General features: G+C 41.9%; 2 protein-coding genes and 2 long non-coding RNA genes across 7 annotated transcripts; 2 read left to right on the top strand and 2 right to left on the bottom strand.

Moving 5' to 3' along the window:
* Positions 1–43,937: 43,937 nt before the first annotated feature.
* Positions 43,938–104,699, bottom strand: LOC116573473 (ERO1-like protein beta). The gene is made up of 11 exons (XM_032313636.1): positions 104,566–104,699; positions 85,447–85,530; positions 74,879–74,920; positions 73,667–73,749; positions 65,480–65,544; positions 58,719–58,839; positions 58,543–58,589; positions 55,340–55,351; positions 48,512–48,604; positions 48,240–48,382; positions 43,938–44,200 (listed from the first exon to the last, which is right to left on the bottom strand). The coding sequence occupies exons 1-11, from the start codon at positions 104,662–104,664 to the stop codon at positions 43,973–43,975; spliced, it is 1,017 nt and encodes a 338-aa protein (XP_032169527.1). The 5' UTR covers positions 104,665–104,699; the 3' UTR covers positions 43,938–43,972.
* Positions 102,001–102,639, bottom strand: LOC116573479. The gene is made up of 2 exons (XR_004278815.1): positions 102,514–102,639; positions 102,001–102,305 (listed from the first exon to the last, which is right to left on the bottom strand). It is a non-coding gene; the product is annotated as an uncharacterized LOC116573479 (long non-coding RNA).
* A 253-nt stretch (positions 104,700–104,952) lies between the features above and the next one.
* On the top strand, positions 104,953–105,485 carry LOC116573606 (translation initiation factor IF-2-like; the record flags this gene model as incomplete). The annotated part of the gene is made up of 1 exon (XM_032313770.1): positions 104,953–105,485. A coding segment is annotated over one exon (378 nt), but the record flags the coding sequence as incomplete, so codon positions are not given.
* A 19,810-nt stretch (positions 105,486–125,295) lies between these two features.
* LOC116573480 lies at positions 125,296–140,473 on the top strand. Of its 4 annotated transcripts, XR_004278818.1 has the most exons (5): positions 125,296–125,717; positions 134,979–135,172; positions 137,371–137,501; positions 137,614–137,715; positions 139,711–140,473. It is a non-coding gene; the product is annotated as an uncharacterized LOC116573480 (long non-coding RNA). The 4 variants fall into 4 exon arrangements; XR_004278817.1 differs by having other exon boundaries at positions 137,371–137,715; XR_004278819.1 differs by lacking the exons at positions 137,371–137,501; positions 137,614–137,715 and having other exon boundaries at positions 139,711–140,472.
* The last annotated feature ends 3,706 nt before the right edge of the window (positions 140,474–144,179 follow it).

Genomic DNA, 144,179 nt, shown 5'->3' with positions numbered 1-144,179 from the left:
CACAGATTTCCCTGTGTGGGAGATCCCATGCTCACACCTCCTGGCTCGGGCTCTGGAGCTGCTGAGAGCCCACCGGGCCAATGACAAGGGCCCGGGACGGAAGCATCCCTGCTGAGAGCCACCCGCCATGCCCCCGGACTAAAAGAAGCCACTTCTGGAGTCAGGCCAGCTCAGGGAAAGGACGTCGGGGCCTGGGCAGCACTGCCTGTCCTTCTGGCCCGGCTCCTCCTCTGAGCAGGGCTTTTGTGATGGCCCCTTTCCAGTCCCATGTGAACCCTCTAATGGATGTTCACTGAATCGCCTATAGTGTGGGAGGCATTTGAGAGGTTTGGGGACATAACAGAGAGCGTTCAAACTTAGACTCACACCAGACCTGGTTTAAAGTCTTGGCTCAGCCACTGACTTTTCCTGTGACCTTGGGCAAGTCATTTAACTTCCCGAGTTTCCCTTTTCTGATCTGTGAAATGAGAAAAATGAAATTTGACTTCCAGAATAGGTATACAGGCAAAAATGCATATATTTGGGAAGGTGCGCAGCAGTTTAGTAAATACAAAATGAGGACTAGTGCTGTGCTACTCCACTACCTGTGTAAGCACCAGTAGTAATGTCTTGGAGCCCAACACATGCCTAGGCATGGCTCCGAGTCTAATAGCCCTAAGACATCTGAAAAAGGAGCCTCAAGGCTTTTATCACAGTATGTCCAGGCACTTTGTAAACATATCCAAATAAATTGAGGGGTAGTTTAATTGCAAGCTGAGATATGTAAATCCTACCCTGCATAATTGCAAATTTTAATTTTAGTGCTCCATTTTACCATTAACCCATAAGCCGAATAAGCTTGCTGCTTTGAATTTGAGAAAAAAATTGCCTTTTGAGAAACTCCATGCTTTGCACAAAGATCTTACAAACCATGCTTAAAATAGCTCAGTGGGTAGAGAGCATACAGAAAAATCTTCCCCATGGTGAAAAGGTAAAAAATAAAATGCGTGTTGAGAACTTCTTTCTTTGACTGCCTTGCCCAAGTCAGGCACACACGGCTTTGAGCATCCTCAGTAAGAAACCATGAGTGAGACGGAGATGCTGGTGGTTCTGCAGAGAGTGCAAGGGAGGGGCTGGAGAGATGATAAACGGTGTCATTGTAAAGGACCTCTATGCAGGTGCCTGGGTGGCTCAGTGGGTTAAGCGTCCACCTTTAGTTCAGGTCATGATCCCAGGGTCCTGGGATCAAGCCCCACATTGGGCTCCCTGCTCAGCGGGGAGCCAGCTTTTCCCTCTCTTCCCCACCTGTGCTCCCTGTCACTCTCTCTGTCTCTCAAACAATTAAAATCTTAAAAAGAAGAAGAAGAAGAAGAAGAAGAAGAAGAAGAAGAAGAAGAAGAAGAAGAAGAAGAAGAGGAGGAGGAAGAAGAAGAAGAAGAAGAAGAAGAAGAAGAAAGAAATGGACCTCTATGGGCTGGAATATGAAAGCCAATGATGGATCAAGAGTTGATAAAAGAAATGTAAATTTTTTTTGAGATTTCATTTATTTATTTGAAAGAGCGAACAAGCAAGCACACGCATGCAGAGGCAGAGGAAGAAGAAGAAAGAGACTCACCGCTAAGCAGGGAGCCCAATGTGGGGCTCAATCCCAGGACTCCAGAATCATCACCTGAGACAAAGGCACACACCTAAACGACTGAACCACCCAGATGCCCTGGAAGTGTAAATTCCTGATTTTCACTAAACCACACACATAAGATTGGCATGATGAAGGCCAGGCTTGGCACCACTTTAGTAAAATAATTGAGAGGTTTTAGATTTTAGAAGGCAAAAATGAGAGCAGAAAATATCTGGCTCACAGGAGGTCACATCTGTTGCGACCTAGGTAGACAGCATCTGGAATAGGCTAGAGGGGAGGGTTAGAGGCCATCCAGCAGACCTCTGGATGAGGGCAGTGAGGCCTTGCCAGGTCTGCACCATTTAAAACGCAGGTGGGGGGACATCTGGGTGGCTCAATCGTTAATCCCCTGCCTTGGGCTCAGGTCATGATCCCAGGGTCCTGGGTTCGAGTTCTGCATCGGGCTCCCTGCTCCTTGGGAAGCCTGCTTCTCCCTCTCCCACTCCCCCTGCTTGTGTTCTTGCTCTTGCTATCTCTCTCTCTGTCAAATAAATAAAATCTTAAAACACACACACACACACACACACACACACAGATAGGAAGGGCTGTTGAGCCTGAGAGAGGGCAGTGAGCGGAGAGCACAGTCTTCCAAGCAGTGAAGGGTGGGATACGCAGGAGGCACGAGGATGCTAGTTGCTCTGGCAACAGCAGGTGCATCCAGGTGACTGTGGCATCCAGGTGAGGACATAAGGAACAGACCCTGCACAGGGGAGAGCCCGCAGCCATGGCAGATGAAGCTCACCCAGGGCTGCCTAAGAAGGCACAAGGGCTGCTCCACCCAGAGTAGAAGAGGGTGGAAGACTCCCTTCCATGTGCAGCACGAGGGGGATTCTCTAATTCCAACGGCCCATGCTAGCCTTGCTTCTGTATTCCAAACCCACGAGGACACTGGGAAGTAACACAGTAAGATTCACAGGAGCCCACAGACACTAGTTGAAATATTTTGATCACGTAGTCTGTCTTTTGATAAACCACAAAATAATGATGCTTTAGAGATGTTTTTCAACTCAGGCAACTCTGCTGCTCAAAGCACAGCTCAAAGGCTCTGTGATGGGGTAAGACATCAAAAGAAACACAGCACTTAAAGGCGAAGACAAATATTTAAGGGGCATGTGACAGCGTGCTGTCTGTGACTTGAGGTCACACGGTCTACACGTGTGTCTTTTCACCGGTTGGTAGGATGGTGCTCTGCCATTTCAGAAAGGATTTCTGATCGGCTGCAAGGACGTATAAAATACGTCTTGACATAACTGAATTAAAAGTCTAATGAGAGAAGATAAAAATATAGGGAAGGGGAACAAAATGGGACAGGATTAAGGATAAAATCGCTGTACATAGAAATGACCTGCACATTTACCCCAGTGAACCAAGTCTTATTTGGAATTTATGACTTCTGGAGGGGTGGAGAGTCAGCCACCCCATTTCACAGATGATTTAACCGAGGCTCACAGACTGACTAATTTCCCAAACACTTAACCAGGCATATGAGCCGGGATGTCAATCGAGATCTGGGACAAAAAAGCTCAAACTTTCTGACAAATGACCACTGCTGCGGGGAGAGCTGAGGATTAAGTAATGCTGATTATCTTCTCACTAACTAGACTGGGACCAAGGACATGGGAACAGAGAGGATGCTTCTGCAGAGCAATCGCAGAGTGACTCCTGTTAGTTAAAGCCTAGCACAGCCCTCACATAGATACCTGGTGCTCATTTGTGGAGGATGATGCCCAGAATGATTTAACATTTTATTTCTAAAGATTTTATTCATCTGAGAGAGAAAGAGAAAGCAGGAGCCAGGACGGGTGCAGGGAGACAGAACGAGAAGGAGAGAGACGAGCAGATTCTCTGCTGAGTGCAGAGCCAGACACGGGACTCAATCCTGGGATCCCGGGATCATGACCTGAGCTGAAGGCAGACCCTTCACCAACTGAGCCACCCAGGCCCCCTGTGATTAATTTTTTTACTGAGCGGTAATTGACGTACTAGTTTCAGAAGTACAGCATAGTGAGTGGGTATCATAGCTGTTACAGTGATCCTAACAAGCCCGGTTGCTATTTCACTACGTGGTTATGATGTTTCTTCTTAGACTAACTTTCAAGGTCCGCTCTAACTGCCTTCTGACGTGCAGCACACTGTTATTACATGTGGTCAGCATGCTGTACAGGGTCCCCAGGACTTAGTCATTGCATAACTGGAAATGTGTAACTTTGACCTCTTGCACGTGGTTCACCCACTCCCCATCCCCACCTCAGGTGACCACCGTCTGCTCTCTGTACCCATGCTGGGGTTTTCTCTGCATGCTCCGAGATTCCACATATGCGAGATCATAAGTGTTTATCTTATCCTGACTTATTTCACTCAGCATAATGTCCTCAAGTTTTATCCATGTTGTTGCAAATGGCAGGATTTAGGTGTGTGTGTGTTTGTTTGTTTTTTGGTGGATGAGTAATATTCCAGTGTAGTTTCTTATCCTTTCACCCACTGACGGACTTTTGCGTTGTTTCTGTCTCTTAGCTCTTGTAAATAATGCTGCGGTGAACATGAGGGTGACCGCTCACTGTAGTTTTGATTTGTATTTCCCTGATGGTGAGCGACATTGAGCATCTTTTCATGTACCTGTTGGCCATCTATAGGTCTTTGGGAAAAATGTCTGTTTGGGTCCTTTGCCTATTTTTTAATTGGATTATATTTTTCCGTTGAGTTGTAGGAGTTCTTCATATATTTTGCATATTGACCCTTTATCAGATACATGATTTGCAAACATCTCCTAGTCAGTCTGCTACCTTTTCATTTTGTTTATGGTTTCCTTTGCTGTGTGGAAGCTTTTTCATTTGATGTGGCTTTACACGTTTATTTATTTATTTATTTATTTTTTGCTTTTGTTGCCTTTACTTTGGGTGTCAAATCTAAATCATCATCCCCAGTACTGACGTCAGGGAGCTTACCACCTGTGTTTTCATTTAGGGGTTTTATGGTTTCAGTTCTTACATTCAAGTGTTTAATCCATGTTGAGTTAATGTTTGTGTGTGGTATAAGAAGACAGTGGTCCAGTTTCATTCTTTTCCATGTGGCTGTCCAGTTTTCCCAACACTCTTTATTGAAAGAATTGTCATTTCCCCCATTATATAGTCATGGCTGCTTTGTTGTAAAACACTTGACCATGTAAGTGTGGATTTCTTTCTGGGCACTCTGTTCTTCCATTGATATGTGTGTCTGTTTTTATGCCAGTATCATACTGTTTGGATGGCTGTAGCTTTATAATATTGTTTGAAACCAGGGAGCATGATGCCTCCAGCTGTGTTCTTCTTTTTCAAGATTCTCTGACTCTTCAGGGTTACACTGATAAATTATTGAGGACCTACAAAAGGTATTGTTTGGAGAGGAGTGTGCATGTGTGTAAAATTAAAAAAAAATTCTCTATAAATAATAAACCCATTATATGTTACCATAAAATTTTTTTCTGAAAAAGAACATTTTTCCAAAACAAAGTAGGAGAGTAACATTGTTGTAAAATTCTCAGAATTTTTTCATATCCAATTTAATAGAAGACAACTGGGTTCTGTCTGCTTCTGCATTCAGTCTGTTGTGATACTTTGTGGAGTACGTGAGGAAATCCAGCATTACAGAAATACATATTTGCAATAAAGTAGAGTAATTTAATACCCTTTAACATAATTGTGAATATTTTTCTTTGAAGTACATCAAAAGTGAACAAGTTGTGGTTTCCTAACAGTCAGTTGCACTGCGGACTCTAAAGAACCATAGCAGTAAACTCCTCAGACTGTGTCAGCACTAACGTCCCTCAGTTTATCTTGCATTTTGAATGGATCTTCTACCCACGCACGGCCTTTTATTTTGGTCACTTGGAAAATACTGACGTACTGAGTTACGCAGATCTTTCAGACATTAAAATTCATTCACTAAATACCACCACTGATCATTTCAGGAGAATCTTTGAAGTCCTGGGATGCCCTGCAGCTCGAGGTGGGGGATACCAGTGTTCCAAAGCTTTTTCATTGTTGCTTAAAATCTTATATTTGATCAGTGATAAATACTGTCGACCTGACTTCAGATACTTTCAAGACAGGGTCTGCCAGACACTCATGTCTGAAAAAGCCTGGTTTGTAAGAGTTGTGAAGTGGCATGAAGAAATGTAGCTACGACCCAAACAGTTGCACGAGATCTTTCCCTTAAAACAGTTTCTGCACAGTAGATGCGCTGTGTGCGTACTTCCTGTCTTGTCACGTAACCTATTAAAAACACAGAGAATGAGATTTAATATAACTAATAATATTTAAGGCTTTATTACAGCTGGGTTTTTTTTTAAAGATTTATTTATTTTTGAGAGAGAGAGTGTATGCAGGCAGGTGGTGAACAGGAGTAGAGAAGGAGGGAGCGAGAGTCTAAGTGGATTCCCCACTGAGTGTGGAGCCCTGTGCAGGGCTCGATCTCATGACCTTGAGGTTACAACCTGAGTTGAAACCAAGTCAGACACGTAACTGACAGCACCAGCCAGGCACCCCTAGCAAAGGCATTCTCCAGGAAAATGGCCACTAACTGATAGTGTAGCTGTGGCAATCCAGGGTCGGCCGGGGCAGTTGGTGCCACGGTTGCAGAACAGCCGGAGCGGCAGGCTGGCACACTATCCGCACTGGTGTTGAGACCATGGAAAGGGCAAGTCACGTCTTAACCCACTAATCACAAAAATAGTTACAGCCTTGCAGGTGCCAGAACAGGACAGAACTGAGACTAAGCCCCCATGGACAGTAGCTTAGTAGTGAATTAAAATGATTCTCTATGCCCTGAACAATGTTTTCTCCTGATTTACCACAAGGAAGTGACTTCAGTAGGAGGGAGGCATAATCCTAAATAGAAAAACATTTTCCCTCTTCTACTCAGGAAGGAACTCTCATTAGCAGAGTGGGTGGGCTTGGGGTGTTCGTGAAACCTCCTTAGGCGAGTCTCCCGGAGGGAAGGCCATCTGGTCACGTAGAGTTTGGTCAAGTGAGCCAGGCACAGTGGAGCGCTTCCGTGTGCCAGGCATGGTGCGGAATGGCACTTTAGATATATTCCGTGTTCTAATGCTCACACTCAGCCTCTGAGCTGGAAACCATTATCACACTCAGATGAAGTAACGGGTTCCAGATCACGGGGCTTGTCGGAGGCAGAGCTGGGATCGCTCCACAGCAATCTGGCTCCTGAGTCCGTAAGGATAATTACTGGGCTGCACTGTGGCTTTCCTTGGCATAAGGTCTGGAGAAACTAAGTTGCTGCTGTGTGTGACTCGACAATAGTCTTTCCACTATCTGTAATTCCTGTGATTGCTTGGAGAAAAAACAGTCTGATATTCCTCTGCATGGGTGGGTGGGGCGATTTCTAACCCAACTCCTGTTTCTGGACTTTATTTTTTTTTAAAGATTTTATTTGTTTATTTGACAGACAGAGATCACAAGTAGACAGGGAGGCAGGCAGACAGAGAGAGAGGGAAGCAGGCTCCCCACTGAGCAGTGAACCCGATGCAGGACTCGATCCCAGGACCCTGAGATCATGACCTGAGCCGAAGGCAGTGGCTTATCCCACTGAGTCACCCAGGTGCCCCTGTTCCTGGACTTTAAAAGAGCCTGTTGCAGGTGGGGACTTTCTTCAGCTGTGATCAACCGTCTGGATGTGCAGCGCAGTCGCTGTGAACACGCCTCTCCCCTGGCAGCCAAGTCCAGCGTGACCATATTCAGAGCGTGGCTCTCTGCCCGCCACATTACATTCCTGGGGTCCTTTGGGGTCAGGGCAGATTCCTAGGTCAGAATCTCCGGGGCAGGTTATGGGAATCCACGTTTTAATTATGAAGAAGCCCCGGTGATTTAAGTGTGCTGTGAAGTTTGAGAATCTTCCTGGGTTTGTTGTTCTTGCTTAAACAGCTTTACCGGGATAGAATTCCCGTCCTGTACAACAGTCCCATGTCTTGTGTGCAGCTCAGTGGCTTGGGGTGTTTTCAGATATGTACAGCAGTTTTGAGAACATTTTTTATCACCTCAAAGGAAACCTATTCTCATTAGCTGTCACTCCCCTCCCCTGCCCCAGGCACCTGCTTGTCTGTCTGTGGACTTCCCTGATGGAATTCCACGGGCATGGGCCATACACTGTGTGATTTCCTGTGACTGCCTCCTTGTGCAGGGTTCATGTGTGTTGTAGTGCATATTAGTACCTTATTCCTTTTTATGGCTGAATAATACTTCGTCGTATGGCGGTCTCACATCTTGTTTCCAGTTCTTTACTCCTAGGAACAGTGCTGCTCTAGATATCCATGTGTAGGTTTCTGTGTGCACATGTTGTGCAAGGCACCTGGGGGCTCAGCTAAGCATTGGACTCTGGGTTTAGGCTCAGGAAATGGTCTCAGGGTCCCAGAGTCAAGCCCCACATCAGGCTCTCTGCTCAGCGTGGCGTCTGTTGGGAGTTTCTCTCTCTCCCTCACATTGCCCCTCCCCTCCACTCCCCAGGCACACTTTCTCTCTCTCACTGTCTCTCAAATAAATCAAACTTAAAAAAAAAGTCTCTTAGGTATATGTCTAGGAGTGCAGTTGTTAGGTCATATGGTAACTCTATATTGAAAAAAATTTTTTTTTAAATTCTAGTGTAATTAATATGCACATGGTGGATGGTACAGTGACTCCATCCTTACACACATCCCTCACAGCTCATCAGGACAAGTGGTTCCCACTTCTCCTGACGAAGCTCCCCATGCCCCACCAGCCTCGCTTCTGGTGACCCTTTGTTTGTTCCCTGTAGATAAGAGCCTGGTTTGGGGGTTGTTCTTTTTTTTTTTTTCTCATTTGTTTTGTTTCTTAAATTCTATATGAGTGAAATCATGTGGTATTTATCTTTCTTGGACTTACTTTGCTTAGGATTATACTCTCTAGCTCCATCCATGTGGGTGCACATGGCAAGATTTCATTCTTTTGATGGCTGAGGAATGTTCCTTTGTATACGTACACCATGTCGTCTTCATCTGCTCATCCATCAGTGACACTTGGGCTGCTTCCACAGTTTGGCTATTGTAGATAATGTTGCTATGAACATAGGGGTGCAAGTATCCCTTCAAATTAGTGTTTCTGTATTATTTTGGTAAATACCCAGTAGTGAAATTACTGGATTTGTAGAGTAGTTCTGTTCTTAATTTTTTGAGGAACCTCCACTCTGTTCTCCACAGTGGCTGTACCAACTGTCCCAACAGTGTAGGAGGGTTCCCCTTTCTCCGCATCCTCGCCAGCATCTGTTGTTTCTTGTGTTGTTGGTTTTAGACACTCCGACAGGTGTGAGGTGATCTCTCCTCATGGTTGCGATCTGCATTTCCCCAAGGATGAGTGATGTTGAGTATCTTCTCATGCATCTGTTGGCCATCTGTTGGTCTTTTTTGGAGAAATGTCCGTTCATGTCTAATGTCCACTTTTTAATTGGATTGTTTTTTGGGATGTTGAGTTGTATAAATTATTTATATGTTTTAGATGGTAACCCATTATCAGATGTGTCATTTGTGAATAGCTTTTCCCACTCAGTAGGTTGTCTTTTAGTTTTGTTGGTCTCCTTTGCTGTGCAGAAGCTTTGTATTTTGATGAAGTCCCTGTAGTTTAGTTTTGCTTTTCTTTCCCTTGCCAAAGGAGACATGTCTAGAAAAATGTTGCTCTGGCTGGTATCAGAGAAATGACTGCGTGTGCTCTCTTAAAGGATTTTTACAGTTTCATGTCTCATATTTAGGCCTTTAATCCATTTTGAGCTTATCTTGTGTATGGTGTAAGAAAGTGGTTCGGTTTTCCTAATACCATTTGTTGAAGAGAATTTTTCTTATTGCATCTTCTTACCTTCTTTGTTGGAGATTAATTGACCATATAATTTAATTGTGGGTTTATTTCTGGATTTTCTGTTCTGTTGATTTCTGGTTTTTTGTTGTTGTTGTTGTTGTTGTTTTCTTTTTGTTTTGTTTTGTTTTGTTTTGTTTTTTGTTTTTTGAGAGAGGGAGAAGAGAGAAGAGAGGGTGAACACCTGTACACTGGGGGAGAGCAGAAAGGGAGGGAGAGGAAGGGGAAGAATGTAAAGCAGACTCCGTGCTGATGGCAGAGCCTGATGTGGGGTTCGATGCCGCAGCTCTGAGATCATGACCGAGCTGAAACCAGGAGTCAGATGCATAACCAACGGAGCCACCCGAGTGCCCCAACATATGTGTATTTTGTGCCAGTCCCATAGTTTTGATTACTACAACTTTGTTATCGAACTTCGAGTCTGGAATTGGGATACCTACAGTTTTTCTTTTCCAAGATTGCGTTGACTGTTTGGGGTCATTGGTGGTTCCATTCAAATTATAGGAGTGTTTGTACTCTTGGCTGCAGACTTTCCTCTTTCAGTACTTTGAGTATGTCATGCCACTCCCTTCTGGTGGACAAAGTTTGTGCTAAAAAATCAGCTGATAGTGTTATGGGATTTACCTTATATGTAATGGTCTTTTTTTCTCTTGCTGCTTTAAAAAATGTTTTAGCAGTATATTTTGCCATTGTAATTACCATGTGTCATGGTGTGGACCTCCCTGGGTTAATTTGTTTTGAAGGGTCTCTGTGCCGCCCGGATCTGGATCTCTGTTCTTCCCTCAGAGTGGGAAGGTTTCAGCTATTCTTTCTTCAAATAAATTTTCTGCTCCCTTTTCTCTTCTTGTTCTCCTGGGATCCCTGTAGTGCCACAGTTATTACTATGCCTGATGGAGTCACCGAGCTTCAGAATCTGTTCTCATTTTCCGCGTTTGTTCCTCACCCGCTCAGCTTGCTTTCCATTGCTCTGCCTCTGGGTCATCACGCTTCCTCTAGCCTGTGACCTGTTACACCAGGTGTGTTTTAAGTGTCATGTATTCTTGCCAACTGGTTCTTTTTTATCTCTGTGTTATGGGTCTCACTGATGTCCTCCTCTCTTTTCTCAAGTCCAGTGAGTCTCTTTACGATGTTACTTTAAGTTCCTATTGGTCATACTACTGATATGTTTCACTTAGGTCTTTTGTTGGTTTTTTTCCTTTCATTTGGGACATAATCCTCTGCTCATTTTATGTAATTCTTGGTGTCTGTCTCTGTGCAGATAGTCTGTGACCTCTCCAGCTCTTGAAGGTAGTAGGTGGTGTGCACACTTTCAGCAAGGTGGCCCTGTCCTCCTACAGAGGGGCGGCGCCCCTGCTGCCAAGCCCGGGCCGCTCCACGAAGTGTGCGAGGGGGATGGGCAGTGCCCGCTCTGCGCGCTGGCACTCTGCCAGGGCTGCCCACAGCTCCGAGGAGACAGGCTGGCCAGGGCCGCTCTGCAGGGCACACGCAGGGTGTTCATTTTTAACAGGTATCGAGCGTCCTCCAGGGGAGGTGACCCACGGCTGCTGCTGGGACTGAGGCCCTGCAAAACCCTCAGCAGAGACACGGCATGTTGGCAAGGTTTGCATGGTCTTCTGGGGAGGGGACCTGCCACACCAGGGCTGAGGCAGGCCCAGCTGCAAGGGGGCAGCAGGGTACCACATGAGCAGGTTACGTACTGGATGCTGGCCCCGTCCAGGCTCTGCGTGGGGGCCGAACGGGCTGGTGGTGCGCCTGCCAGCTCCTTTGTTCCTGGAGGAGTCTCCCAGGGAAGTCTGTCCCTCTGGTCTGGGCTCTGAGATCAGTGAGGAACTCGCTCTCCCATCCGCCCCAGGCCTCTCTCAAACTGCCCTTGATGCTTTTCTGCTCTCCCTCCAGCCTCTCCAGAACAGAGCCTGTTGGTTTTTAAAGTTCCAGGCTTTAAGTTCCAGGTAGTTGTAGGAACTTGCGGAATTTGGCCACCCTGGTTTGCAGAGACAAATGTTATGGGAACTCGGGCCCTGCAGGCTCCCAGGCGTGAGGATCTGTCATCTCCCCTCCCTGCACATTCTGGTCCTTCCTGGCTGTAAGTGGCCTTGGCCCTTAAGCTCCCAAGCACATGTCCACTCTCCCCACCCGCCCTCACGTGTCCTCTTCTCTCCATGGTGCTGTGGTCTTTGGGTCGTTTTCTGGGCGATTTAAGTGGACGTGTTATCCTGTGTCTGTACGCCGAGGTGTGTGAAGGGCCCTTCTCTGCCATCTTCTCGGAAGTCAGGGATGCACTTTTTTAAAAAACCTGCCAGACTGTTTCCTACAGTGGGTGTGCCGTGTGCCATCTGCTTCTGGTTCCTCCTTCTCTTCCCCAGCACTTGTTATAGAGGTTTTGATTCTAGATGTCCTGGATGGCTGTGCCTTTCGCCCTGATCTCTAATGAGGTCAAGCATCTTTTCATGTACTTATTGAACATTTATATCTGTATCCAGATCTTTTGCCCATTTTTAATTGAGTTGTCTTTGTATTGTTTTAAGTGTTCTTTATGTATTTTAGATCTAAGTCCCTTGTCAGATATGATTCTGAAAATATTTTTCCCCTTCTTGTGGTGGTTTTTTCATTCTCCAGATGGTGTCTTTTGAAGTTTTTAATTTTGGTGAATTTTATATTCGTTGTTTATGCTTTTGGTGTCTATTCAAGAATCCTTTGCCAAATCCTGGGACATGATTTGTCCCTATATTTTTCTTCCCAGAATTTTATAGTTTTTACTCTTACATTTAGGTTTTTGATCTATTTTGAGTTACTTTTTGTATAGGTGTAATGAGGTTAGGATCCAACTTCTTTCTTTTACGTGGATATTCTTGAACTGCTGCAAATCCTAAATTTTCAGGCATACCACGTTATCCAGGTTATATTTTGTTTCCTGTATTTGGCTAGATTAGTCTTAGAAAAGGAGAAGTTTCCGTATCAATACTCATGGTATAGTGAGCACCTTGTTTCATACCCTTGTTTAACTTTAAAATAGACCACTGACGATAGGTCCAAGGACCTCAAACAAATTCTGGATTTTATGCCAGCTTTGATTTGCCTTATAAGACAGTTCTGATCTTCTGCTTACTTGAAACCATTTGAAATATTTTGAATGGTGAACGCAGCTTGAGGACAGAAACGGGGGAAATGATTATAGAAGCAGGAAATGGAATCTTATTTGATCATTATGATCATTTCATTATTTTAGCTAGTAAATATCCACATTACTATATGGTTTTATAGCTAATTTGGGACTATCTAATTTGGTTAATTTGGGCATCACCTTGTGTTTCAGTAAGGGATTAAAACGATGGTAATTCATGGCTGCACGTGGAACTCTGAAAGAAGACTTTGTCCATCCTGAGAAAAGAAAAAGATAACACCACTCAAATATAAATGCAACTGAAATGAGCACTGTAGCGGAACAGGTCCATCCTCCTTTGAGACAAGAACAGCATCTGCAGTCTCCTACAAGAGAGATCTTGTCTATCTTTGTCTCGAGCACACTGAACAATTAATTGTCTTTCTAGAGCAACCCTGGAATGGTCCCCAGCCACAGATTCAGTCCCAGATCTTACTTCTTTGACAACCCTCGAAGATACGATAGTGATGATGACCTTGCCTGGAACATTGCCCCTCAAGGACTTCAGGGAAGGTAAGACCCTGGTTTGTGGTAGAGAGGCACGGTGAGGAGGCTGAGCACAGCACCCATGAAGTCGGTTCAGTCAAAGAAAAAATCCTGGAGTCAGAGGGAGGGTGAGGCACACAGGAAATGGAGGGGAAGCCCCTGAGAATGAGACAAAGTGTCACCAGAGAAGTGCCCCACTCCCAGGATTCTGCTTCCATAGGTGTGTGGCAGACAGGAGGGGTGGGAGCTGCTGGGGTTCCCTGCACTCTCCTGTGACACTTCAGCCACCCTCCATGGCCCAGTCGTCATGATGTCCCCTCCTCCTGCCTGTGAAGCTGGGCCTTCAGGGTGAGCAGAGCAGAGAGAAGCAACAAGGGCTGAGCCAGGGCTCCCTGAGCTCCCTCCGCTCTCTGCTTGTGCTCCCAGGATATGGTACAGTTCATTGGCAAGGGAGGCTTCCTGCTGTGTTTCTTGGAAGTGAAAGCTTATTGTTGGTCATCCTTTGTACCTTTAAAAGCAATCATTAACATTTTACTATAAACCACCCCCAGTCCCAGGTGGAATGATACAAGAGAAGATAGCTTGGCTTTTCTGCTCCTTATTATAAACAGTGAATGTCCTTAGAAAACTTTAAAAGAGCTCTGAAAAGAGTCCTTGTTTGGGGACCCAAGAACAGAGAAGCTGGGAGGGTATCCTGCTTTCTCAGTGGACAAGGGTGCAGGGAACCAGAAAGAATGTAAGATGCTGCTTGGGGAAGAGAAAATGCAGCCCTGCACAGACTAAGCTAGCAGATGTGCAGAACACAGAGGTCTGGAAGCAGGCCAGTAAACAAGGACTCCTGAGGTCCAGAGCTGTTCGAACCCTCACCCCAACACTGCTCTCTTACCCAGTTACCCCACTGCACGTCCTTCTGGGGCCCTCAGGAGAAGTCCTAGCCCCCCATCTGCACAAGGAAGCTTAGAGCCAAGTGCCCTCTCTCCTGAGGTAGAAGATCCCCCTTCCATTCCCTTCAGGAGGAGGATAAGGAGATGCACATTAGTGAATGCTTACTGTGTATTAAGGTACTGTTCTAAGCACTCGATAGGTATTAATTCACAGAAGCCCAGCGAGGCGGGTACTGAGATCGCTGGTATTCTGCAGGTGATAAAACTGACACACACAAGTTATTTTTCCAGACGTACCAGATACGATTTTTTGGCAAAATATTTTGTTACACATAGTGATTGGTTTATGGTTCTAGTAATACTATGCTTCTGGGCTCTGTGGAGCTCAGTGTTTTTTTGTTTTGTTTTGTTTTGTTTTGTTTTGTTTTGTTTTGTTTTAGAGTGAACAAGCCTGAGTAGCAGCGAGGGGAATCATAAGCAGGCTCTACACACAGAGCCCAAGTAAGGCTTTATCTCTCAAGCCTGAGGTCAGGACTTGAGCCAAAATCGAGTGAGATGCTTGATGCTTAACCGACTGCACCGCCCAGGTGCCCTGAATTCACTACATAGGTGGACTTGTAGCCACTGCATGTGGGCTTCAGGAAGCTACTTTAAAAACTGGGATTGTCTATAGTTTATACAAAATCCCAGTTCTGTCCAACTAAAATAGAGATATAATTGATAGAAAGTATAGTGTTTCAAGTCACCAAACTATCTCTTTTTTCAAGTTTTGCTCCAGACTACTATGACTGGAGACAACAAACCAACAGCTTCCTGACATCAGTGGGAACTTTCCAACCAGACCCAGTTTTGGATCCTGACAAACCAAGCCATGGGTAGTATCAGTCAACAATTCTGTGGAAGATTCCTCAAGTGAAGACCTTCAAAGAGATTAACTTCATGACAGCTGAATTTTTATAAGGCACTTTTCCTTAAGAAATTGGACTTGATTTTTGTTACAGGTTTCTAATGGCTCCATAGGACTAAGCAATAATTTAGATTGATAAAATCTTATTTTAGTACTAAAAAGTGAGCCTGGCTGCCTATTTCAGTGGGTATAATTTAAACTTAAAAAAAAAAACAAACTCTACTTTTATAAAGATGTATTTTATATAACTTAAATAATAATGCTAAAATATATACTAGGGTTTTTGAAAATGTTATTGTAATATATGTTTGTAGTTTGCACGGACTTTTATGCATAATCCAATTTAAAAGTCCATAGTACACAGCCTGATGGTTGTTTCAGGCTTTCAGACTAACCTATCTTCAGATCGTTACCTCTTCAGGCCATGCAGGGGCTGAGCCGGGTAGATTAGAAACCCAGCTGACATCTAGAAAGCCAGTTTCGACTCCAGTGTTAAGTTATACTGTAGCAGATTATCAACAGACTACAGACAAGGTAATTGGCTCCTTCCTTCGAGTTCTTTAAGGTCCAGATGGTTGTTGTCTCAAACAATCTAAATTTTGACAAAAATGTGGTACCCCTTTGAGCAGGGCCCTAATGTGTACCCTTCAGCCATAAGTGGATACCTTAGAAGCATGGATAGAGCTAACCCACTGCTAAGCCTCCTCTGCTGTATTCAGAACCTTTGCCTAGTTTTTCAGCCCAGTGAAATCTAGGCTCCATTACCTCAGTCCTTACCAAGACGTCACCTTTCCCAAATCACGGACCATTCATTCCAGTCCAGGAGCACAGGAGAGGTTCTCCGCCCTCCATCCGGCAGGCTGTATGCAGTCCTCAGTCTTCCTGCACTTTCCCACGTATTTAAAATAACGGCCTACATTTCTAAGTAGCTCTGAAATCAGGCTACTGGCAATAGCAGCTTTAAAACGGGAGTTGCGGGCGCCTGAGTGGCTCAGTGGGTTAAGCCGCTGCCTTCGGCTCAGGTCATGATCTCAGGGCCCTGGGATCGAGTCCCATATAGGGCTCCTTGCTCGGCAGGGAGCCTGCTTCTCTCTCTCTCTCTGTCTGCCTCTCCATCTACTTGTGATTTCTCTCTGTTAAATAAATAAAATCTTTAAAAAAAAAATAAAAAAAAAAATAAAACGGGAGTTGCTCCCTGGTACCCAGGAGCACAATTCCTGTCCCTCGGCCATGTGAAGAGGCACGATCCAGACAATGGCTTCAGTGAACTCAGCTGGGACTCCAGCCCCGGTGCAAGTCTAAAACCTCCAAGATCTATCTAGGTACCACTGCCTACAATGGGAAACTGTGTCAGGGAAGTTAAATGCTCGGATTTTCCGTAAAACAGAAGGTCCTGGAGGAAGGATGGTTACCAGCGAGATGTGACCTGCTCTGCCTAGGAAATCTCACCTCTTGGGACAGGAGGTGGAGGAGCAGACAGACAGTCATGCTCTGCCTTCAGGATGAAGCCCATTGCCAGTATCTCTTATTTCTCATTATGGTCTTCAGAAAGTATTTCTCTCTGGGCATTTATTTCAGAGAGATCAAGTCTACTTCTCTTGATGGTGATTAAAGTTGCCATCTCAAATTGTAAAAAATGGCTTGTAACTGGGTTTTTCATTTGTACAGAATGCCTTTGTCCTGCGTCATCCAACACAGTAGCGTTGATATATGTGACCACCTAGGAAACCTAATTAGGCTAGATCCATAATTTATACCCTACACTGCGGGACACACTCCAGAGGGATCAAAACTTAGATCAAAAAAACCATGAAAGCTCTAAAAGAAACTGTAGGTGAATTACTGCCATGTGAGGAAGGTGTTCGAACTATGACTCAAAGTCCGGAAGCCACTGAGAAACGGAGAAATTTTTTTTTAAAATTGCATAACAAAAACCATTATAAGCCAAGTCAAAAGACAGACACCAAACTGAAAAAAAAAAAAAAAATTAGAGCTCCTCACAAAGGATTACCATCTGTAAGCAGTACTCCTAGAAACTGATAAAAGATCAACAATGCAGTAGAAAAATGGGCAACATTATGAACACAAGTAACTACAAGTGGATCTTAAACATGTTGAAGGAAGTCACCCTCATTTGTAAGAAAAACAGAAACTAAATCACAATGATATGTAATTTTGTATTGATCAGAATGGCAAACATCAAACCCATGTCTACAGAGGTAAGGGGGTGGGTTAGCAGGTGCGGTCTTTAATTGCAGGTGGATATGAGGACCAGTAACTGCCTCTAGGGAGGGAAATATTCTACTATCATGGTCTGTGACCCCAAAATTCTATTTTGGGGACTTTATTTTACAAGTACATATTTATGTGTGAAATGACATATACAAAGGTCTGGAAACAATCTAATACCCATTCATAGGGGATTGGTTAATTAAACAATTATATATTCATAGAATGGAATACCAAGCAGTTGCTAAGAAAACTTTAAGTAAGCTATCTGGGGAGGTGGGAAGACTACCATGAAAACTAAAGTGAGTAAAAGCAAATGGTATGAATAGGGTGCAACTCTGGGTAAAAATGAGAGGGAAAAACTAAGACTTTACATTTGTATTTGTTTGTATATGCCTAAAAATGTATGGATGGAAACATAAGGAACCAAGAACCAAGTCACGGGGCGAGGGGTTGGGGGAGATATGCAGTATGGACGAGGGGCCGAGGACAGGAAGACATTCCACTGTATAGCCTTTCCTATTTCTTGGTCTTTGAACCATGCGAATGTATTACCTATTTGAAAAATAAAGGAGATTTAAAAGCCTTATGACTCTGCACACATCAGAAGATACTAAAAGTCCCCAGTTTTTAGTGGTATAGTAATAAGCCAACTTATGTAGTAACACAGATACAGGACATGCTAGCTAAGGACCTGGGGTCAGACTTTTTGGTTTTTGTTTTAAGATTTTATTTATTTATTTGACAGAGACACAGTGAGAGAGGGAACACAAGCAGGGGGGAGTGGGAGAGGGGGTAGCAGGGATGTGGGGCTCGATCCCAGGACTCTGGGATCATGACCTGAGCTGAAGGCAGACATTAACAACTGAGCTACGCAGGCGCCCCAAACTTTCTGGTTTTAAACTCTAGCCCCACAACCTAGAATTCGTGACTACAAACGAGTTAGCCACTACTGTCCTGTTTTCTTATAAAACGGGCTAGTAATTGTACCTGCCAACTAGTCCCACTAGCGCAGCTGTGAGGATTAAGGAACCCATAGAAAGCCCTTCGGACAGTGGTTGCTGATGCCTACCACGGTAAGAAACAAGTTCACACTCCTTATGTACTTCCTCCATTCTGCACAAGTTATAATCAAATCCTCAGCTACTGAGGGAGATCATTTCAAAGGGGGGAGGGGGACAAGAAAGAAAAATTGCAGAAACGTTTATTTAACTCACATTCGCTACAGTCTGGTGGGCACAACAACAAATTAGTTGAACAAATGGAGTTCAGAATCAAAGCCGCACCTGTCGACATTAAACGAGAACGCTTGCCCACCTGTGTGTGTGTCTGCGTGTGTGATTTTGTTTTACCAGAAAATTTCCATGACACCACATGACCGGTCTGTGTTCTTGTGTGAAGAGCTACGGTTTCTGCAGGTTCTTCACTCTGCATTCTGCTGAAAGGTTTACTGTAAACTCTTCCCAGACTTCCAGCTGAAGGCAGTGCTGATGAAGATAAAACAGCTGTCCTTTTGGGGCGCCTGGGTGGATCAGTGGGTTAAGCCTTTGCCTTTGGCTCAGGTCATGATCTCAGGGTCCTGGGATCAAGCCCCACGTTGGGCTCTCTGCTCAGCAGGGAGCCTGCTTCCCCCTCTCTCTCTACCTGCCTCTCCGCCTGTGATCTCTGTTTGTCAAATAAATAAATAAAATCTTAAAAAATAGCTTATTTTTTTAAGAAAAAATATTTCTTATTTACACTGGCACCTCGGTAAAGTTGGAGAATATGGTAGTGTTTCATGGACATACAGAGACTACAAGTAAATTCACTATTCGAGTAAATTCACTATGTTACAATGTCACAGCATTCGACTTAATCAATTTCCAAAACTGGGAAAACTTTTACTATTTTACTATTTTGTCTCTTTGTAATCTAAGAATCAACACAGAAGAAACATTCAAATTTCACCAATTTTAATACATAGTATTTCTAACTTACATAGATGCCACTTAAGGAAAAAAAAAAACTCATGCCATTGAAGGAAGGAATTCTTTTCCTTCATTTTCATGACTCTGTCAGCTGGTACAATCATTTCTGTCAGTTATATTATCAAGTGCTGGACTTTGAAATTAGGTGATGAGATAAAGACAAAATGAGAGAGGAATTACCAGCCAAGTGTTTGTACAAGGCAGTCAGTCCTCTAGTGTCTCTGCATGACAAAGGGTCTGGGACATAGAAAAACAGGTTATATCGCAAAGATCATACAGTACCACCAGGCTACAAAACAGTCCTACACCTATACAATAATTTAAGAAATACACACAGACACAAAAATGTAGGCTTCCCCCCCACAATCCAATTTGTGGTAAAATCAAGTTAATCAAATTTCAGCTTAAGAATACATCATTCGTTTATTTTCTCAGAGGTGCAAAAATTCATTAAACACTTGAGAAGAACTTTTAATATTAACCTTTTAGTTTCCTAGAACTCATTCTACTATACAATTTTTTCCTAAGCTTGAAACAAATCACAGTAAAGAAAAAAACAAAACAAACAAACAAACAAAATAAAACCCAACTATCACTGGAAATGACCAAGGATTTTTCTCTGGTTAACAGAATTTAAATAATAGCTTTTAACTGAGGGAACAGTGAAGTAACACTACCAAAAATATTTTTAAACTTACAGTAATAATAGACAAAGTGCAAAGCTTTCACATTTTCTTAAACTCTGAATGAACACTAAGAATAATTATTTTTAATTTACAAGCAAGATTACTTATTCACTTTTTAGACAAGTTTAACTTAAGGTTCCCCTCTCCTACACACAATATTTACATCCCTAAAAATGAATAAATGGAGAAGGCTCCAATCAAGCCTGTTTTATTCAACTTAACAAACAAACAAAAAGTCACCACCATCATCAACAACAACAAACCCTGGGTCTATAAAGGTTGAAATTGGGCAAGAAAATAATTAGTGAGACTTTACACGTTTCAAACATATCCCTCCAAGGGATGACCAGATATTTTTAAAAGAGGGGTGAGCCGACTAAAGACAGTTTAAAATACACCACTAAGTCATGGCAGAACACGCTTCAGACTCTGGAAGGTAAGGTGTGGGTTTAAGAGCACTTACTTCAGGAGAGGCGGCGGTGTCGGCGGTGCCTGGGGCCTGAGGAGGTGTCGTCCCCTCGGGCTTTGCCTGGGGAGTGCCTTGGGGCGGTGCGCCTCCGGCAGCTCTGGACCTAGTGCGGACCGGCTGGGAGGACGGATGTGAGCTTCTCCTACCTGGAAAATCTTAAGTTCTTAGAAGTTTCACTGCACACCTGAGATAAGAATATATGAATGAGAGGAGGAGGAGTCAAGATGGTGGAGAAGTAGCAGGCTGAGACTGCTTCAGCTAGCCGGAGATCGGCTGGATGGCTTATCTAAAGATTGCAGACACCTGAAAATCCGTCGGCAGATCGAAGAGAGGAAGAACAGCAATTCCGGAAACAGAAAAACAACCACTTTCTGAAAGGTGTTTTCCTTTTTTTTTTTTTTTTTTTAAATTCTTTCCTTTTCTTTCTTTTTTTTTTTTATTTTTTGTTTTTTTTTTTTTTTCCTTTTTGAACCTCTTTTTATCCCCTTTCTCCCCCCTCACGATTTTGGATCTCTTCTAATTTGGTTAAAGCATTTTTTTCCTGGGGTTGTTGCCACCCTTTTAGTATTTTACTTGCCCCTTCATATACTCTTATCTGGACAAAATGACAAGACGGAAAAATTCAACACAAAAAAAAGAACAAGAGGCAGTACCGAAGGCTAGGGACCTAATCAATACAGACATTGGTAATATGTCAGATCTAGAGTTCAGAATGATAATTCTCAAGGTTCTAGCCGGGCTCGAAAAAGGCATGGAAGATATTAGAGAAACCCTCTCGAGAGATATAAAAGCCCTTTCTGGAGAAATAAAAGAACTAAAATCTAACCAAGTTGAAATCAAAAAAGCTATTAATGAGGTGCAATCAAAAATGGAGGCTCTCACTGCTAGGATAAATGAGGCAGAAGAAAGAATTAGTGATATAGAAGACCAAATGACAGAGAATAAAGAAGCTGAGCAAAAGAGGGACAAACAGCTACTGGACCACGAGGGGAGAATTCGAGAGATAAGTGACACCATAAGACGAAACAACATTAGAATAATTGGGATTCCAGAAGAAGAAGAAAGAGAGAGGGGAGCAGAAGGTATACTGGAGAGAATTATTGGGGAGAATTTCCCCAATATGGCAAAGGGAACGAGCATCAAAATTCAGGAGGTTCAGAGAATGCCCCTCAAAATCAATAAGAATAGGCCCACACCCCGTCACCTAATAGTAAAATTTACAAGTCTCAGTGACAAAGAGAAAATCCTGAAAGCAGCCCGGGAAAAGAAGTCTGTAACATACAATGGTAAAAATATTAGATTGGCAGCTGACTTATCCACAGAGACCTGGCAGGCCAGAAAGAGCTGGCATGATATTTTCAGAGCACTAAACGAGAAAAACATGCAGCCAAGAATACTATATCCAGCGAGGCTATCATTGAAAATAGAAGGAGAGATTAAAAGCTTCCAGGACAAACAAAAACTGAAAGAATTTGCAAATACCAAACCAGCTCTACAGGAAATATTGAAAGGGGTCCTCTAAGCAAAGAGAGAGCCTACAAGTGGTAGATCAGAAAGGAACAGAGACCATATACAGTAACAGTCACCTTACAGGCAATACAATGGCACTAAATTCATATCTCTCAATAGTTACCCTGAATGTTAATGGGCTAAATGCCCCTGTCAAAAGACACAGGGTATCAGAATGGATAAAAAAACAAAACCCATCTATATGTTGCCTCCAAGAAACTCATTTTAAGCCCGAAGACACCTCCAGATTTAAAGTGAGGGGGTGGAAAAGAATTTACCATGCTAATGGACATCAGAAGAAAGCAGGAGTGGCAATCCTTATATCAGATCAATTAGATTTTAAGCCAAAGACTATAATAAGAGATGCGGAAGGACACTATATCATACTCGAAGGGTCTGTCCAACAAGATTTAACAATTTTAAATATCTATGCCCCCAACGTGGGAGCAGCCAACTATATAAACCAATTAATAACAAAATCAAAGAAACACATCAACAATAATACAATAATAGTAGGGGACTTTAACACTCCCCTCACTGAAATGGACAGATCATCCAAGCAAAAGATCAGCAAGGAAATAAAGGCCTTAAACGACACACTGGACCAGATGGACATCACAGATATATTTAGAATATTTCATCCCAAAGCAACAGAATACACATTCTTCTCTAGTGCACATGGAACATTCTCCAGAATAGATCACATCCTCAGTCCTAAATCAGGACTCAACCGGTATCAAAAGATTGGGATCATTCCCTGCATATTTTCAGACCACAATGCTCTAAAGCTAGAACTCAACCACAAAAGGAAGTTTGGAAAGAACCCAAATACATGGAGACTAAACAGCATCCTTCTAAAGAATGAATGGGTCAACCGGGAAATTATAGAAGAATTGAAAAAAATCATGGAAACAAATGATAATGAAAATACAACGGTTCAAAATCTGTGGGACACAACAAAGGCAGTCCTGAGAGGAAAATATATAGCGGTACAAGCCTTTCTCAAGAAACAAGAAAGGTCTCAGGTACACAACCTAACCCTACACCTAAAGGAGCTGGAGAAAGAACAAGAAAGAAACCCTAAGCCCAGCAGGAGAAGAGAAATCATAAAGATCAGAGCAGAAATCAATGAAATAGAAACCAAAAAAACAATAGAACAAATCAACGAAACTAGGAGCTGGTTCTATGAAAGAATTAATAAAATTGATAAACCCCTGGCCCGACTTATCAAAAATAAAAGAGAAAGGACCCAAATAAATAAAATCATGAATGAAAGAGGAGAGATCACAACTAACACCAAAGAAATACAAACTATTATAAGATCATACTATGAGCAACTCTACGCCAATAAATTTGACAATCTGGAAGAAATGGATGCATTCCTAGAAACATATAAACTACCACAACTGAACCAGGAAGAAATAGAAAGCCTGAACAGACCCATAACCAGTAAGGAGATTGAAACAGTCATTAAAAATCTCCAAACAAACAAAAGCCCAGGGCCAGACGGCTTCCCGGGGGAATTCTACCAAACATTTAAAGAAGAACTAATTCCTATTCTCCTGAAACTGTTCCAAAAAATAGAAATGGAAGGAAAACTTCCAAACTCAGTTTATGAGGCCAGCATCACCTTGATCCCAAAACCAGACAAGGATCCCACCAAAAAAGAGAGCTATAGACCGATATCCTTGATGAACACAGATGCGAAAATACTCAACAAAATACTAGCCAACAGGATTCAACAGTACATTAAAAAGATTATTCACCACGACCAAGTGGGATTTATTCCAGGGCTGCAAGGTTGGTTCAACATCCAGCAAATCAGTCAATGTGATACAACACATCAATAAAAGAAAGAACAAGAACCATATGATACTCTCAATAGATGCTGAAAAAGCATTTGACAAAGTACAGCATCCCTTCCTGATCAAAACTCTTCAAAGTGTAGGGATAGAGGGCACATACCTCAATATGATCAAAGCCATCTATGAAAAACCCACCGCAAATATCATTCTCAATGGAGAAAAACTGAAAGCTTTTCCGCTAAGGTCAGGAACACGGCAGGGATGTCCATTATCACCGCTGCTATTCAACATAGTACTAGAGGTCCTAGCCTCAGCAATCAGACAACAAAAGGAAATTAAAGGCATCCAAATCGGCAAAGAAGAAGTCAAATTATCACTCTTCGCAGATGATATGATACTATATGTGGAAAACCCAAAAGACTCCACTCCAAAACTGCTAGAACTTATACAGGAATTCAGTAAAGTGTCAGGATATAAAATCAATGCACAGAAATCAGTTGCATTTCCCTACACCAACAGCAAGACAGAAGAAAGAGAAATTAAGGAGTCAATCCCATTTACAATTGCACCCAAAACCATAAGATACCTAGGAATAAACCTAACCAAAGAGACACAGAATCTATACTCAGAAAACTATAAAGTACTCATGAAAGAAACTGAGGAAGACACAAAGAAATGGAAAAATGTTCCATGCTCCTTGATTGGAAGAATAAATATTGTGAAAATGTCTATGCTACCTAAAGCAATCTACACATTTAATGCAATTCCTATCAAAGTACCATCCATCTTTTTCAAATAAATGGAACAAATAATGCTAAAATTTATATGGAACCAGAAAAGACCTCGAATAGCCAAAGGGATATTGAAAAAGAAAGCCAACGTTGGTGGCATCACAATTCCGGACTTCAAGCTCTATTACAAAGCTGTCGTCATCAAGACAGCATGGTACTGGCACAAAAACAGACACATAGATCAATGGAACAGAATAGAGAGTCCAGAAATAGACCCTCAACTCTATGGTCAACTAATCTTCGACAAAGCAGGAAAGAATGTCCAATGGAAAAAAGACAGCCTCTTCAATAAATGGTGCTGGGAAAATTGGACAGCCACATGCAGAAAAATGAAATTGGACCATTTCCTTACACCACACACAAAAATAGACTCAAAATGGATGAAAGACCTCAATGTGCGAAAGGAATCCATCAAAATCCTTGAGGAGAACACAGGCAGCAACCTCTTTGACCTCTGCCGCAGCAACATCTTCCTAGGAACAACGCAAAAGGCAAGGGAAGCGAGGGCAAAAATGAACTATTGGGATTTCATCAAGATCAAAAGCTTTTGCACAGCAAAGGAAACAGTTAACAAAATCAAAAGACAACTGACAGAATGGGAGAAGATATTTGCCAACGACATATCAGATAAAGGACTAGTGTCCAGAATCTATAAAGAACTTAGCAAACTCAACACCCAAAGAACAAATAATCCAATCAAGAAATGGGCAGAGGACATGAACAGACATTTCTGCAAAGAAGACATCCAGATGGCCAACAGACACATGAAAAAGTGCTCCATATCACTCGGCATCAGGGAAATACAAATCAAAACCACAATGAGATATCACCTCACACCAGTCAGAATGGCTAAAATCAACAAGTCAGGAAATGACAGATGCTGGCGAGGATGTGGAGAAAGGGGAACCCTCCTACACTGTTGGTGGGAATGCAAGCCGGTGCAGCCACTCTGGAAAACAGCATGGAGGTTCCTCAAAATGTTGAAAATAGAACTGCCCTATGACCCAGCAATTGCACTATTGGGTATTTACCCTAAGGATACAAACGTAGTGATCCAAAGGGGCACATGCACCCGAATGTTTATAGCAGCAATGTCCACAATAGCCAAACCATGGAAAGAACCTAGATGTCCATCAACAGATGAATGGATCAAGAAGATGTGGTATATATACACAATGGAATACTATGCAGCCATCAAAAAAATGAAATCTTGCCATTTGCGACAACATGGATGGAACTAGAGCATATCATGCTTAGCGAAATAAGTCAAGCAGAGAAAGACAACTATCATATGAGCTCCCTGATATGAGGAAGTGGAGATGCAACATGGGGGCTTAAGTGGGTAGGAGAAGAATAAATGAAACAAGATGGGATTGGGAGGGAGACAAACCATAAGTGACTTTTAATCATACAAAACAAACTGAGGGTTGCTGGGGGGAGGGGGTTTGGGAGAAGGGGGTGGGATTATGGACATTGGGGAGGGTATGTGCTTTGGTGAGTGCTGTGAAGTGTGTAAACCTGGTGATTCACAGACCTGTACCCCTGGGGATAGAGTATTATGCCTCCATCAGAAAGGATGAATACCCAACTTTTGTAGCAACTATGGACGGGACTGGAAGAGATTATGCTGAGTGAAATAAGTCAAGCAGAGAGAGTCAATTATCATATGGTTTCACTTATTTGTGGAGCATAACAAATAGCATGGAGGACATGGGGACTTAGAGTGGAGAAGGGAGTTGGGGGAAATTGGAAGGGGAGGTGAACCATGAGAGTCTATGGACTCTGAAAAACAATCTGAGGGTTTTGAAGGGACGGGGGGTGGGAGGTTGGGGTACCAGGTGGTGGGTATTATAGAGGGCACGGATTGCATGGAGCACGGGGTGTGGTGCAAAAATAATGAATACTGTTATGCTGGAAATAAAAAATAAATAAATAAATAAAAAATTAAAAATTAAAAAAAAAAGAGCACTTACTTCATAAAAGACTGAAGAGTTGAAGGAGAAATGAGGTTTGGTACCCGCGTTACTACACCACAGATGCCTCCTTCCAAGTTAATCACATTATATCTCTAAACAGCTTTTAAAAGAATATTTTAAATATTGGAGGATATTTAAATCGCAGCTTTAGAAAATGAGCTTAGGACATGAAGGTCATCTGTTGGTACAAGTCACACAAAGTCCATTTATATAAGATGAACCAAAATGAAAAGAAAGGTAGGGAGAGGGGAAGCTTCACGAGCCCTGAACTCCTCTACCTGTTAAAATAACTGCCGAAGAAATTCAGGTTGAGAGAGGATTGCATAGATTGTATTCTAAAATAAAATCCTTAAAAAAAAAAAAAAAAACCAAACACTTAAAAGGGTAAATTTTATGTATACTGTTTTAAAATGGCATTATAAGTCCATATATTCATTCAAATTTTATCAAAGTGAAACTTACATATTTATAGAAATTTTTTTGTCAAACTGAACAAAAATTTTCTAAAATTGGAGACAGGGCAAAGAAATACCAAATCAAAAGAAATGGATACATAGCATGGTTTCTAAGTAAAGAACCCTCTGGAGCAGTCCACGGCAAATATGGGCTGTCTGGCTGGGCAGCTAAGGGAAGGGACAGTACACATTCGCCTTTACTGAAGCAGGGCCTTTAGACCAAAACAAAATAGCAAGAAGAGCAGCAACTAAAATCTTAACTGAAAACCCATGAAACTGAAGTTGAAGTCCTAGGGATTCTTCAGTCCCTACATAACCACACGCTGAAAGGACCGTTTGCCACACTGACACTTCCGGCTTACAGAAGGTGACATCAGGCAAGGCTAAGAACACAAAAGTCACTGAGAAATTTTTATCACTGGTCCTAATCCGAAGCCATATTTGTTCTCTAGCTCTCCTTTTCCATAACAGACAGCTAACAGTGTTTATTAGGATGGTAATTTAAGTCTGACAACTGGAAGTAAAGAACAGAATAAGAAAAAAACAACTCTAAACAAACAGAACAGCAGAATATTCAACAGATGGAAACATGAAATTAAACACAGAATTAGTATAACTTACATGTTTTAAAAGTATATACTTCATTTATGAATATCTCTAATTGACAATCTATTAAAAATCATAAATATTCAAGTGAACATTTGAATTTTCTCTTTAAGAGTTCAGAATTCCTTCTTCAAGTCTTTGAAGATTAGTCTCCTTCTGCTGAATGTCCAAGACCAACAGGCTTCACACAGTCAGATTATATCTCTAATTAGACATAGAAAAGCCTTGTTGCAGTAAGACTTTGAAATTCTGTAACTCTCTTATACTTGTAGAAAGCCTATAGAGGAAAAAAAGAATGTATCAGTATAGTTCATATGTGTAAATATTTCTAATAATATACTATTCTATGAGCCATAATTTGAAAGCAAAATTCAAAATAAAAGAATATATACAACACTGACCAATGAAACTTCCATTTTTAAATGCATGTGCTGTGATTACTTATTAAAGACTGATGAAACACCCAGCTGCAGTTCTTCACTCTTGGGTTAGAAGGGGCAGAGGGAGCCAGGTACTTATTATCAGTAGATTCTAGATTAATGATGGCAACAGTGATATGAATAACTCTTTACAATAAAGAATCTCTAATCATTTACAAGTGGTCTTATAAGTTCGTTCTGCTCATTCCTCTCCAAATGTCCACTCCTTCCTTGTTGTCCCCCAAACACCCTACACATAACCCTTGAACACTATGGGTTTGAACTGTGTGGGGCACTTAAAAAGATTTTTTTCAATAAAGATAGGACTATAAATGTATTTTCTCTCTCTTTTTTAAAGATTTTATGTATTCATTTAACAGGCAGAGATCACAAGTAGGCAGAGAGAGAGGAGGAAGCAGGCTACCTGCTGAGCAGAGAGCCCGATGTGGGGCTTGATTGATTTCAGGACCCTGGGATCATGACCCGAGCCAAAGGAAGAGGCTTAACCCACTGAGCCACCCAGGTGCCCAAAATGTATTTTCTCTTGTGGTTTCTTTAACACTTCCTTTTCCCCAGCTTACTTTGTTTTAGGAATATAGCATATAATACATACAACATATGAAATATGTGCTAAAGGACGGTATTATCAGTAAGGCTTTTCCGATCAACAGTAGGCTAATTATCATTAAGTTCTTGGGGAATCAAAGTTGCATGGAGTTTTGACCAAATGGAGGGTAATGTTAGCTCCACAGGGGTAACGACTATTTATTTTATCTACTGCTGAATACCTGTGCCCTACATCCACCACTGTTTACAGTGTTAATAATAAGTAATTATTGAACGAGTAAATGAATGCTTCCATGCTTTGGGGCCCAGGCCCAAAAGTAAAACTCTGGAATGGGAATAATAAAAAAAACAATTCTATAAACTCAGTTTAATGATAACATACAATTCAGGGTTTATAGTGATAAAAATCTAATGTTTTTCTTTCTAGGACATAAGATGACGTAGTACACAGTGTTAAGCTTCTTTCTTTAGTCTAAGTACTTAATAAATAACAACTTCTCTTATACCAAGAGATTAGTATGTCAGGCAATGTCCTGAACATATCACACACATATTCTCAATCATTATAAAAAAATTCTAGGCATATGTCGAGGGGGGACAAGATGGCGGGGGAGTACGAGGAGGCGCCTTTTCAGCTGGTACCCCAAAGTGAGCTGATTACCTACCAAAGAACTCCGATCACCCATGAAATCAGCCTGAGATCAGAATTATACACATCTGGATCTCTACAGGGGCAGAGGATGCCAGTGGGCAGGTAAAGCAGAGTGGGAATGGCGGACTGATATCAGAAGATAAACAAAAGGGGGAGGGAGCCACCAGAGGCGACCAGTTGGAAAGTAATACCCCAATACGAGCGAGAGTGCCCTGCGTCTAGGGACCAGCATTAACTTGGAGACTGGTTGAAAGCACTCAGAAGGAGCAAAGGATGGGGGGGGCAATTGTGGGAATCGGGACAGCTAGGGACAGGGGCTTAAGTCCCCGGTCCCAGGACAGCCTCCCCGGTGCTGAGGCAGAGAGAGTGTGGTGGAGAAACCAGTTCTTGGTCACTAAGCCGCCAGCATGCCCCAGAATGCATGGGTTCTAGCTCCTGTGAGGGGATGGGAGCCACGCCAGTCGCCAGAACGCACGAGCCCTACCACAAAGCTTGAGATATGTGTGCATGTCCCTCATTCTCCCCTGAGTTACAAAGGCCCAGCCAGCACTCTTTGACCCGCGCCATTATTTCAAAGCCTAAGACACGCACCCCAAACTCTCCCCTGACAGAGGTGCACAAAAGCCCAGCCTGGTGCTTACAGACCTACGCCTCGTTCTCAGTGCCTGAGACGTGCACGCGATGCATAGCTGCCTCTGAAAGAGGTGCGTGCAAGCCGGGCACTCTTAGACCCAGCAAGACCAGGCACTCCCAGCCCGGGTCAGCAGCAAAATGCCATTGCTGCTTGGAACCTCTCTGGGGTCGGGAGCTCCCAGACAGCCACCACTGCCTTGGCTTTGGGTACAAGCAAAAGATCCTGTGCCCCCAGGGTCTACAACTTGGAACCTGCTCTGCCAGCGGCCAAGGGGGAACTTATTTAGGCTCTGCACCCAGACTGAGGCTTCTCTCTGAGAGGGAGATCAGGGTGTGGTTTGTTTTCCTCTATAACAACAAAAAACATCAAAGGTGGTCAAGGTGAGAGAAAAAAAAAAAAAGTGAACAAGCATAAAAACTGCCAGATAACAAAAGCCTGAAAAAAACCCAGTTTCCTCAGAGCCCACCCCCTTGAGGGGGGCGGGAGGACTTAACTCAGGAAACATCAATGACTGACAACCCACGTGGCAGGCCCCTCCCCCAGAAAACAAACCAAGAAAGAAAAAGAAAAAGAGAAAAAAAAAAAAAAAAGGACTACAAGAGAACAACCACTACTTCATAGGAAAACTTGTATTGTTCACCCGTTCCCACTATTCCAGGTTTTTTTTTTTTTTACACATAGGTATTTTTTAACTTATTTACCATCACAGCAAGCTGTACAGTACATCAAATTGCATAATACCTTTCTAACCTGAACTTTTTGATACATACACCTATGTTTTTCTTTTGCATTTCTATTTTTTGAATTCTTTTTTAAATTTTAGTTTAGTTTAGTCTAGTTTATTCCTTTTTATTTTTATCCTCTAGTATTAATATAGAGTTAAACTTCAAAGTAATCCCCTTTCCCCAATCAATACTACCCCTAGAGGTAAACCAATTTTTAATCCCCTTTATCTTAGGAAAGTTGAGTCCTTTAACAAAGATATCAAGATATATCCAGGAAGAATCAAAACAACCTTCCTCACACACTGAGAATTTATAAGAACTCTCCCATATTCTTCCACCAGTGTTTCTGTGTTTTTTGGATTGGTCCTGATAGCATATAAATTTTACACTTGGGGTTCTTATTGACGAGGTTCTTTCTTTATTTGCATATATATATATTTTTTCTCTTGTCCTATACTTGTATCAGTCTTTTTATCTCTTTTTGTTTGTCTACTTCATAAATCTTACCTTGGGGCCCACCTGAGCTGAACCTTCTTTTTCATCTTCCCTTTCTTTCCTGTCTCTTCTCTCTCTCTCTCTCTTTTCTTTTTCTTTTCTTTTGTCTCTCATTTGGGTGGGGAATCCTGATTGCTCAGAAGTGTTCCAGGGTGCACCTTGACTGCACCACAGTTGATACCTCCAGCTACATCTGTTCAGTCATCTCCCACCAAAATGACTAGGAGGAGGAATGCACAACAGAAGAAAAATACAGAGGATGGACCTTCTGCAACAGAGCTAACGGCTATCAACATAGACAGTATGTCGGAAAGAGAATTCAGGCTAACAATTATCCAGGCAATAGCTAGGTTGGAGAAAGCCATGGATGACCAAACGGAATTGATTAGGGCTGAACTGAAAGCGACCAGACAGGATGTTCACAATGTTAGGGCGGAGCTTAAAGCTACCAGGGAGGAGGTTCACAATGCTCTCAATGAGTTCCAATCTAATCTAAACTCTCTCAAAGCTAGGGTAACTGAGACAGAAGATAGAATTAGTGATCTGGAGGACAAACAGATAGAGAGAAAGGATCAGGAGTAAGCCTGGAACAAGCAGCTTAGAAACCACGAAAACAGAATCAGAGAAATAAATGATGCCATGAAGCGTTCCAACGTCAGAATTATTGGAATCCCTGAAGGGGAGGAGAAAGAAAGAATTCTAGAAGATATAATGGAACAAGTCCTTCATGAAAATTTTCCCAATCTCGCGAATGGAACCAGCGTTCATGTACTAGAGGCTGAACGGTCTCCACCAAAGATTATACATTCCAAAAAAAAAAATCACGACACCTGATAGTCAAATTGAGGAATTATAATTGTAGGTATAATCTCTTGAGAGCTGCCAGGGCAAAGAGGCTCCTTACTTACAGAGGGAAGCCCATCAAAATAACATCAGACCTATCCACAGAGACCTGGCAAGCCAGAAAAGGCTGGAAAGATATATTCAGGACACTAAATGAGAAGAACATGCAGCCAAGAATACTTTATCCATCAAGACTGACATTAAAAATGGATGGAGAGATAAAGAGTTTCCAAGACCGGCAAGGCTTAAAAGACTATGCAACCACCAAGCCGACACTGCAGGAAATATTAAGGGGGGTTCTATAAAAGAGGAAAAATCCTAAGAATAGCATTGAACAGAAATATAGAGACAGTCTACAGAAAGAAAGACTTCAAAGGTAACTCGAGGTCAATAAAAACGTATCTATCAATAATCACTCTCAATGTGAATGGCCTAAATGCACACATAAAACGACACAGGGTTGCAGATTGGACAAAATGACAGGACCCATCCTTCTTTTCTACAAGAGACCCATTTTGAACCTAAAGATACACGCAGACTGAAAGTGAAGGGATGGAGAAGCATCTTCCATGCCAGTGGGCCTCAAAAGAAGGCTGGGGTAGCGATTTTCATATCAGATAAATTAGACTTTAAACTAAAGACTGTAGTCAGAGATACAGAAGGACACTACATAACCCTTAAAGGGACTATCCAACAAGATGATCTAACAATTGTAAATATCTATGCTCCCAATATGGGAGCAGCCAATTACTTAAGAAAACTGTTAATCAAGATAAAGAGTCATATTGATATGAATACACTAATCGTAGGAGATCTTAACATGCCTTTCTCAGAAATAGACAGATCATCGAAGCAGAAAATCAGTAAAGAAACAAGAGCATTGTATGACACATTGGACCAGATGGACATCATAGATATATACAGAAGATTCCACCCTAAAACAACAGAATACTCATTCTTCTCAAGTGCACATGGAACCTTCTCCAGAATACACCACATACTGGGTCACAAATCAGGACTCAACCGATACCAAAAGACTGAGATTATTCCCTGCATATTCTCAGATCACAATGCTTTGAAACTGGAGCTCAATCACAAGGAAAAGTTCAGAAGGAACTCAAACACCTGGAAGCTAAAGACCACCTTGGTTAAGAATGCTTGGAGCAACAAGGAGATCAAAGAAGAACTGAAACAATTCATGGAAACCAATGAAAATGAAGACACTTCTGTCCAAAACCTATGGGATACAGCAAAGGCGGCCCTAAGGTGGAAATACATAGCCATCCAAGCCTCCCTCAAAAAAATTGAAAAATCCAGAATACACCAGCTGTCTCTACACCTTAAAGAACTGGAGAATCAACAAGTCAAACCAAGTCCACACATAAGAAGGGAAATCATCAAGATTAGAGCTGAGATCAATGAGATAGAAACCAGAGATAAAGTAGAACGTATCAATAAAACTAGAAGGTGTTTTTTGGAAAGAATCAATAAGATCGATAAACCATTGGCCACACTAATCCAAAAGAAGAGAGAAAGCCCAAATTCATAAAATTATGAATGAAAAGGGAGAGATCACAACGAACACCAAGGAAGTAGAAATAATCATCAGAAGTTATTATCAACAGTTATATGCCAATAAGCTTAGCAACCTAGATGAAATGGATGCATTCCTGGAAAACTATAAACTACCAAAATTGAACCAGGAAGGAATCGACAACCTGAATAGACTGATATCTAATAACGAGATTGAAGCAGTGATCAAAAACCTCCAAAAAACAAGAGCCCAGGACCTGACGGATTCCCTGGGGAATTCTACCAAACATTCAAAGAAGAAATAACACCTATTCTCCTGAAGCTTTTTCAAAAATTGAAGCAGAAGAAAAACTTCCAGACTCTTTCTCTGAAGCCAGCATTACCCTGATCCCCAAACCAGGCAAAGACCCTACCAAAAAGGAGAATTTTAGACCAATATCACTGATGAATATGGATGCTAAGATTCTCAACAAGATTCTAGCCAACAGGATCCAACAGCACATTAAAAAGATTATCCACCATGATCAGGTGGGACTCATCCCTGGGTTACAAGGATGGTTCAACATTTGCAAATCAATCAATGTGATACAACAAATTAATATGAGAAGAGAGAAGAACTACATTGTCCTCTCAATTGATGCAGAAAAAGCATTTTTACAAAATCCAGCATCTGTTCCTGATTAAAACGCTTCAATGTCTAGGGATAGAGGGAACATTCCTGAACCTCATCAAATCTATCTATGAAAGACCCACAGCAAATGTCATCCTCAATGGGAAAAAGCTTGCAGACTTCCCGTTGAGATCAGGAACAAGACAAGGATGCCCATTTTCACCACTCTTGTTCAACATTGTATTAGAAGTCCTAGCAACAACAATCAGACATCAAAGAGAAATAAAAGGTATCCAAATTGGTAATGAAGAAGTCAAACTCTCTCTCTTTGCAAATGACATGATTCTTTATATGGAAAACCCAAAAGACTCCACCCCCAAACGACTAGAACTCATACAGCATTTCAGCAACGTGGCAGGATACAAAGTCAATGTGCAGAAATCAGTGGCTTTCTTATACACTAACAATGAAAATACAGAAAGGGAAATTAGAGAATCGATTCCATTTACTATAGCACCAAGAACCATAAGATACCTGGGAATAAACCTAACCAAAGAGGTAAAGGATCTGTACTCGAGGAACTACAGAACACTCATGAAAGAAATTGAAGAAGACACGAAAAGATGGAAGACCGTTCCATGCTCTTGGATCAGAAGAATAAACATTGTTAAAATGTTTATACTGCCTAGAGCAATATATACTTTTAATGCCATTCTGATCAAAATTCCACCGGTATTCTTCAAAGAGCTGGATCAAATAATCCTAAAATTTGTATGGAATCAGAAGAGACCCCGAATCACTAAGGAAATGTTGAAAAACAAAAATAAAGCTGGGGGCATCACAGTACCTGATTGCAAGCTTTATTACAAAGCTGTGATCACCAAGACAGCACGGTACTGGCATAAAAACAGACACATAGACCAGTGGAACAGAGTAGAGATCCCAGATATGGACCCTCAACTCTATGGTCAATTAATCTTGGGCAAAACAGGGAAAAATATACAGTGGAAAAAAGACAGTCTTTTCAATAAACGGTGCTGGGAAAACTGGACAGCTATATGTAGAAGAATGAAACTCGACCATTCTCTTACACTGTACACAAAGATAAACTCAAAATGGATAAAAGACCTCAACGTGAGACAGGAATCCATCAGAATCCTAGAGGAGAACATAGGCAGTAATCTCTTCGATATCAGCCACAGCAACTTCTTTCAAGATATGTCTCCAAAGGCAAAGGAAACAAAAGCGAAAATAAACTTTTGGGACTTCATCAAAATCAAAAGCTTCTGCACAGCAAAGGAAACAGTCAAAAAAAACAAAGAGGCAACCCACGGAATGCGAGAAGATATTTGCAAATGACAGTACAGACAAAAGGTTGATATCCAGGATCTATAATGAACTGCTCAAACCCAACACACACGAAACAGGCAAACATATCAAAAAATGGGAAGAAGATATGAACAGACACTTCTCCAATCAAGACATACAAATGGCTATCAGAAGCATGAAAAAATGTTCATCATCATTAGCCCTCAGGGAGATTCAAATTAAAACCACATTGAGATATCACCTTACACCAGTTAGAATGGCCAAAATTAACAAAACAGGAAAAAACATGTGTTGGAGAGGATGTGGAGAAAGGGGAACCCTCTTACATTGTTGGTGGGAATGCAAGTTGGTGCAGCCTCTTTGGAGAACAGTGTGGAGATTCCTCAAGAAATTAAAAATAGAACTTCCCTACGACCCTGCCATTGCACTCCTGGGTATTTACCCCAAAGATACAGATGTCGTGAAAACAACGGCCATCTGTACCCCAGTGTTTATAGCAGCAATGGCCACGGTCACCAAACTATGGAAAGAACCAAGATGCCCTTCAATGGATGAATGGATAAGGAAGACGTGGTCCATATTATGCCACCATCAGAAAGGATGAATACCCAACTTTTGCAGCAACATGGACGGGACTGGAAGAGATTATGCTGAGTGAAATAAGTCAAGCAGAGAGAGTCAACTATCATACGGTTTCACTTATTTGTGGAGCATAACAAATATCATGGAGGACAAGGGGTGTTAGAGAGGAGAAGGGAGTTGGGGTAAATTGGAAGGGGAGGTGAATCATGAGAGACTATGGACTCTGAAAAACAATCTGAGGGGTTTGAAGTGGCGGGGGGGTGGGAGGTTGGGGTACCAGGTGGTGGGTATTATAGAGGGCATGGATTGCATGGAGCACTGGATGTGGTAAAAAGAAAATAATGAATACTGTTTTTCTGAAAATAAATAAATTGCAAAATTTTTTTATAAAATCTACAAAGTAGATAAAATTAACCCTGATGTTCCAACTTGATTTAAACTGAGACTGAAATAAATTAAGTAATTTTTCAGGGTCCCCAGTTCATCCTGTCTCATGATTATATAACCTCTCAAAAAGTCCATGCTCTGTAGAGTTTCAACATTTTCTTTTTACACTTGCAATTTGGAATTAGCAGAAAATGAATTCTTACTCTAATCCTCAGAATATCAAAGGATCCAGACAGTTTTTAATTAGGAAAAACAACAGAATATGATTATTAAACAAATTAAATATGTAAAATCATATGCTGTACCTTAAAGTACCTATTTAAAAAAAACAAAACTGTCAAATATATATGAAGATACGGTAAAAAGACCAAGGTCTAAAACTTAAAAAAAAAAAAAAGAGAGAGAGAGAGAGCCCAGGTAAGCAGCAGGAGGTGTGTTCAGAATGAAAAAGTACACTCAAAGTCTGACTTAGACACCAATGGGAGACGATCAGAGAAGTCAAAGTTGACAGCCAAATTAAGGACAGGAAGACTGATAATCAGGTAGAAGATAAAATGAAAAGATCCCATTAACAATTATTAAGAAAAACTGTAATATTCTCTAAGGAAAAAGTAGATGTACAGAATCCATCTAAATTAAAAAGTAGGGCTCAACTAAGATTAAAAGGAGAGTGGCTAAGTAAATTGTGGTATGTCCTTGTAACAGAATATTGGCATATAGTGAAAAAAGAGAGCGACAAAGCAAGAAACAGACACTTAACTACAGAGAACAAACTGATGGTTCCCAGAGGGGAGCTCAGGGGGGGGATGGGGGGAAACAGGTGATGGGGATGAAGGCAGGCACTTCTGAGGGGCACTGGGTGTTTTGGGGAACTGCTGAATCACTATATTGCACAACTGAATCTAGTATTACACTCCATGTTAATTATACCAGAATTTAAAACTTAATAAAAAATAAAATAATGCTTATGTATTTGGAAGTTGCTAAGAAAGTAAACCTTAAAGCTCATCACAAGAAAAAGAATTCTATAGCTGTGTGATGGGGATATTAACTAGTCTTACTGTGGTGAAAGTTCCACAATATATATACAAGTATCAATTCATTATGTTGTGCACCTAAAACTAGTATGGTAGTTTCTTCTCAAAAAACAAAATGATGCTTATGAAAAAAAATTTAATAATATCAGGAAATTATTATAATACAATGCCAAGTAAAACAGGAGAGTACACAAAAAACTCTGTTAACACATACATATATAAACATACACATACAAACACCTAAATATTTTATTTACAAGTTGATGGAAAATACACATTAAAAATACATCGAATGCTGAAACAGTCCTGGGTGGTGGGGATAGCAGTGATTGTTAATTATTTTTAAATTATACTTTCATACATTTTTCCAAACTTTTATGATGACCTTGAACTATTTTTATAACTGGGGGGAACAGGGAAAGAGGATTACTTTAAGAGCTTTAATTAGTACATGGATAAATTGGTGTTTGTTTTTCCCTGGAGGGAAAAAGGAGATTAAATTAGGCTGTACCCTTACTTGTGTAAGCATCCCACTCCAAGTGTCACTGCCCTTAGGAGAAGAACAGTTTTCACAGACAGTATCTTAAGCACTGAAAAACAAGAGCACCAGCCATCCAGGGGTTTGTAAAGCAGCATCACAGCCCCAGCTGCCATCTTGTAGTTTGGAAAGTGCAGTTACATTGAACCTCGGGTCATCCTCATGTTAACTCTGGAGAAGGCTTTCTATTGCCCTCACTTCACAGTGCATGGAGGGGAGCCAGGAGAGTGGAGTGACCCGCCCAAGCCTGTGTGGACAGCGCACAGCAGGCTCAGACCTGCACAACTCCAGCACGGCTGGCTCGGAGCCCATTTCTCTGCACTTTACTTCAGCAGAATGAAATACCAGACTCTATATGGAGACCTGAAGCCAATGAGGTTGCCTTTATGGATGTTTTCTTTGAGAATCAGAAACATTCTGAGGAAGTCAACGTCAGTTTTTTTCTTAATTTAATTTTTATTTATTTATTTTTTAAATTAATTTATTTATGTTCAGAAAAACAGTATTATTTTTTCACCACACCCAGTGCTCCATGCAATCCATGCCCTCTATAATACCCACCACCTGGTACTCCAACCTCCCACCCCCCCGCCACTTCAAACCCCTCAGATTGTTTTTCAGAGTCCATAGTCTCTCATGATTCACCTCCCCTTCCAATTTACCCCAACTCCCTTCTCCTCTCTAACACCCCTTGTCCTCCATGATATTTGTTATGCTCCACAAATAAGTGAAACCATATGATAGTTGACTCTCTCTGCTTGACTTATTTCACTCAGCATAATCTCTTCCAGTCCCGTCCATGTTGCTGCAAAAGTTGGGTATTCATCCTTTCTGATGGTGGCATAATATGGACCACATCTTCCTTATCCATTCGTCCGTTGAAGGGCATCTTGGTTCTTTCCATAGTTTGGTGACCGTGGCCATTGCTGCTATAAACACTGGGGTACAGATGGCCGTTGTTTTCACGACATCTGTATCTTTGGGGTAAATACCCAGGAGTGCAATGGCAGGGTCGTAGGGAAGTTCTATTTTTAATTTCTTGAGGAATCTCCACACTGTTCTCCAAAGAGGCTGCACCAACTTGCATTCCCACCAACAATGTAAGAGGGTTCCCCTTTCTCCACATCCTCTCCAACACATGTTTTTTCCTGTTTTGTTAATTTTGGCCATTCTAACTGGTGTAAGGTGATATCTCAATGTGGTTTTAATTTGAATCTCCCTGAGGGCTAATGATGATGAACATTTTTTCATGCGTCTGATAGCCATTTGTATGTCTTGATTGGAGAAGTGTCTGTTCATATCTTCTTCCCATTTTTTGATATGTTTGCCTGTTTCGTGTGTGTTGGGTTTGAGCAGTTCATTATAGATCCTGGATATCAACCTTTTGTCTGTACTGTCATTTGCAAATATCTTCTCCCATTCCGTGGGTTGCCTCTTTGTGTTTTTTTGACTGTTTCCTTTGCTGTGCAGAAGCTTTTGATTTTGATGAAGTCCCAAAAGTTTATTTTCGCTTTTGTTTCCTTTGCCTTTGGAGACATATCTTGAAAGAAGTTGCTGTGGCTGATATCGAAGAGATTACTGCCTATGTTCTCCTCTAGGATTCTGATGGATTCCTGTCTCACGTTGAGGTCTTTTATCCATTTTGAGTTTATCTTTGTGTACAGTGTAAGAGAATGGTCGAGTTTCATTCTTCTACATATAGCTGTCCAGTTTTCCCAGCACCGTTTATTGAAAAGACTGTCTTTTTTCCACTGTATATTTTTCCCTGTTTTGCCCAAGATTAATTGACCATAGAGTTGAGGGTCCATATCTGGGATCTCTACTCTGTTCCACTGGTCTATGTGTCTGTTTTTATGCCAGTACCATGCTGTCTTGGTGATCACAGCTTTGTAATAAAGCTTGCAATCAGGTACTGTGATGCCCCCAGCTTTATTTTTGTTTTTCAACATTTCCTTAGTGATTCGGGGTCTCTTCTGATTCCATACAAATTTTAGGATTATTTGATCCAGCTCTTTGAAGAATACCGGTGGAATTTTGATCAGAATGGCATTAAAAGTATATATTGCTCTAGGCAGTATAAACATTTTAACAATGTTTATTCTTCTGATCCAAGAGCATGGAACGGTCTTCCATCTTTTCGTGTCTTCTTCAATTTCTTTCATGAGTGTTCTGTAGTTCCTCGAGTACAGATCCTTTACCTCTTTGGTTAGGTTTATTCCCAGGTATCTTATGGTTCTTGGTGCTATAGTAAATGGAATCGATTCTCTAATTTCCCTTTCTGTATTTTCATTGTTAGTGTATAAGAAAGCCACTGATTTCTGCACATTGACTTTGTATCCTGCCACGTTGCTGAAATGCTGTATGAGTTCTAGTCATTTGGGGGTGGAGTCTTTTGGGTTTTCCTTATAAAGATTCGTGTCATTTGTGAAGAGAGAGAGTTTGACCTCTTCATTGCCAATCTAACTGAGATTATTCCCTGCATATTCTCAGATCACAATGCTTTGAAACTGGAGCTCAATCACAAGGAAAATTTCAGAAGGAACTCAAACACCTGGAAGCTAAAGACCACCTTGGTTAAGAATGCTTGGAGCAACCAGGAGATCAAAGAAGAACTGAAACAATTCATGGAAACCAATGATAATGAAGACACTTCTGTCCAAAACCTATGGGATACAGCAAAGTCGGCCCTAAGGGGGAAATACATAGCCATCCAAGCCTCCCTCAAAAAAATTGAAAAATCCAGAATACACCAGCTGTCTCTACACCTTAAAAAACTGGAGAATCAACAACAAATCAAACCAAGTCCACACATAAGAAGGGAAATCATCAAGATTAGAGCTGAGATCAATGAGGTAGAAACCAGAGATACAGTAGAACATATCAATGAAACTAGAAGCTGTTTTTTTGAAAGAATCAATAAGATCGATAAACCACTGGCCACACTTTCCAAAGAAGAGAGAAAGCCCAAATTCATAAAATTATGAATGAAAAGGGAGAGATCACAACGAACACCAAGGAAGTAGAAATAATCATCAGAAGTTATTATCAACAGTTATATGCCAATAAGCTTAGCAACCTAGATGAAATGGATGCATTCCTGGAAAACTATAAACTACCAAAATTGAACCAGGAAGAAATCGACAACCTGAACAGACTGATATCTAGTAACGAGATTGAAGCAGTGATCAAAAACCTCCCAAAAAACAAGAGTCCAGGACCTGACGGATTCCCTGGGGAATTCTACCAAACTTTCAAAGAAGAAATAACACCTATTCTCCTGAAGCTGTTTCAAAAAATTGAAGCAGAAGGAAAACTTCTAGACTCTTTCTCTGAAGCCAGCATTACCCTGATCCCCAAACCAGGCAAAGACCCTACCAAAAAGGAGAATTTTAGACCAATATCACTGATGAATATGGATGCTAAGATTCTCAACAAGATTCTAGCCAACAGGATCCAACAGCACATTAAAAAGATTATCTACCATGATCAGGTGGGATTCATCCCTGGGTTACAAGGATGGTTCAACATTCACAAATCAATCAATCTGATACAACAAATTAATATGAGAAGAGAGAAGAACCACTGGTCCTCTCAATTGATGCAGAAAAAGCATTTTACAAAATCCAGCATCCGTTCCTGATTAAAACGCTTCAAAGTCTAGGGATAGAGGGAACATTCCTGAACCTCATCAAATCTATCTATGAAAGACCCACAGCAAATATCATCCTCAATGGGAAAAAGCTTTCAGTCTTCTCGTTGAGATCAGGAACAAGACAGGATTCCCCCTTTCACCACTCTTGTTCAACATAGTATTAGAAGTCCTAGCAACAACAATCAGACATCAAAGAGAAATAAAAGGTATCCAAATTGGTAATGAAGAAGTCAACTCTCAATTTAATCTTACTTGAATTTAAAATGTGTAAATTGTTGAAAATATTTTTCACTTAAATTTCATTTAAATACTCTAAATTTAATTCAATTCCTCCTGTTTTATCTTATTTACAGGCCTCATGAGTGAGTGAAGGAAATTTTTCACGAAGTACTAATTACTGATGGACACCCTACGTCTAGCTGATGTTTGAAATCCCAACCCACACAGCCAGTTGTAAATACATGGCAACCACAGGAGAAATACACAATGGGGAAGGAACAATTTATTTTTCACTTCACTGCCCCTTTTTAGCTCACAAATGCTTGTTAAGCAAACAGAAGAAATGGGGCACCTGGGTGGCTCAGTGGGTTAAAGCCTCTGCTTTCAGCTCAGGTCATGGTCTTAGGGTCCTGGGATGGAGCCCCACAATGGGCTCTCTGCTCAGCAGGGAGCTTGCTTCCTCCTCTCTCTCTGCCTGCCTCTCTGCCTACTTGTGATCTCTGCTTGTCAGATAAATAAATAAAATCTTTAACAAAAAAAAAAAAATAGAAGAAAGAAAGAAAGAATCTCTTGGCTCCCCAGCCTTTAAAAAAAACAAAAACAAAAATAATTCTTCCTTGACTTTTTATTTCCCAGGGCAGCACAGTTTTCTCTTATTTTTCTTGGATTCTTTTCCTTCTGTTCTATATTCCTCAGTTAGTTGGTACCATATATATCTCTGCAGGCAAATTCATATTGTTTGAAACCATGTGTGGCATAAACCAAAAATTAACTATAGGTCTATGCAGGGGAAAATGGGGTTAAGAATGAACAGAGGGAAAATGCCTCCTCAGCTTAAAAAATAAAGAGCAGTGTGTGCACACTGGGTGGCTCAGTGTGTTAAGCTTCCAAGCCCTGGTTTCAGCTCAGGTCATCATGATCTCAGGGTCATGCAATCGAGCCCTGCAATGGGCTGGATGGAATCTGCTTGAGATTCTCTCTCTCCCTCCTCATCTGCCCCTACCCCCTGCTCCTGTGTGCATCTGCTCTGTCTCTCAAATAGATAAAATCTTAAAAAAAAAAAAAAGCAATGAGATTTTATCTCCTCTTCTTTCATCACGATCTCAACCAAGTTTTCCTTTCCTGAACCGTTATTGCACTTGACCAAGCTATAACCAGCTGAATATGAAGTTATATTCCCCCCAAAATTGAGAAGGTTATCAGAAACACTTCCTATCTCACACTAAATTTTTCCCGTGACCTGCTGAGACCCTGGGTTGTGAGTGCGGATACAGTAGATAACTCTTTCTCTTTGTCGACCAAATAAAGAAAAAAAAAAAAAAACCTACTTTAGCAGAGAAGATAATCTTTGAAGTTTGCTGAAACCAGCAAAACCCAGCAAGTCCTCACTGTGAAAACCATTCTTACCTTCCAAAAGCATTTAAAATAGCAACTATTTCCTGTCGAGTGAGTTGGAAGCTTTAGATGGGCTGTTTTCTGGAAGCTTTTTGGATTTCTTTTTCAGAAAATAGTATCTTCAGGGCAGTTCCTAAACGCTGAGTCTAAAGAAAATAGATAGACATAACAATTAAACTAATAATTACTATAAAGGCTGAAAGGAATACGCAGCCGCTGTGATGAGAGTCATGAAATTCGCGTGAACTGAACTTCTCACCAAAGTGTTAAACTGCATAATACAGTTACCACTTCCTCATACTTATGCATGATAAATTTATCTTAACTGTTAAGGAACCTGAAGAGTTCAACATTTGTTGGACATAAATTACTAAAATGCCTTTTCTTACCCTAGAAAATATCACATTAGAATTACAATATTTAATATGTAACCTTGAAAGCATTCTTGACAGCTCCTAGCAATTCAAAACTTAGAAATTATTAGTGATAACTACACTTAAAAATTTACCAATTATTAGAGCTAGAGAAGATGTATTAAAATAATTAAAATAATTCTGTCTCCTGATTTTTCTGACTTATCATCTTTGTGAGAAAGTAAGACAAAATATCAAACAATCCTTTTTACACTGAATACATATAGAGAGAAAGGGGCCTTCTTGGCACAACTTTCTTTGTGACTAGATGGTCTTCTTTTGATCACTAAAATAAATTCAGTGATGGAAGCCTGATAATTAAGACTTTTTATATTTTATTTTTATATGGGTCTACAAAATACTAATATTCTATTTATAACCAACAACTTCAGAAATGAATCTCAAGACTGTACCAATAGAAATAGATACAATAAAGCCAGAATCATTAGCACAGAATAGGGAAAACATTCTTACACATGCAATACAGATTTAATATAATCAGCTTTTACATCAATAAAGCAGAAATGCCATACTTCAGATCTTCTTTTTCAACGAACAGTGAGGGTATTATAATAAAAACTTGCAAGCTCCCAGCAGGAATATTTAAGGTTAATAATAGTTTTAAAACAGAAAACAAAACACAAACCTGCAATTTTCCCCATAATCTGCATTTGTCGCATCCAACACAGTCCATTATATGGGAGATATTCTTGAAATGTAAGCGGAATTCCTCCTAACATGCAGAAAAATTTTTATTCTCATTAGAGCTTTATAAATTAAACTGCAGTTGTATGATTTACAAGAAATAAAAGCTCTGAAGATTAATGAATGACTTGTGTTTTTCAACAGTCAAGAAGAAAAATGATTGGATTTGCATGGCATAACATGGCACTAAAACAATTAGCCACGGAAATTCATAACATTTATTCCACATGCTGATTGAACAAACTTTTTATTGAGATGCTACTCTGTGCAAAGCACCAACAAAGGCATGATGGGTAAAACAAAAGTAAGTGATTCATGGTTTTTACTTTTAAGGAACTTTACTGCTGCCCTCATTTGATATCTGCATACAGCCAGTGGTAAACATATCTGTACTATGTTTGATTTATTTTTCCTTTCTTTTTTTTAATTTTTTATTTCTTTTCAGTGTAACAGTATTCATTGTTTTTGCACCACACACAGTGCTCCATGCAATCCGTGCCCTCTCTAATACCCACCACCTGGTTCCCCCAACCTCTCACCCCCCTTGACTTATTTTTCATGTATTGCTCATGTGAGTCCAAATTGGAAAGTCAGTCTTAGACCAATGATCAGTTTTCATCTTTTTCCTTAGAACCAAACACTGTTTGCAACGGGGGCTGCATCAGCACCGGTGATCCCAGGGCTCTATGATGGGTGTGTTCTCTCTGTCCCCTGCATTTGCCAGTAGGCCTCTCCAGGGATGTTTGCTGACTGGATCCTTGCTTCCTGTTGGGGGGGTGGGGGTACTATTCTTCTGCTTGTAAACAACAGGGCATGGTTTCTAGGACTCTAAGGCCAGTCTCATCTGAAGCTAACAGTAGCTAAGAGTTTCCTCATCTTTTCCATGTGATAAACATAGAAAATAAATTTCACCTTATTGTACCAAGGTAAACATTTTATTCCAAAAAGCTAGAGGAAAGCAGCCCAAAACGCTGGCCACCAGAAGCCCTGCCCAGCTGCTTTCTGATGAAAGGTTCCAAAGAAACAGGACCCTGGCTAAAAGACAATATACAGAACACAGAAGTCCTTTGCTCCTCATTCTCATGTAATTCATGTTTTTGGGAGGAAATGGAAAAAAAGGACTTAAGTCCTCTTTTATACACCTTTGAAAAATAGAAAACACAATTTCCAGCAATTCATAGATGACAGTTAGTTCTTTTCTCACTCCTATCTTCCTTCTCCACAAAGAGAACCAGAGTTACTTATATAAATACTTAAAAAATAGGAAACATTACAAAAATAAATTAATGTTATAGTCAACACCACAATAGCAATATGCCTTAAATAATCATAAAAAAAAACACTTTTCAAAACCAAAATACAGTTGTGACTAAGTTACTTCACTTCAAAGAAGCACCAAGAGACTCTTACCAATGGAAGATCACTCAGTTCTCATTTATCAGTGAGCATCTAAAACACCTCATGGCCAGATGTGTTTGAGAATTCCAAATTTTAGAAATATAGTACATGCATTACTTATGAAACACCCCACCAGAGTGTGTAGCAACACCTAGCAATCATATACATTAATGGTTCTGTAGCAAAACACAATAATCAAACAAAGCAGAATTTTTTTTTAAAAGCACTATAAATAGCCTTATGTCAGTACAGGTCAGGTTTTGCCAACAAATTAATTGGCACCAAACATAAGAAAAATGTTTCAAATTTTGGAGTTTTCTGGATTTCAGAACTACATATATAAGACCTTGGAGCTGCAAACAGAAGACTATTTGCCATTCAATTTCAAATACTTCTATGAACATTTTAAGGCTATAATGTATTCCTTGATATGCTGTAAGCAAATGAAAACAAAGAGCTCCCAACATGAAGTTTGAAAATGTTCCTAAAATACATTCTCCTTTGATATCGCAGGGTAACAGGTAATTTTTGCCTTTTATGTTAGAGTCTATAAAGACAAAAGCATAATAGTTCCAGAAACTTGAACATCCCATAAAATATTCCATAAAATAAACTTTAGGAAAATACACTGTTTATTGCCTTCAAAGTGGTGAACAGTCATGATTTTTAAAATCAAAACAATATGCACTGTGATTTTAAAGTAAGAAAACTTTCTCTCAAAATAATACCCTTTAAAAAAACCTTTACAAAGTTGCCATATTCACTGGTCAGTTAACAACAGAAGCTTCACTAAGAGGTGGCCAAACTTTCTTAGAAAGGCAAAAGGAATTGCAAAGTCTGGAGAAGGGGCTTTCTGTGCCATTTATAATAAAACCCAGTCAGACCAACTTCAACGAGGTGCAGGGCTGGGCAAGAAGTGTTTGGATGTAAGGGATTAAAACACAGCCAGTCAACTGTTCTCCCCTCCCCAACCCCATCCTCCAATCAAGAACATTTTACCTTTAATGACTTGGGCCCCTTTTTGTCACCTGCAAACATGGATTTCTCATCAAAGTGCATGGGAAAGGGCGTGATGAAATGACAACACTAGAAGTTACAGACGAAAAATTCACGTACTATATAGTAGAGCTCTGGCATAATTTTCTATCCCCACAAATATATACAATTTGTAATTTACTTGTGGGTAAAGTTTAATAACACAGGAAGGTGGCACACATTTCACATGTAAACTACTCAAAAAAAGAGTAAAGCAACATGAGATGGCTTTGTAATTTAGAAGACTGTAATGTTTTAAAGAAATTACATGATAAAAATCATCAAAAATTGAACTTAAGAGCAATTTATGTGAAAAATGTGCAACACTCTGTTAAAAAGATGTCTTAAGTTTTAATGCATAATTTGAACACTTTTTTAAAAAGGTTTTATTTATTTGAGAGAGAAAGAGAGCAAGTACACCACAATAGGGGAGGGGAGGGAGAGGAAGAGGCAGACTCTCCTGCCAAGAAGGGAGGCCAACGCCAGACTCAATCCCCAGGACCCAAGGACCCAGCATTGGGACCAGAGCCGAAGGCAGATGCCTAACCAACTGAGCCACCCAGGCATCTCTAAACACTTTATTTATTTATTTATTTGATTTATTTTATTATTTAATTGATTTATTTATTTTCAGAAAAACAGTATTCATTATTTTTTCCACCACACCCAGTGCTCCATGCAATCCGTGCCCCCTATAATACCCATCCCCTGGTACCCCAACCTCCCACCCCCCTGCCATTCCAAACCTCTCAGACACTTCTTAATCCAACTTTGGTTCATGCTCATTTTAACAACCAGTGAACTGAAATTCTATAGAGAGCATTTTTTAAGAAGAGGTATATTCTAGAAGGTAAAGCTAATGTTCTCTTAGGTATCTACTTTCATGGGGATAGCACCATCTGAATTTAAACAGCAACTGAGGGTTTTGGAGAGGAGGGTGGTGGTGGTTGGGTGATCCTGATGGTGGGTATTACGGAGGGCATGTATTGCATGGAGCACTGGGTGTGGTGCATAAACAATGAATCTTGGAACATGAAAGAGAAAGTTAAATTTTTAAAAATTGGTTTAAAAAAAACCCATTAAAATCACATTAAGCTTTGGGGCACCTGGATGGCACAGTCAGTTAAGAATCCTGTTCTTGGTTTTGGCTCAGGTCATGATCTAATGGTTGTGGGATTGAGTCCCAAGTCGGGCTCTGCAATCTGCCTAGAGTCTGCTTAAGATTCTCTCTCTTTCTCTTTCCCTCTCATCTGCTGACATCCCCTCCCCTCACTTGTTCTAAGATAAATCTTCAAAATAAAATAAAATAGCATTAAACTTTGATACTACATAAAACTCAAAGTTCTGTTTGAAAATAGAGCCGACTCTGAAGTGTGACTAGGCTGTTCTCCTGGTCTACTGACCACGATCCTTCTCAGTTCTAATTTTCCCTCTTCCTAACTTTCCGGAGTCAGTTTCGGTTTTATTTCAAGCATTACCTCATTCCTATTCGGAGTGCAGAATTTCAGATCACGGATACCCAATTCTTACTTTGTATCTTGGAAGATATTCAGTAGAAGCATTTTTGTGTCAGCATCTTCTTCTACATTTCCAGTGTAAAGATCTACAATTGAGCGTTCAAAATATGGGGCCACCTTTGATAAAGCGCGAAGCTCAATTAAGTATAAGAAGTATAGATTCTTAAGGCTTCTTGGACCTTCTCCCTTAGTTTCCACAGGGTCAAAGCGGTGTTTAAATTCCTTCATATTAGGTCCCCAGCTAGGTTTACCCCAGGTTTCTAAAGAGAAAATTAAATACAAAATACAGCTTTAATAAATAGGATTTTTTTCTCTAGAGAATATATATAACCCCTCCAAGAATTTTTACACTAATGGAAGGCAAGGTTTGTAGATAAAAACGTGATTGCCTTCCAAAAGATAATTTGCACACAGATGTAAATTGATACTAGCATGAAGTCCAGATATGAGTTTATAGAAGACTCTCTTCTCCAGGCACAAACCTATTCCGAAAAATATTGAAAAAGAAATCACATCCATTTAGATAACGGAAATACTGAATCAAGAAGATTCAGTACACACGCTTATTTTTAAAGTTAAGGTTCAAGGACATTAAAAATAATCAAGGAATAATATAAAATTATTTGATCAAGATGCTCTCCCTAGAAGATAAAATAAGATTCTGACTTCAGAATGGAGTTATGACTATGATTACTTAATGCAGAATAAGGCAGAAAATGTGGGGCTCTGGAGGTCAAAGCACTATGGATGTACCTGGCAAGCTCCCACGCTACCTAGAAGGCAAGAACACAGATTTTTCATGGGTTTGGCTAAACTAAAGCAAATGTAATTCAAAGTCACTGCTTTGGCTTAACAATGGCTGTTTCTCCCATTCCCTTCCCTAGAGAAGTTCTTTCTGTGAATCTACTGGATCGTGGTGGAAGAAGAGACTGCATTCCATTTCTCCTCTTCCTCCAGATTCTTTACTGTGTCTTACTAATTCTCTGCCCTAGAATTCTCCAGGTCTATGTAACTGTATGGTCCACTTGCAAGGAGCTCAAACCTGGAGAAGAGTCATCTAGGAACTTTAACTAATAAACAATATATGCTGACTATCTACCATGTGAACAGAACCATATCAGATGGAGTGATGGAATATGATGGAAAATTCTTTTATGTAGATTTCTTAAGCCTTCTGCTCAAATGGAGGTCAAGATAATTCCACTCTCCTATCCTACCTCTGCCTCAATTTTAAAAGATTTTTTCTTATAATAAGATTAATATGCATTGTAAATATACTTAACACCACTAAATTTAAGATGGTTAAGATGGTAAATTTAACATTATATATATTTTACCATAATAAAAGAGAAAAAAAATTCTAGAAACAGTTCTTTATAGATAATTTTTTAAATAAAGAAAAATGCAAAGACCTAAGTTTTAAGAATCCACTAAATTCAAAGCAATTGGCTCTTTCCTTCCCTTACCATCCAAAAGCATTTTTTGGCTTATGTCATTTTTTTAAACTACTCCTGAGGAAAATGGGTTTCAATAGTGGGAAGGAACTAAGAAATAGTCTCATTTATAAGCTGAGGGATTTTTGAAATGTAAGAGTATATATGTGGCTTACTTTGCATTTTTTCCCAAGATCTTTTAGATCTTCAATTTACTCTATGTTCTACCCTATATAAAGCAAGTATTTTCTCACAGGAAAAAATAATTCTTTTGAGATTTCATTCTCTAATTCAGAGTTCTTGCTAGAATATTCCCATCTTTACAAATGGGGACCAAAAAGTAAAAATTAAGTTCTTTTTTGCAGCTTCTTCTAAAAGTATATGGGCAGGGGTGCCTGGGTGGCTCAGTGGGTTAAAGTCTCTGCCTTTGGCTCAGGTCATGGTCCCAAGGTCCTGGGATGGAGCCCCACATCAGGCTCTGCTCAACAGGGAGCCTGCTTCCTCCTTTCTCTTTGCCAGCCTCTCTGCCTACTTGTGATCTCTCTCTGCCAAATAAATAAATAAAATCTTTAAAATAAAATAGAAGTATATGGGCAATTTTGAATGTTCAGGGTAGCAAGGGATACAACCATCATGAACAAGTTAGATAAAACATTAGTTACTGACTTTTCTTCTAATAAAACTTTCAGTCAAATCTGTTACCAAACATCAAAATGATCAAATCTGAAGTTCACTTTCTCTTCCTTCTAACCTACATTTCTAAGCAGTGCTTACACCTAAGATGACCAGAGAAGGAAAAACAGACAAAGCAAAGCTTGTGAAGATTCATATGCTTAGAATAAGAGCGTAAACCAGGAGGCCATTCTCCTTGGTAAAGCCCTCAAAGCTCTGTACTCGAAATGGGGATGGATAAGTGAGAGTGAGGAGTAGAAAGATACTTCGGTAAACTGAAAATTCGGTAACCTCAAGCAAAATGGTAAAAATAACACATGTGCCAATTGAGTGTACAAATAAGACCCACAATACAGTTGGCAGGAAAATGCTGGACGGCTTTTCCCTGCATGATGCAGTTCCAACCACAGAAGTCCTGACGGAAGTGTTAAATAATGCAGTAGGCAACACGATAAGGCTACGTAAAATAATTTTCCCTCATACTCCTGCACTCTATCTAATACGATTCTTCTCAGATATAACAGTCAGTGTACATTGTTTACTGGTTGAAATTCCTGGATGAGTGTTAAGTAACATCTGCAAGGACTGATTTACAAAGTAAAAATTTACCAGCTTCTATTTCTCTCTTTTCCTGACTAATATTATTTTGTTATTATGTTTGTTAGTCACCATATAATACATCACTGGTTTCTGATGTGGTGTTCCATGATCCATTGTTTGCGTAACACTGAGTGCTCGTCACAACACACACCCTCCTATCACCCATCAGGAGGGCACCCAAATCTCTAACCTCCCCCTCTGAAACCCTCAGATCATTTCCCAGAGTCCATAATCTCTCATCTCCTCCTCTGATTCCTGCCCCCGTCAGCTTTCCCTCCCTTCCCCTAATGTCCTCCGTGCTATTCCTTATGTTCTACAGATGTGTGAAACCACATAAAATTCTTTCTCTGTCTGACTTGTTTTACTTGGTATAATCCCCTCCAGTTCCATCCATATTGATGCAAATGCTCATCCTTTCTGATGGCTGAGTAATATTCCTTTGTTTATATGAACCATATCATCTTTATCCATTCATCTGTCGAAGGGCATCTCGGCTCCTTCTACAGTTTTGGCTATTATGGACACTGTTGTATGAACATTGGGGTCCATGTGCCCCTTCTTTGAACTACATCTGTATCTTTGGTGTAAACACCCACTAGTGCAATTGCTGGGTCAAAGGGTGGCTCTATTTTTAACTTTTTGAGGAACCTCCATACTATTTGCCAAAGTGGCTGCACGAACTTGCATTCCCACCAACAGTGGAAGAGGGTTCCCCTTTATCCACATCCTCTCCAACATCTGTTTTTTCCTGCCTTGTTAATTTTTGCCATTCTATCTGGTGCATGGTGGTATCTCAGTACGGTTTTGATTTGAATTTCCCTGATGGCTAATGATATTGAATATTTTTTCATGTGTCTGTTAGCCACCTGTATGTCTTCTTTGGAGAAGTGTCTTTTGATGTCTTCTGCCCATTTTCTGACTTGATTCTTTGTTTTTCAGGTGTTGAGTTTCAGAAGTTCTTTATATCAGCTTCTATTTCTAACAATACAGAGCAAGCTCAACTATCCAATTTAGAGAGTGGGTCTCTTTATTTTGGATTTAATTTCATTCAAATTTACCTTCATCAAGTGATTTATAAGACATTGATTATAATTTTTTCTCTCACAAAAGGGCTAGATTTACTGTAATAAGATTATATGACATTTGGACACTGTGTAAGTAAGATTGTTGGCAATTGTCAGTTTCATGGCCCAGATGAGGAAACAATCTCAGAAAAGTTGAGTCAGTCGCCTATAAAAATAGGAGTATTCTCTGAAACCATATATCAATATTCAGGGGTTCCCATCAGTAGGATAGCACAAAAGAGGTTAATACAGAATACCCTAGAATTCATTATTGCCCATACATTTCACTTCCATCTTCCACTATCAATATTCAGAATCTCTCACCACCTCTTTTAACCTAAATACTACTTTTCACAATTTGTCTCTTTACAAGACAGCTAATGAAACAAAGTTAAAAATCATCTTCCCATCTTCCACTATCAATATTCAGAATCTCTCACCACCTCTTTTAACCTAAATACTACTTTTCACAATTTGTCTCTTTACAAGACAGCTAATGAAACAAAGTTAAAAATCATCTTCCCCATGGGCCATTTATCAATATCACTCCTCGTATTAGTGGCATATAAAAAACTTTCACCTTAAAAATGGCCAATATATGTAGACACTTCATTAAAAACAAAGAGAAATTATGTTCACAAGTTGACATCACCAATTAGCAAACATAAAATAGAATTAAGTACTTAGTTTTACTCTGTAGAGTTCCTATAAGGTTATGATCTCCATTCAACTTGCTTATCTTTCATTAATATTTTTTAACTTTTGTTTTCATAAATGAATGGCAATTTGGTAAATTTTTAAAAAGCATCACAAATCCAGTTTTTTAACAAAGCTATTAAAATCCTAGAAAGTTTCAGCTTTCCATTAATAGCATTCGTATTTTCAACACTAAAAAACATAAGAATTCAAAGTATCTACTGGGATCTATATTGCTTTATCCTTTAATTAGACAAGTTTAGGCTATATTAACATGTGTAAACATTGTTTAAAATCTGCTGAAACCTAATTTACTTCCCTCAATTTCATATATATATATAAATGATATAAATAATTATGTAAAATACATAACTTATATATAAATGTATAAATAAGATATATATAAGTTATATATATATTACATATAAGTTATATAAGTTATATAAGTTATATATGTAATATATATATAACTTATATATATCTTCCTTCTAAAAAGAATGCCTCTGTTTACAAAGTAGGTTTGCATAATGGTTACTAGAAATCAGTGTGGATGAATGGTATATACAGAATTAATTTTCATACAGAATCATAATAACACTGAGAAGCCAGTTACAAAAACCTGAGGACAGTATCTGTCCTGTGTATTTCCCTAATGCTGATTATTCTTAGCTGAGCAACAGTCTCAAAATTTTTAAGCCACTGTATCCTAAAATACTGTAACTTAAAATATATTATTCTCTATCAAGCTCTGTTACAATTAGTTGTCTAGGTAATGAATCCTGAACTTACAAAAATATATTAAATTAATCCATACATTTTTAACAAGAATCCAATAAATTTAAAATGCAGACATATAAGTTTACCTTCCAGCCATCTGTAGAATGATTCTCCTTTAAAAACAAACAAACAAAAAACCAACCCCCCCACACACATATTTGGGTTAAAATATTTTAAATAGTCATTTATAAATTAGAATAAATTAAGTATATAAAATATTTCCTATAACAGACTAAGGAGTATCTCCAGAAGTGGCCACTGCTTCATGTGAAGTAGAAAAATAGGGATATGGTTCTAGGAAATAAAGACCTGAAGAATTCTGAGTAATTTTGGACAATTTTCTTATATATGACATTTAACTGAACAAAAATTCTAAGAAACATTTCAGTCAAAATATTATATAAATCTTATTCATTAGAAGGATTAAATATCCTTAAGTATGGAAGGTTAAAAATCTTAAATTTGCTTTTGATAACAACCATAGAACTCCTCTCCTTAAAAATTCTAGAAAAAACAAATTGAATTATAATACAAAAATCAAATTAGTAATTATTCCATTTTTTCCCTGAGTAGTAAAGCTATGTGTATTTCCTCAATTATCTAAGACTACTAAATTTCAAGGAATATTTTTAAAATCCCTTAATTTTCAAGATAATTTTTCAGAAAAGTCGATGACTAGAATACAGAGGGATCTGACTTACCTATGTATTAATGCTAAAACATCTATTTCTAGATCAGTACTATTCTGAGAGCAACAAAAATGGAAGTCAATACAGATCAAAATGATTCATGCACTTTGTAAGTTACCTAATTCTGTTTTAAGAAAAGCAAAGCGTAAAAAACTCAACACATAGATGACTGAGCAAGGATTCTAGGAGATAAATTAGATGGTCAGGAATTGATTTGTTTCCCGAGACTCTTTACACTTTGCAAAACTACACAAATATTTCACCACATACTAATTCACTCAACAAACTCTTCCTAAGGGCCATTGATCATGATCTGACTTGTTTACTCAAGAAACCCCAAATGCTATCAGGAAAAGTTGAGCCCCCAAGTCCTCAATAATTTGGCCTCCCATCCTGCTAACTTAAACTACCCCTACATAAAGTTCTCCCTACTCTAACAGGGTCTCCTCAAATATGCTTGATTCTTCCCTTTCCAACTCCTTGGGCCATGCCATTTTCTCCGCATGGCACACAGGATCCAATTCTACCAGACTATATCTGTCCCATTACTCAAAACTCATCTCAGATATCACTTCCTGTAATAAGCTTTCCAGATCCCTCCAGTGAGATAGGCTCTGTCCCGCCTCTGAAGAGCTCTACCACCTATGGCTTATGTAGTCTGTATGTGCAGCACTTCCTGTCACCATGCACAGTGCTTATCACTCCTGCTACAAACTGTCAGCTCCTGGAGTGAAGGTGTAACGTTTTATACATATTTCTATCCTGCACAATGCCCATAGCTGTGTCCCTGAACACAGATAAGTAAACATCCAGTTGAAATAGTTATTTTGATGTTTTGGGGCAAACATTCATCTGGTATCCTTGAAAAACCAACTGTTGATAGATTACTATTCACCAGATTAAGTATTATAACAACAGATTATAAATTACAAAGTCAGGAAGAAAATAAAGTCACAAGACAAATTATCTGGTAAAACTATCTTAACTTCTCTCCATTTCTTCAGAACATATTTTAATAGATTATAATAGCCAGAGAATTGGGAAGTTGGAATGTAATCCTGGTTTCTATATGACACACTTCAGCAAAAGGGAATTCATAGTTTTTTTTTAAACATAAGGTAAATTTACATTATAAAATCTTTTTGTCACCCTTTGTTGGTAGTTATTTCTGAAAAAATAGGATAAACATTTTCTTTTGAATTAAATAGAGGAAAAATCAAATTTTGATCATTAAAAACATTTTCTTTACACTTGAGGCATACCCAAACGTAAGAATTTTAACTCACCATCATCTTCTCCTGAAAAAGAAAACAATGAACAGGATTTTAGAAACTGTCCTTCACAGTTCAGATTCCAATTCTATTTACTTTATTTTTTTTTAAGTTTTTTTTTTAAAGATTTTTTATTTATTAATTTGACAGAGAGAAATCACAAGTACATGGAGAGGCAGCCAGAGAGAGAGAGATAGGGAAGCAGGTTCCCTGCTGAGCAGAGAGCCTGATGTGGGACTCGATCCCAGGACCCTGAGATCATGACCTGAGCCGAAGGCAGCAGCTTAACCCACTGAGCCACCCAGGCGCCCCCAATTCTATTTACTTTAAAATGAGATTAAAACTTACTGTGTGTTGAACTATTAGTTATACTACAGACTGTGGTCAGGGTGTAGTCTCCTTGCAAATGAGACTTAATAAGAATACAGACCCAAAGCACAAGATCTTCATATGTCTTATACAGTAAATAATACCAGAGAAAAATCAAAAACTACTCATAAAGATCACTAGATTCAGTAATTAACAAATGGACACAGGCACTTCTTTCATCATTGTACACACAACTCTCTCTTCTCTTCCAAATTTCTGTTCCTCCACCTACACGCACCTTAAGAAAAGTATTTCCCTAACTGGGGTCAGTGAAACCCTCACCGGGGTGCAACGGAGCTGCCCACACAGCAGGAAGGAGCCAGAGGCTGGGCTGCGGGGAGCCAAGCAGCTCTGCCTTTACCGGCTTTGGATGTGGGATGTGGGATTCTGAGCCCAGGTTTCCTTTCTGGAAAGAAAGGTCCCGTCTTTCAAAAGCTGTGGGAGAGGTGGCCAGAGAGCCTCACCATTCAGCTCAGCAGGAACTCGAGGCCAGGCTGAGAGGCTGAAGAGCCAGGACCTAACACCTGCAGCCCCGGCGGGAACCGCTCGCAGACAGCATCAGCCTGAGTGCCCTGATTGCTGCATGGACCTCTCACCTGCAACCAGGACCCCCGTCCTCCCCTCACCCGGTCTCCGTCTCCCTTCTTTCTTAGGACGGGTTTCCTCACCCTCTCTCTGCCTCTGTCTTTTCCTAAGTGCTGCTCTCCTTCCTCTCATCTTTCCAGTGGTCTCACGTCTCTAATTTGTCACAACATGGATGTGAGGGATTTCTTAGCATGGGATGGTTTCGTTAAATTAACTATATGCTCTGCTTTAAAAGGAAGTGATCATATTATTCAGCCACAAAAAAAGAAAGAATTCTGCCACTCGCAAGCACATGGACGGACTCTGAGGACCTCATGCGGAGCGAAGTCAGCCGGAGAAGGACAGATACTGTGCTCTCTTGCACGTGGAATCTAAAAACAAAACCAAACCCCAAGCTCATAGATCCAAAGAACAGATGGGTGGTTGCCAGAGGCAGGCAGTGGGGGGAAGTGGGCAAGACATGTAAAGGGTGTCAAAAGGTACCAGTTTCTAAGTCCTGGAACTGTCACATTCAGCTTGTCAACTACAGTTAATAACACTGTATTTGAAAGTTATATATTCTCATCACAAAAGTAAAAACTCTGTAATTATGGTCACAGAGGTTAAAAAGATTTACTGTGATCATTCTGCAATATACACAAATATCTAAACATTATACAGAACACCCAAAACTAATGTGATGTTGTATGTTAATTATACCTCTATTTTAAAAAATATTTTAACTCCAATCCTAAAAATAAAAAAATGAATAAAAATGAACAAACGAAAAACCACAAGTGATCATAAAAAAGAACCAAAGAATACCTACCAAATTCTATACTATGGAACAGAGGTGTGGGGGCAGGGCAAGGGGCGCTTTCTCTTTTTACTTTATATAACTTTTCTGTTGTTTTCATTTTTATAAGTGTGTGTGTGTGTGTGTGTGTGTGTGTGTGTGTGTGTGGTTTCCATTTTTATAAGTTATAAGGGTAAAACTGGCAAAGGAGAAGAATCCATGCACACCTTTTTCATGATCCAATTCCCTTTTCCAGCAGTATCAGAATGATTTGCGGAAGAACATTTGCTGCATTATAAGAAAGCATCTGAAGACAGTCCCTTCGGTTAACCTTTCTGTGTTTCTTTGGGTCTCAGAAATGTCTTAAAGATACAACTAAACCAGGGAATTCAAGTTCTTAAATCAGTCCTGGTCTAAAGAAAACAAGAGAATGGCAAGTCAATGATAGGGCTGCTTCCAGGGTTTGGCTCCTTGCTGACAACAGACGGAGTATGTGCCCAGTAAGTTTGATTAACCTCCAAAAATTCTGTCCCACAGAAATATAATACCAGCCACATATATAATTTCTATTTTTTTCTAAGGCTAATTTCTAGTAAAATTTTTCTTAGGATCCACGTTTTAAAAAGTAAAAAGCATACATGTGCTACAATGCAATAATCATACAGTGTGTGAGGCCAGAGCTATCAAAACAATAAAATTCTGTTTAATGACAAAAGTATTTTGCACTGCTTCAGTTCTTAAATTTAAACCAATTCAGTGAAATGTCAAGTTTGGTTCTGCGCCGGCCATACTGCATCTGCTCAACAGCCCAGTGGGGCAAGCAGGGACCCTGCCGGAAAGCATTCTGCAGCAGGCATCACGAGTATCTGAACAACTCTGCACCCTCAGCACTCAGACATGGTGTGTACCAGTCAGCACGCTGGGCATCGCCTGGGAGCTCTTAGAATCCTGTGCCTCCCTCAAGACCCACAGAATCAGAACCTGTATCTCAAAAAGGCTCTGCGGTAATTTATATGCACACTTAATTCTGAGAAGCACATTGGGAGCCACTGGTTCTCAAAGGTGCCTGCGTATTGGAATCATCTGGATGGTTAAAAATACAAACAAACAAAAAACCACGAAAAACCACCACCACCACTTGGGTCTAATCCTACAGATTCTGATTTAACTAGTCTGGGGTAGGGCCTGGGCATCCAGATTTTTAAGAGTTCCCTGGGAAGCCTCTGTTATATGGATTACTCATATATTTTGATTTATTTACCATGAAACTCCTCTTTTATTTAGGGCCGGACACATACCAGGCACTCAATAAATGCCAGCAATTACATAAAACATGCAGAAAACTTGATATTGAACTATGAACTAAACTTTTACTTTTGGTCAAATTAAAGAAAATATAAAATAGCTGAAAACTTACTCAGATTAAGTTTAGGTACAAAGAAATTTTGAAAATAATCTCTAAAAGCATGGAAATGCATGAAAAACCCACCATGGCTAGATGCCAGAGGATTTAAAGGATGATAAACAGATCGAGGCCTGTAAAAGCAAGTGTGAAATTCAAACATAAAATGGTTTTACCTAATTTTCTTCCCAACATAATCCTACTCCCCTTCCTCTACCCTCCCTTTAGCCATTCCTCCTCCTTCTCCTACCCCCTCCAGTTACTTGAAATAGTTTTCTTCGTAGATGCTGTTCCACACTCTCCACACAGAGGACCCTTTATAGCCGGTGTAACGCTCTGGGTTCAGCAACAGGTCTACATACTGAGCAGCTGGAGATCGCTCATCTGAACAAGAAACAATTCATCAAAACCACCCATAAGGGGACGCCTGGGTGGCTCAGTTGGTTGGACGACTGCCTTCGGCTCAGGTCATCATCCCGGAGTCCTGGGATCGAGTCCCGCATCGGACTCCCAGCTCCATGGGGAGTCTGCTTCTCTCTCTGACCTTCTCCTCGTTCATGCTCTCTCTCACTATCTCTCTCTCAAGTAAATAAATAAAATCTTAAAAAAAAAAAAAAAAAAAATTAAAAAAAAAAAAAAAAAAAAAAAACCACCCATAGGTCACCAGTTATCTGAAATGTAACACTGTAATGCAAACATAACTACTAAAAGGTCAGAAGAAGGCTATGCTTTTCAAGTAATGTCCAATTTAAGTGAAAGAGTGGTTAGCACACTCACAACTGTACTTGACCCGGGATAACTTACACTCCTGAGAGGAAAAAACAACTCCTCCCTTTCCTTTTGATACACAGTGCTCTCTTAAGGAACAGAACACCCCTCCCCTTCTGAGAGGCATTCATCATTCCTACGTTTTAAACAACTGGGATCAAAAAGACCTAACAGAATCATAACCTGTTCTACTACTTGATTTGATTTCTTCCCTATGCATACACTTAACTACACACAGGCTCAGAAACATTTTTTTAGCATATAGTATATTAAAAAGAGAGATTTTCCTATTCTCTACTCTGGACTTAGGAAATAAATGGCTCAATAACTTCAGGATTCAAATTTGATCTTAGAATTACACAATGCTCTAGTTTAAACAAATACACATTATGGTTTGTTTCTATCACTGTTCATACAGAGTACTTTTGCCCTCTCAAGCCAATATACAGCAGACACAACTTCAGGAAATTGTTAAGACATATGAATTAACCATTTTATTTTTTATTTTTTATTTTTTTTAGGATTTTATTTATTTATTTGAGAGCGAGTGAGCGAGCACACAAGCAGAGAGAGGCAAAGGCAGGGGAGAGGGAGCAAGAATCTGAAGTAGACTCAGCGTGGAGTGCAGAGCCCCATGCAGGGCCTCATGCCATGACCCCGAGATCACAACCTGAGCCAGAACCAAGAGTCGGACACTTCAACGACTAAGCACCCTGGGTGCCCCTAAATAACTATTTTCTGTGTTGAAATCCAAATGAGTTTTTACTAGTTCTTCACTAATTGGACTATCCTCTGAAGGATACAAAAGATAAAGAAAATGGTCTTAATTATCATGGCTCACATTCTGGATAGAAAAGGGAAATACATGCTTTCATACCTTTGGAAAAGTGTAATAATCATGCTTCACACATTGATGATCATAATATCATAATACATGGAAACGAAAGAACTATCTATGTTGACACAGAGATACTCCTTTATTTGTATGCATCCTACCTTTTCATGTCATGAGATTAAATCAATAGTATGCAGACACCTGACTTAAAACAGGGCCAAATATGGCCATTAAAATATGGTCCCTCTTTTTTTCATTACTAATAGTGTATTTTCCTTTTAACCAACAATACTTATTGAGCATTCAGTGACCATAACTGAGATTATCCATAACTCTAAGAGGAAAATGGCATCCTGATCCATACCATCCAAGAACTACTTGGTACTTCTGTAGAAAGTAGGAAGAACACAAAGAAATGAGTTAGATCTAACTTACAGAAAATAGAAACATGAACTGAAGAATACTGGCTCTAGTTCTGCCCTAACATTATATAGATATTCCACTGTATAAGTTAAGGCACAGAAAATAGGTAATTTACAGATGGATTTACAGAAACTGTCCAAGGACATGGACTGGTTCAAGAGTTAAAAACAGTAATTCAAAAAAAAATCTTCCTTAAAAAAAAGAAAGATTCAAATTATGGAGTGTGGCTTTTAAAGTTCAAATGGAAGTTTTACAATTCACTAGTTTCTGTTATAGATTTTTAATTTCTCTGAGGTGGTCTTGATTAAGCTCATTTGCAAAACTGATCTGACTACTTCCAAATACTAAATCTACCAGCAGCATATATATTCATTGAGATATGTGTATACACATGTATTAAGAATGTGTGTGTGCATGTAAGTTTACACATATGTGGGGTCACCTATGAATGTATACCTCAGGCTAATATCAACGCAACAAAAGCAACTAAACAACCACTAAGGAAGAACAAGATTAAGATATTAAACTACATTTTAAATCATTATACCTTAAGGAAGTGAAAATCACAAGAGTAAAATCCAGCATATCAATGTTTAACTTAAAACTTATATTCTCAATGTCCTTAATGTGTATTCCCTTACTTGAATCAAAAGTGCATTGCTGGTTTAAGTGGTTCTTAAAAATTTTAATACTTTTTCAAATCATGAAAGGCGGGTCTTGTTAATTTATAGAAGGGTTTAGCAAACTATGATTCATAGTCCAAATGTGGTCTGTATACGTTTTGTAAAGAAAGTTTTATGGGAACATAAGCCACATTAATTCACTGCTTTCACACAATTATGGCACAGCTGAGTAGTTGCAAGAGAAACCATACAGTCCACAAAGTCTAAACTTTTTACTCTCTGTCCATTTACAGAAGAAAATGTTTCTCAAGCCCTGACCTACACTGACAAGAACTTCATGGCATCTAGATGAGGAAGTAGGGGTGAGGGAGCATCCACAGGTTGAGTTCCCCCCCAAAACACACCAGTGCTGGTATCCCCATGCTTCCCCTGGGGCCACCTGTGACATGATTTTAATTAGCCTATTCAGAAACTACAACTTCTTTCTATTTGCACAGCGGTAGCATTCATTTGGAAAATGCTCTTTGGACCCCTAATATGTCTTCCTCCTCCCCAAAGCTTTCTCTTCTTGCTCGCTTTGTAAAGCTCTTCCTAAACTGTTCCATCTGACCATGCTAACCATTCCCAAAGGATTCAAAGAATGTCCACGGAATCAAAATACTTAATTCTGGGAATTCATCAATTTCAACTAGTGCTTTTTCTTCCTTTTCAAGTATACCTTTTTTCCCCAAATGAATTTTCTTTTCATGGTCACTTAATTGCATATTAGTGTTAGGAAGCTACACAGCATGTTCGAGAATGCGAGCCAGTCCTCCACACCTCCTAACCCAAATATCTCTTCAACATAGCACAGGTCAACTTAGCGTGCAGTCTTTTTGTTTATGGATAAAAATATACTGTTGTAGACTCAGGATTGAGCCTCCCACCCTCCATCACCAACTCTAACTTTGACTGCTAGTAATGCATTATTAAAATGCATTATAAAATATTCAGGTGAGGAGAACCTATACTTTATAAAGCACCCAAATAATTCTGACACACAGCCAGATTTGGAAACTACTGTTTTAGACAATACTTTAAATTTATTAATGAATGGGGTGCCAGAGTGGCTCAGTGGGTTAAAGCCTCTGCCTTCAGCTCAGGTCATGATCTCACGGTTCTGGGATCGGGCCCTGCATCGGGCTCTCTGCTTGGTGGAAAGCCTGCTTCCCCCTCTCCCTCTGCCTGCCCCTCTGCCTACTTGTGATCTCTATCTGTCAAATTAAAAAAAAAATCTTTACACAAATTATTAATGAACACTTTTTTTGAATTTTTAAAGGTTTTTATTTATTTGACACAGAGATAGAGAGTAGAAGTAGGCAGAGCAGCAGGCAGAGGGAGAGGGAGAAGCAGGTACTCTACTGAGCAGGGAGCCTGATGTGGAGCTCGATCCCAGGACCCCAAGATCATGACCTGAGCAGAAGGCAGCAGCTTAACTGGCTGAGCCACCCAGGCACCCCTAATGAGCACGTTTTAAGGGAAAATATAAAAGTAAAAATCTGTCATACTATATAGGTTATTTATGAACCAACAACTTCATTCAGCAAACATTTATTGAGCAAGTACCATGTCCAGGCACTGTTCTAGGCACTAGGGATAAAGCAGTGAACCTGAAAGACAAAGCCTCAGGCAGCTGACAATCTAGTTGGAGCAGATGGACAATGAACAGATTAACTAAATAACCTGCCCTGCACTCTCTGGTCATTCTTGGTACTCAGAGTGGGCAGCAGTGTCAACACTCACACTGAGAGTGGTTGATGCTTTCTATAGGCAGGTGACAGCCAGTTTCTCTGATGAGGTGACATTTGAGCAGAAACCCAAAGGAGAAGAGGCCATGCATAGAGACAACAGCGACAACAACAACAAAACAGGAGTAGGGAAAGGAGCTTACCTTAAACTGCTAAATTATTTAAAAATCTACTATTTGATCTATAAGGGTCATCTTTTCTTCAAACAGAGACAGAACAAAAACAAAACAGAGAACAGGGGTGTAGAGAATATATACCAATAAACTGGGGTGAATATTCTTCAGATTGTTTTAATCAAAAGGTTTTACATAACTGAAATAGCTAGATGATGACTCTAAAGCTACTCTGAAGTGTTTTAAAAAATTGTATATATAAATAATTGGGACATACACAAACATTACCACCCAGAGAAGTAGTGGTAATCCAACCAGTAAAATGGTTTATATGTTTCAGGACTACACATAATATAAAAATTACTAATTTTTAAATTATGAAATCCTAAATTCTTATAGGACATCTCTTCCATTTTTATAATATAAAAAGCTAATGTTAAAAAATTAGTTAACATTATATTGATGAGAGGTGACTGATACATCATTGCTCTTACCAAGGGATCTCTGGAATGGAGTAGCATTTTTTGTTAAATACCTATAAAAGAAATATATACTGATATTATTTACTATAAGAAATATTCACAGAAATGATTTTTAATTAAAAAATCTGTTAATTAAGCACTAAAAATGTTTTATTTTAATCAAAAAATAGGTAAAATGATAATCTGGCAAGACTTGACTGTGAGTGTTGAACACTAAGCATAATTAGAATGACAACCAGAGAACAAATTAAAGAGTAAGCAGTGATGTCAATCCTTAACCTAGGTACAACAGCTTGCTTTGATGAAACATTTGTCAATTCTAAATATCCTAACAGGAGTATTTTATTAATTTCCCATTATTCTATCCAGATACCCAAAGAAATTTTTTTTCAGATCTCTTAAAAATATTCTTACTGGCGGCAGGTGCAGTGCCTGGGTGCCTCAGTTGGTTAGGCATCTACCTTCAGCTTAGGTCATGATCCCAGGTTCTGTCCTGTGACAGGCTCCCTGCTCACCTGGGTGCAGGAGGGGCATGGACGTCTCCTTCTCTTTCTCCCTCTGCTGCTCCCCCTGCTGTGCCCTCTCTGTCAACTAAAAAAAAAAAAATCTAAAAATAATCCTTGCTGGGGTTGCCTATGTAGCTCAGTTGGTTGAGTGTGTGACTCTTAAAAAAATTTTTTTTAAGATTTTAATTATTTGACAGACAGAGATCACAAGTAGGCAGAAAGGCAGGCAAAGAGAGTGGAAGTAGGCTCCCCATTGAGCAGAGAGCCCGATACGGGGCTCGATCCCAGAACCCCAGGATCATGACCTGAGGCAAAGCAGAGGCTTTAACCCACTGAGGCACCCAGGTACCCAAATGTGTGACTCTTGATTGAGGCTCAGGTCATGATCTTTGGTGGTTAGATCAACCCCTGAGTCAGGATTCTTGCTCAGCCTAGAGACTGCTTGAGTTCTCGCTTTCCCTCTTCCTTTGCCCCTCCTGGCTGCTCACATTGGATAGATAGATACATACATATATACATCGATAAAATCTTTGAAAAACAAAAAATGTCCTTGCTCAAACCTTATAAGCCATGGTGTTAACATTGCACCTCCTGGCAACCTCTCAATCTGCTGTGCTATTGTAGCAGCTCACTCTAACTTGCTGCACGGCAGACTGGAGGATGAGCACAATTCTACAGATGGATCCCCTAAAACCCTCTAGGAAGCTCTATGACTACTTGAGTGCTTTCCAAGTTCTGAGGAACTCCTGCTGCCTACAGCCATGCATTCCTGAACCCCAAATTCTTCTCCACCAACTATGACATCAAGGTAAAAAGTGAAGAGAGGCCAAGTGAATGATTTAAGTTTACTCGGCACAGTTCTTGGGAATATTCTCCTTAGATCAAAATTTTTGAGTCACTTCAATTACCTTCTGAAGTAAGAGTCATGGTAGTTACTGCTGAACAGCGCCCTCTCTTCATACTATTCCAGGGGACTCTTGGGAAAAGGCTTGTGGGGAAGTCAAATTAGAGTCTTCCCCAATATTGCAAGGTGTCTTTATGTTTGTTGGCACCTCCAGAAAATTCCAGTGTGAACATGTTTATATGTTCATAGACCTAAACTGAGTGGCTTGAAATAGAGGTCCATAGGAGATGATGTGTCATGATGGGAAAAATATAGGTATGGGATCCAGTCAGATCTGGAATTGAATCCTGTCTCAGCCTCTTTTTACTGTGTGATCCTGGGCAAGCTACTCTTCTTGAGACTCAGTTTCCCAGGACATGAAATAATACATAGTTATCAAGGTAAGTATAAAGATTAGCAATAATGTACTTAAGGCACTCAGCACATGGCTAGAACATAAGCTCTCAATGAATGCTATTATGAATAATAAGATCCACTCAGCAATACCCAGTGTATTCAAAGTATAACTGATTATATTTTCACTGATTTCCATTTCTTATAAAAGGATTAAGGTTAAAAGAACTTCATTACAATAATTTATTACCATCAAGTTCACAAAAATGATCCTGTGAATCATCATATCTCACCCAGTCAATGAATGCTTCTTTGCTTTGATTAAGGAGAAAGAGGGAAGAAAAAAGAAAAATGATTTAAATTGGGAATGGAAAATGTTACACTGTATCTTATATAATTAAAACCAGATAATCTGAGATCATGTCTTTAATTTAGATAGTTTCATAAATTCAATTAGTGGTTACCTGAAGGAATGATAAACAAGTTACCTGAAAAATATACATATTAACTTCCATGAAGTATTTCTATTTAACTATACTAAAACTATGAGCCCTATTTTAATAATAATTTCCATTAGAAAATTACTTTACAAAAATATAGGAGATGTAGTTAAATACAAAAGTCAACCTAGCCTTTTCGACTGACTTAGAAATAGCAATCATTTTTTTCTAAAGTAGGAAATAAATTTACATTCATAATTCCTTTAATTTAAGCTGCTTCTGTATTTACAGGACAAAAATACCAAAAACTGCATTTCTAGGAGCTCCCCTCCTACATGGTATTCACTGGTAGCACCAATGTCACTTTAATCATGGCATATCATTCACTTTCCATACTACCTCACCTTTAATAAAATATAAGATCAAGATCTCTACTTGGAGATCTTGGAACAATTACAGTCATTCAAATAAATTCTGACCTATATTCACTTTAACCTATATTCAGACCATCTCTGTCTTAAATACATAACAGCAACATCTATAAGAGAGCTATCATCCTTCTTCTTTATTTACTATACAACAGGGAAAAAAACAAGGTAATAAAGTTATTTGTGTACCAAGTACAAATCACGTAGTTCCTAAATATGTTACTATCATAGCCAAGAATTTATTTTGTATTTGAGAAACCGTTACATGACATAACCACTAGAAGTCCACATAAGGCTGACTGCACAAAATCCACTATCAATAAACGTTGCCGGGGCGCCTGGGTGGCTCAGTGGGTTAAAGCCTCTGCCTTCGGCTCAGGTCATGATCTCAGTGTCCTGGGATCGAGCCCCGCAAGGGAATCTCTGCTCAGCAGGGAGCCTGCTTCCTCCTCTCTCTCTGTCTGCCTCTCTGCCTACTTGTGATCCCTGTATGTCAAATAAATAAATAAAATCTTTAAAAAAAATAAAATAAACGTTGCCAATTTAAATCACAGTGGGATTTTTCCCCCCATGGGAATATTCAATTAACTTAATAATACAAGTTAATGGAAATACTTGTATCATAGTTGACTCAGCTGGAATACAGGATGTGATAAAGCAAGAAGGCAAGTTCTAGTTACAGCTGAGATGGTAACTATAGTTATGTTACTTAATAGAGAAGTTTTTCTTTGAAAATAGTCAAGAACAAAGCAATTGTGACATAAATTCCTATTTTCTTGTTAACAATACAATTTAGAGGAACTTTTATCCTTGAGGATTCTTATGTGGTGATGCTTTGCTGATCGTTTCATTCCAAACCCTGCCTGAAAGCCACAGCAGCAGAAAAGATGGCGAAGGCTAATCTAATGCTAATAGAACTGGCTCGGTCTGGCTTATAAGTGGGTTGAAGGGAAGTAGTCCAGCTTTTCTAAAAGTCAGTTTGAAGATGGATGCCAAGCTATTTACGTCACAACTTCCTAGTCTTTACCAGGGACTTCCTGTCAAGATGGTGCCGGGTTAAAACCAGTGGCCTTCGAAGTGGGCAATGCAGGGGCAGGAAGGAAAGGACCAGAGCGATTTCCAAAGAGCAGGAGAAAACTTCTCAGGGTGGTAGACAAAATAACTATCTTGATTAAACTGATTTTCATGTGTACACACCTGTCAAAACACCATGAGGCATGTTTAAATAGGTACAGTATACTGCATGTCAATTATATTTCAGTAAGGCTGTTTAAAAGTTATAGTACCAACTGCTGGAGAAGTTGTGGAATGAGGAACTCTCATACACTACCAGTAGCAATGTATTTTAGAAGTCATTTTGGAAAACGTCTCGGCAGTATTGCTTAATTTCACCTCTAGGTATATTCTACATAGATGCATACCAAATGCAAACACCAAATGTCCGCTACTATATTTTTTGGAATGGCTGTGAAGTGGAAAATTCCAACTATCAATGATAGGATGGGAACATTTTGGTGCAGTTTTAACTATGGAAACCAATGAAAAAAGAATTAAATGCTACTACTAAGTCCAAGAACATGGATGACTCTCACAACATGATACTTAATAAAATAAGTCAGACACAAATAATACATTCCATATTATTTCATAAAAATAGGCAAAAATAACTTCTGCTACTGTAATTCAAAATCATGGTTAACTTTGGACAGTGGTAATGACCAGAAAAGTACACACAGCAATCTTCAGGGCAGCAAGTACATTGTTTTGGATGGTTGCTGCAGAGCTGGGTTCACTTTGGAAAATTAAACTCACCTTTATGCTTAACATTTATATACCTTATTGCATTTCTGTTATACTTGGATTTAAAAATTTAAAAATAACTCTGTTCAACAAAATATCTATAAGCAAAATTAAAAGACAAGCCCTAATAATGCATATGGCCAAAGAATTGTGATCAGATTGCATGAGGAATGCCTACAAATAATATAGATTTTTTAATTCATTTGAAAGAGAGAGAGAGATCACAAGTAGGCAGAGAGGCTGGCAGAGAGAAAGGGGGCAGCAGGCTCCCTGCTGAGCAGAGAGCCCAAAGTAGGGCTCGATCCCAGGACCTGAGATCATTACCTGAGGTGAAGGCAGAGGCTTAACCCACTGAGCCACTCAGGCGCCCCCAAATTATAATATTTTAAAAGTACATACTATCCCACCTCTACACCCCATGCCAACCCCATGTTGTTTCACCATGGAGAAATAACAGCAAAGAATATAAAAAGGCACTTTACCTTAAAATTCTACAGTGACTTAAGTCCCAATCCCTGGATAACTTCTCTAGTTATATTCTTTCCTGGGTAATGTCATATGGTTTTAAAATGCCATATATTCACACATGACTCCCACATTTTATCTCTCCCCAGAAATTGAGACTTGTGGATCTAACTACCTGCTCGACATCTCCAACTGATGTCTCATAGGCAGTTCAAATGTAGCAAGTCCAAGACTGAACTATAATTTTCCATCAAACTTGTTCCTCCTGCAAGTATCCCCAGTTCAGTAAATGGCAACTCCTAGTTTTCTAGTTCCAAATATTTTTTCTTTTAACGTTTTTTGGAATTTATTGATTTGTATTTAAAATGAACTGTTGACAAAGATTCCCTGGAAATCATCTGACTAAACCCGAGAAAACAGTTAATTCTACTAAGACAGTAAAATAATTCCAAGACATATGGTTTACCCAACAGAACAATACTGTAGATGCTGTCTCTGATACAAACACTCACTGCTCCTTACTCTTCTAAACACACAGTGGTATAGAGTTAACAATATTCAATCACTTCTGTTCTTTCTTGAATATATAAAATAAAAATACCAATTAAAAAACTAATATATCTTCTCTTTAAATGTTTCTTACAGATACAATTTCAATATTTTCATTCAACAGTGGTGTGTTTTAAGAGTTTATTATTCATTCACAAGTCGAACAATACTCCACACAAAGAGGAATAGTCTATAGGCTCGTACTGTGAATAAAGACTTCAGGAATGCAGCAACGGATCTTTCTAAATTACAAAGTGGATAAAATTCTGAGAGGATACATGCAATAAAGCTCTACTAAGCAGATGGCCACAGACCTAGAGCATTCTACTGATAACTTCAATGGGACTCCAGATGCTTCCAAACTCAACATGAACTCTCATCTTAGGCTTTGTACTTTCCTTTTCCAGTTTCACTAATGACACAAACATGATTCAAATACCTGAAGTAGTCATTATAGTCAAGGGCATATCCTACAATAAACTTGTCTGGATTTCAAATCCAACAAAGTCTGATTTATAACTAACACTTCAAGGGGTCCTTTTAACCAGCAAGCTTCCGACCTTGACGATCTTTGGATTATGCTCCTTGACCAATGAAAAGCAAGGTTTGCATTGTTTTGCCAGTGTCAGTTTATCCTCAATAATCAAGACATTCTTTCCAGTCAAAGTTGAGAGATCAGGACGCCTGGGTGGCTCAGTCGGTTAACCACTGCCTTTGGCTCAGGTCATGATTCCAGGATCGAGTCCCGTGTTGGGTTCCTTGCTCAGCCAGGAGCCTGTTTCTCTCTCTGCCTCTGCCAGCCACTCTACATGCTTGTTTTCTCTCTCTCTCTCTATCTCCCTTTCTCTAACAAATAAATAAATAAAATCTTAAAGAAAAAAAAGAAAGTTGAGAGATCATCTCCATCATTTACTTTGATGTGCCCTGTTGACTAGTCATTACAATAGCTCTTCAGTCTGATGAAATCTACAGTAATAGGAATGGATCCATCACAATTTCTGTTCAGTGCTTTGATACCACCCAGCAGGTCAGCAAAGAATTTATAGCCTCCCTCGAGCAGACAGAGGTCTATGATGTGACGGCCTCCCATGTCTTCATCACATCTTGAGTAAGCTGCTCGGTCCTGTCCATAATTCCATGAGGAATAAACACCTTTTCCAAATCCTCAGCATAATGATAGAGGTATACAGAATAAGTCTAGGTGATCACCTGGTTTATGATCACTTATCATGATGCTGGGATTGCCACTGTGCAGCCCAGTGGGCATATGGGTTAACCGCAGCCTGGAAAGAAGGAAGCTGGGGGCATAGCAGAGGAGGCTGAGGCTCCACAGAAGGTGGCAACAAGTGGGAAAGCTGAGCGATGTGCTCGCTGTTGCTTTCTAGGCTGCTGCTGGAGCAGAGGCCTCACTTCCCAATCCTGTAGTCATTTATAGCTCCTATCTTTTTCCATACCCCACATCAAATCCTTCAGCAAATCCTGTCAGCTTGCTCTTCAAAATCTGTCCAGAATCTGACCACTTCTCATCATTTCTACAGCTATCACAATTCTGTCTTACCTGGATTAGTACAATAACCACATAACATAGCACCTGGCTGCCTCAAAGCATTTGCTCCAGTCCTCCAGCGACTTTTCACTCCACTCAGTTTAAAAGCAGCATTCGTAGCTGTCTTCAAGCCCTCCACCCCACCCCACCCCTGCCCCCATCCCTAGCATCTTCTGACTCAGCCTTCTACTATTTTGCCCTTGACCACTGTACTCCAGCCACACTGGCCTTTTTGGGAGGCTTCAAATCATCTAGGCACACTCCTATCACAGGTCCTTTTTACTAACAATTATACATGCCTAGAATACTTCTCCCTCAGGCAGCCATATTATGACTTACGACTTGTGCCTTTATGGGCACTTTGTTCAAACGTCCCATTATTGCTGTGCCTTTCTCTCACCACCCAATCTAAAACAGTGCCACTTCCCCATCCCCATCCACACAACCCCTAGCCCTCTGTCATCCTTCTCTGCTTTATCTTTCTCCCAGGCACTCATCACCACTTTACTTACTTCTTATATATTTTACTTTTTTACTGCAGATCTACAAAGAGGATTAAGCTTCATGAGAAAAAGAATTTGTCATGTCCACCACTATATGCTTAATACTACTCTAGAACAGTGCTTGACATATATTGTAGGCATTAAGAAACACTAATATGCAATAAACAGATTAAAAATGCTCAAACTTACTAGTAATCAACAAAATACAAATTAAACAAAAGTAAGATGCTATTTCATCTGCAAGCATTATTAATTTTTGGCAAGGATGTGGAGACCAAAACCAGTTCTCAGCCCCAGAGGCAGAACGCAGCCATACAAACACTATGGAAATCCCTCAGGCAATATCAAGAACAGGTACACAGGGGCATCATAAGGTTCAGCAATCTCACTAGTGCATGCCAAATTTCCTACTGTATGCCAAAAAATTTATCAAGGCACTCAAGGTCACATAATTTGTAGAAGTAAGAAATCTGAATAATTCAAATGTCTATCAGTAGAGGAACAGATAAGTAAAACAGGTAATAGTCATCTGATAAAAACCATTCATCAGCTGAAATAATGAGACAAATCTCCCATGTTTTAACATAGATCTAGAACGCAATATGTACAGTGTAAAAATAAATTTGGATGTTAAATTCAGTATCATTTTATATAAGGAAAAAATAAAATCATATGTAAAATAACCATCATTTAATATACATAATAAAAACAAAACCATAGATGGATTCATGATAGTAGTTACCTCTAAGAAGGAAAGAAAACAGAATTGGGAAATAGGGCATAGGGGATTTCAAATTTATCTACATTTCTCTCTTTTTAAAAACATAGTAGAAAAAGTTAGTATCTAGTCACTAAATAAATAAATAAATAAAATGAATTTATTTTATTATCTTATTATGTTATATTATCTTCTCTAGTTTTCTATATTAAGATTTTCAATAAATAATGACTGATAACTTTATTAAGTCTAACAATTATAGTACACAAATGCAAACCTAAGCAAATAGGGAAATTAAAAAGATTAGTAATAATCCATTTCCTACTCTCAATTATAGATATGTTCAGTCATTTCATAGTGCATAATCTGAGACCACTCACAAATTATGTTGGCCTTCACAAGCAGGTTTTACTTAGAGAAAATAAGGAAAAGTCAATAGGGAAAAAAAAATCTATGAAACTTAATAGTGATGGTAATGAAAACTTTAGCTGTTCAGAATGTAACACACAGACTGAATTACTATTTACAAAAGACTTAGAAGTTCAAGTTCCTTTTCTTATAATAACCAGGAAGAATGGATCCATAAGTCCTGTTAGCAGAACAATCTTCTGTATTTTTACATTTTGATAAAGTCACTATTGATATATTTTTGAAATCTAAATTAAAAAAAATTAATTTAAAAAATTTAATTTAATATCCCTTTGGCTATTCGAGGTCTTTTCTGGTTCCATATAAATTTTAGCATTATTTGTTCCATTTCTTTGAAAAAGATGGATGGTACTTTGATAGGAATTGCATTAAATGTGTAGATTGCTTTAGGTAGCATAGACATTTTCACAATATTTATTCTTCCAATCCAGGAGCATGGAACATTTTTCCATTTCTTTGTGTCTTCCTCAATTTCTTTCATGAGTACTTTATAGTTTTCTGAGTATAGATTCTGTGTCTCTTTGGTTAGGTTTATTCCTAGGTATCTTATGGTTTTGGGTGCAAGAAGATGTGGTATATATACACAATGGAATACTATGCAGCCATCAAAAGAAATGAAATCTTGCCATTTGCGACAACATGGATGGAACTAGAGCGTATCATGCTTAGCGAAATAAGTCAAGCAGAGAAAGACAACTATCATATGATCTCCTTGATATGAGGAAGTGGTGATGCAACATGGGGGCTTAAGTGGGTAGGAGAAGAATAAAGGAAACAAGATGGGATTGGGAGGGAGACAAACCATAAGTGACTTTTAATCTCACAAAACAAACTGAGGGTTGCTGGGGGGAGGGGGTTTGGGAGAAGGGGGTGGGATTATGGACATTGGGGAGGGTATGTGCTTTGGTGAGTGCTATGAAGTGTGTAAACCTGGTGATTCACAGACCTGTACCCCTGGGGATAGAGTATTATGCCTCCATCAGAAAGGATGAATACCCAACTTTTGTAGCAACATGGACGGGACTGGAAGAGATTATGCTGAGTGAAATAAGTCAAGCAGAGAGAGTCAATTATCATATGGTTTCACTTATTTGTGGAGCATAACAAATAGCATGGAGGACATGGGGACTTAGAGTGGAGAAGGGAGTTGGGGGAAATTGGAAGGGGAGGTGAACCATGAGAGACTATGGACTCTGAAAAACAATCTGAGGGTTTTGAAGGGACGGGGGGTGGGAGGTTGGGGTACCAGGTGGTGGGTATTATAGAGGGCACGGATTGCATGGAGCACGGGGTGTGGTGCAAAAATAATGAATACTGTTATGCTGGAAATAAAAAAAAAAAAAAAAAATTTAATTTAAAAAATTGGTATATTTTTGAAATCCACTAAGAGGAGGAAGCAAAGCAATCATGAAATTTAGGATGAAGAATAACTTCATAAGAATGACTTGAAAAAAAAAAAAGAGAATGACTTGAAACTTTACTGTTTCATCAAAATCACAAGAAAAACAGAATATTTCTGATATAAATATACTAAATAAGAGAATATTTTTTAAACTTGCCTTAGCGTGCTGTTAATTGCTCCCAGTTTATTAGCTTGCTCACAGTCTTCTAATTCTTTGGTATCGTTTGCCACTTTTGAGTACTGAAAGGAAGTACATAGTAAGTCTAGTAATAACTATTAGCTTTCTCTCTATTTCAAGTTCCACTGGCAATCTGTCAGTGATGACACAGATACACCCTATTATCAAAACCTCTTACATATGTAAGAAATGGAAATCAAAATGAGTCACAAATTCCCACCAATGAAAGAAGACATTAAAAACAATTACCACTGGTATGCTGGTGATCATGTAAAATAAGAAAACCCTCTTGGGAAAGTAATTTGACAATATTTATCTAGAGCTATAAAAATGAATAAACCCTTGAACCAACAGCCTTACAACTGAAACCATATCCAGAGCAACACTAAAAAAAAACAAAAAACAAAAAACAAAACACAAAACAAAACAAAAATAAAGTACAACCACTTTAGAAAGTATTTGGTACTATCTCATCATGCTAAGATAGGCATAATCAATGGCCCAGCAACCTTACTTCTAAATATCTACCTAAATATCTACCTGCCTACTCTTACATGTGTACACAATGAGACAAAGGATGAAAATGCTGATACATCACTGTTCATAATAGCAAAAAACTCCAAACAATTGAAATGCTCATCAGCATAGGAAGAGCTAACCAATGAGATACTCATACAATGGAGTACTACACAACTATTAAAATTAACAAAGCTACATATATCAACAGAGACAAAATTTCCAAAAGCATAATGAAGAATAAAAAATAACTGAAAAAATATTTTTAAAATAAAAAAATTAATGCCATTTAAAAGTACTATGCCTCAAATACCTTGATAACTGTGTACCCTATACAGTATAATCCTGAAGATGACAGGTTGACTAGTTGGAACACAAGACTAAAAATACATGCATGATAAAACACCTGTTGCACAGGGCATCTGATACTATAGTTATACTATGCTACTATAGTTCTTCTACAGAAGACAGAATTGATGTATCTCAAAAGAATCTATATAATTTAACTGTAAAATATTCAAGTTCTCTGCCTGTGGCAAGAATTAGAAAGGTGGGACTATGGAGCAAAATGTTCCCACTGCCAACTAATTCCAGAACAGTTCTCTTCTGTCAAGCAGGAAATGGTAAGTTTCACAATGTAAAGCAAAAAATATTCAAGGAACAAAAGTGACTCACCTTATTAGAACTCCCAGCTTTAATTCCGACTGGAATTTTGCTCTTAAAAGAATGAGAAAAATTTAGGAAGTTATCTTCATTTTTTCTTGAGATTTCTTCACAAATTAGTAATGCCACTGCTCAAATACAGAGACTATTTTATTCTATGATGAAAAAAATGAACATTCATTCAAACTGTTTTCATACTATCTAATAAAAAAAACAATTTATGGACTTGTAAATCATAATTTAGCAAACTGAACGACATATACAAAATAACAGTGTCAAAATCAGCTAAAATATTTTTTAAAGATTTTATTTATTTATTTGGCAAAGAGAGAGAGATCACAAGGAGAGAGGCAGGCAGAGAGAGAGAGAGGGATAAGAAAGCTCCCCGCTGAGCAGAGAGCCTGATGTGGGGCTCTATCCCAGCACCCTAAATTCATGACCTGATCTGAAGGCAGAGGCTTAACCCACTGAGCCAACCAGGCACCCCCAAATCAGCTATAATTTAAACTGTAATGCAGTATGGAATAGTTCACATAAATTTTAGGTTAAAAAAAAAAAAACTGACAAAAATCACTATTCCATAAACTTGCCTACCACAGAAAAAGAAGTTTTAAAAATTTTCAAAGTTCTTTGAAAAATTTTATGCTCAATCTTAATTTCTGCTCTAAACTGACATCTAAAGTGAAGGCAGTTTGGGATTAATACTGACAGAATCAGTTCCTTGGTGCACAGGATTCACCTTGGTTTACCAATCTAGGTAATCAGGGTTTACTAATAGAAAATCCCTATGTCTAGCTTTCTTTTCTACAAAGCCAGTAATTAGTTTCAGGCTTTAATAAACAAACCTAGAAATCATTATAACTGGTTCATCAGACACAATTTTAAACAAAAAATCGTATCTGAAAGCAGAAAATCACAGGTTGATCCTCTAATCAATCTAGGGGACTGATTTACAGCATTGGAATCTATGGTATAGCAAAATACCTACTAAAATCTTTTCATGTGTCATGGTAAATTTTAGCTTAGGTAAATTTAACCAAATATTCAGAATAAATATCTTCCTGCCAGGTGGAAGAATATAAATAATGATTAGAGATATTTCCCTAATCAATAAAAAGATTAATAAATTAAAACATTACTTGTTGCCAGCATTTTATTATTTTAGTATTTGCTAGTACATCTAACAGAAGGCAGAAGAGAGAAGACTATAAAACTTAAGTCAAATCTAATAGCCATGAAACTGAATTTAAAATGTGGAAGGAATACTAACCAAAAGTGACTGCTGGCTACAGTGTGTCCTCTGACTAGTATAGTATAATATGCTAAAATCAAAACCTTTAGCAGCTTTTCTAAAGGTTTGATGCTAAATACAATAACTTGACTTATACAAATCTTAACAATAAACCTTTTAGACATACTGGTGTAGGCATCACAGATGATTGTTATGAATGACACATAACAATCACAGAAGAGAATTATTAGAAGTAATGAAAAGTGTAAAACTAATAACTAAATCAAGAAGTAAATAAACCAGCTGGTATTGAGGCTGGGAAGATGATGGGGTAGGAGGACCCTAGGCTCACCTCATCCTATGGATACAACTAGAAAACAAAAACTTCACACAAATAATCTAGGAAACAACCCAAAGACTGGCAGAACAAACTCTGCAACTAAAGGCAGAGAAGAGGCCACATTGAATTGGGTAGGAAGGGTAGAGATGTAATGGGGAACGAAACAGGCTTTGGCCATCTGCAGTCAAGAACTGGAGGTACAGGGAAGGGTGAGAAACAGACTATCCCACATGCATGGGGAAGACCAATCCCCATAACTTTTGGTTTTGAAAGCCAGAGGCTCCAAATTTCAGGAGTTCCTACAACCAGTGGGAGTTGAAGCTTGGATTTTTAAAAATCAGCACCTCCACTCTTGGAGAGCTGAAAGGCATTAGGAAGCAGAGTTCCTGCCCTTAAAACAGACAGCGGGGTGGGGGGAATAGGACAAACAGCCCAGGTAGCTACAACATAGAAACAGTTGAAAAACAACTAGGGCATATGGGAGGGAGACTTACTAATCTCAGAGCATGTCTTGAAAGGCAGGGATCACAGGGAGACCCCTCCAGGAACAAAGGAGGCAGGCACCATTTCCCTCACCTCCACATCCCCACTCACAGCATAAACACATAGGCACCTGTGGGAACCAGCACTATGCAAGGCTTTCTAGCTAAATTGGCAACACTGAGCTCCACCCACCCACACCTAGTAAGGTCCCCTTTTTGACACATTTGTGTCAGTTCTGGTTTTGGATCCCTTCCCATGGAAGACCAGTGTAAACATCATCAGTGCAGCTTATTCTGACCCACACGTTTTGCAGGGCCTCAGTGTGGGCAGCTGTGGACCTTGCAGAAGCTCAAGACACAGCCTGTTGTAACTGGTACCCCACCCACACAGCCCTCCATCCATCAGTGCAGGAAACAGATCTCTCACAAACAGACCAGCACACACCTTGTTAAAATGTGCAGCACTCCAGCGGGGGACCAAACACAGCTCACAACAAGCTAAGAGAGCCTCTTAGACAACTGGACTAAAGGAAAAGCTGGCCAGGACACAAGAGCAGAGCATATGCAACACACACAGGAGACAGTCCCTGATGTGCCAGGTCCCGGAGTATAGGGGACAACTCTACCACAGGGCACTACAGGACATCTTGTTCATAAGATTGTGAACTTCAAGAGGAGGACACAGAGCTGACTTTGCTAACACACAGAAACAGACACAGAGGATCAGACAAAATGAGATAAGGAATATGTCCCAAATGAAAGAACAGGACAAAACCACAGCAACAGATCGAAGTGAAATGGATATAAGTAGTATGGCTGAGAAAATTTTAAGTAATGATCATAAACATACTCACTGGGCTTGAGAAAAGAATGGAGAACATCAGTGAGACCCTTAACACAGAAATAAAAAGGAACACATCAGAGATGAAGAGCACAATAAATGAAAATAAAAATACACTAAATGGAATAAATAGTAGGTTAGAGGAAACAGGCAAATGAATCAACAACCTGGAAGACAGAGTAAAGGAAAGTAATCAAGCCGAGCATGTGAAAAGAAAAAAAGTTATACAAAATGAGAATAGACTTAGGGAACTCAGTGACTCTATTAAGTGCAATAACATTCAAATTACAGGGATCCTGGAAGAAGTAGAAAAAGAAGAGAACAGAAATTTAATTTGAAGAAATAATAGCTAAAACTTCCTGAATCTGGGGAAGGAAACAGATACTGAGATCCAGGAGGCAGAGAGATCCCCCAACAAAATCAACCCAAGGTGATCCACACCAAGACACATAGTAGTTAAAATGGCAAAAAGTAGTGATAAAGAAAAAAAATTAAAGCAGCAAGAGAAAAGAAAACCGTTATATACAAGGGGAAACCCCATAGAGATATCAGCTGATTTTTTTACCAGAAGATTTGTAGGCCAGAAGAGAGTGGCATGATAGATTTCAAGTGCTGAAAAGAAAAATCTGCAGCCAAGGATATTCTATCCAGCAAGCCTATCATTCAGAATAGAAGGAAAGATAATGCGTTTCCCAGACAAACAAAAACTAACGGAGTTTATGACTACTACCCCAGCCATACATTAAAGGGGACTCTTTGAATGTAAAGAAAAAACTGTAAGTAAGAGTAGGAAAAGTAGGACAAATAAAAGCAGTAAAAATACGTGTATCTGTAAATATCAGTCAAGAGATTCACAAAGGATATAAAATATGACACCATATGTCCAAAATGTTAAGCAGAAAGGAATAAAGAATGGGTTTAAACTTAAATGACCATCAACTTAGCACAGACTGCTATATGCAAACGATGTTATATACAAACCTAATGGTAAGCACAAATCAAAAACCAGCAGTAACAAATAACATGGAGGACATGGGGAGATGGAGAGGAGACAGGACTTGAGGGAAATTGGAAGGGGAGATGAACCATGAGAGACTATGGACTATGAAAAACAATCGGAGGGTTTTGAAGTGGTGGGAGGTGGGAGGTCGGGGGAGTCAGGTGGTGGGTATTATAGAGGGTACATATTGCATGAAGCGCTGGGTGTGTGCATAAACAATGAATTCTGTTACACTGAAAGAAATAAAGAAAAAAAAAGCCAGCAATAGATATGCAATGGATAAAGAGAAAGGAATCCAAGTATATCACTAAGGAAAGCCAAAACACCACAAAAAAGAGCAAGAGAGAGATCAGAGAAAAACTACAAAACAATCACAAAGCAAGTAACAACTTGGTAATAAATTTATATCTACAAATATGGGGTGTCTTTGAATTACACAGAGTGGATAAAAAAAACAAGAGCCATCTATAAGGCTGCCTACAAGAGACTCATCTCTGATGTAAAAACAACTGCCGACTGAAAGTAAGAGGATGAAGAAAGATTTGTCATCCAAATGGATGTCAAAAGAAAGCTGGAGTAGTAATACTTAAATCAAACAAAACAGACTTTAAAACAAGACTGTAACAGGAGATAAAGAAGAACAGTATATGATGATGAAGGGGAGACTCCAACAAGAAGATACACAATTATAAATATTTATGCACCCAACATGGGAGCACCCAAACACACAGTTAACAACATTAAAAAAAAAAAAAAACTAATCGATAGGAATGCAATAATAATAGGAGATTATAACACCCCTCTTACATCAATGGACAGGTTGTCCAAACAGAAAATCAACAAGGAAACAATGGCTCCATTCATCAGATCAGATGGATTTAAACGATATTTTCAGAGCATTCCATCCTAAGACAGCAGATACATATTCTCCACAAGTGCACACAGAACATTTTCCAGAAAAGATCACAGATTAGCCCATAAAATAAGCCTGAACAAATTCAAGAAGATGGAAGTCATACCATGCATCTTTTCTGACCACACCACTATGAAAATGGAAGTCAACCACAGGAAAAAATCTGAAAAGAGTGCAAATTCATCAACATTAAATAACATGCTACTAAACAATAAATGAGTCATCCAAGACCTCAAAGAAATAAAAATTACATGGAAACAAATGAAAATGAAAACGCAATGGTCCAAAATCTTGCGGATGGAGCAAAAGCAGTTCTAAGAGGGAAGTTTAGGATCATACCAGCCTACCTCAGGAAGTAGGAAATATCTCAAACAACCTAAATTTGCATATAAAGGAGCTACAAAAAGAATAACAAAACCCAAAACCAACAGAAGGAAGGAAATAATAAAGATTAGAGCACAAATAAATGATACAGAAAATTTTTTAAAAACAAAATAGAAGAAATCTATGAAATCAGGAGCTAGTTCCTAGAAAAGATAAATAAAACTGATAAACCTTTAGCCAGGCTCACTAAAAAAAGGGGGAGGGGTATATGAGAGAGGACCCAAACAAAATTGCAAATGAGAGAGAGTAACAATGGACACCACAGAAATACAAGTAACTACAGGAGAGTATTATGAAAAATTACATACTCCAAACCTGGACAACCTAGAGGAAATGGACAAATTCCTATAAACTTATGATCTATCAAAACAGCAACAGGAATGGGGCGCCTGGGTGGCTCAGTGGTTTGGGCTGCTGCCTTCGGCTCGGGTCATGATCTCAGGGTCCTGGGATCGAGCCCCGCATCGGGCTCTCTGCTCCGCAGGAAGCCTGCTTCCCTCTCTCTCTCTCTCTCTGCCTGCCTCTCTGCCTACTTGTGATCTCTGTCTGTCAAATAAATAAATAAAATCTTTAAAAAAAAAAACAGCAACAGGAAGAAAGAACATTTAAACAGACTGATAACCAGCAATGAAATTGAATCAGTAATCAAAAAATTCCCAACATGAGGCGCCTAGGTGGCTCAGTGGGTTAAAGCCTCTGCCTTCAGCTCAGGTCATGATCCCAGGGTCCTGGGATCAAGCCCAGCATGGGGCTCTCATCTCAGTGGGGAGCCTGCTTCCCTCTCTCTCTCTGCCTGCCTCTCTGCCTACTTGTGATCTCTCTCTGTCAAATAAATAAACAAAATCTTTAAAAAAAAAATTCCCAACAAACAATACTCCAGGACCAGATGGCTTCATAGGCAAATTCTATCAAGCATTCCAAGAAAAGTTAATACCTATCCTTCTCAAAATATTTCAAAAAAATGAAGAGGAAGGAAAATTTCCAAATTCATTCTCTGAGGCCAGTATCATCCTGATACTGAAGCTAGGTGAAGACACCATTAAAAAACAGAACTATAGGGGCACCTGGGTGGCTCAGGGGGTTAAACCTCTGCCTTCAGCTCAGGTCATGATCCCCTGGTCCTGGGATTGAGCCCTGCCTTCCACTCTCTGCTAAACAGGGAGCCAGCTTCCCTGCAACCAACACCCACCCCCGCCCTACTTATGATCTCTGTCAAATGTCAAATAAATACATAAAATCTTTAAAAAAAAACTACAGGGCACCTGGGTGGTTCAGTGGGTTAAGCCGCTGCCTTCGGCTCAGGTCATGATCTCAGGGTCCTGGGATCGAGCCCCACATCGGGCTCTCTGCTCAGCGGGGAGCCTGTTTCCTCCTCTCTCTCTCTCTGCCTGCCTCTCTGCCTACTTGTGATCTCTCTCTGTCAAATAAATAAATAAAATATTTAAAAAAAATAAAAAATAAAAAATAAAAAAACTACAAAAAATAACAAAGATTTTTTTAATTAAAAAAAAAAAAAAACTACAGGCCAATAACTTGATGAACATAGATGCAAAAATCCTCTACAAAATACTAGCAAACCAAGTCCAGCAATCCTTTAAAAAAAAAATCATTCACCCTGATCAACCTTTACTCCCAGGTTGCAAGGGTGGTTCAATATTTACAAATCAATCAGTGTGATACATCATATCAGTAAGAGAAAGGAAAAGAAGCTTCAGATTTCAACAGATACAGAAAAGGCATCCAATAAAATACAGCAACAATAACCCTCAACAAAGTAGGTTTAGAGGAAACATACCTCAACTATAATAAAGGCCTTATAGAGAAAATCCATTATACTCAATGGGGGAAAAACTGAGAGCATTTACCGTGAGGTCAGAAAAAGGACACGGATATCTACTCTAACCGTTTTATTCAGCTTAGTACTGGATGTCCTAGCCACAGCCATCAGACAACAAAAAGGAATAAAAGGCAACCAAACTGGTTAAGGAAGAAATCAAACTTTCACTATTTGCGGAGGACATGATATTCTGTGTAGAAAACCCTAAAGACTCCACCAAAAAACTGCTACATCTAAAAATGAATCCAGTAAAGTTTCAGGACATAAAATCAATGTACAAAAATCTGCTGCATTTCTATACAGTAATAAGGAAGCAGCGGAAAGAGAGATTAAGAAAACAATCCCATTTACAACAGTCCCCAAAATAATAAACCAGCTATGAATAAATTTAGCAAAGAGGTGAAAAGACCTGATTGTGAAAACTTAAAATATTGATGAAAGAAGCTGAAGATGACACAAAGAAAGGGAAAGACAGTCCATGCTCATGGATTACGAGAACAAATATTGTTAAAATTTCTATACTGCCCAAAGCAAGCTACACATTTAATGCAATCCCTATCAAAATACCAACAGCATTCTTCATAGAACTAGAAAAAAGACATCCTAAACTTTGTATGGAACCACAAAAAGACTCTGAAGAGCCAAAGCAATCTTGAAAAAGAAAATCAAAACCGGAGGGAACACTATTCCAGATTTCAAATTATATTATCTGTAGTAATCTAAAAGTTATGGTACTGGAACAAAAATAGACACTTAGGTCAACAGAACAGCATAAAAAGCACAGAAATAAACCCATGATGCTACTGTCAATCTTTGACAAAGGAGGCAAGAATATTTAATGGGAATAAGTCTCTTCAACAAAGGGTAACTGCTTGGCTGCATGCAGAAGAATGAAATGGGACTTCTTACACTGCAAACAAAAACTCAAAATGGATTATGGACCTAAATGTGAGACCTAACACTATAAAATTCTTAGAACAGAGCACAGGCAGTAATTTCTCTGATGTTGACCATAACAAGATCTTTCTAGGTATGTCTCCTGAGGCAAGTAAAACAAAAGCAAAATAAGCACTTGTGATTACACTAAAATAAAAAACTTCTGCCCAGCAAAGGAAACCACCAATAAAACTAAAAGAAAACCTAACTAACTGGTGGAAGATATTTGCAATGACATATCCAACTAAGGATTATTATCCAAAACATATAAAGAATTTATATAGCTCGGGGCACCTGGGTGACTCAGTGCATTAAAGCCTCTGTCGTCAGCTCAGGTCATGATCCCAGGGTCCTGGGATCGAGCCCCGCATTGGGCTCTCTGCTCAGTAGGGAGCCTGCTTCCTCCTCTCTCTCTCTACCTGCCTCTCTGCCTATTTGGGATCTCTGCCTGTCAAAATAAATAAATAAAATCTTCAAAAAAAATAATTTAATACAGCTCAACACCAAAAAATATCCTAAATAATCCAATTAAAAAATGGGCAGAAGATACGAACAGACATTTCGCCAAAGACAATATCCAGATGGCCAACAGATACATGAAAAGATGCTCAACATCATGCATCATCAGGGAAATGCAAATCAAAAACAAACTGAACTATCACCTAACATCTGTTAGAATGACTAAACTCAAAAACTCAAGAAACAAGTGCTGGTGAAGATGTAGAGAAAAAGTAACACTCATTCACTGTTGTTGGGAATGCAAACTGGTGTAGTAACTGTGGAAGATAACATACGGGTTCCTTGAAAAATTAAAAACAGAACTACCCTATGATCCAGCAATTATACTACTAGGTATTTACCCAAAGAATACAAAAACACTAATTCAAAGGGATATATACACTCCTATTTTTTTCTAAAGATCTTATTTATTTGACAGAGAGAGATCACAAGTAGGCAGAGAGGCAGGCAGAGAGAGAGAGAGGAGGAAGCAGGCTCCCTGCCAAGCAGAGAGCCTGATGCAGGACTCGATCTCAGGACCCTGAAATCATGACCTGAGCTGTAGGCAGAGGCTTAACCCACTGAGCCACCTAGGCACCCTACACTCCTATGTTTATAGTAACATTATTTACAATAGACAACCCATGGAAACAGCCCAAGTGTCGATCAATAGATGAACAGATAAAGAAGATGTGGTGTATACACATACAATGGAATATTATTCAGCCATAAAAAAGAATGAAGTCCTGCCATTTGCAAAACATGGATGGATTTAGAGAGTATAATGCTTAGGAAAACAAGCCAGTTAGAGAACAAGAATTACCACACTATTTCACTCACCCGTGGAATTTAAGAAGCAAAACAAACACAAGAACAAAAAAGAGACAAACCACAACAACAAACTCTTAACTCTATAGAGAACAAAGAGATGGATACCAGAGAAGATATAAGGAGGGGGCAATGGCTGAAACCGGGGAAGTGGATTGAGAGTGCACTTATCTTGATCAGCACTGAATAGTATATGGAACTAATGAAGCACCATTTTGTACACATGAAGTGAATGGACACTATAAAACACTTTTTTTTAGCTATATAGCACATTAGTAAGTCATTCAGCAATATATGACTAAGGTCTATAGATTAGACATTTGTATTATAAAAATGTTAATTTCCTGATTTTGTTAGTTACATTGTGGTTACGTAAGAGAATAATCTTGTTTTTAAGGAAACACAAGTAATTAGCAGTATTGTATCCCCTTGTTGGTAATTTACACCCAAATAGTTCAGAAAATAATATATACAAAGAGTAATAAAGCAAACGTGATAAAAATTCAGAGAATCTGAATAAAAATAAATGAGGACTGTTGGTATTATTCTCCCAATTTTTATGTAGCTCTGAAATTATTTCAGATGAAAAAGTTAAAAAAAATATTCTTAAAGGAAAATGAAGAGGATTTTTTAAATTGTCCCTTTACAAAGGACATTGGTTAAGGTTTTTTCCCCATTTTTAAGGATAACAAACTAGATTAATTGATTAGGTAAGAAAAGTAAAAAGTGAAATGAAAACACAGCTTATAATGAACTATTGTTTAAGAAGAATTAACTATGGTATATGTCTAAAACAAAAGTCTAAAATATAAGTATAGCTGCCTTTTTTTTTAATGTAACAAAACCACCAAGTGAAGACCTCATACCAAGCCTGAAATTCCTCTGCTTTACAAAGCACTCTAATTCCCACTCTAAATGTAAAAGTTAAGGTCCACTAACATCACTTTTCTTATGAAATAAAAAGCATATTCAACAAAGCATGAAATAAGAGTTAGCCAATTGTAGATCCAGTCCTAGAACAGGCTGCCCAGGCTTCCACCTGGCTTAGAACCATACTATACTTCCACAACCAATCAATACTACTGGGTACAAGAGCGTCTTCAAACCCATTTTGGTGACAAGTATAAAATAAACCTTCAAGAATGTGGTTAAAAGAGAGAGGTGACAGCATATGAATTTGAGGACAAGTCTAAATCCATTAACAGTGGCCTAAAATATAAATTCATGCTTATCTAAGAGCCCAAGAGGAAGCAATGTTTTCCTTATTATTATTTTTTTAATTTATTTTACCTCTGGACAGGGCTCCACATGGCAGTCTTTTATTGAACAATGGCCATCTTCTGCCCAGAAAGGACATGGTCGCTTCAGATTGACCTTGAGAGAAAGATTGGATAAACGTTAGCACACATATGGCACAGTTCTTCAACACTCTCTAGGTGTCCCTGTGCTGCACACCACTGATGTGGTGGTGGGAAGAAGAAAAAGTCCTACCCTGTGGCATCTATAGGGTTCAAAATTTGAAACTGCAGTTTTTCAGACACCCAGTTGTAATATTAATTTTAAAAAATAACTGTTATTAGTCCTCTGACACTTCAAAAAATAAATAAAGTCCAAGTACACTGCTCACCTGCAGACCCTGGGCAGCATTTTACTCTGATGTCTGTCAGCACCTTACCTGTTAGGGTTCTCCCGAGCGCCCACCCGCTTCAGTGTGCACTGAGCACCCACTGTCTGCACTGTGTAGGGTTTAGGGCAAAGAAGATATATAAAAAAGTACTTCACCCACCTGGAGTCTACTGGAGGGAATAGAAATTATAAATGCCTGTTTAATTACAAATTGTAGTAAGTGCTACAAAGAACATCCAGAGTTTCTTGATGGAAAATAATGGGGTTGGCGGACAGTGACCTTCTTGACTGCTTAGTGTAACTGGGGATTTTGTTTATTATATCTTATTTTTTACATTTAGGAAGATATGGGATTTTGTATATTAAGTTTATAGCCTGCTATCTTAATGCATTTTTTTATCATTTTTGTTCATTATTTAAGTTTTCTAGTATTATTTTGTCATTTATAAATGGAGATAGTTTACTTATTCTTCATAAATGTTTATGCCTCTAGTTGCTCTCTCTTGTTTGGTATGCTAATTAATATCTCCAGCAGTAAAGAACAGTGGGTACCCTGGGTCCCTCACCTAAGTGAGAATTCCTCGACTATTTCCCAACAAGCAAGATGGTGGCAATGCTAATGTTAGGATTAAAATGATCATGTTAAGGAAGTATCCATCATTCCTATTAAATTTTTTAAAAAATCAGGAATGTGTGTTGAACTGTGTTGAGGACCTAAAAGCCTTGTTCCTGCATTCTTAGAATAAGATTAACTTGGTCAGTATATATTTTTCTGTAATATGCTCAAAACTCCACATCATCTTCGATTTCACTTCTACTCTCACAGCATACATTCACCCCATCAGATATGTCTATTGGTGTTACCTCTTATGTACGATCTTCATTTGCTTACTTTTCACCTCTTCCAACTCTACTGCCCTATTCCAACTCCACTTTTCATCTGGTCTCATGCAAAAACCTACATGGTTTCTCTATTTCCTATTTCACACCCTGAGAGTCTGTTTTGTACAAATCCCCCCAAAAGCTTATTACACTTACACTAAAATTCAACATCCTTACATAAGATTTTCTCATATGGCTCTTACTTTCCAACTCTCCATATCTCACTCACCTTGCTCCAGCCAGGCTGAACTTATTCCTCAAACACGCTCAACCTTTATGCCTTCACTCAAGACGTTTATACCTGTAGCTCTACTCTCCTTCCCTGGAATGTTCTCTCTCCACATCTTGTCACGGCTTTCACGTTATGTAGGTCTTTACTCAAATGGCACAGCATGGATACCTTCCTTTCCTGATCATCTTCTTTAAAAGTAAAGCTACCTAACTTCCCCACCCCATTAATTTATTCTGTCTCCTACTTTATTCTTCTCCATAGCATTAACCTTAGTAAGCATATGACATTAAATTTCACTGTTTATTGTTTGCCTTCCTAATCTGGATAAAGCTTCATGAAGTCAGAGTCTTTGTGTTATTCACTATTGTATCCACAGCACTTAGAATAGCACCTACCTGCCTGGGTGGCTCAGTCAGCTGAGCATCTGCCTTCAGCTTAGGTCATGATCCCAGGGTCCTGGGATCAAGCTCTGTGTCAGGCTCCCTGCTCAGTGGGGAACCTGCTTCTCCCTCTGCCTGCCACTTCCCCTGCTTGTGCTCTCTTTCTCTCTGACATACAAACAAAATCTTTAAAAATAATAACAATAAAAATAGGAAAACTCTTTAAAAAAGAGTGCCTATTGGGCGCCTGGGTGGCTCAGTTGGTTGAACAACTGCCTTCGCTCAGGTCACGCTCCTAGAGTCCCGGGATTGAGTCCCGCATCGGGCTCCCAGCTCCATGGGGAGTCTGCTTCTCCCTCTGACCTTCTCACCTCTCATGTTCTCTCTCACTGTCTCTCTCTCAAATAAATAAATAAAATCTTAAAAAAAAAAGAACGCCTACTGCAAAGTAGTTATTCAATAAATATTTGGTGAATAAAGAAATGGAATAGATAGTATAAGAAACTGTAAATACCAACTCAGCAGCCAACTGAGCAGTTGACAGGGGTAGACTGGCTTCCACCTAGATATCCTTGCTCAATTATAAGTATGTTTGCATGTGTTTAAAATTAACCTATTCTCTTTGCTTTCTTTTTCTGCCACTAGTGTATGAAAAGTATACTAACGGTGGTTAAATGTCCTTTTTGTTTAATTTGTAGGTTGGCAGAACTAGAGAAAAGAATAATCATCATCAGAATATCCTTGACTTGGAGACAAATGCATTAACTAGATCACTGAATTACCCTCCCTTGGGAAGTAAGTGGATATTTCCATTACATATGGAATAATTTCATCACATTGATTAGAATGTTTTCTTAGAACACTGTTATGTTTGCCTATCCAACTTCCATTTTTCCTCCTCCTGTAAACCCTAACATTCCATTGAGAATCAATCACTCCCCCTTATATTTATGTAAAATAGGATTGTTAACCAAAGTGTCTTTCCCTCTTTTGGTCAATTAGAAACCTGTGTAAGTGTTTTTCCAGAAATTAGGGAGGAATTTCTTCCAGAAATTTGATATAGAGTGTTGCAAAAACAAGGGAAATGGCTATTGCATTTCTTACTAGGCACATGACATAATAAAATTTTTTGTCACCTTCAAAAAAAAAAAAAAAAGGGCAATGACTAATGGTGCCAAAATTTTGGTGGTGACATAAAAATAATGGCTATTAGTTCCTGCTCTAATTTCTTTTTTTATCCTCAGAAATATTTAAAGACTAAGATAGCTATATAGAATCAGGATAAAAAAAGAAAATCATGCTCAATTTTTAAAATAAACTAAAAATGAGTATCAAAGAAATTATAAACCCAATCGAATACTGAGAGCAAGAGCAAAACAAAGCATAACAGCAGCTTTTAAAATACTGTTCTTCGATTTAAAATACTGCTTTTGAATATTGCTTATTGTTGCTACCTTTAAACTAGCATTGGTTATTTTGTAAAGGTCTAGAGCAGAGCGCTCAATTTAAGAATCAGTTCCTCAGTATTACTACAAAGGTTGTTCTACTTGTGCCCTCAGTCTGGTTCAGCAACCCTTCCAGTGAGCTCCCCAGGAACCATATGCTGCTGTGGTACTTACACTGAGAAAAGCACTAACACAGGACAGGGCCCAGCAGCACAACACAGAGCCTGGGAGGGGTCTAGATTGTGGAGCCTAAATTACAGTGAAAACTGACAGATAAGTAAGTCTGTGGCACTTTCAGCTTCTGTGGAAGTAGTCTCTGTCCCAAAACTGAAAGATGAGGGATTTCCCAAACACAGGAAGAGGGTTCAGGTTCTCAGTGTTCAAAAAGACAATCAGGTTTTACTACATACTTAATATATTCCAGTGATTAAAAAAAAAACAAAAAAAAAACAAAACAAAAAAAACCAGAGCATTCTGAGAAGTCAAAATGGGTTTTCAAAAAGGTCATAAAAGTCACATCTGTAGAGAGCTATGTAAAAATTTTGCTCCTAAAGGAATCAAAAATTATAACTCTACTTTGTAATAAGGGAAGTAGTCTCACTCTTGCAATTTTTTTTTTATTTTGGGGAAGATTTTGAAGGTGTTAAAGTTATCGATGCTATCGATGTCGCACAGGCAATCATCCAGGACTCCGGTTACCTGGGGGTGGGGAATATATACATATAAAATTTAAAATATGTAAATTATAGATATTTCAACCTTAGCAAATCTGTACTATTGTATAAAAAGGTAGTTTATTCATTTGAGGTAACTAGTCTTTGTTAAGATACGTAACATTAAAGGGGTGCCTTGGTGGCTCAGTTGGTTAAGTCGATTAAGTTGTTTTAAGCCAGTTAAGCCTCTGCCTTCAGCTCTGGCAGAGATCCCAAGGTCCTAAGATCAAGAGATCTGCTCAATAGGGAGCCTGTTTTTCCCTCTCCCTCTGCCACTCACCCATTCATTCCTTTCCTCTCTCAAATAAAAACCTTAAAAAAAAGATACATAACATTAAAACAATCATTTACTTTTTATATGGCCAATTAGGTAAAGAACAACAGAAGGATTAAATAGATATACCTATTCTGAAGAACTAAGCATTAGTGGCTAGAGAAATATATTGAATGTTCCTCCCTTCCCCAAACATACATAAAATCCAAATGTAGCAGGAATGCTAAAGCATTTCTTCCAAGACTAACCTAAAAGTCACAGACTATAATAATACTGCTGTAGTAACCCCATCTTATTTTTCTACTGCCATTTATTGAACACTTATGTGATAGGCACAGTGCTAAGAACATTACATGTTATCTCATTTATTCTTTAAATATTCTATGAAATAGTTATTATTATCCTCATTTTACACATAAGAAAATTAAGGCTTAGCATAGTTAAAATAATTTTTCCAAAGTAAAAATGAGACTTAGTCCCAAATAATCACACTTAAAAATACATGCTTTATCTACTACTCAAAGTATACATTAACTGAACCAAAAATGATATTTACAAAATGAGTTCAGGATCCAAAATTTCCATAAAACATTCTTCAGCTAAATTTAAAAATGGGACTCATGGACATCCACATATCAGATGAATCTTCAGGGAATCAGGTTGAGTGAAAAAAAGCCAACCTCAAAATGTTACTTATTATGTTATTTCATTTATACAACATTTTTTTTAAGATTTTATTTATTTAACAGAGATAACAAGTAGGCAGAGAGGCAGAGAGAAAGAGAGAGAGGAGGAAGCAGGCTCCTCGCTGAGCAGAGAGCCCAATACCAGGACCCTGAGATCATGACCTGAGCCGAAGGCAGAGGCTTAACCCACTGAGCCACTGAGGCACCCCTACAACATTTTTCAAATGGAGAAAAGTTTGTTGGTTACCAGGGCTTTAGGACTGGAGTAGGGAGAGGAACTGGAGTCAGGGAGAAGGGTAGAAAGGAGGGAGAGTGGTTATAAAAGGGCAAGAAGAGAGGTGCCTGAGTGGCTCAGTCAATTGAGCTTTTGACTCTTGGTTTCAGCTCAGGTCACAATCTCAGGGTCATGAGACTGAGACTCGCAATGGGCACATGCTCAGTGGGCAGTCTGCTTGAGATTCTCTCTCTCCCTCCTCTGCCCCTCTCTAATCCCTCTCTAAAAAAATTAAATCATTTTTAAAAGGGCAAGAGGAAGGATCCTTGTGGTGATGAAATCGTTCGGCATCTTGACTACGGTGGTGCACACGTAAAAGTGGACAGAATATGTACAGATGCAAGGGAGACTAGGAGGGATCTGAGTAAGATCAGCGGATGCGTCAGTGTCAATGTCCTGGTGATAATACGGCACTGTATGTTTGCCAAATGGTACTAGTGGGTTAAACTAGATACAGTGTAGGTGGCATTTCTTAAATTATTTCTTACAACTGCATGGAACCTGCACTTACCTCGATTAAAATTTTTATAAAAAGGGGGGGGTATCCAGGTAGTTAAAGATCATTTGTATGATCCATTGGAGGAATCTATGCACAGGTGTTCAGAAAATGGAAACCAGAAATTCCCAGTTGTTTCTTTCTCATGTTTTCCCACTAGGAATGCAAATGTGTCCCCAAACTCCCTACAACACAAAGAGTCAGAGGTATATTATCTTTAAAGAACAAAGGATCATTCACAACAATTTTCGCTGTAGAATTCCAGATGCTTTACTATCCTAGTTACTAAGATCCTGTCACTAACTATTGAATTTTATTCCATTTCTCTAGCTTACTATTTGTAAAACTTCAAATTCTAAGTAATTGTGGAGAGTGGGGGGGGGGAGTAGAAATACCAACTGACAACGTTCTAGGTTTTAAAAATACTTTATCCAGTGACTGCTCTTTCTTATCAAATATTTCTTAAATTGTTCCTTTTTAGTAAACCACCATATTTTTTAAAAATATTTTCATTGTGGTAGAGGCTGGGGTAAGGTATACAAAATTATCACGTACTTATTTCTAACTCTTAAATACTAAGACAAAAGCCTGCATATCACCAAATTTTTAAAAACAGAAATAGAGAGGTGCCTGGGTGCCTCTTGGCTGAGCATCTGACTCTTGGTTTCAGCTCAGGTCATGATCTCAGGGTACTGGGATGAAGCCTCAGGCTGTCCCTGCAGGCTCCCTGCTCAGCAGGGAAGCTGCTTCTCTAGCTCTCCCCACCCTCCACCCCTTCTCTTTCTAAAATAAATAATCTTAAAAAAATAGAAATAGAATATGGCTATTATCTTTTAAGTCCCTTTCTAATTATAGCCATCTCCCTCCCCCTGGAGGTAGAATAACCTATTTTTGTTAATTACATTTCCTTGCAATTTCATCACATATGATATATCCCTAAACAATATAGAGGGTTCTTTTTGTTTTTGAACTTTAATATTAATGACATGTTTTTTTTGCTAAGATTTTGCCAGCTACCCACCATAATGAGTTTTATGGTCATTCATTTTCCCTGCTGTAAATGTTGTATTATATGAAAATATCACAGTGTATTTATTCTATTGTTGACCTGTAAGGTCGGCAGAATAATGGCCCCCAAGATATCCATGCCATAATTCCAGAAGCTAATGAATATGTTACAGTACATGGAAAAAGTGACTCTGCATATGTGATTAAGATCTTGATATGGTAGTTAATACTGAATTATTTAATCAAATTCAATACTAAGATCCTTGTAAGAGGAAGACAGTGTCAGAGTCAGACTGGAAGGTGCTACATTACTGGCTTTTAAGACAATGGAAAAGGACACAGGCCAGGAACACAGCAGCCTCTAAAAGCCTGGGAAAGGGAAGGAATGATGATTCTCCCCTAGAGCCTCCAGGAGAAATGCAGCTTTGTTGATACCTTTATTATATCCCTGTAAGACCCATTTTCAGACTTCTGGCCTACAGCATTACATGATCATAAATTTGTATTATTTTAAGCCACTAAATTTGTGGTAATTTGTTAAAGTAGCAACAGGAAACTAATGCAATCCATATTTAGGTTGTTCCCAGATTAAGTTAAAGAACAATGCTACACAAACACCTTTTTCTTTATCTCCCTATATATATTTATAAGAGTTTCTCCAGCTTATATGCTTACAAGTGAAATTACTATAGCTCATTTCCAAAATAGGTATACCACTTCACAATCCTACCAACAGCAGATAGAAGTTACTGCTAAATCATATATTTGCCATAATTTGATTTTTTTTAAGATTTTATTTGGGGCACCTGGGTGGCTCAGTGGGATAAGCCTCTGCCTTTGGCTCAGGTCATGATCTCAGGGTCCTGGGATCTGAGCCCCACAGCCCTCCGGGTCTCTGCTCAGCAGTGAGACTGCTTCTCCCTCTCTCTCTCTGCCTCTCTGCCTACTTGTGATCTCTGTCAAATAAATAAAATCTTCAAAAAAAAGATTTTATTTATTATTTGACAGAGATAGAGAGCACAAGAAGAAAGAGTGGCAGGCAGAGGGATAGGGAGAAGCAGGCTCTCTGCTGAGCAGGGAGCCTGATGTGGGGCTTGATCCCAGGACCACAGGATCAAGACCTGAGCTGAAGGCAGCTGCTTAACCAACTGAGCCACCCAGGTACCACAATTATTTGATATTTAAAAAAATTTTTCCAATATAGTAAGCAGGAAAGAGTATCTGATTTTTTTACTGATGAAGTTTAATGTTTTATGTTCCATAATACATGTGTATTTCTTGTGTGAAATACCTGTTTTTCATTTTTCTACTAGGTTGCCTTTTTCATGTTAACATGCAGGAATCAATACTTTTCCCTATTCTGGTACATTCTTCTGGAACTCCAACCTGACATATTATATTAGACTGTATCTCTTAAGCTCTCTTTAAAATTTACTAACCCATTATCTCTCTGAGCTTCCTTCTGAATAATTCATGCTTTTATTTTCCATTCATTCATTCATTCATTCAAAATATTTGAGAATCTACCTCACATAAGCCTTGCACTGTTGTTCTACCTGCTGGGAGTGCAAAAAGAGAAGAAAGAAAGAAAAAAAAACAGACAAAAATCTCTGCTCTCCATGAGCTTACACGCTCATAGGAAAGGGGGGGGTGAGCCACATACAGAGTCTGTCAAATGGTAATAAAGTAACAGGGAAGCCAGGGAATAGGAATTTTAGGACTGAGTTGCTACTATTTTCAAAAGGAGAGTTACAAAAGGTCTCAGTCAAATTTTGGCAATGCTTGAAGAGGGAAAAGGAACAAGCCACACAATTTGGGAGAGTGGGAAAAGCACTCCAGGCATTGGGAACACAAACTATAAATGCCCCGAGGCAGTCAACTTGCCCAATGTTTCTGAGGAAAAATAAGGGGGACTATGTAGTAGATGAAAGGAGAAATAGGAGACCATTATAAGACTTTGGCTTTACTGGAACCCGGGGTTTTCTCACACCAACCAAGTCTCCAACTCTCCAACACCAAGTGAATGCCCAAATCAGTTTTGATGCCACCTGGAGTCAGAGCAGACCTCACGGAATTAAGGGCTCAGACACACAGACTGTCCCCACCTTAGATATCAGCCCCAAGTTCCAAGCCACCTGTACTTCTGACTGACCAGCTATACACCGGGGTTCCCATGACTCTCTTCTCTGGTTCAGTAATTTGCAATGGCTCACAGGACCAAGGAAATGCTTATGTGTACTGTAAAGGATACAACTCAGGAAGTACTGAAAGACCCGCGGATCCCCTTACCCAAGAATCCAACACTGCCACTGGATGCAAACAGCAAGAGGTTTATTGGGACGCAGGTACCGGCGGGCGGACAAGTCTAAAGAGGACTTGCGCGCCTGCCCTTTGTTCAGGGCCTTTTTATGGGGTTTGGGGAGGCAAAAGCGTACGTACAGAAGCAGAAGCATAGTTATTGGTTAAGTTGAATGTAAAGCATACCTGGTGCCTATTGATTGGTTTTGGGGGAGCCCGCGCGGGAAAGGGAAGTCAGGGTGGGCTTAAGCCTGCGTAATCCTGTGCTCGTAGCTGGGGGTCGGTTCTCTGGTATGTAACTTATCTTGAGCAAACATCCTTTGAGGTGGGGAGGAAGGGTGGGCGTATTGTTCAAACGACAGGAATTTGGCCTTGTGAGGCCCATCTCTCCGGAATGTCCTTGGGTTCTGGTTATCTCCCAGCCTGCTGCCGGCTGCTTGTCCTTAAAATTTTAACAGAAGCTACAGTTATAAGCCAAAGCTAAGCGGTTACAGAAAGGCAAGAGAGCAAGGTTAATTACGGGGGGGCTTTTCTAATGGGGGTCTTACATTCCCCCCTTTTTCTTGTTTATGGATAGAATCCTATATCCATTAGGTTTATTTACCCAATGGGTCAGTTAGCTTAACTGATTGATATTGCTGAGTTAATACCATGGCTTGGATGAGTGACAGTCTGTCTTTCATAAATTGGGTCAACCTGTTAACGATACATGGCCCAAAAGTTAGAATTAATATTAAGAGCATTATGGGTCCTATTAAGGAGGTTATCAGGGAGGTTAACCAAGGTGAGCGGTTCCAAATCCCTTCATACCAAGATTGTTGGGATTTAAATTCCCTTTTACGCTTATTCAGCCTTTCTTTTAATTTGTCTAGAGTTTCTGTTACCATTCCAGTCTCCTCCAGTTTATGGTGGGAGGGGGACATTAGGGCTTCAGGAACCAAGAGTTATTTGCCTCTGGAAATTTGTGTTATTGATAAGGTAACCTCCCTGTTTAGGTCTCTAGGACATCTTGTAGAGCAAGGGAGATTCCTGTTCTGTAGGATTGCGATCCCTGCAAGTTAACTATTTATCGTTTTATGGCGATCAGGGGTGCCTGAGGAATGCTACATATATGGAGGGGAGCGGGTGAAGAGGGGGTGCACGGCGCCAGCTTTTGCTTTGTCCTCAGCCAGCCTCCTGCTCCCTCATCATTCCCCCTGAACAATTTTGACCCTTTAAATCTTTAAGGTGGTTGAAGGTGGAAGGTCTCATCTTCTGTAACTTCTTCGTGCTGAATAGGGGCGTAGAGCGTCCCTACCTACTGGGGTCAATATTGATCAGGGTAGGAATGTATAAGGGAGTTATGAAAGGTGGAGGCAGCTGAATCCAGCGCTGACAGTGAAGAGGCGTCCTCGCGTGCAACAAGGATCGTCTGTCGTGGTGTAGTCATTGTAGCAATGGAGTCTCGGCACCAAGTAGAGAAACATGGAACAAAGCAACATATTAAGATTAATAAGGCGATAAGAATGAGAAGCCCGAAAAGGAGATTTGGGCATAGCCCTTCTCTAAGCCAGGAACTTAACCAATCACTAAAAGAGAAAGAAGGATCTTGTAGGGCCTTAATTTGGGTATTCATATCTTTTATCAGGCCTGTGACATTTTTGTGATAGTCTGGAGTGTACACACAACATTCTGTCTTGATAATTGCACATGTGCCACCCTGGGCTGCTGTCAGGACATCTAAGGCCATCCTATTTTGTAGGACTGCCTTGAGTATTTGTGAGACTTCGGTATTAAGTAGGGAGATGCTGTTCAGTGAGTCAGTCGTATTTTTAACAGGGGCATCTTAAATCTGGACAAATAGAGTAAGCAAGATCAATAACCTCTTTTGCTCTATAGAGAAAGAAGTACAGGTCAGGTTCAGGCATACAGGTAACTAGGTTTAAAGTTTGACAAATTTTAAGTATTATTTCTGGCATATCTATAAGTATGGTCCAATATTTAATTAGTTGGCCTCCATCATCCATTGGTGGCCTTTGGCTTCTAAGACAAATCTGGACCTGGTGTGAAGTCATTACAGTCAGGGACTGTTCCATAGTGAGCTTTGAGGCTCCTTTTATGAGGGCTGTTCTATGCTTAGCTAAAGCATCTATTTGCAATTGCACCTCAACAGAGGTGGCCTCTAGGATAAATATGACTAAGGGATGAAACCAATAAGATGACCTTTGAGTGGTCCAGCCTTAACAATATCCTGATTACAGAGGATCATTGTCAAGTGGGAGAAAACTTGTCAAGAGATAAGGGGAGTCCCCCATGCATCATACAATCCACTCATAAAGAAAGTGGGGTCATCCATTGTCTCCACAAGTCCATAGTTAATCCTATGGAGTGCATAGGCTGGCTTTTAGGCAATTTCATTATCCCAGCCATATATAAGGTGTTAGTTAAGTTATACAATCGTAGGGGAATCAATCCCATTTTCCAGTTGTTTAATCATGTGTGAGGGGGTTCTACTAATATCCCCATAAAATAAAAAAGCAAGAAGATCATCTAAATGAGCTATTGTGTAACTTCTCTGAAGTTTACCTTAAATTGTTTAGCTTAGGTAAACAAACGCTTAAAGACAATCAAATCTAGAATTTAACATCCATAAAGGTGTGTTACTAAAACATAATTTTTCTCTCTAAAATAACCCTCATTTATAGAGATAGCCAAATCAGGACTAATTTACTTGTGAAACAAGTCCAGTTTTTACAAACTTGGCCTAATTATTTAGATAAGCTCAGCAAGAACCGTTGAGTGTGATCAATAGATCTTTTAGCATCTGCTTTGCTGGAACTTTTTATAAGGAATCTCTAGGTTGAACTTTTAGTAGCCTCTCTGGGCCAGAAGCCAAGCCCTGTACTTGCCATCAGTCATGCCTGCAATACCTGTCGATTTGGGCGAATTCCTCTTCTGAGATTGCACCTACCAAGGAGTGACATTCTTTACTCACCTGGTGAGGCTGCTGGGAACTCTGTAAGCAAGGTATCAGGCCAACAGTCCCAAGGGGCTTTATGGCTCCAGGTTTCATAAAGTCAACCTTAGTTCCTTTAAACTGTCTGGTCATATCTGAGTCTTTTCAAATATGACATCCCAGTCAAAGCCTTGGTAAAATAACCCGTGTTTCCAATTCTTTCCTGTTACAAGGAGAACAGATTCTTATTGAATTTATGCAAATGACTGATTGCCATGGAAGAAAGAATACTTACTAAGACCTTTTGGTTTCAGAGGGTTCAGATAGAGAGAAAAGGTGAATGCTTTGAGCACTTTTACAAATGAGCACTTTTACATCTCTATAAGTTACAGATAACTAGGAGGGAGTATCCCTAGTCTGTAAGAGCAAACATTAGAGAGAACCAGCAATGTTTAGAGTAAGACAAAACATTAAGAGACACAACATTATAATCTTTTAGGTCATTTAGTCCCATGTTACTAATTCTGGTGAATGCGGCTTTAGTCAGTTTTGGAAATTTTTACCCATTTCAGTTTTAGGATTTTCAAGTATATCAAATATCTGTATTTGTACTGAAAGTCCTTTATAGGAATATCCTTGAAGATAAAACTCATTTTACAAGAGAATTAAAACAATTATAAATGACAAAAACTCAGAATGGATATGGTTAGAGCTAAAGAGACACAGGAGTTTACAATTTAAATCTTGTCAACATTTGCTAAAATCTTAGAAAGTTTTAAAGCACATGCCTAAATATAATTAGGGATGTTAAACACCTGATAAAACTGAACATAAAAACTGGTTTTTCTGGGAAGGCAAAGAGAAAACCATTTACATTTTCTTAACAGCAGATCAATTGATCTAAGAAAACATTGTCCTTTTGAACAGAGACAATTTCAGTCTTGTACCAATGTACCTTTAAAACCCATTCATTTCAATCTTAGTTCATTTTTGACCATAGCTAAAATTCCTTTTCTGAAGATTTTCCTTCTTTAAATCTTTTTTACATTATCTCCTACTTTTTTTACATACAGTTTCCCTTTATTTCCATCAGTCTTAGTTATACTAAGCAAAACTTTGTATTCTTAGAAACACCTTTAGTTATTAACCAATTGTGAACTGTTACAACAGAATTCTTCAGGTGGCAATTTATGAATCAGTTAAGTGGAAAACAAGTTTACCAACAGATTTAGATTCTCTTAGTTTCTTTGCAGTAAGAAGTCAAAAGCACAAACCTACATCCAGTAATTAACGACCTAGCATTTTATCCTGCTTGGTTAAGACCTAGATGTCCATAATTCAATTCCATTTGTCATCCAAGCAAAACTTTAAAACTTTCAGGTTACCAAAGACTTTGAAAGCTACTTCAGCAATTACCTATTAAAAATTTGAGATAGTTAACCATCAGTTTAGTCATTTCTTTACTAACAAATTTTAACAAGTAACACAAGCTTATCTGACCTTCAGTAAACTTTGATAGAATAAAAGCTTCATATTTACTGCTGTTAACTTCAAAGACAGATCTTATCTTAATTAAACCAACAAACTTAACTTAGTTCCAACATTGATTTACGTTTCACCTGGACCCACTTCCACTTTGAATGTTTACCTGAGACATGCGTGGGAAGATCTGGAGTGGGGAGTGTTAGGTCCAGGGGCTGCTCTTCTTGCTCCTTGACAGTGGAAAGAGAAGGAGCTGTGGTGCATGATCTAGAGGCTAGTCATGCAGGCTGCACGCACCTTGGTGCAGAAACAGAAGGGGAAAACAGGAAACAAAGTGCTGCCAGGAGGCAGAGAAGGGATTCCCGGTTTCAGAGCTCATAAGCCCCAACAGAGGAGCAGACGCCATGCTTTCCCATCAGCCAGGGGGGAGGGGTTAGGCAGTCCAAGTCAGGCCAGAGAACACAGGGAAACTTCCCCGAAACAAAGAGTTTCGGCAGCTGCTTGGGAATATTCCTTATAGTCTCTGTCTCGAGTTAGACCAACCCCAGTTGGCTCCAGTTATAGCCATTAACACGGGAAATGAGTGAGGGAGAAGCCCCCACATTTAGGAGTAACAGAGAGAATAAAGCCAGAATCCCCTTTGTTAGGGATGGCCCAGCAACCTGGGTTTACTAGAAGAAGGCTTATTTACGTAATTATCATCGAATATGTCAGGAGAAAGTTTCCTAGCTGACTCATTTGGGCAAACACATTCCGCAAAAGCCCCTTAGTCTGGGGTCCCTGATCGAGGACTCGCTCTTTGACCTGCAAAATAACATTAATGTTAAAGGTCCCCTCTGCGGGCCATTCAGCCTTGAAGGTGGGCCATTCAGAGGTGCAGAGAGTCTGCCATTTTCTTTTTTTGACTTTCACCGATAAGTTGTTGGCTCGGTTCTGAACATCTTTCCAGTGACCTAGAGTGAGGCTTAGAGGGGTGGTGAATGTTTGCCCCATCTCAGAGTTAAAAATAACACCAAAGACAATGAGTAGGACACACAGAACAAATAACAAAAAGGACGCTGCGCGATTTCGGCGTAACACCAACAGGATGGTTTCAGACGGCCGCGTGGAACTACGAGTTTCCTCTGCGGCCCACAGACGGACGTATCCCTCGGATACTTGTGGGGCCCTAAAGAACCGGGCCCCTATGATCCTTGGGCCGTCCCCCAGGGTGACAGGGGAGGAGTTTCAGGTTTCAGATGGCCTCGAGGTGGAGCTATTGACCTTAGTATTTATTTTTCCCTCCCGATGTACGATGTTGCAGACAAGGGGAGGGGGATCTTTCAGGTGCTGTCCTGCTCGCGTCCCTCGCGGGAGCTTAGGAGCGTCTTGGCTAAGGTCTATCCGTATAAACCCCGGACCAGGCTACTCCAAGGAGTAGATGACCGTTATGCCGTATGACGTTCCGCGAGAATCAGGGTGCAGCCCACTCAGACTCCGTAGCCGAAGCCGTGGAGCCGCACGAACACACTCATACAATCAGGCACTCCTCAGATTCACACGGGTTAGACACCCTCCCATAAACAGAATGTAACCTTAATCAAGGCGCAACGAGAAAGACACACAAAACAATTAACGAGCCGGCAAAGACAAAAACCTTGCGGTGCACCGTACAAATTCCACTGGCCTACAAAAGGAGTCTCGAGACCTCCTCTCAGTGGACAAATTCCGTCCAGGGCCGAGGGGTTCCTCTGGAACGGACAAACGGATTTAACCCTCGGACAAATGCGGGGCTTCAAGCCCCTTTGATCCCTGGGGCGTCCCCCTAGGGTGGCAGGGGAGAAGTCCGAGTTCGTCAACTCCTTCTCAAGCTGCCTACAAATACAAGCCCTCCTACGCGTAGAGGTACAATTCTAGACAACGGCCGAAAGAGAACACGAGACAGGACAGAAGCAGAAGACGAGGAAACGAAGGGACAGTCTAGGGCTGGCCAGCTAGCTTACCTCCCGGTGGGAGTCCGTTGGATCCCTGGGCAGGAGTCCGATGATCTCGGTGGAACCTCCAAATGAAAGACCCGCGGATCCCCTTACCCAAGAATCCAACACTGCCACTGGATGCAAACAGCAAGAGGTTTATTGGGACGCAGGTACCGGCGGGCGGACAAGTCTAAAGAGGACTTGCGCGCCTGCCCTTTGTTCAGGGCCTTTTTATGGGGTTTGGGGAGGCAAAAGCGTACGTACAGAAGCAGAAGCATAGTTATTGGTTAAGTTGAATGTAAAGCATACCTGGTGCCTATTGATTGGTTTTGGGGGAGCCCGCGCGGGAAAGGGAAGTCAGGGTGGGCTTAAGCCTGCGTAATCCTGTGCTCGTAGCTGGGGGTCGGTTCTCTGGTATGTAACTTATCTTGAGCAAACATCCTTTGAGGTGGGGAGGAAGGGTGGGCGTATTGTTCAAACGACAGGAATTTGGCCTTGTGAGGCCCATCTCTCCGGAATGTCCTTGGGTTCTGGTTATCTCCCAGCCTGCTGCCGGCTGCTTGTCCTTAAAATTTTAACAGAAGCTACAGTTATAAGCCAAAGCTAAGCGGTTACAGAAAGGCAAGAGAGCAAGGTTAATTACGGGGGGGCTTTTCTAATGGGGGTCTTACAGTACCAAATAGAACAGATAGGGGCATAGGGCAAAGGTATTAGGAGGTGCAAGTACAGACCTTCTCTGCCTCCAACGCACCCTCCCAGCAAGGGTCTATTCGCCCACCTGGAAATGCGTCAATATTGTTTTAAGAGCTTTTACAGTGCTCCATCTCTAGCACCCCTATCCCCATCCTAGGGGTCATGGGTGGGGCCCAAAGAGGAGAAACAAGCAAAAGATACCAGAAAGACTAGCCAGAAAGACAAGACAAAATCAGAAAGGGACAGCATCCTGGAAGCCCAGAGAAAAGATGTATTTCAAGGAGAGTAAGTAATGAACCATGGGGAAAAAACTGCTGTCTATAGGTAGAGCTAAGGTTTAAAAACTCACTATTGGCTTTAACAAGAAACACACTACGGACTTTGCCAAGAGCAGTTTCCGAGGAGCAGGAGTAGGTTGAAGAGAGAACCAGCATGGAAGGAGTAAGGATAATTCCTTTGATGAGATTTTTTGATAGAGAACAGAAAAATGGAGCAGAGCCAGGAGAGTTGGGCAGGTTGAGAGGGAACTGTAAACTAGAATTAACACCATGTTTTAGAATGCCAGTAACAGTCCATCAGAGAAGGAAAAACTAATGAGCCAGGAGAGAAAGGGAAGAGTTGTTGAGCCATGTGCTTGAAAGAGGGAATGGGACCTAATGCAGATGAGCCAGGGATTGACCTTTGATAAGAGTTTACAGTTCAAAGAAAAAAAAAAGTTTACAGTTCATCTATGATAATCCATTGGAAGTCATGACCTGTGGATTCAAAAACTAATAGGTAGGGGCGCCTGGGTGGCTCAGTGGGTTAAAGCCTCTGCCTTCGGCTCAGGTCATGATCCCAGGGTCCTGGGATCGAGCCCCGCATCAGGCTGTCCGCTCCACGGAGAGCCTGCTTCCTCCTCTCTCTCTCTCTGCCTGCCTTTCTGCCTACTTGTGATCTCTGTCTGTCAAATAAATAAATAAAAATCTTAAAAAAAACCTAATAGGTAAACACATATGGATTACACGGATTACTCCAATTTTGTTAGTGAAATTCGAAGATAAGAAAAGGAGAAGTGTTGGAGGATTAAGTAGAAAAAGACATAAAATGGTAGCATGATTCAGTAATCCTTTCTTCTGCTGGACATAATCAGCTAGCTAATTCACCCATTGAGTTTTTAATTTCAGCTCTAGAAATCACAGGTCTTTTTCCATAGTCTATATTTCTAATACCTCATTCATGGTGCTTAGTGTTTGGTGATTTTGCCTATTAGCTGCTTATTCTCCTTGACACTGTATCTTCAAGAATTCGTTACGGCCTGGGTTGAAAATAAATTCTTCCAGAGGAAATGAATATTTGCTTTTACCAGTAAACCAGCCCCACTTCTAGGAGACAGATCCAATAAAATGAGATAATATATACTGAAACACGTTGGAGATTAAATACTATCTATAATACGCTCCAATACTGTATTAGAAAATACCACTGGAAAAAAAAAAAACAAATGTATCCACTTTTGTGGACTGTTTCACAAAATGTTCCTTTGAATATGCACAAATCTTTAATTTTTGAACTATATGTATTTATTTGGACATGATAAAATGATATGTATTCATTTGGATATAATAAAAGTAAACGTGCAATTATAAAACAGTAACACATGTAATTAGTAGATGACAAAAACCTAAAGTGAAGTTTCCAGATTGATGACAAAGTATACAATTCACATAGGCTATAAAAAGAAAAAAATGAGGAAAGTCTCCTTTAAGAAAAATATCTAAATGTATACCCCAAAACTATCACCGCTAGAAGATAATTTTGCTAAAGACAATTTGGAAAATTTACTTTTTAGAAGATTTCCAGATTTCCATTAGTTCAGTGTTTCCTAAGTGGGGCTCACAAAGTAGTTCAGAGGATAACTGCGTTGCAGTTACTTACAAACAAGGCCTGTTTAAACTTGCTGATCGCTGGGTCCCATCCTGAGCCACTAAATCAGCACAGGTGGCAAGGGAGCCAGAGAATCTGCATTTTTAACACGCTCACCAATAACGAACCCGGAAGTCTGCCCCTTAGATTTTTACCAAATCATTCATTTAAAAAATCCCCACACAAATATGATGTTCGTGCTTTCTGGGATTTAGTGCACACACCATAACGCCAGGAGGAAAGTGTGTGAACAAAGTCAGAAAAGCATGTTTACACGGTTGCACGCAAGGCTTCAGCCGTCCTCAGCCGGGAGCACCAACCGCTTCAAATGGGCATCTCCACTCGCCCTCGAGCCACCGAGACACCTGCCCTCCCAGCGGCTCCGCCGCCTCGCAGCAGGGGCAACCGGGCACAGCCACACCTGCTGCTGCAGGAAAGCAGCGAACGGGGCTCTCAGGGCAAAGGCTCTGGCTTTCCACACCCTCGACCTCCAGCGCACTCTGTCCTGCAGGTGTCACAGGGCGCCCCCCGGGCCGGCCCACTCTCCCCAAGTCACCCGTCACCGACCGGCCGTGTCCGCGAGCTTTCCCCTCGGGGCCCCCGGACCCCGCGGACCAGCTCAGCCGGCGAGAACTCCCCCGAGAACGAGGGACTGCAGAGCCGGGGCGCAGCAGGGGGCTCTCCAGCCCGAGAGCTCCAGGACTCGGGATCTGGCGTCCCTCCCCGCCCGCGGCACTCCTGAGGGACGCGGGGGAGCCCCCGGTGAGGGGCTGGCTTCCCCATCCCCGCGTCCCTCCCCACACAGCGGACGGCGTCCCCACTCTAGCCCGGGCTCCCGCACACGCCCCGCCGCCCCACACACCAGAAGGAAAAGCGGAAACGCCTCCGGGAACCGTCACCACCGCCCTCATCCTGCCGCCGCCTCCAAGAGAGTCGCTGTCCCGCACTCACCGCGCGCATCTCGCAGGCGCCCCGGGACGGGGCGATTCGGGTCACGGCCCCCAGCCCGCGCGGTCTCCAAAGCCCCTGCGGGTCCGGCCTGGCCCTGCCCGCACCCCCGCCGCGGCCCGCTCGCCGCCAGCGCCAGCGTCCGGCCCCTCGTCCCCGCCCCGCCCCTCGGCTCACCTGGGCCTCGACGACGCGCGGGAGGAGGCCCAGGGTGACCAGCAGCTGCACTGCGGCCGCCCCCCGCCCGGAACCGGCCAGCCGTGGCCCCCGACTCATGCTGACCTCTCCCCCAGCGCGAACTGCCGGGCCCCTCGCGGCCGGGGAACGGCGGGCGGTCCGAGCGACGACCCAAGGGGACGGCTTCCGGCGGCTGTGAGACTCCAGGGTCAGAGGTCCGCGCTGTGCGGACGCGGGGGACGCTCTCCCCTGCTCCCGGCAGGTGCAAGTGAGGCGGGAGAGCCGGGCGCCCCCACTTCATCTCCCAGGCTGCCCCGCCCCGGGCTTCCCCTCGCCCCGGCCACGCCCACTCCGAGCGCAGGGCCTTGTGGGAGTTGTGGTCCTTGAGCGGCCTCAGGCCCGTCTCCTGCGGGGGGCCAGGGCCAGAGGCGGGGGAAGCCCGGGAGCCGCGGCGGCGGCGGCGGCGGCAACTCCGCTTCCCCCACGGCGGCCAATGGGGCAGAACCACGCGAGCCTCCAAAACAGGAGGCGCTGCGGGCGGGGCTCCGCTCCCTTCGGCCGGCCTCCGCGCCGCCTCCCCTCCCCGGTGGTGGCTCCCGGAATCCCGGCCGGGGTCAGGCCTGGGTGGCAGGTCCCCGACGCCGCACAGCCGGGGGACTTCGGGACACGGCGCGCGGGGCCTTCGAGTGCGAGCCGGGGCGCGCTCTACGTCTCCTGCAGCGGCCGCGGCCTCCGGCGCCCGGTGGGGCCCCGCCAAACACCTGACACTTGGCGAGGCGACCCGGTTCCTCTTCGACTTCACGGCCCGCAGGCGTGGACACCGCCCCTCCTCGGTCCGCTCCCACTCCCTGCCGCGGAGCAGACCGCGCGGAAGAAGCGGATGAGCCCCGGAGTTGATCATAACTTGTGGGGTGCGGACGAGCGCTCGAACGACCTGGGAGGGCTGCGACCTGGCTCTGGCCCCCGCCTCCGAAACATCCCAGTTTCTCAAGGGGCTTCAGACGGAAGGAGGTTCCTTAACCTCCACGAGCCTCAGTCTGGTCGTCCTTGAATAATGACCGACCCAAACCCTGTTTTAGGATTGCATTAGACCCTACCTAAAGGGCTTAGGATGGCGCCAGCACAAAAGAAGTTCAACGACAGCTGCTATTCCTTTTCTTAATAGCCTTGATTTCTAGAGAACTAGCAATACACCGGCTCACACGTACGCGGTACTTCCGTAACGACCACACATTTAGTGGTGTAAACAAGACATTTATTATCTTAGAGTTTTGAAAATCAGAAGTCTGAATTAGATCAGCAGGGCTGCATCTCTAAAGGCTTTAGGGGACACTATGTTTCCTTGCTTTTCCCAGCTTTTAGAAGCCACCTGCTTTCCTTACAGCTCATAACTGTACACCACACTGTCACATCTTCACTCCCTAGGCTTCCATTGTTACATTCTTTCTCTTGCTGACCCTGACTCTACTGCCTCCCGCTCATAAAGACCCCTGTGATTACACAGGGTCCACTCAGATAATCCAGGATAATCTACCCACCTCATTTTTTTTTTTTTTTTTTTTAGTTTTCAGGGACAGAGTTTGTTTATTGGGTAGGTAGGTGGGCACCAAACCCCAAAGTTCTTAATCACATCTGCAAAGTCCTTTTTGCCATATAGGGTAACAAACTCACAGTTTTTGGGAATTAGGGCGTACATAGTTTTGGGGGACATTGATCAGACAATACATAGTGTGTTACACCTTTCTGAGCACTTTCATTATTTGAGGGGCCTGTGCAAAATGAAAATTCAGGGTCCTGGTTTAAAAGATGGTAAGAATTTCAACCAGGGACAACAGAGCATTCAACCAGGTGCAGGGCCCTTCTGAGCCACATCAGTCCTCTTCCTCTTCAGCAGCTTGGAATTTTTGTTGGACTCTTCCAGCTACTTTTTCACGCTTCCTCTTTTCTTTGCCAAACCTCTATTTTCTATCCTCCCATTTCCTTTTGTCTCTTACATAAATATGATCTCTCCCCATTCTGCTGAAGCTTTTCTCTTGTACAATCCAATGCGGTTTTTTTTTTTTTTTCAGGATTCCTCATCTCTGCACCACATTTGATTTTATTGCTAACACATACTTTGTGGGATTATGTTATTTAAAAAATCCTGGGAATTTTTTGTTCTGTTTTAAAAAAAAAAAGTTAGGGGGAAAAAAGTTTAGTTTCATTTTTTTAAGTTTCATTTTCATTTTTTTCCAGATCCAGTTGTTTTTTTCCCAAGTTCAGTCTCATATGTATATTGAGTCCAGCCAGTCGCCTCGTCCTTGCTCGGTGCTGCTGCTTGTTTTCCGAGGCTCACATTCACGCTTGCCCCCAGACTGCTGCCCTACGTCTCCTCTTCCCCATTCCCTCCAGCCCTAGAGTCTGGTTTCTATTGTGTAGGCTCCCTACCTCCTGTGCCTTAACTTCTCTCACTGGCCAACATCTTGATTCAGATTTGGATTCCATTTGGCCTTAACAGAATCACATACTTGCTGGCTTCCATTTTGTATTATTTTCTTTCTCCTGTTTAGGAACTTCTGACGATCTCTCATAGATACTGACTTTAAGGATCTTCTCCTTCTACTTGAGCAGGATGTGCATCTTGCATTTAGAATCTTACATAAAACCTCATGCTCTTCTCTGAAAAAAAAAAAAAAAGGCACATAGCATATACTCCTCAAGGCACTATTAAGTGCCTTTTACATGATTCCTCTTAGGGTTGGAATCCCAGTGGGATTCTCATTGTTTGTGACTATCCACAGTCCCCACAGAAGCAGGATGGCCCACCACATTATATGACATCCTTGGGACTCTTCTAGTCCCCCAAGAATGAAATGGGTCATTTATGCCTCTTCTTTCTTCCACGATCCCAAGGATTCACTATATTGCTATATAATAAAATCAACAGGGATACCTGGGTGGCTCAGTTAAGCATCTGACTCTTGATTTCAGCTCAGGTCATGATCTCAGGGTCCTGGAATGGAGCCTCCAATTACACTCTGTGCTCAGCATGGAGTCTGCTTGGGGTTCTCTCTCCCTCTCCCTCTGCCCCCCCAATAAACAAATAAATCTTTAAAAAATGAAATCAATTACAATTTCTTAGAAAATACTACCAATTTTTACTAGGCTGCAATTGTCACTGGGTTGTAAAAAAGTCAGAAAACACAGAGAAAATATTCAGTTATTTTAAAGATAACTTTACAATTACTTGAGACAATCTTTTCCCCAATTTTCAGGTTCTGTTTTTAAAATGTCTTAAAATCTCATGCTCCTAGTCTGTGGTGCTTTTCCCCAGACATCCCTGGGCTTATCATACCACTAAACTAGCGTGATTCTTCGCTGTACAAAATTATTTATCAAAGAAGTCCTCTTTTCAAATTCCTTCATTGTACTATTTTAATTGCCATGTATAGAAATTTACTAATTTATCAAGAATGGCTCTAAGGTTTTCAATGACAAGAGAACACTTTGGAAATGAGAGGTTCTAGTTCTTCAAAAACCTATGTTTATATCTGAAAGGTTTGCAGAATTATTTTTTAATAGAGTAGTTTTAGGTTCACAACACAATGGAGTAGAAAATACCATTCCCCTACACCCCTCCCATCAACCTGCATGGCCTCCCGATTAATCAACATCCCCCACTAGAATGGTGTATTTGTTATAATCAGTGAACCAACATTGATACATCATTAACACCCAAAGCCCATAGTTGATATTAAGGTTTGTTTTTTGTGTGTTATACATCTGATGAGTTTTGACAAATGTGTAATAACAAGGATCCACCCTTGTCCTATTAGATGGAATAGTTTCATTGCCTCAAAAATCTTGTGCTCGATTTGTGTCTCTCTCCTCAGTGAAATCATTTTTTCATCAACTTTCCTGCCCCGAGGTTCATGTCATAAATGGAAAAATCTGTATCAGTTGGAATTAATTCTAACCATGTAGAATAAAACAAAGCAAAACATCAAATTCAACTAAACTGAAATAAGGTTTCTCTTCACTCTACATGGTGATTTCAAGGAAAAAAAAAAGATGTGTAGTGGTGTCCAGTTATCTTACTAAATGTTAATGATCATCACTTCAATCTTCTGACCACAATTATGACACAGGAGGGTGGGATTTCGAATGTAGCAATACGGATATCTTGTACTAAGGCAGAGACAAGAGATGTGTCTATACCACTGTCAAGGTTATGGAAGAAATTGAAGGTATAGGGCACCTGGGTGGCTCATTAGGTTAAGCATCTTCCTTCAGCTTAGGTATGATCCCAGAGTCCCAGGATGGAGTCCTGCATGGGTTTAGTTCCTACTTGGTGGGGAGTCTGCTTCTCTCTCTACCACTGACTGTCCCTCCCCCTGCTTGTGCACACACACACACACACACACACACACTCTCTTTCTCTCTCCCTCTCTCGTCAAAAAAACAAGTAAAATCTTTAAAAAAAAAAAAGAAAGGAAGGAAGGAAGGAAGAGAGGAAGGAAGAAAGAAAGAAAGAAAGAAAATGAAGATAGCCTTCCTTTGGGATAGCACCCTACAGCTCAGACTCCGTATACCCTTGTGTACACTCACCTATGAAAGGACTAGCACTTCTTACCAGGATTAGCTGAGGATTCTCTGCACCTCCCCCTACTCCACAAGATATTTATGCCAGCTGCACATCCCATTTTGTATCTACATAAAAAAGCCTAATTCTGATTTATGTTTTTTGAGTAACAAGTGGAAAATCTCTTGATTGTTCCAAAAAATAATTTTGAATAGAAAGCTACTAATGTGTTTTTGTTGATGAATTTCTATGATGTAGAGGAATAAATTAGTCACTTTCCTGGTGCTGGAGCTAAGGACAAGCCACCACTCAGCAGGCAGGGGGTGGGGGGTGCTTATAAGGGAGCATAAGCATCAAATGAATGATGAGACCAGGTGATTTTTTAGAGTTTTTCAATCCTGACTTTCAGTGATTCCACTTAAAATACAGAACACTCTACTTGGACCTTTTTTTTTTTCATCCAATGATCAAACAAAAAGCCTTTTCCTAACATTGTTTAAACATTTTAGAATTATCCTTTCCCATTTGCAGTATGAGCATCAGTATCTGCAACTCAGCAAATGGCCCATTATACCGTGTTCCCATATTAATAGCTTGAACTGGAAAGTAGCTATAGATTGCAAACTGAATTACTGGAGCAATCAATAGCCATATATTACCAACTTTTGAAATAGACTAGACTACACATACTAATGCCAAGGACACAGGAATGTAACACACTTTGAGAAAAAAGAGATAGCAAGAAAAACTTTCTGACTCATAGATTTAAACTAATGACTGGCTGACATTTAAATAAAAAGAACTAATTATTGTGGGGTTATTTTAATAGAGTTGTTAAGAAAAACACTTTAAAATGTCCGTATAACAGTGTCAGAAAGAATTATTTAGGAGAAAAGCCACTGGGCTGTTTTGGAATATTAGTACACCATTGTCTCACTGTTCATGGTGACCTCATTAGCAATGTGCAGACTTTTCAGATTATAAAGATACTCTTTTCATCCCAGGGTCAGTACATCTGCCATGGCTATCTTTGTATTTAAAAAAGAAGTACATTAACCAGAAATTGTATTTCATTTCCAAAAAGCATATAGAAACCAAAGGATAGCCATGTCTCCCACTCCCTCACCTACCCACTGACCTGCATCTGCCTTTTCTCCCATGCCTCCACCCTTACACCCAGCTCTGCTCCCTTTGCCAACCAAAAGGCATTTCTCTAACAATTCTCTCATTATGTTCTGCATGATAGATTTCCCACTCTGCTGATGGATTCCATCAGTATTAAAAACATGTTGAAAGAACTCCCACCTTTTAAAAACACTTCTTGACCCTATTTCTGACATGTCTTTCTTTTTTACAGAACCCTCCTTAAACTAGTGATCTATATTTGCTGTGTTCAGTTCTGCTCCTCTTGTTCTCTCATTAACCCCCTTAAATTAAATGTTTGCCCCCACTGCCCCACCAAAACTGCTCTTGGGGAAGCTCCCCACTGACGTCTTTATTGCTATAACCAACGCCAGTTCTCAGGACTCATTGATCTGACCTAAAGCAGCATTTCACACTGCTGAGCACCTTCTCCTTGAAACACTTTCTTCACATGACTTCCCTGGTCTTGCTCCTATACCTTAGTTTTTCTTTCCTCTCAGTCCTTTTGCTGGTTTGTCCTCAATTCCATGACCTCTAAATAAATCCTCCTTGGGACACCTGGTTGGTGCAGTCAGTTAAGACCCAACTCTCAGGGTGCCTGGGTGGCTCAGTCAGTTAAGCACTTGCCTTCGGCTCAGGTCCTCATCCTGGGCCCTGGGATTGAGACTCATGACAGGCTCCTTGCTCAGAGGGAAGCCTGATTCTCCCTGTCCCTATGGTCCCTGCTCCCCCTGCTTGCACTCTCTCTCTGTCTCTCTGTGTCAGATAAATAAGTGAAATCTTAGAGAGAGAGAGAGAGAGAGAGAGCACTCCAACTCTTGATTTCAGCTCAGGTCATGCATGATCTCTGCACTCAGTGGGGAACCTGACATTTCTCAGTAAAGTGTCATTATGTCAGGTTGGTGGGTCCCCCAGGAGAAGTTTGTTCTTCAAGCTTACTGATGTCAGACCTCCGCCTCCCTCCTCCCCACTCTGTGGTTGGTATAGACGCTAGTCAAAGATGGGGCTGGAACTAATGGTGGCCCCATCTTCCCTGGACCACTCGGGGACAACAGTCTCATCCTTCTCAAGACCAGGCATCCCAGCACCTCTGCTCCAGGTGAAAGGAAGCACAGGTCGTCCTCAGCAGTGAACTCTGCCTTGGTGAAAAGACTTCCGGACGGGGTGCCCAGGTCAGTCCTTAAGCATCTGCCTTCAACGCAGGTCATGACCCCAGGGTCCTGGGATCAAGCCCCCACAACTATGGGGCTTGCAGCTCAGTGGGGAGCCTGCTCCCTCTCCCTCTGCCTCTACCCCCGCTTGGGAGTCTGCTCATTCTCTCTCTCTCTCTATCTATCCCTCAAATAAATAAATAATATATTTTTTAAAAATATTTTATGTATTTATTTGATAGGCAGAGATATCAAGTAGACAGAGAGAGAGGAAGCAGGCTCCCTGCTGAGCAGAGAGCCTGATGCGGGGCTCCATCGCAGCACCCTGAGATCATGATCTGAGCCGAAGGCAGAGGCTTTAACCCACTGAGCCACCCAGGCGCCCCAAAAAAATATTTTTTAAAAAAGTTCTGGGATCCCATCTTTTATAAGTGGGGACGGTCATACCAGATGAGAGAGGAGAAATCAGGGCACTTGGGTACTGGATGTGGCTGCCGTGAAGACCTCAAATACTATAGTTCCAGAACCAAGATCACAGAAACAGAGGGTAACATGGTGCTTCTTAATGTATAGCACAGAACCTCTCAGGGTGCAATTGGTGCCAGTGTTCTCTTCTGAGGGGGGCAGGATCAAACCACTTTATTGAGGGGCTTCAGGGAAAGGTCAAAGGTCTAGGAGGACAATGAGATCCAGTATCCTTAGCCTGGCCAGGATCTCCTCAGCGTCACAGTTTCCCAAAAAAGTCCAAATGTCCTCTTAAGGCCCACATTCTAAAATGTCTTTTGGGGGGGGGGCACCTGGGTGGCTCAATGGGTTAAAGCCTCTGCCTTTGGATCAGGTCATGATCACAGGGTCCTGGGATCAAGCCCTACATTGAGCCCCACATCAGACTCTCTGCTCAGCAGGAAGCCTGCTTCCTCCTCTCTCTCTGCCTGCCTCTCTGCCTACTTGTGATCTTTGTCAAATAAATAAATGAAATCTTTAAAAAAATAAATAAATAAAATGTCCTTTTGGCATTTAGCCTGCTGGTAACTATTCACTCGAGAACCACTACATGGTGCCAACAAGGACTTTGCTTCCCATAGTGTAGGACTCCCAAACTTCTCTACCCTGTGCGCCACCTGCCCAGCTCTCCTTGCCTAAAATTTATAGCTTCCAAACCAAAAAACAGCAAGACAGACTTTCTAGTTTTTAGTTGGGGAAAAGCAGCCTATCTCAGATCTCAGGCCAGAGAAGGCTGTGGTGTGGGGCAGTGGGACGACCAGCACTGGCTGGGGGGCTGGATTCAGCCACCTCAGTCATTCCACTTGCAAGTGTTTTTTTCTCCATCATAGTGGGGCCACCATGCTACATTCTAGGTGCCTGCCCTGAAGTTAGGAAATCGTCCCTAGGCAGAGCGCTAGGCAATTTTAGGAGCCACTCCTGAGTGTTCCTTCTCTCAGGGGCTATAGTCTGTGTCACTTTGGCATGGTGTCTAGAAACTCTGTATCATGTATTTTGTCTGTTTTAATAGAATTTCCTCTTTATGGCAAGACAAAATGGAATTCCTAAAAAGGAAAATACTACGTTTTTAAAATCTTGGTGAGACTAAGGGCCCCTGGGTGGCTCAGTCAGTCAAGTGGCTGCCTTCAGCTCAGGTCATGATTTCAGGGTTCTGGGATTGAACCCCACATCAGCCTCCCTGCTCAGCATGAGGGTGGGGGAGTCTGCTTCTCCCTCTCCCTTTCCTGCTCCCCCTGCTGTGCTCTCTCTCTCTCTCTTTGTAAAATAAATAAATAAAATCTTTTCAAAAAATCAGATACGTAACCAACTGACTCACCCAAGCACCCAAAGCATATTTCAATTTTATGTGGCTTCAAAGATTCATGATCAATAACATGGTAGGATCAAAACTAATAATTCATTTCATCAGCATTCAGAGATTTTTATCGGAAGGGTTGTTGTTACAAAAACTTTGAGGAGAGATAGATGATCCTTCTGTTGCTAGTTTAAGTATCAGTTGCGAACTAGAAAAGAATATTCTCTGAGGTCATCTGAAGCCTACATTTGTATCTACAGGATGACTTAAAAAAATCAATTCTTTATATATTTGACAGCACAAAGTATCTTTTTTGCCTAGCAGTTTCTCTTTAAAAAAGTAATGTCTAATATGTTGTACATTTTTATTTGACATTCCTGTAATATATGCTGGATTACTTCTCAGTTATGAAGAGACATTAAAAATGCCAAATTCTTTGACACATCCAATCACCCTATCATCGCCATGACATAAAGATGGGGAAAGAGAACTCCAAGGCTTCATGTCTCACTTGGAGCCAGGCAGTAGCCTGGGACTGGTCCACCTTCAGGCTTGAGCGCATCCTACCCCACCCTCCGTGGTGTGGAGACTAAGATCTCAAGTTACCAGCGACTCTCAAGTCAGGTTTGTTAATAACCAGCACTCACTTACCTCTGAGGAAAAACCAGCATCATGAAAGAGAGATGACACCCTCTATAAACAGGTCATCTTTTAACCCTGAATGGAGCACTAAAATACCTATAGGTAATCTCTTTACTGGCTAAGAGACAATGGCACGTGCAGAAAATAGTGGAGGGAGAACCTAGGATTAGGGTTAGTGGCTATGGGCATGGCTGCACTGATCTTAAAGCACTGTGGCAAGGCTTAAAGGGGCCTGACTTGAGAGCATGGTTCAGGGTCAGTGTCAGTGTCATGTTCCAGGTCTGTGTCAAGGGGACTGCTGAATGTGGGCCTCTCAGGACAGAAACCTCAGAATAGAACCCGGGGTTAGGGTAAGGGCCTAGGGGCCTAGTAGGTCTGGGACGGCATGCTCTGTCCATCTTTATGGGGGGCTGTTTTGAGGGCATGGTTCAAGGAGAGTGTCAGGTTCCGGTTTCTGTTCAGTGGCCCGCTGAATGTGCGGTGGCTAGAGTTGAGCATGCAATTTTCTCCTCCACTGAATCCTTCCCAGAGTTCCAAATGGCACGGTTTCCCTCCGGGTGGCAGGCTCAGCCATCTGGTCTTGCTCAGGTACTCCCAATCCCTTGGGTTCTGTAGCCAGGCCCTTGGGAATGGACCTCCCTGTACCCAAACTGGGGTGAGGCTTAAGGCCTAGGGGAATGGCAGGACTGATCTGAAAGTGCTTTGGAGAGCCTCCCAGGTGGCTGAGACAAGGGCATGGGTCAGGGTCAGTATCTGGTTCTGGGTTGGTGTCCAGGGGTCTACTCGTATGGGCGTGGCCTCAGGTAGGCGTGCAGATTCAGAACAGATTCTGCTGTTCATTCTTTCTGTACTTCCAAATGGCACTGTTTCTTTCTGGGGGGCATTCTGAGCCCTCTAGGATTGCTCTGGTCTCCTCAGTCTAGACAGCTTATGTCCCAGGCCTCTGGGGACAGAAGCCTCAGAACTGAACCTACAGTCCAGTCAGGATTATAACCTAGTGGCATGACAGGTGTGGACTGCCAGTGCTCATTGCATCTTGATGGGAGGCTGAGTTGAGGGTCTAGCTCAGGTTGGGTGTCAAGCTCCAGGTTTGTGTCCAGGGGCCCCCTGAATGTCAGGGTGACCAGATGTGGACATGCAGATTTCTATTATTCAGAATGCTTTCAAGAGTTCCAGATCGAATGGTTTCCTTGTGGATGGCAGGCTGAGGCCACTGGTATTCCTCAAGTGTCTCCAATCCTTGGGTCTTTGGATCCAGGCTCTTGGGGATGGAGGCCTCAGAACCCAACCTAGGGTACAGGTTAGGGACTAGGGGTATGGCTAGCCTAATCTGCCAGCTTTGATTTGACCTTTCTAGAGGGAAGATTTGATGGCTTGCTTAAGAATGAGTGTCAGGCTCTGCATTGTTGTCCATGGGGCTGCTGAATGTTGGGGTGGCCTCAGGGGGATTTCCACATTTCTCCTACTTGGAATCCTTTCCATAGTTCCAAAGACCACAGTTTCTTTCTTGGTGGCAGGCTAAGTCCTCTGGTGTTGCTCAAGGTCCCCAAACCCTGGGTCTTTGGATCCAGGCTTTTGGGGTTGGACCCCTCAGAACCCAATATGGGGTTAGGGTTAGGGCCTGGGGCATGGCAGGACCAAGCTGAAGGTACAATGGAGAATTTCCTGGGGGGACTGAGATGAGGTCAGGGCCAGAGTGAGTTTCAGACTCCAGGTTTCTACTAGGGGACACTGAATGTGGGGGCGGTGTCAGGTGGCATGAAGATTTCTCCTGCCATTAATCCTTTCTGGAGATCCGAATGGCATTGTTTCCTTCTGAGTCCTCTGACAATGCCCCAGTTCCTTCCCTTTGTTCCACATCACGGGGATGGGCTTCTCAGGTGCCAAATATGGTTATGGTTAGGGCCTAGGGGCATGGCAGACGGCATCTCCTAGTGGTGTTTTGATGTTTTCAGAGAGCTAAGTTGAGAGGGTGGGTCAGGGTGAGTTTCAGAATCTGGGATTATGTCCAGCTGGCCACTGAAATTTGGATGGCCTCATATGGGCATGCAGATTTCTCCTACTCTGAGTCCTTTCTGGAGTTTGAAATGGCACAGTTTCCTCCAGCTGGCAACCATTTGGAACTCCAGAATGGATACAGTCAGTAGAAATCTCTATGCCCATCAGAGGATATGACCAAATTTAGTGCACCCTTGGAAACAAACCCAGAACCTGAAATTAACACTAAAGCACACACTCATAGGAGACCCCTGTGAAGTTTGCCACATCTTTGCCAGACCAAGCCTGCCATGCCACTAGACCTGAATGCTAACCCTAAGTTGCGTTCCTTAGAGGTCTGTCCCCCGAAGAGCCAGCCTCCAAAGCCCCAGAGACTGGGGACAGCTGAGCAATACCAGAGGACTCTGCCTGTCACCCAGAAGGAAACTGTGCCATGTCAAACTCTGGAAAGGCTTCAGAGTAGGAGAAATCTGCATGCCAACAGGGGCAACCCCCAATTTCTGTGGTCCCTTGGACAAGAACTCAGAGTCTGACACTCACGCTGACACAGGCCCTCAACTCAGCATCCTGGGAAGCTCACTTCAAAGACTGCAGATTGGGTCTGCTATGCCCCCAGGTCCTACACCAAATGATAGGTTTAGCTTTGAGTCTTCCATCCCCAGAAGCCTGGCTCCCAAGCCCTACACACTGGGGACAACCTCTGCAAACCCAGAGAACTCCACCTGCCACCCAAAAAGAAACTCAAACCAAGAGCATGACACACACCCTGACCCAAGCCCTCAACTCAGCCCCCAGGAGTTTGCCTCAGCTGTGGCTGATCAGGTTTGCCATGCCCTTTGGTCCTACCCAAACCCTTGGTGAGACATTGAGAATTCTGTCCCCAGAGGCCTTGCAGCCCAGCTCTACACACTGGGCCATCAGACATCAGGGATATCTGAAAAATACCAAGGAACCCACCAGGCACCCACAAAGAAATCATGGCATTTGCAACTCCTGAGAGGATTCAGAGCAGGAGAACTCTTCATGTCCACCTGAACCAACCCCCCCTTCAGAGGCCTGCTGCTACAAACCACAGAGTCTGACACTCAGCCTGACCATGCCCTCAACTCAGCTCCAAAGGAAGCTGGACTCGGTGCCAGCAGATCAGGCATTTCATGCCCTTAGGCCCTAAACATAACCTTAAATTGGGCTTTGAGTGTTTGTCACCAGAGCCCTGGCACCCAAGCCTTACACATTGGGGATACCTGAGCAATACCAGAGGACTCCGCTAGCCTCCCAGAAGGAATCCCTACCATTTGGAACTCCAGAAAGGCTGCAGAGGAGGACCAATCTGCATTCCCACTGGAATCCACCCCACACTCAGGGGTCCCCATTCACAACAGCAGCCTGACTCTCCCCTGACCCAGGGCCTCAACTCAGCCCCCGGAAGCAACAAGACCTGCAGATCTCTGCCATGCCTCTAGGACCTACACATAACAATAGCTGTAGCTTTGAGTCTTCTGTTCTCAGGGACCTGGCTCCCAAGATTTAGGGACTGCAGAGAACTGAGCAATCCAAGAGGACTCCACCTGCCATGCAGAAGGAAACCCAGCGAGTTAGAACTCCGGAAAGGATTCAGAACAAGAGAAATCTGCATGTCCACATGAGACCATTCCCAATGACCATGGCCCCCTGGACACAAACTTGGATTCTAACACTCCCCTGACCCAGGCCCTCGACTCCACACCCCAGGAAGCTCACCTCACCTCCTGCTGAACGAACCTGCCATGACTCTAGGCCCTTACCCTAACCTGAGTTTGGACTTTGAGGCTTCTGTCCCCTGAGGCCTGGTTCCCAAGCCCTACAGACTGGCGACATCAGAGCAAAGCCAGAGAACTCTGTCTACCCCCCACAAGGAAATCATGCCATTTTGAACTCTAGAAATAATTCAGAGAAGTTGAAATCTGCATGCCAACCTGAGGCCACCCCCACATACAGTAGCCCCTGGAACTTGAACCAGAAGCCTGCCCCTCACTCTGACCCAAGTCCTCATCTCAGCTACCAAGAAATTTGCCTCAGCTCTGGTATATTTGGTATGCTATGCCCCTAGGCCCTATCCCTAACCCTCAGTTGGACTTTGAGGCTTATGTCCCCAGCAGTCTTGCAGCCAAGCTCTCCACATTGGGGATATCTGAAAAATACCACAGGACTCTGACTGTTACCAGAAGGAATCCCTGCCATTTGGAACTCCAGAAAGGACTCAGAGCAGGACACATCTGCATTCCCACTTGAATCCACCCCACCTTTAGGGGCCCCTGGACACAACAGGGAGCCTGACATTCCCCTTAACCATGCCCTCAACTCGGGCCCCAGGGAAGCATGCTTCAGGGTCTCCTGACCTCTGCCATGACCCTAGGCCCTAACCCTAACAATTAGTTTAGTTTTGAGTCTTCTGTCCCAGAAGCCTGGCTCCCAAGCCCAAAGACCGAGCACACCTGAGCAAACCCAGAGAACTTTGCTTGCCACGCAGAAGGAAATTGTGCCACTTGGAACTCTGGAAAGGATTCAGAGCAAGAGAAATCTGTATGCCTAAATGAGGCCACTTCCAATGACCACAGCCTCAGGACACAAACTTGGAGTCTGACACTCCCCTGACCCAGGCCCTCAACTCCGCACCCCAGGAAGCCTCTGAGGCTTCACCTCACCCCCCCACATATCAGGCCTATAATTCATCTAGGCCCTTACCCTAACCTGAGGTTGGACTTTGAGGCCTCTGTACCCCAAAGCACAGATCCCAAACCCTACAGACGGGGGACACCTGAGCAAAGCCAGAGAACTCCACCGGCTACCCACAAGGAAAATTTGGAAAGGATTCAGAACAGGAGAAATCTTCATGCCAACCTGAGGCCACCTCCCCATATTTGGTGGCCCTGTGCACTCGAACCAGAAGTCTGCCCCTCACCCAGACCCAAGCCCTCAACTCAGCCCCCAGGAGTTTTCCTCAGTTCTGGCTGATCATATCTGCCATGACCCTAGGTCCTAACCTTAACCTTCGGTTGGACATTGAGGCTTCTGTCCCCAGAAGCCTGGCAGTCAGCTGTACACTTTGGGGATACCTGAGCAATACTACAGGACTCTGCCTGCCACCCACATAGAAACCATGCCATTTGGAAATCTGGAAAGGATTCAGAGCAGTTGAATGAACTGCTGAGACCAACCTGAGACCACCTCCATGTTCAGTGTCCCTCTGCACTCGAACCAGGAACTGGCCACTCTCCCTGACCCAAGTCCTCAACTCAGCCCCCAGGAAGTTCACCTCAGCTCTGGCTGATTGAATATGCTATGCCCCTAGGCCTTAACCCTAACCCTTGGTTGGACTGTGAGGCTTTGGTCCCCAGAGACCTGGAAGCCATATCTGAAAAATACCAGAGGACTCTGCCTGGCACCCAGAAAGAAACTGTGGCATTTGGACCCATGGAAAGGATTCAGAGCAGGAGAAATTTGCGGGCCCACCTGAACCCACCCCACCTTCAGAGGCCCCCATCTGATGAGAGAACAGAAGGCAGTCTGAGGACAATGCAGAAGCCGGCAGCCTTTAATAGCCCCCGTCTTGGGATATGTGACAGTCCTCAGGCATTCCTGCTACCCTAAAGGAAAAACAAATAGCTAACTGGTAGAGATCACAATTCTACCAGACCTGAGTCTCCCTCAGTGTACAAATGTCCTAATGATTTACAAGGAAGAATTCTTATCAATAGCTTAACTTCCAAAGACACATAACTCAGTTCTTGAAGCCCTAACACTATCTTTCCCTCCCTAAAATTGAGGGAGACTAAGGCAGAGGGAAATGTAAATAAAGTTAAATTTCTTCTAAACCTAAAGCTCATTGATAAGAATGTGTGACAGCAGGAATGTGCCATTCTTCCAGGAAGCTCCCAACTCTTTTACTGTTAATGTCTTACTAAAAGGAAAAACACCTTAACCTGACAATGACAGGGCCTCTGATATCTTACAGTCCTCTTTAGCATATGAAAGTTCTTTTGAAACTTCCCTTTTCCTTACCTCCCCAACATCACAGTCTATAATCAACCACCCCCACAACCCAAGTGCAAGAGCTCTTTCTGCCCATGGGTCTTGTTGTTTGAATAAAATCATTTTTTTAATTTATTTTCAGCATAACAGTATTCATTATTTTTGCACCACACCCAGTGCTCCATGCAATCCATGCTCTCTATAATACCCACCACCTGGTTCCCCCAACCTCCCACCCCCGACCCCTTCAAAACCCTCAGATTGTTTTTCAGAGTCCATAGTCTCTCATGGTTCACCTCCCCTTCCAATTTCCCTCAACTCCCTTCTCCTCTCCTTCTCCCCTTGTCCTCCATGCTATTTGTTATGCTCCACAAATAAGTGAAACCATATGATGATTGACTCTCTCTGCTTGGCTTATTTCACTCAGCATAATCTCTTCCAGTCCTGTCCATGTTGATACAAAAGTTGGTTATTCATTCTTTCTGAGGGAGGCATAATACTCCACAGTGTCTATGGACCACATCTTCTTCATCCATTCGTCCGTTGAAGGGCATCTTGGTTCTTTCCACAGTTTGGTGACTGTGGCCATTGCTACTATGAACACTGGGGTATGGATGGCCCTTCATTTCACTGCATCTATATCTTTGGGGTAAATACCCAGTAGTGCAATTGCAAGGTCATAGGGAAGCTCTATTTTTAATTTCTTAAGGAATCTCCACACTGTTTTCCAAAGTGTGTGCACCAGCTTGCATTCCCACCAAGAGTGTAAGAGTGTTCCCCTTTCTCCACATCCTCTCCAACACATGTTGTTTACTGTCTTGTTCATTTTGGCCCTTCTAACTGGTGTCAGGTGGTATCTCAATGTGGTTTTGATTTGAATAGCTCTGATCACTAGTGATGATGAACATTTTTTCATGTGTTTGTTAGCCATTTGTATGTCTTCATTGGAGAAATGTCTGTTCATGTCTTCTGCCCATTTTTTGACATGATTATCTGTTTTGTGTGTGTTGAGTTTGAGGAGTACCTTATAGATCCTGGATATCAGCCCTTTGTCTGTATTGTCATTTGCTAATATCTTCTCCCATTCTGTGGATTGCCTCTTTGTTCTGTTGACTATTTCCTTTACTGTACAGAAGATTTTGATCTTGGTGATGTCCCAAAAATTCATTTTTGCTTTTGCTTCCTTGAGAAGTATTTATTTAAATCACATGATGAATATTTTTACCACCTAGGTTTTTGTTAGAACAAATTTACAATATTCCTAAAGAATTATGGAATGTGTTTACTTGGAAAATAGGTAAAACAAGGTAAGATTATATTTCTGGAAAGGCTACAAGTGCTTTCCTCCTTGCAAACTTCCCATTTGGTTAGGTAGACTTATTTAAAATCCTTGAAGTGAGTCGCGGTGCAGATCCTCTTGGCAAACATAGAGACTGCTTTTTACTGAGTGTGTCATCCTACTACTTTGGCAATTTCACATTTGTTACCATAGCAAAATCTCAAATTACTTTTTGTTCTACCTAAATCGCAGTACATAAATTAAAAAAATATCATAGACTGTTTTTTTAAAAGATTTTATTTATTCACTTGACAGAGAGATCACAAGTAGGCAGAGAGGCAAGCAGAGAGAGAGGAAGGGAAGCAGGCTCTCCACTGTGCACAGAGCCAGATGCAGGGCTCAATCCCAGGACCCTGGGATCATGACCTGAGCCGAATGCAGAGACTTTAACCCACTGAGCCACCCAGGCGCCCCATCATAGACTGTTTTGCCTAAAACTTAGAGGTAACTTGAAGTAGTGACTTTCCGTTTAAAAGAAAATACATTTTACCAGTACTAAAATCCAATTTTCTTTAATCATCTCTCCCCAGTGCATTGTCTTTCTATTTCTAATGTATTTCCCACTTGTAACTATTGACGAACTTTTGCAGTTCATGACTGAAATTACTTTCAGGGACCACAACAATTTTAACTTTGTGTTTGCTTCATTTATTACTGAAAATAAATTTCATTAAACATTTAAAAATGTTCTTATATGATATCATAATCTACATGGAAAAGGTATAATCCTGAGGCCAAATGGTTTATTAACTAGATCGAAAAGTCAGGTAATAGAAATGGAAGAAATTCACTGAGGTTTATTCCTCTGGGTTATAAAATCATAAAAGCAGGTACATCTTGGTTACAGATTATTGTATAATTCCCTTCAGTTTGCAGAGGTCTTACTAAATTTAGCAGGTACTTTGTAACTTTTGTTCAGTGAGTGATTTAATTGGCAATCATTGGAAAGGCAAGTTAGAAAAGAGAGATAAGGGTTTGCAAGACCTGAAGATGTTGATTAAAAAATAAGCAAAATTGGGGGTCCCTGGGTGGTGATGTCTTGGTTTTGGCTGAGGTCATGATCTCAGGGTCATGAGATGGAGCCTTGTGTCAGGCTCCACACTCAGTGGGTGTCTGCTTAGGACTTTTTCTTCCTCTCCCTCTCTTTCTGCCCCCCCCACCTCTTTCTCTCTCTCCTTCTCTCAAATAAATAAATAAATCTTAAAAGAAAATAAGCACAACTGATTTGGTCTGAGAAATAAGGAGCTTAGAAATTGTCACTCCATCCCAACAACTAAAAAGCTGAATAAACTGAAAAATAAGCAATTCTCCTTAGATATTTCAGAGAGTGAGTTCATGGACAACCACTGCTTCTAAAACTGGAGAGACAGACAGGCAGATACAGAGAATTACAACTTTCCAGAGCAGAAACTTCCACAGAAACCAGTCCTGGGGTTGGGAAACCTGAGCTGTAATTAGTGAATTGCTTGGAGGGTTAGTGTGGATATGACTCTGATAAGAACTCTAAGTGGGGACAAGCCCCGCAAAATAAAAACAAATTCCAAGGGGACCCAGCCATAGGGGGCCTCTATACATTTGTGAGTTTTACCTCCAGGGGTTCTACCAGGTCCTCATAGTTAATAGTGGAGAAAAATTTCCTCATGCCTCTAGCAGGAGAAAGGGAAACATAACCATTTATCTATATAAGAACAACTCAAGATGCTGATGGAAAGTAACGATGAGCAAAAGAACGGGAGAAAGTCTCCTTATTCATACATAAAAAGATTCAATATGGTCAAGATGCAGGTTCTTCACAAATTGGTCTGTAGATTCAAGACAATCCCAGTCAAAATACCATCAAGTTAATTTATGGATATCAGCAAACTGATTCTAAATTTACTTGAAAGAAGAAGACCAACAATAGTCAACATCATATTAAAGGAGAGGAACAAAGTCCGAACACAGATAATACTCTTTGTATGAAAGGAAAGGCGTTCAGGAACCGGTAGTTGGGAAGATGAAATAGCCTGGAGATGACCTCTTTTCTCTTTCAAAGATAAGTTTATGGATATAAAAAATAATAGATAAATTAACAGAGATATCAGAATGAGACATCTTTGTTCCCGAGGGTGCAAAATATAAGGAGTCACTCACTTACAGAGTCACTCACTTACAGACTTACAGAATCTGTTTACAGAAAACGAAATCTGGACACAGATGGCCAGTTTTGTCATGACAAATTTGCAACCATTTGTCCAGCAAATCAATTTTTATTTTGTACTTATAGCTTTTCAGTTAAATTTCCAAACTCTGTTACAATTTCACTTTCCTCATTTACATTGTTTATTCATCCAAATGTGTTTATTGAGTTCCTACCTAATGTGTCATGGGTTAGGCGATTGATTATATATTGGTGAAGAAAACAAAAGCTGACTGCCCTTTTGGAGTTAATGATAAGTGAGAGATCAAGAGACATTTAACATGTACATAACTAAGTTAATAAGGACTCATTGTGGTAAGGACAATAAAAGAAACAAACATGATGCAGGATTATCTATTATTACTGGTTCATGTTAGAGAAAATAATGATCATCTCCAAGACCTAAGATATGGTGGGGAATCAACCATATAGAAAAACTTTGGGGATGCAGTGTGGTTGAGGAAAATTCCTGCCTGAAGTCCTAAAATATTTCTTTGAATGTTAAATATTAAAGTTAAAAATGAAATAAAAAATAGGAAGATATTTTTTCAAGCATATAGAATAAACAAACTACATTTGGTCATACCACAAAGATACTACTAATGAAGTTATTTCTTTCTTTCTAGTTTTGTCCCATGCCAGCTTTAGTAAAATTCATACTACTCCTTGACTACTCTTCTTCTGCTCTTGTCTTTCTTCTTTCTCTTCCTTCTCCTGCTCTTCCTTTTTATTCTTACATATTTAAGATTGATCTAATTTTAATTTCTTCTCATTTAAAGCTACTCTTGAAGGGGCATCTGGGTGGCTCAGTTGTTGAGTTTCAGCTCAGGTCATGATCTTTTCATTCCTGGGATCCAGCCCAGAATTGGGCTCTGTGCCCAGCAGGGAGTCTGCTTGAAAATTCTCTGCCTCTGCCCATCCCCCCTTTCTCTCTCTCTCTCTCTCTCTGTCTCTTTCTCTCTCTCTCTCTCTCTCTCACACACACACACACACACACACGCACACTTTTTCTTTCTAAAATAAACAAATCTTTAAAAAAATAAAGCTACTCTTGGATATTTTTCAAGTTTTTGTTGCTGTTGTGAATGAGGTCTGGTCTCTATGTTCCTTTTCATAATCTACGTAGTCTTGATGTTTCACTGTAGAGAAATTTTAAACATAGAAAAAATTCTAAGGAGTAAATAAAAATAACTCACAGTATGTTATCTGGTTAATATTTGCAGCATATTTCAGATTTATGTTTGTATTTATAAAATCAAGCATTTTTTGTTGGTCATATGTAATGATTACATTTTGTAACTATAATTTACTTATGCAAAAGAAATTATTGAGTTTTTCTATATGTAGCTTGCATATGCCATTATCCATTGTATCTAATTACTAACACTTTTAACCAAATGCTTTATCTTCATCTATTGAAATAATTGTTATTTTCATACTTCACCAATTGATGAATAAGAGTAGATTTATATATATATTTTTTGGAACAAGAATGCCCTGTGTTCCTGGAACAGAATTTATCTATTCATGGTATGTTACTTCTAGTTATTTTGTGTCAATTTACATACATACAATACAAAATTTACTACAATGGCGCATTTCATATGCCTTATATATCAAAATTCTTCCTCTACTTAAGAGAATATCCTCTGGTAGAAAATAATAATTCTTCCATTTTCATCACTTTCTTTCAAGGATTGTTATTTCTTTGACTTTTTCATATCTCACTCTGAAGTCCACTTACATGACATTTAAAACATAATTTTATCCTTTTAGCCATTTTAATAACAGAATTGTATAGAATTCACTATTATGAAGAGTGGTGTGATAGAAAATGTTTATCTGTTGATTGTTCAGAACAACAAAAAGTAGCCTTAATTTGTAACATTCGTTTGCTTCCATGGGGATGGGAGGAGCCCCAGGCAGCAGTGCAGCAACAGCGGGGGGCGGGCGTGGTGGGCGGGACCATCGTGCGCGCCAAGGGGGCAGGGCAGCAAAGCGCCCCAGAGGCCTGGGGCACAGGGCCGCATCCGATCGGTGGCAGCTAAGGAAAGGGGGGCAGGGTGAGGGGCACAGCAGGGTGTCAGGGTGCATGTGGGCTGTAGCAATGTGGAGGAAGCACTGGGAGGGGGGTGGATATTCAGGGCGGAAGTAGCGGTAACATGCCTGGCAGCGGGGAGGCAAAGGAGCAGGGGGGAGGGGGAAGCCGTCAGGCAGTAGTGGGGGGTTGGGGGCGGGACAAGCCAGGCATTAGCGGGTCGTCAATGTCAGGGCGTGGTGGGCTGGGCTGCATGAGCCTGAGGGGTTTGCAGCCAGGAGAGAACACTGAGGTAGGGGGACGGTATCACGGAGGAGGGAGCAGGGGTCACCAGAGGCGGGGAAGGGGGCAGGCAGTAGTCGTACAGGGAGGGGTGGGAGCTGCATGGCACCCGAGCGGAGCAGCCATGTGGCACCTCTGGGGGATGGGTAGAATCTAGGCAACAGAGTGGATGAGGGGATGGGAGCAGCCCCAGGCAGCAGTGCAGCAACGGCGGGGGGTGGGCGTGGTGGGCGGGACCATCATGTGCACCAAGGGGGCAGGGCAGAGAAGCGCCGCAGAGGCCTGAGGCACAGGGCCGCAGCGGAACTGCGGCAGCTGAGGTAAGCGGGGCAGGTTGAGGGGCACAGCAGGGTCGCAGGGCGCATGTGGCTGTAGCAATGTGGAGGAGGCGCAGGGAGGTGGTCGGATATTCAGGGCGGAAGTAGCGGTAACATGCATGGCAGCAGGGAGGCAACGGAGCAGGGGGGAGGGGAAGCCGTCAGGCAGTAGTGGGGGGGTTGGGGGCGGGACAAGCCGGGCATTAGTGTGGCGTCAATGTCAATGGGTGGTGGGCCGGGCTGCATGGGCCTGAGAGGTTTGCAACTGGGAGGCAATACTGAGGTAGGGGGACAGGATCACGGAGGAGGGAGCAGGGCTCACCAGAGGCGGGGAAGGGAACATACAGTAGTGGCACAGGGAGGGGTGGGAGCTGCGTGGCACCTGTGGGGGATGGTCGGAATCTAGGCGGCAGCAGAGGGGGTGAGGGGGTGAGGGTGTAAGGGGGTGGGAGCAGCCCCAGGCAGCGGGGCAGCAACAGTTAGGAGGGGGTGGTGGGCGGGCCCATCGTGCGCATCAAGGGGTGGGGAGGTGAAGCGCAGCAGAGGCCTGGGGCACAGGGCCGCAGTGGAGCGGCGGCAGCTGAGGTAAGGAAGACAGGGGTGTATGTGGGTGGTTGCAATGTGGTAGAAGCACGGTGAGGTGGTGAATAGGGCGCTAGTAGCACGGTAATGTGGCTGGCAGCGAGGAGACAATGGAGACAGGGGAGAGGGAAGCAGCTAGGCGGTGGTGGTGGGTGGAGGTCAGGGACCAGGCTGGCATCATCGGGAGGCCAGTGTTTTGGCGTGGTGGGCAGGGTAACAGGGCTGCAAGGGTGCCAGGAGGTGTCAGAGAGGTGAAAACGCTCACGTATGGGGGCGGGATCAGTGGGGGAGAGAGCTGGGGTCACCAGAGTCGGGGGAGGGGGCAACCAGTCAGTAGTGGTGCAGGGAGGGGTAGCGGCCGTGGGTCGGGAGCTGTGTGCCATCTGAGGGGGTCAGCAGTGTGGCACCTGGAGGGGGTAGGTGGATTAGAGGCGGCAGGGCAGCATAGGGAGGGTGGGAACAGCCCTGAGGCAGCAGCACAGAGACAGCTTGGCTGGCTTGCTGGCCCTGCTCATAGTGCATGCCAATGAGGTGGGGAAGCGAAGCACAGCAGAGGCCGGGGCACAGTACAGAGGCCGCTCAGCAGTGAGGTGGCCTGTGGGGGGGCACAGCAGGGTGGCAGGGGTGCATTTTTGGGGGCAGCAAGCTGGTAGCCACACGGGGGGTGGTGGATGTGCTGGGCAGACACACGCTTGGAAGCCAGGAGGCATCAGAGTGGGGGAAGGGGAATAGCTAGGCGGTAGTGTCCTTGGGGGTGGGCAGGACTAGCCGGGTATGAGTGGGGTCTCAGTGTCATGGTGTGGTGTGTCAGGCAGCAAAGCAAAGGGCCTGGCTTTGCTGGGCTTGGTGCATGTCTACAGGGTGGGACCACTGTTAGCAGCAGCAGCGTGGACCCAGAGTAGCAGTGGAGAGGCAATGGTGGTTGTAAGTGGGGGCGCTGTGGACGGTGGTGCAGCGTGGTGGGAGCGGCTCACGTTGTGGGGGCACCCTGGTGGTACCAGTGCGGGGAAGGTGGAGTAGGACTCATGGGGCGACAGCAGCACGGCAACAGGGGTAGGGAATCGGGAAGGCTCCGGAGTGGGGGACAGGGGTAGCATCTAGGTGGTAGCTGCAGGGAGGGGTGGGCAGGAATAGCAGGGGGGCAACGTGGCAGGTGGGGCAGTCATGCAAGTCAACAGGGCAGGGCTATGAAGACCAGCAGCTGCAGAACACAGGGAAGCAGCAGGACATAGGGTAAGAGTGGGACCCAGGGTGGCAGCAGATCAGAAGCAGGGTAGTGGTAAGGGGGCAGTGACGGCGAGGGGCAGGGGATTGGTAGTGGGGGTGTGGGGAGAGCAGATGGGGGTGGTATCAGCAATGTGGTGGGGCATCAGGACAGGAATGAGCATGGTGGTGGGCGGGGTGGGACAGCACGGCTGCACGGGTGCATGTGGGGTGGCAGGCGGTTGGTGGTGGCATGCAGAGAAGGGGGGACAGAACCATCTGGGAGGCAGCGGCACAGCAACTGCACAGGTAGGGCACGAAGGGCAGGGTACGGCCTTAGTGCCTGTCAATGGGGCTGGACAGTGAAGGTCAGCAGTGGCCTCGGGCACAGGGCAGCAGCTTAGCTGCAGCAGTGGTGATAAGGTGGACAGTATGAGGGGTGTGCTGCGGATGGCAGGGTCACGAGGCGGGGGCACCCAGGCAGTAGCTGCATTGGGAGAAGGCTGGGATGCGTCAAGCGGCAGCAGCAGGTCAACGGGGAGGGAATCTGGTGGCACTGGAGCAGGGGTTGGGGGCCGACAGGCGGGAGAAGTTCGGGGGTGTTTGGTGGGACCAGCAGGGCAAGAGCATCAGGTTAATAGCTGTGTGGGCAGGGCAGGGGCTCTGCACAGTCGCGGCAGCAAGGGGAGAGTATGCAGTGAAGAAATGGCGGGGGGAGGGCAGTGAGGCAGCAGTGATTAGAGGAAGGCAGTGACTTGAGGTGGCAGCAGATGGGGAGGCAAAGCAGGGAGGCGAAGCGGGGAGGGATTGGCCTGGATGTGGTTGGGAGGGACCAGTGGCACAGCAGCCACATGGCAATGGCACAGCATGGCTTGGGGGCTGGGTGGGGCAGTGGAGATGGGCAGGAGCAGGGTGACCATGGTAGCAGTGGTGGTGCTGTTGGAAACACAGGCACCAGGGAAGTAGAAGCACTGGAGTGTGGCGCAGCAGGGTGGCAGAGTCCTGTGGGGTGCACAAGGGAGTGGTAAGGGCACTGGGGGTGGCACAGCTGGGCATCAGTTGCAACAGGCAGGGCAGCAGGGCAGCTGTGGTGAGGGTTAGCCATTGTGGAACAAAGGGGCACTGCTGTGGAGTAGCAGGGTGGAGGGTGGCAGCGCTGGTGGCAGCAGCATGTCAGGAATGGGGGGGTGGAAGGGACAGCGGTGGGTGTGTGGGGTGCAGCAGGGTGGTAGTGGGGGATGGCACAGTGGGGTGGCAGTGGTACAGGGTGTGGGGACCAGCCAGGTGGCAGAAGCACAGGTCGGGGGGGCAGTGATTTGGTAGCAGCGCTATCAAATGCTTTTTCTACATCTGTTGAGATGGTCCTATGATGTTGATCCTTCGTTTTGTGAATGTGGCACATTTGTTTGATTTGTGGATGTTGAACCGCCATTGCATCCCTGAAATACATCTTACTGTATCATACCTCTTCCCGTATTGTAGAATTTGGTTTGCAGATATTTGGGTGAGCATTTTTATGTTTGTGTTCATCACAGATACTTGGGAGGTCTCGATAAGGGCCGTGCTGGCCTCATAAAATGAGGTGGGGAGCGTTCCTTCCTCTTGTTTTTCTGGCAGAGTTGGAGAAGGATTGGTATTCATTTTTTTCTGTGGATGATTCGTAGAATTCACCGGTGAAACCATGGGGTCCTGGACTTTTGCTTGTTGGAAGTTTTTGATTTCTTATTTAATCTCTTTACTGGTCATTAGTCTGTTCAGATGTCTTTTTCTTTAGGATTCAATCTTAGTAGGTTGTATGTTTCTGGAAATGTATCCTTTTCTTTTGGATTATCCAGCTTGTTGGGGTGTAATTGTTCATAGTACATTCTTAAGAGCCTTTGCATATCAATGGTTTCAGGGAACATCTCTCTCATTTCTGATGATGAGTCCTCTTTCTTTGAATCTGGCTGAGACTCTGTCAGCTTTGTTCTTTTCAAAGAACCAGCTCTTTGTTGATCTGTTATTCTTGTTGGTGTTTTTATTTTTAATATATATCTTTCTGTTGTCTTTTTAGTTTGTATTTCATTTATTTAAGTTCTGATGTGTTCCTTCTACTAACTTTGGACTTTATTTGCTCTTTTCTGTTTCCTTGAGGTATCAAGTTAGGTTGCTTATTTGAGATGTTTCTTGTTTCTTGAGTTAGGCCTGTATCACTATAAACTTCCTTCTTAGAACTCTTTTTCTTTTTTTTAAAGTTGGCTCTAAGGGCTGCTTGTGTGGCTTGGTCTGTTAGGTGTTGGCCTTTGGCTCAAGTCATGAATTTAGGGTCCTGGAATTGAGCCCTGCATGAGGTCCCTGGTCAGCATGGGGAGCCCCTTTCTCCCTCTTCTACTGCCTGCTGCTCCTTCCACTTTGCTCAGTCTGTCAGTTTTTCTCTCTCTCCAGCTCTGTGTCAAATAAATAAATGACATCTTTAAAAAAATAAAGTGAGCTCTATGCCCAGTGTGGGGTTGAAACTCAAAACCACAAGATCAGGAGTCACAGAGCTCCACCGACTAATCGACTAGACTAATCGACTAATCGGGTGCCCCATTTTAGAACCTGTTTTACTGCATTCTGTGAATTTTGTTTCATTGTATTATTTTTTCATTTACCTCAAAGTATTTCTGTGTTCCTATTTTGGTTTGTCCATGAACCCAATTGATTGTTCAGTAGCATGTTGTTTAGTCTCTGTGTTTATGAATTTCCAGTTTACTTCTTGTAATTGATTTCTAGTTCTATACCACTGTGGTTGGAAAAGATGATTGATTTGATTTCAGTCCTCATTTGGGAAAATTCTAGGCTTCTGGAATTTATTGACTTGTCTTGTGGCCTTACATATGACCTAAGGTGGAGAACGTTCTAGGGGCACTTGAGAGGAGTATATTCCTTTTGCTGCTTTTGGATGGAGAATTATGTGTATATCTGTCAAGTCCATCCAAGTAAGGGGTTGTCTGAGGCTGATGTTTCCTTTGTGATCTTCTGTCTGGATGGGGGATCATTGAGGGAAGTGTGAGGTATTAAAGTTCCCTATGGTATTGGTGCTGATTGCTTCTCTTAGGTTTGTTCATATATGCTCTACATATTTAGTTGCTCCATGCTGGGTGGGTAAATATTTATAAATGTTGCATCATTTTACTGCATTAATTCCATTATCAGTTGTAGTTCCCTTCATTGGCTCTTGTTACAGTGTTTGGATTTTTTCTTGTTCTACTCCATTGGAACTGAAAATAAGAAGATCATCTGTTAGTTCTGCAGCCATGAACAAAGGAGACCCCTGCTCTAAGTCTGGTTTTCTTTTTTTTTTTTCCTCTGTAAATAAACACAATAAATTCTTCTCCAATGACCATATCCTGACTCCCAATATGAGAATATGTATAAAAGTGCTTTATAAACTAAGAGATACTGCCCAATTATGAAAATGATTGCGCAACCACCAAATGTTCAGGATAAGATTTTTAAAGACATATGTATTTATTGTAGAGACAGAAAGAGAGTGCACAAGCATATGCTAGAGAAGGGAGGGTCAGAGGGAGAGAGGGTATCCTCCAGCAGCATCCCCGCTGAGTGTGGGGCCTGGTGCAGGGCTCTCTCCCAGGAGCTTGGGTTCTTGATTTGAGCCAAAATCAAGAGGCAGCTGCCTAACTGACTGTGCCACCCAGGTACCCCCAGAATAAGATTTTTTACAACATTTTTTGAGGGCTTACTCTCATAGGTACTATTCTAAGTGATTTCCATTTCACTCAATTCTAAAAACTATTTTTAAGTTTAAATAGAAGCTATTCTAAAAGCAAATATTCATAATATACTCCGAGGTGGGCAAATAGGCAGAAAAGAGGTTAAGTAGGGGCACTGGGGTGGTTCAGTCATTGAAGCTTCTGCCTTTGGCTCAGGACATAATCCCAGGTTCCTGAGATCGAACCCCAGGTCAGGCTCCCTGCTCAATGGGGAGTCATCTTCTCCCTCTGTCCCTCCCCCTGCTTATGTCTCCCCCTGTTTATGTCCCCCTGACTCTCAAATAAATAATTAAATTAAAAAGGTAAGTTATTTGCTCAGTGTCATGATAAATGTTAGAACTAGATATAGTCCTGAGTGTGTGACCCTGAAGAATGTGTTCTTTACTTTTTACATTTACCAAAAAATACGTAGCCCTCAAAATACCATAGATTAAATTAGTTTCCCCTTTCTCCATACATTGAGTATCGGAAGATGCTACAATTCCAGGACCCTGGCTGCCTGGGTCGGTGTAAGGTTCTACATATGATTTCTAGTATTTGTCTTTCTGTCTGGCCTGTATTACTTAGCACAATGCCTTCAAGGGCCGCCATGTTGTAAATCGAAAGATTTCATCCTTTTTTATGGCTGAGTAGAATTCCACTGTTTATGGACCACAGTTTCCTTATTCATTCATCCACTGATGGCATTTAGGTTGTTTCTTTATTTTCACTGTTGTTATTTTCCTGCAGTGTACACAGGGGTGAATATGCCTTTGTGAGTTAGTGTTTTCATTTCCTTCAGATAAATACTCAGAAGGGAAATTGCTGGCTCCTTTGGTTGTTCTGTTTCTCATTTTTTGGAGGAACTTCTGTGCTGTTTTCCATAGTGGCTGCACCCTTTTATACTCCTAGTAATGGTGCACTAGAGTTTTCCTCTACTCCACATCTTCACCAAAACTTGCTATTTCTTGTGTTTTTGGTAATGGCCCTTCTGACAGGTGTGAAGTGGTGCCTCATTCTGGTTTGATTTGCATTTCCCTGATGATTAATGATGTTGAGCATCTTTTCGTGTTCGTGTAGACCATCTGTATTTCTTCTTCAGGAAAATGTCTATTTGCATCTGCTGCTGTTACATTAGATTACTTGTGGAGTTTTTGGTGTTTTTGTGTGTTTTGTTTTGTTTTGCTGTTGAGTTGCATGAGTTCTTTATATTTTAAACATTAACCACTTACTTGATATATAATTTACAAATGTTTTACCTTAGGTTACCGTTTTATTTTGTTGATGGTTTCCTTTGTTGTTTGGATCTTTTATAGTTTGATGTAGGCCCACACTTTGCTTCTTTGTTTGTTTTTACTTTGGTATCAGCTTAAAAGCACCACTACCAAGACCTGTGTCAAGGACCTTTCCAAATCCTGTGTTTTCTGCTACAAGTTTTATAGTTCCAGGACTTATATTCAAGTATTTGACAAATTTTGAGGTAAATTTTGTGTATGGTGTACGAAAATGGTGCAGTTTTGTTCTTTTGCATGTGGCTCTCCAGTGTTCCCAGCACCATTGATGACAGAGACTGTTTTTTCCCCCTCGTTTATTCTTGGCTCTTTTGTCATAAAGGTCCCGGACCATAGATGTGTGTTTCACTTCTGGGCTCTCTCCTGTCTTCTGGTGATGTGTGTGTCTGTTTTTATGACAATGTTAGATTGTTTTGATTCTCAAGCTTTGTCATTAGTCTGAAAAGAGCAAGCACAATGCCTTTAGTGTGGTTCTTCTTTCTCTAGATTGCTCTGGTATTCAGAGTCTTTTGTGGCATCATACAAATTTTTAGATCCTTCTGTTCTCTTTCTGTGAAAAATGTCCTTGGAATTTTGATAGGAATTACAAAGTAGATGGTTTAGGGAAGTATGGACATTTTACCACTATTAATTCTTTTCACCCATGAATATGTGATATCTTTCAGTTTATGTGTGTTGCCTTCAGTTTCTTTCCTTACTGTCTTGTAGTTTTCAATTATACAAGATTTTACCTCTTGGTGAAGTGTATTCCTGGGTATTTTATTCTTTTTGATGCAACTTAAGGTGGGATGATCTTCCTAATTTATTTTCTGATGATTCGTTATTAGTGTATAGAAATGCAGTAGGTTTTGGGGTAGTCATATTGTATCCTGTCCCTTTACTGAATTTAGTCATAGTTTGAACAAGTTTTCATTGGCTTCTTTTAGGTTTTCCTTATATTCTGTATCATCTGCAAATAGTGACCATTTTACTTTTTTATTTCCAGTTTTGATGCCTTCTGATTATCTTCTTGCATAATTGTTCTGCCTTGGATTTTTAATATTGTGTTCAGTAAAAGTGGCAAGGAAAAAGTGACAGTGTTCCTAACTTCGGCGATCTTAGAGGAAATAGAAACAGCTAAAACTTTTCAGTATGGGATGTGACATAATCTGTGTGGTTGTCGCATAAGGTCTTTAAAAAAAAAGATTTTACTTATTTATTTGAGAGAGAGAGAGAGAGAGATCACTAGTAGGCAGAGAGGCAGAGAGGGGGAAGCAGGCTCCCTGCTGAGCAGAGAGCCCGATGCAGGGCTCGATCCCAGGACCCTGGGATAATGACCTGAGCTTAAGGCAGAGGCTTTAACCCACTGAGCCACCCAGGTGGCCCATATATGGCCTTTTTGGTGTTGAGGTATATTCCTGGTCTACGTGCTCTGTTGAGAATTTTGATTGCAAACGGATATTAAAGTTTGTCAAATGCTTCCCTGCTTCTCAAGATGATCACATCATTTTTATTCTTTATTTTGTTAATGTCCTATATCGCTTTGATCGATGTGCTCCTGTAAACCATCGTTGCATTCTTGCAAGATCCCACTTGATCATAGTATATGATCATCTCAGCATATTGGTGAACATGGGTTTTTAGTATTTTGTTGGACATTTTTACATCTATAGTTATCAGGGATATTGGACTATAAGATTCTTTTCTTGGGGTGTCCTCATTTATTTTTGTATCAGGGTAATGTTGGCCTCAGCAAGTGGGTTTAGAAGCTTTCTCTTCTGTTTTTTGGAAAAGCAGGCAAAGGACTGGTATGAATCCTTCCCTGAATGGTAGAATTTACCATGAAAGACATCTGGTTCTGGAACGTGGTTTTTTGGGAGGTTTTAAATGGCTGATATGATGAGTACTGGTGTTTTATGTAAGTATTGAATCACTAGAGATGAAACTGTTTCCATATCTTGGTGGTGGGAAGGATGAAGGGGAACAAGAGTCATGGGGGCCCAGCACTCAGAGGCTCCATCTGCAACTGCAGCTGTGCCATTCCTCTCAGATGCTGGCAGAGGATGAAGGACATGGTGGAAACACGGCAGAGTGGTGGTGGCGGGAAGTTGGGGTCCGAGCGGGGTGATGAGACTGATGCGTGGCCCTCCTGTCCCACCCATAGGGTATCAGATTGCCTACTGCCTGGCCAACAGCAACTCCAGCACGTTCACCACAGTGGAGATGGGTGCTATGGTGAGGAAATTCATGGCCACCGAGCTGGACCCAGAGTCAGCGTACATCTTCAGGCTGATGATCAAGATGAGGCAGGGCTGGGGGAGCCCCTAGAGGCCACCATCATCACCACTGAGAAGCGAGGTAAGGCCAGAGGCCCAGGTCCATTGTCCTGGTGATGTGGGAAGACAGCTGGTCCCAAGGATTCCTGGGGCAGGGCTTGCAGGGTAGTGCATCTACATAGCCTGATATTTACCAGATAGGCAGGAATGTCCCTGGAGAGGAGGTTGTGTAACTGGATCAGGGTGGCTCTGAGTCACCATGTTGGAGGGAGGCTCCCTGAAGCCAGGTGCTTTTTCTCTGATGTTCAAGACCACATGATCAGCTGAGGCAGGGGTTCCAAAACAGGTTTCCTACCAAGCAGTCCTAGGGAGATGTGTCTTCCTGGATGGCGCTTCTGTTCCAAGCCCTGGTGAGGTGCTTATTGTTCATTGTCTTGGTTTATCCTCAACCAAATTCTGGGGGACAAAGAGCTGTGAGATCCAGTTCTACAGAAGACATGGGGCACAGACAAATTCAGTCATTTGCCAGGGACACAGCTGTTGAGGCAGTGATGTGGACACCCTCCACAGACACTGGGCTCCCTGTTCCCACAGCAATCTGCTGTGGGTTCCCATCTCAGTGAGCCCCTGATATGCCATCCAGCCTCATTCCAGGATCTGCCTCAGGGGGTTCCCTTCCCAGGGGCACCCCAACTACTATAGGCCCTTTTTATGCCACCTGAACTTGGAGGGACCACAAGGGTTCCAGCTTAGGTCTGAGTCAGGACAGAGCAGGGGCAATCTGGAATGCAGAGCAGGCACTGGACCCCCACTCTAAGGCTGGCAAGAGCCTGCGTGGCTCTCAGGACAGCGTGGTACCTGCCAGTTTCTGTGCTACCACCAGCCCACATGCATAGTTCCCTTAGAGTTTTGGCTTCAGAATGTGTGGCTCATCCCTATTCTCTCAACATCCAGGGAGCAGGCTGTGCTTTGGCCCTGCTGAGGCCACAGGGTAGCACACGGGTGGTAGCTTGACTTGGCCTGTCCCAGGAGTGGTGTTGAGGGGAACATATGGCTCATTTACCACCTGTGCTCTTGAATGGAGAGCCCCATCCATGTCCCAGAGCTATCTCCCTGGACTTTGGAGCAAAATCAAAACAACAAAATGAAAGGATCCAGGATACATTTGGGCCCATTTACCTGCAGAGGTACTCTTGGTCTGTGGCTTGCACATCAATGTCAGAGCAGGGCTTTTACTGGAGCACAGGTAGACTGACAACCAGGCCTATCTGGAAATGTTGCCGCCCTGGGAGAAACACATTTGCTCACTACTCAAGCATTATTTGTGCTGTTATGCTGAATCCTTCTCTGACCCACCTGCGTACCATGAGAGGCTGAGTGAAATGCAGTGCCTGGAGTGTAGATTATGTTGGCTTCTCTATACATCTGTCCCTAGGGGTTATTCGGCTGGTGGGAAGGGGGTTAGGGAGCAGGTATTTGGGGCTGACATGCCTTGCTTCCGAAGAGCCCCCTGTGTTTGAGCAGGAAGGCGGGGGGCTGCAGTCTGATCTGGCACCTGGGCCCACGTTGGTTACCACGGTGGTTGGGTTGAGGGGAGCACAGGGCCTGCCAGCCAGAGTCTGTGGTTCCTCAACTGCCTGTTGACAGCCTGCACCCAGGTTCTTGGGGCACTGGAGCAGAGCCAGAGTCCCAGGGACCAGGAAGATGCTCATAGGAAAGGACTGGAGCCAGGGAGGGAGGGAGGCAGGCAGGCTCATGCAGCCACGGCAGCCAGCCAGGTCACTGGGGGGCTGAAGCCTGGCTCTGTGCTCTCTGCTGCATTGGAGAGTTGGCATGTCTCAGGGCAAAAAGCACACAGTGGGAAGTCTGCCATCACCACAACCCTGAAGTACATGGTGTGATGTGGCGTGCACTCAGGCACCTGGGTGCCATGGGTGTGTCTCCTCCTCCTCCTCCTCATTTGAAAGGAGTTTCAAATGTCTAGGTCAGCAACTGGGCGTTGGACAGAGAGCAGCTAACTAGAGTGTGGGAGTTCTTTCTGAGGTGGCTGGCAGGTGGAATGCTGCCCCGTGGCTGAGGTGGGCGGTGGGGGTAGAGACCAAAATAGCCTGCTAAGTGCTAAGGCTCAGGTTTTGTGCAAGGGGATTCTTGGAGGTGCCACAAAAGAAGAACCCCATCTGCATGTCTCTGCAGAAACTTGGTTGGGTGCAAGGACGGAGAAAAGGTGGGAAGGAGTATATTTGCTCTTTCCACCACTATCTGGGTTACCTTCTTCCAAAGAGATCCATTGAGGACATGGAACACAGAGGTTGAGCAACCTGGTGGACACCAGGAGAGGGTGTGCTGTGCAACCGGGGGAGAAGGGGCTAGACCTGCCTGACCATGGTGGATGCAAAGGGGGCACTGAACAGGTTTGTGGGCCTTGGGCAAGGTGGTGAGCTGCAGGGCTTCACCATTATCCAGGAAGCCTCCGTAAACGCTGTTGCAAATCCTTTACAACCTCTCTGATTTTCTCCTTGGGAGAAAATTCTAGAAGCAGAAACCTTAGCTCAGAAGACATGAGCGTATTTGGCTTGGAGATATGGAAACTCATGGACACGCCATGCCCTGGCAACGAGGATGCAGGTCTTGTGGCCTCTCTGCTTCCATGTTGATGTCTTGCCTTCTATGTTAGGTGAAAATATATTTCATTAAGTGTGTGTCCACAGGCCTTTTATCCCTACTTTTCCATTAAATGCCTGTGACTATACACGGTGATGTGTCTTGTGGGGTCTTAGTGTCTGATCGTGAAAATTCTCAAACTCAACTGGGTACGGGTTTGCAGAACTCATGGAAAAGCTGCATTCAAGCCAATCAAGAATTAGTAAAGGGGAACTGAGTGAGTTGAGGAACATGAGCCTACCTTTGTGACTCTTGTTTGAAATGTTGCTGGTTCTTTAGTATTTCTTCTTCCAGATTTAGGGAAACTGTATCTGAAAATATCCATGATCTACAGAAATGTGATGAAGTATTTCTGCGTGAACAAATGGGAAAATTTAACTTCTCTCCCTTCCTGAACCCTCCATCATTCAGAAACTCTCAGGGATAATTCTTTCTTCCAAGGTACTTAGGATTATTAGCACAAGTTCAGCACAAGCACCTTTTTCCTGTAACAGGACACCGCTAGAAACATTGGTTATTTTACCAAGGGATTGAGTGAAATGTCCAATTTGACAGTAATGTGTATAGACTCAGATAATGACCAGACAATTTTCAGGAATTAAGGGTGACTTTGTGGAGCCCCTTGGCAATAGCGGCTTCACACCTCGATGACACAGTGCTCAGGAGCCTTGCCAGATGAGTAGGGAATGTTACCTGTTGGCAGGTATAGGAACCTCAGGATATTTGGGGGACCTCAAGAAGAGGAATCCACCCAAGTCGACAGGTATTGCAGTCAAGTCTGATGGGAGTATTGCGCTTGGCTTTGGCCTGGACACACTACTGAAAGTTCACTCTAGAGATTCCTCATGAGAAGTTCCAGCACAGCAGGGTTTCAAAATCTGTATGGAACAGTCTGTCACTATGCCTGCCAGGCTTAGAATAGATGCTAAGAAACCAAGTGTGCTTGCGGCTGCCTCCTTGCATCTAAGAAACCGTCCCAAATCTGTTGAACTGAAAGCCATCACCCATGTGGACTGGCACTCGCTGCCACCACCGCCAGGCATTTATGTGCCTCACAATGGGTCCCATGAAGCTCTGAATCTGTTTAGTTGATAATCAGTTTTGGGGACCTCTTTGTAGGGTGGCAGTGTTTTCAGATTGGGAAAATCCTATCGGAACTATACCCAAAATCATCCCAGAATCCTCTAGAAGCTGGTTGTTGGAGGGCTTGCCCTTTAGGTCAGTAGCATAGTCTCTGGTTAGGAGTGAAGCAACTTCGATCTCCAAGGTATAGGTTACATTCATATTGGGTGGTGATTAGTTGTTGGTTTCTTATTTCTTTTTTTGAGTTCCAGGGTCCATGACAGGCATGTCTTAGAAAGGAAGACCAGAGGCTCATTTTAGCCAAATAGAGTTTTGAGGAAAGAAAGGAAGCAAGACTAACAGAGTCACTCACATAGAGTAGAAAAGACATTGAGGAGGTAGAGTATATGCATATCTCCAATGGGAGTTCCATGTCATTGAAGTTACAGGGTAGAGGAATGAGAATGCATGTCAAAGGTGAATGAAGATTCAAGGAGAAGTAAGCAACCCTAGGACGGTCATGCAAAATGCAGTTGAAATAGGGTTTATGCAGATCTTCTGTTCGGTTTATGGGAGCAGCAGAAACTTTATTTAGACTCCTGTCACTAGTTGCACATGATGATTGACCTCTGGGCCATTTCCTGGCCCACATCCTCCTGCTTGGGTCTGGCAAAGATATCATGGAACTCCCGGTAGCCAGCTGACTGTGCATGTATCATTTGAAGGTCTGCCAGCAGCAATGCTAAATCTTTAAATTTCGGGATTCTGTGGTTTTGGCCTCTTTGAGTTTGTGCTCTCTGCTGGAAGGGAGGGGCATGCTTTCAGTTTTGTGTGACATTGTGTCTTCCCAAGTGCAGTTCCTGAGACCTCAACTAAAAGCTCCCCCTGTTTCTACAGGTGGTGCTTCAAACCTCAGGTGACTGGACCTCATTGGCAGCATCCAACGCATCTGGCATCTGTCTCTTCAGTGCAGATTCAAGTGCAAAATATACAGGAATGTGACCTCTGTCATCTCCCTGGTGGATGTATATCACAGTTGTAAGTTGTCATGGTTCTGAACCTCCTGCCAGGGTTGAGGTTTAGGCCTTGACTGGGGTATCTTTTTTGCCGGCTTCTGTCTTTCTTCTGGAGGGAAAAATACCCCTTGTCAATTAACTTGGAGAAGTACCCTGAACCAGAATGTTTAGAGTTGGCTGCTTGTGGAAGATGACTTAGTAGCACATGTGGAGAAGGTTCTGCAAGTCCCTGCCCCACAAAATACTTCTGAACTCCAGGTTGCCTCTGGTAGCAGAATCCTGAGTTATTGCAACCTGACCTTGAATAGACATTCTCTCGACGATCAACTATCTGCCCACACTTGCTTCATTGGGCCATACATCTAGAGCAAAGAATCCCGGGCATCTTTACAAATGGATGTCTGAGTGGACTTCTGCACACGTTGTCTCTCTCTCTCTCTCTCTCTCTCTACCTCTATCTCTATCTCTATGTTTCTTTTTGTGGGCGGAGTGGGAGTTGCAGAGGATGAGAGAGACACTTCAGCAGGCTCCACATGCCTTCCATAGCCTGACACGGGCTCAATCCCATAACCCTGACGTCATTACCTGAGCCAAAGCCAAAAGTTGGTCCCTTAACTGAAAGAACCTGGGCAGTCCTGGATAGTCATTGTGTTTATGGAAGGGACCGTAAGAACCCCCTTCTGTTCTAAAATCTACCGAATCGGGGAGTATTTCCATGTCTGCCGTGGTCATACACCCTCTCAGGCCCAGAGATACATAGCTGTTCTTGGTGGTGGAGAAAAGCCCTTGGCTCCCATGTTCTCATAGTCGGGAAGGAAGCCCTCACTGCCTGATGCTGAACTGTCGAGGTTTTCCTGCCCTGATCCCAACAGGTCTTCCAAAGAGCTTCTTTGTAAAAGATGAAATTAATTTGACATCCCCCGGGTGGCACAGTTGGGTAAGCATCTGCCCTTAGCTGAGGTAGGATCCCTGAATGCTGGATATCAAGCCTTGTATTGGGCACCCTTCTCCTTTTTCCTCTCTGCCCGACCCCGACTGTTTTGCACCCTCTCTAGCTCTGTCGTTCTACAATAAGTGAAGTAAATAGAAATATTTCTAACCATGTAATTAATTTGTAAATCCTTTGTACTTTGTAAGGACAATATTAGTAGAATTAAGGACACATGAGAGGTAGATCACAAACCATGTGTTTGTTGAATCTTGTGGCCATTCATCCTTGCACGATATACATACATCGATAGGTTAAGGTTTTCTTGAACATACATCGAGGGTGCACTTGAGATGGCTTTGCTGGCAGGAGGTGATTTTATTAAAGCACAGGGATACGACCCTTGGGTAGAAAGGGCTGCTTGCTGGGGTCGTGACAGGAGGCTGACTCTCTGGGATGGCATTGGGGGAGGTTAGGCAAAAGGGAAGTTTTGCAAGAACTGGCAGGAGGACAGAGGACACCCAGGACATGGGAGGCTTTGCTATTGTGAAGGGAAGGTGGTTTTTCCTGCTAGGAAGGCATGAATTGAAAGATGGTGGGGAGCTTCCTGGAGTAATGTTACCTTCCTCCTCTCATAGGTCCATCCCAGGGACTGCAGGTTTGAAAAGAAACTCTGTCCTATGGACATTTCCTTTGGCCTCAGCCTCCCTCAGTGTCATGGAGGGGAGGGAGATGTCAGGGCTTCAGGAAACAGAGATCAGGGCTTCAAGAAATGGAGATCTGGGCCTCTGGCAGGTCGCTAGCCTCTCATTAAACGAGCCTCTTCCTACAGAATCATGAGGACTTTTACAAAATGAGGGAGACTCCGGTCTTGCTGGGTTTTGATCTCCATCTGGGGAGAATTTGTTTTTTCCTTTCCTCACCTTCAGGGCAGTCAGAGCACCTGAGGGATGTCCCCCGTATCACAGGTTGGGGGGCGGTGTGGCGTGCCAGCTCCTGCTTGGTGCTCAGCTAGCCTTCTCCTCCCTCCTCGTGTGCCCCTGACCAGTGCAGAGCGTTGCACAGTTAAGGTTGTTGAAGGAGGACAGTCTCATCTTCTGTAACTTCTTGCTGCTGAATAGGGGCGTAGAGCTGTCCCTCTGTGTGGGTCGTTGTTTGTCAGGTGGGGGAGATCCTGCTGGGGGAGGCCTCTGCTTTCAGAGTTGTAAAAGGAAGAGGCCACTGAGTGCAGGGGAGAACTTGTGACTGGATCTTCCTGAGCGGAAAGGACCATCTGTCCTCTGGAAGTTACTGCAGTGAAGGATTCCTGGAACCACCTGCAGAGACAGGGCAGGGGGTGGGAAACAACACAACGGGGTTAGAAGAAGGAAGAGACGGAGAATCCCCATGAATAGTCCTCTGATAGTGGGTGAGAACCCTCCCCCAGGCCAGGAGTTGAGCCAGTCCTTAAGGAGAGGAATCCTTGGAAGTGGGGATTTGAGCAGTGGTGTCTGGTAGGAACCCAGAGTTCTCTTTGAGATCATGGGGAATGTATGCACAGCATTGTGTCTTTCGATGGGCACAGGCTCCACCATGTGCAGCAGTTACCATCTCTGAAGCCTTTGTGTTCTGTAGAACTGCTTTATGCGTTGGGATCATTCCCATATTTCACCAAGATATCCTGTTTGGGGTGACACGGTGGGCCTTGACTGTGTACTCAGTAAGGACTTCCCCATGCCCCACGACATCCTCCATTCCCAAGGAGGGGAAACGATGGATGCTAGGTGGCCACGTCAGTGGAACAGAGCACCTGTGCACCGTTGCTTAAAATGGGGAAGGTCAGCTGGGTCGGTGATTGTTTTCATGATGTGCCCACGCATTTGGCCCAGGCCAAATGTCTGGTGGCCTATGGAGCTTGGGGAAGCCATGGGTCCAGGTTAGTGCTTCATGGCCATTGCGTCCCAGCTAGGGTCCCTTATCGAATCCCGAGTCTCCTTGAACCGCAGTCAGGCTTTCAAGGGCTCCTTGGGTTGGGAGGGCCATTCTGTGAATGTGCAAGCATTTCAGGCCCATATCGGGTTGGCGGGTTCTGGCTTGGGAAGAAGAGACTTTTCTGTCAATTGCTTCAGGGGGGACGAGGATGAGGAAGCCTGTCGGAGTCCGGATAAATGCTTGTATGATTTGTTGCCAATGAGAACCAACAGGTGGGCACTAGGATCTCTGCTTTGGGGGCAGACATGTTTGCTGACAGGCTTTGGCCTCAGCAGTCCGAGTTTGACTGATGACAGCACTCCTGGTTCTTCTTACCGCCTTTCCCTGAAACTGTTGCCATTGCTAAAGCACCTGTCCTCCGCATTTTCGTAGGGCCATCTGCAGTGTGGTGGACTTCAGAGCCTTTCCAGAGTTAGGAGCCATGGGCGTAGAGCAGTCGGGTCCAGGCCTAAGGATCGCTGGGTTTCCAGTTGGGCTGGTTTCGGGTGTTAGTTCAGGCATATCTGGAAGTGTAAGGTGGTACTTGGTAATATCATGGGCCTGCTGTCATGGTTTGGTGGCCTTTGTTCTCTGGGACACTCTGGAGCTGATCCAAGTCCTTAAGAGTCAGGAGCTGTCCCTGCATGAATTGGGAGGTTCCTTTTCCCATGAGGGCAGTTGGATGCTTAGCTAAAGCCTTTGTTTTGCCAGTGTACCTGAATAGGGGTGGCTTCTTGGATCAGTAGGACTGGGAGGGAAGAAACAATTGCAAGAAGCCCTTTTGACTGGAGGTCCTGCCGGAAGATCCTCGTTAGTAGGAGTCGCTGGTGAGTGGGAGAAAACTTGTCTGAGAGATAAGGGCACCCCAAGTGCACCCTCCACTCCAGGTAGAGACCGAGGTCCTTCATTGTCCCCATAAGTCTCCAGAGAACCATGTGGAGTAGTGTGTGTTCTCTGGCATGTGGGAAAGAGTTCCTCATCCCAGCCCCATCCAGCTGGTCAAGGTGCTAGTTGAGTTCCACAGTCGTGGAGGAATCAATCGCATGGTCCAGTTGCTGAATGAACCCTGAGCCCTTGGGTTCCCGTTGTTATGCCTGCATAATAAGGAGCAAGGGGACTGCCCACCCATGCGCGATTGTGGCCATGTTTCTGAGGGTGACCTCAAGTTGTCTATCTTAGTTAAGCAACACATTTGGAAAGGCCACCCAAATTAGACGGGAACGTGCACAAAGGTGGGTTCTTGAAACCGACTTTTCCTCTTCAAAAGAACACTCCTTTCCAGAGATAGCCAACTCAGGGCACATGTCCTTGGAAAGCACCCTTGGATCGACTCGAGGGGCAGCAACCCTACCCCTGCTGGGTTACCCGAGGGTGCTGCCCCAGAACTGCCCCCGTCGCTTCCACGCACAGGACCGTGACCAATGCTGGGCTCAACACTGGCAGCGGCCCCACAAAACAGGCCCCGCTCAGCC

Source organism: Mustela erminea, chromosome 14 (genome assembly GCF_009829155.1).
Source record: "Mustela erminea isolate mMusErm1 chromosome 14, mMusErm1.Pri, whole genome shotgun sequence".
Classification (NCBI taxonomy): domain Eukaryota; kingdom Metazoa; phylum Chordata; class Mammalia; order Carnivora; family Mustelidae; genus Mustela; species Mustela erminea.
This window is presented reverse-complemented; position numbering and strand designations above follow the sequence as displayed.

Excerpts from the sequence above, each read along its gene's own strand:
- LOC116573473 (XM_032313636.1), bottom strand. The coding sequence starts at position 104,664 with ATGAGTCGGGGGCCACGGCTGGCCGGTTCCGGGCGGGGGGCGGCCGCA. Across the intron at positions 65,545-73,666 it reads GCAATTAACAGCACGCTAAG|CAAAGAAGCATTCATTGACT; the intron begins GCAAGTTTAAAA and ends CCTTAATCAAAG. Across the intron at positions 58,840-65,479 it reads TCATTTTTGTGAACTTGATG|ATGAGCGATCTCCAGCTGCT; the intron begins GTAATAAATTAT and ends TTTCTTGTTCAG.